The sequence below is a fragment of the Ursus arctos genome, unplaced genomic scaffold, assembly GCF_023065955.2.
Source record: "Ursus arctos isolate Adak ecotype North America unplaced genomic scaffold, UrsArc2.0 scaffold_32, whole genome shotgun sequence".
In the NCBI taxonomy this organism is placed as follows: domain Eukaryota; kingdom Metazoa; phylum Chordata; class Mammalia; order Carnivora; family Ursidae; genus Ursus; species Ursus arctos.
In genome coordinates this window covers 11,791,251-11,913,146 of record NW_026623008.1, presented here as the reverse complement: position 1 = coordinate 11,913,146, position 121,896 = coordinate 11,791,251, and the positions used below count along the sequence as shown (strand labels likewise).

At 53.6% G+C, this 121,896-nt stretch overlaps 2 protein-coding genes across 2 annotated transcripts; both read right to left on the bottom strand.

Annotated features, from left to right (window-relative positions):
- Window positions 1-311: 311 nt before the first annotated feature.
- Window positions 312-29,066, bottom strand: PADI3 (peptidyl arginine deiminase 3). The gene is made up of 16 exons (XM_026519729.4): window positions 28,966-29,066; window positions 21,124-21,304; window positions 18,779-18,851; window positions 17,334-17,395; window positions 16,234-16,351; window positions 15,388-15,513; window positions 13,715-13,893; window positions 13,413-13,516; window positions 13,189-13,300; window positions 11,396-11,503; window positions 10,110-10,261; window positions 8,576-8,720; window positions 8,364-8,466; window positions 5,742-5,821; window positions 3,129-3,254; window positions 312-1,643 (listed from the first exon to the last, which is right to left on the bottom strand). Exons 1-16 carry the CDS (start codon window positions 29,055-29,057, stop codon window positions 1,410-1,412), a joined length of 1,995 nt encoding a protein of 664 aa, XP_026375514.1. The 5' UTR covers window positions 29,058-29,066; the 3' UTR covers window positions 312-1,409.
- Window positions 29,067-32,591: 3,525 nt separating this feature from the next.
- PADI1 (peptidyl arginine deiminase 1) lies at window positions 32,592-71,070 on the bottom strand. Its single transcript, XM_026519730.3, has 16 exons — window positions 70,933-71,070; window positions 52,712-52,892; window positions 51,457-51,529; window positions 50,767-50,828; window positions 49,289-49,406; window positions 49,037-49,162; window positions 47,107-47,279; window positions 46,854-46,957; window positions 45,792-45,915; window positions 45,296-45,403; window positions 43,813-43,964; window positions 38,817-38,961; window positions 37,948-38,041; window positions 36,886-36,965; window positions 36,047-36,172; window positions 32,592-33,209 (listed from the first exon to the last, which is right to left on the bottom strand). The coding sequence occupies exons 1-16, from the start codon at window positions 71,022-71,024 to the stop codon at window positions 32,976-32,978; spliced, it is 1,992 nt and encodes a 663-aa protein (XP_026375515.1). The 5' UTR covers window positions 71,025-71,070; the 3' UTR covers window positions 32,592-32,975.
- Between the last annotated feature and the right edge of the window lie 50,826 nt (window positions 71,071-121,896).

Below are 121,896 nucleotides of genomic sequence, written 5' to 3'. Positions count from 1 at the left end.
CCCATTGCCACACTCACGATGCAACCTTCCGGCCACAGCCCAGACCCTCGCCCTGCCATGCTCACTTGGCCCTGGTGGCCTGGCCCTTGACCCCTGGGCTTGCATCTATGTGGTTATATCACCGCAACTGCCCTTGGCAGCCCTAACTCATGCTGCGGCCCATGCAGCACCACCTCACCATCTCACCAAAATCTGGGCCTGTCCGCCCCAAATTCTTCAGGGGCCAGGCAAGCACATGCTTCAGCTGCAAACAACTCCTCCATTCAGTCACGTTCTAATCCCAAAGAAGGGCCCAAATTAGACCCAAACCATTCGTGTTGCTGTAGATTTATTAGCCAGTGATAGACACCCAGCTGGACCCACACAGAACACATGTGTAACTGGCACACACTTGGAGGAAGCCTCCCACCTCTCGTCCCCTCCCCTGGCACTCAGAGCAGTTCATTCCTAGAGCTGGCCCGTTGCCAGCTGTCTCGGTAGATCTGCCCCTCTGGGCCCCTCTCCGGAGGCATAGCAGGACATGGAAATGTGGACCAGAGGGGAACAGAAAGCCTAGGACTGATTCTGCCAGGGGTCTCCCTTCCTGCAGAGAGAGGTCTGGGGCCAAGGAAGCATCCTATGCATTATGAAGGACATCGTTCACCCTTGCACCCACAGGCTTCCCCAAATCCAAGAATTCCCCACATACTTTCATCTCCAGGAAATTCCTGGAGGTTTTTGAACAAAGCGAGGTTTTTGAATGTCAGATGATGGGGCATTTATAAGGTTAAGGGCCAACAGTTATTCCTTCAACACACATCTAGAAAGGACCAATTATATGAAAGCTCATGCTGGGCACTGGGTGGGGTAGAGAGTTCAGCATCTGGTCAGAAACTTGGCAGGTAGACTGATGATCCAACCTTGATCTACATGGACCCCCACCTCCTTCTCTCTGGGGGAAGCTATGGGTAGACTCTCTCCCGGGTGGAGGGATCTGACTTTAAGGCTGTTGGCCTGCAGAGTAAGAGGCAATCAGACCCAAGCAGAATTGTGGGTCCTTCCTCCATTAGGACACAAAGGCCAAGATGGCAGATGAGATGCCTGGATGTTTCTAGACCCCGAAGTAAATCAGATCCCAAACAGAGGATTTGGGGATGGGAAGGGGGAAGTTTGGAGGAGTCCCCATGGGTCATGTTGATCCTCATGAGAAGCCACAAGAAGTGAGGCCTTTCTTCTTGGGAAGCCAACAAGAATCAAGTCTGAGAACCAAATGGGTTGCAAGTGAGGTGGGAACAATTCTAGGGAAAAGGCTTCTGAGAGAGACGGTCACCCTCAGTGTGCTATCTGGAACTTTGGGGTCTCTTGATGCTTACTGTTCAGGGCCGGTGGATGTGCCGCCCCAGGGGGAGAGGATCATGGGGGGGGAGCACTCAGGGCACCATGTTCCACCACTTGAAGGAGAAGGGCTGCCGGCGCACGTTGGTGCCGCAGTGCACCTCCCCGTGCAGCATGTGGTAGGGGGTGAAGTCGTCGATGAAGGTGCAGTGGAGGCCCAGCGGCTCAAGCAGGGACCGCACCTTCTCCTCCAGGCAGCAGTGGCCATTGATGACGGGCCCGAACGGCTTGGGGATGCCCAGGTGCTTGCCCAGCACCAGCATGTTCACCTGCAAAGAAGTGGGGTCCCAGCTCAGGGGCAGGACTTCATCCTCAGCTCCGCCCCAACACCTGCGCCACACCTGGCAGGACCGGCGTCTGACTTGCGGGCGGTCCTGAAAACAGCTCTTCATACTTGTACGCAGTGGGAGAGACACCTGGGCTGGTGAGACTCCAGCCAGCTGTGCCATCCCATGGGAGCAACCACACAGCTAGGGACAGCTGATTTCTCTGGTGATGGCCCTCCTTACGGGCAGACTGTGGTGGGCGCCATGTTTGTGCTGCAGAATCCCAACTTCTTAGGTTGTAGCTGATTGGACCAGGGCGGACATCTGACCCAAGCTGGACCAATCAGATTCTCTCTCTCTGTGGCATTTGAAGTTGACAGAGTGGGCCGGTCCAGTGGCTCTCTGCCTGTGTCTGTATCTGCGTGTGGCTATGGGCGTTAAACCTCCGGCTCTGGCTAAAGCCGGCTCGGGTGGCCCTGTTTCCTGTAAACACTGGAGGCACTTACATAACTGCAGACCCGCCTTAAACATGCAGGAAGGAAGGGGAAGGATAAGAGGAGGGGAAACCGAGTTCTGCAAATGGGGAAATTGAGGAGGACAAAAGGTTAGCCAGAAAGGGGAAGGGAAATGGGATGAAGCAATGGTGGTGTGGACAGCCTCCCTGTAAGGCTCTGATGGTGGGCAAGTTGAGTTCCTCTTGGGGGCGGAGGTGAAGAGGGGCTGGAGGAGGGGAGAGGAGGAGAGTTGGGTCATCTACAGTACTGCTACTCATAAGTGTGGTCCTCAGAGAGCAGTCTCAGCGCCACCTGCTGAATCAGAACCGGTGGGGTGGGGCCCCAGCAATGCAGGTATTCCAGAGGAAAAGCCCTCAGGCCTCAGCCAAAGGCCACTTCAGGAAACCTTCTTGGATCTCCAGTCCAACCTCTCAGGCTGGAAGTGCTCTCAAATACCACACGACTTTATTATACAAAAGAGATGGTTGAGTGGGACACACCCTAAGGGAGGTGAAGAGAGTTTCCCTCGCACTAGATTAGAGTGGAAACTCCTTGAAAGCAGGGAGCAGCCTTAATCATTTTTCTGACAGTGTACCCTAAATATATGGGGGATGGGTGAACAACTATGAGCTGGGACAGAGGGAGCACAAAGGATGTCCGAGCTCCCAGCTGATACTGCGGGCTGTGTACCCACACCCGTATGTGGTCATTGCTTCACTCCATGAATATCAAATGGGTCCCTGGGGGAAGGGAAGTGCCCTTCACTGGGGGCCTCTGAGCAAGGGGCTCGGCCAATGAGCCTTCCATAGTGACCGGGACAGTCAGCCACCTAGAAGCCTGTCTGCTGCCCATCATGGGACCCCTGATTCTCTCTGCCACCCCCACCAGCCACCACAATCCCAAACATGGCAATGACCAAACGTCTTGCCCTTATGGGGAGAAGCTTGGGGCCTAATTTGGCGAAACAGATTTAAGTCATGAACAGTGGCCTCACCAAGTCAGGGAAGAAGGCCACCGCCTTTCTCCTCTCAGTCTTGAAGAGCTGGGGGATGTCGATGATGTCCCGCTCGGTCAGGCCCAGCTCCCGCTTCAGCACCTCCCGGTTCCAATCGATGCAGCTCTAGGGTTGGTGGGTAGAGTTGGAGAGACCTTGCCAGTGGGTGTTGGGGGGACCCAAGACGTATGTCTGGTTAAGGAGACAGGCTGCCCATGGGCCAACTCTCCACACAAACCTTACCTTTGTGTCCCTTTATCAAAATACACCTGTTCTGGGTCCCACCTCTCACAGTTCTATCCCACTAATTGGGCTAGTTCCAGAGTGTTCCACAGCATTCTGTTTTTGAGTGTTCCAGAATGTTCCATCTTTGGCCCTCCTCCCTTCTTCAGATCCTTCACTCCGTAGGGGGATCTCCTTCAGTCTCATGGTTTAAAACGCCATCTACACACAGACAACTCCCACATTTCTATTTCCCAACTGCCTTATAGAGCCCACTCGCTTTCCTGATCTCAGATTTGCACATACAACCGCCACTTTGCATCTTCACCTGGATGGCTAACTGGCACATCAGATATAACATGGCCAAAGACAAACTCTGCACTTCTACACGCATCACCCCCACCCCCGCCAGTGTCCTTCAGCTCCATAAATGCAGCCAGCTGCTCGCGCCTGCTTGCTGTCCCACCAGTGCCTCCTCCCCCCCACTTCACACCCATCTTCAGCAAGGACCGTGGGCTCTACTTCTAAGATATATCCCCAGTCTGACCTCTGACCCAGTCCCACTACCTCCACTGCTCCCACCTGGTGGACAGCTATCCCCCCACAGCCTGGTTGACAACAGTGGCTTCCTAACCAGCCTCCTTGCTGCTTCTGCTTTGGTGCCCTGTGGCAGCCATCACCATGTTCCTCCTGGACCTCCAGCTATGGGGGTAGACTTGCTGCTGGCTCTGGCTCTGAAATCCTTCCTGTGTTTGCGCCCGGGGCCACACCTCCCACCAGGTGCTAACAGCCAATGGTGAGTGCAACAAGGATACTAAGGCAGACCTAGGGCCATCTTGGCTTGTAGAATCCCCCATAACCTTGCTGAACCTGTCTGAGACTGCAAGGTGGTACAGGGAGCTTCCTTCATCCTTCCTTCCCTCTGACCCACAGAGGGTACGCTCTCCCAGTTCCCTCCAGCTCCCTTCCCCGTCCTAACAGCTTCCCTGGTGGGGTGTGAGCAGTGCACCAGGAGTCTGGAGCCCTACCCTCTAGTCCCTTCTCTTCTGGGCCTCAGTTTCCCTGGAGTGAAGCAAAGCATGGCTTCAGGTGCCTCTAACTTTCACTCGTCTTGAGCGTTTGCACACATGGACCTCTTTAATCTTCTCTACTTTATAGACAGAGACACCGAAGCAGAGGGAAGCCAAGTGTCTCCCTCAAGGTCACACACCTAGTGGGTGGTAGGGCTGGAATTGGAACCCAGCCTGCCGGGCCCAGCATCCACAGGCTTAACCCCCTCGCCTCAGCTCCAAGGAGCTGCCCCTCCTGATCAAGACCTTCACTGGCTCCCCATTACCACCTGAGTTTACCCTTGACCTCCCCTGTGAAAATGCCTTCCCCTCAGACGTGTCTCCTCCTTGTCCTTGGTCCCCAGGCACTGTCCCTAATAGGATCCCTGCACGTTTAACTCGGCCTTCCATTTACTTCTTGGATGACAGCATGCTGGGTGTTCTGTTTGCCCTTCCGGACCCTCTGTATAGCCTTCTCCTCTGCTCTGTGCCTTGGGAGCCTGGTCCTTGGGAATCGGGGGCTCTTGTGTCCCCTGGCTTCTGGCCAGATGCAGCCAACGGGGCACAGACAGGAGGTGGGGGTGATAGCGGAGTGCAGCTGGGGTATTTGTTCCTGCAGCTCGCTCACCGACAAGTCACTGTGGGCTGGCCAGGAAGGTCACAGCTCCTGTCTCCAAGCCCTCTTTTCATGGTGACCTCTCCAGGTTCCAGTAAGATGTCCCCTCCCTTAATTCTTTCAGGTCTAGGGGTGGTGACAGCTCCCCTCTCTCTAACCTGGGGATACTGCACAGTCCCCTGTTGATTTCCTCAAATCCTGCCTGTGCCTTGGTAAATATTCCCTTGATTAAACTATTCCAGTTATCCAGCTTGAGGTCCCACATGTTTCTTGCCGGGAACTAACGTCACTACCCCCACCCCCTGCTATGAAATACTGATATATTCTCAACACAGCCACAGAGAGATCCTTTCAAAGCATGAGTCAGATTGGGTCCCTCCTCTGCCCAAATGCCCTAGTGGCCTCAAATGTCAAAGTCCTTGAAATGTCCTCCATCACTTGATGACCCAGCTCTCCTCACCTCCCCAAAACCCCCTGACTCACCCACAAATATTCCATGCCCTTCATTCTACCTCAGGGCCATCGTCTGTGCTGTTCCCTATGCCTGGATGTGTGTCCTCCTCACATGCACATGGCTTACCCCTCATTTTCTCCTGGATCAGAGGAGGGGTTGGAGCCCCTGTGTCCAGGCCACTTCCAGCCTGGGCTTTCACGGACCTTGAGCCTCAGTCTCCATCCCCATCGCTGTCCCCAGCCATGTCCCCACTAACAGCCCATGACCTGTACCTGCACAAACTTATTGTAGCTGATGAGGTTTACATTGGAGAGGACCCGGTTGATGGAGACGGTGTTGACCGGCTTATCCCCTGTGAAGAAGAGGGAGACGTTAGAGGAGGGGCAGGAACGATGCCAGCAGTGAGGGTCACCGGCTCTGGGAGGCAGCCAGGTGGAGGCCAAGCTCACAGCTACTGGTCTTGTGAGTCAGTAGCTCTCTGGCCTTTCTGGGCATGGGGTGGGCACCATCCAGCAGAGCTCAGCCTGGCCACTGCGCAAGCTTGGGGGTGGGAGGGGTGGGAGGGACAGGTGGCTGAGCGCCACACACCTTAGACCTATTTGAGTGCACTGGAAGTGGTGACGGCTTTCACTGAAAACATACGTCCCTTCCAGGGCACTGGGTGCTGATCCCTCTCCTTTCCAGCTAGCGGTGGTAGTGGGGCTGGGTCACCCCCCTGTCCATCAGCCCTGATGGATGCCACTGGACCCTGTCCCTGCCCTCCCAGAGGGGACTGCATGGCAGAGGGGCTCCCTGGAGTCCCAGCTTCCTGCTGCCTGATGAGCTGAACCGGGAAAGGGAGGTTAGGCTCACGGTCCTCACAGCTGCTGGTGAGCTCTTACCAGGGGCAGGCCCTGAGTTCAGTTCTGCACATTCAACACCTCATTTAACCTCCCTGTAACTCCACAAGGTGGCCATTCTCACCCTACTTTACAGACGGGCACATTCAGGCTCAGAGAGGCAAAAAGACTCACCCAGGACCTTGCAGCTAGGAAACAGGGGGCTTGGGATTCAAACCCCAGCCCAGCGCTCACAAAGGGCTGCAACCTTGACCAAGGGGAAAGACAGGGCTCCCTGGGCCCATGCGCCCGTCTGCCAGCTCGGCATCCCCTCCGCCCCAGTTGGGGTGAGCCGGCTGGGGTCCAGTCCCAGCTCCATCGTGTTCTTGCTGAGTCCTCTGGGCCAGTGACTCCCCTGACTTCCCCGTGCTCTTGGGTATGTAGGGGGAGGGGATACTAAGTGGGGCCTGGCACACAGCGGGTGACCAGTGAGATGTGCTGGTCTCCTGGACAGCACGGTGGCTGCATGTGGCCTGACAGCCGTGAATTCCTGCCTTCTCCTTCCCAGCTGGGCGGCTGGAAAACCCACTCAGCCCGTCCCTGGGTCTTGTTCACTGTCGACGAGTTCCTTCCAGGAAAGGTGACAATGGCTTTCCCTTCGCCTGGTATAACATCTGGATTTGAGGCTTTTTCAGGTTTGCTCTGGACTTAAAGGCATTTAGCCATGGTCCTTATGGGAACAAGAGGGTTGGGAAGACTGTATTTCTAACACCTTATAGCTGGGGCTGCAGTGTGGGGCCGGGAAGGGGGTGAGGATCGTAAATGGGCAGAAAGGGACTGCAAAGTTCTACTTTGAGAGCTTCGGAGTTCTGCAGAAGCATTTCCCTTGGAGGTTTGGTCCAGGACATTATTGACCAAGAAAATCTACAATCCCACCAGTCAAAGGTTTTTGCCCTGAGACCACCAGGGTCCCTGTCGGAGAGGACCAGCCCGCTCAGAGTCACACAAGCTTGGTGGGGACGGCAATGGAGCCATTCCAGCCAGCCGGCGCCACCACCCCAGCCCCAGCCAGCAATGGCTCTCAGAATTCCTTCCAAGCAAAATGAGAATGTGGGGCCCTTTGTTCAAAGAGCAAGAAAAAAAAGAAAAGTATCACTAAAGGTACTAAAATATAAGGCTTTTTCTTTCCTCCATGTCTCTCTCCCACCTGTCACGTTGGTTTTTTACTTGCTGTTTGATGTCACCTCCCTCGGTCACGGGACCCCCGCAGTGCTGGGAGCCCCAGCTGAAACTTGACGCATGTACACAGCCCACCGGCTGCCAGGCATCCCAGCCCGCGAGCCACAAGACCCATATCGAGCCAGACGTCGCCCCTTCCCGCAGGCCCACCATCCCAAGCCCTGGTGAACGAGCAGACCCCACAGGGAACTGCGACCTCCACACACGGGGTGTGCTTGCTGCCTGGATAGGGGGTGGGCAAGAGGCTCGCCCCTGCGTGCTGCCCACCCCCTGCCCTGGGGCACTGCCAGTCCAGGACAGGGACCGTTCATGCCAGGTCCCCCCCTCCCCAAGATGCTGAGGGGCACATGAACCCAGGCCTCCCCACGCCCAGGGTCCTGCTGCAGCCATCATCGGGGAGGGGGCGGGGTAGCAGGGGGAGGCAGAGAAGGGGAGGCAGAGAGGGGAGCCCCACAGCCCTCACTGCCCAGGGCTGAGGCTCCCGGGAGTCAGAGGGTACAGAGGGGTCTCATCCCTGGGAGGCAGCAAGACGGTTCACTCACGAAGCACAAATGGGTAAGCGTTTCAGGACAGCGATGGCAGAGCATTAAAGTGCCTAAGGGGAGGGCCCTGTCTGGGGACACTGGTCACGGGCCCGTGCAGCTGGCCACGTCTCAGTCCCCAGCCACGGGCAGTGGGGGCTGGTGGGGCAAGGCATGGAGCGGCAGTGAGGCTCTTGAGTTTGGGGGGACCGCCCTGATATATAGACTTTGCCATCCCTCTCTCAAGCCATGATGCGTCCCGCTTTAGGGGAGGGGGCGGGAAGGCTGGGACGAGGGACACAGCACGGGTACCCACCAACAACCCCTTTGAACAGGAGGGCCCCGCCGTGGCCCCACTTCTGCTTTTCCTGGAAGAGCTTGAAGCAGGCACTAGGGCTGGCCAGCAGCATCCGGAAGCCCTGTGTGGAGAGGGCAGACCCGCCTGAGCTCCCTGGCCTCAGCACGGCCCCCCTGAAGCTCATCGTCTGACCCAGACGCCGGCGACAGGCATGTCACCGCTGTCCTTACCTTCTCATCGGGGGCAGGGACGAAGCTCAGAAACTCATCCACGTGGCCCACAGCCAACCAGTCCACAAAGAGCTCCACGGGGGGCTGCACCCTCTGCGCATAGAGGAAGTCCCGCACCACCTGGGTGACCCGGCGGCCGCTGGACCTGGGGCCCAAGGGGTTAAACATATTACTTAGCTTAAGAAAGTCTATAGGAACTACAAGAGTTCAAGATTCCTGCAATACCCAATTTTTTTTTTTTTAAATGCACCGTGTCCTTTAAATTCTGCTCAGGCTGAGCTCTTGGGCAGGTGCAGGACAGCTCAGTCCCACCCGGCCGGTGACCCCTGGGTCTTGCCATCCGGGCAAAGGCTCAGAGCCGCCTGCCCTGGGACCCACCCTCACATTCTCCAAGAGACTGATTCACCCCTAGGCCATCCCCTGGGGCCAGGCGGCTCTTCTTGGAGTTCAGCTTGTGTCTGTCTTGCTGTGGCCTTACCTCCGGTACACCAGTGCGGAGACAGGTGGACAGGATCACCCCCAAGGGGCTGCACAGCCCCAGCACTTTATGCTCGTGAACATAAACCCTTTCTTCTTTGACCTTCTGCGTAAATATCTAATGGTACGGCCCAAACTGCCTCTTTCTTTTTTCCTTTTTTTAAATAGGATCCACACCCAGCATGGAGCCCAGCGTAGGGCTTGAATTCAGGACGCTGAGGTCAAGACCTGAGCTGAGATCAAGAGTGGGATGCTTAACTGACTGAGCCACCCAGGCGCCTCGAACTTCCTCTTTCTGTGGGATCACGTGTTGAGGGCAGTTAGTCCCCTCCAAAGCCTCTTGATTCAGCTGTTAGTTGACTCCAAATCTGTCCTAACTGCTTTGCAGAATTTGGTTGGCTCAATGTCCTGGTCTCTTCCACAGCAAAAACCATTACCATGGAATTCCTTTTCTTTCACATCAGTATCTCTGTGTCACATGTTGAACAACAGAGAATCTGTTAGTGTGTGTGTGTGTGTGTGTGTGTGTGTGTGTGTGTGAGATGACATCTCGTTTTTCATGTCCTGTATCTTCCTACTCCCGTTCTGAGGAAAACATTTGATAATAGCCATTTACATCATAGTATGAACAAGCGCTTGAAATGTACTTGCTCTAGGACTGTTGAGACTTGAAGTTTTTTCTTCTAGAACTAGTAATTGACTGCTATTAGCAATATCATTTCTTTTTGAAATCAGAAGACCTGAGTTGAGTCACGACGGCATTCTGTGTGACCTGTACCAGGTCACTCACCCTCTCTGGGCTCGCTCGTGACATGAAAAGCCTGGACTGAATGATCTCGCAGGTCTCTGCTCACTTTGGCCTTCTCAAACTTGCCAAGGTAAGGGTGGACGGTGTCTGGTGATCAGCCCGCTGCCCCCCCCCCCCACCATCTAGAACTAGGAATTTATTCCTCCTCACTGGCCCTCTCCCAGGAGTGGAATGGTCCCTCACCACCTCCACTCCCGCCACCATCGCCACCCTCCACCGCAGGAACACCTGTCCCTGCCCCTCTCTCACCCAGGCAGGTTGCCCCCGATGAGGATCCTACCCAAGGGGTACTCTTTCCCATTGGCCACCACTGGGGGGCTGACCTCCAGGTTCCCGAAGGAGTCCAGGCCACTCACAGAGCTGTCTTGTGGTTCCCGAGTCACATAGCCGAAATCTGGACCCTGGCAAGAGAAACAGTCAGGCTAGGGGTGGGGGTCACCAGAAGGAGCTTGAACCAACTTGCTGGGCTCTGAGCTCCTTAAGGATGGGGCAGGAGTGGCTGCCCATTCTTCAGATGGAAATACTGAGTCAAGACAGGAATCTGACCTAGTCAATATTCCGTGCATGCATAGGGGCCGAAGTTGGGAAATACACAGGCGCTCTGGCCCTGGTGCCACATTAGAGCACGTTATTCCCATGGTCACAGGAAGACAGTAAAAAGGGCCGCGGCTGCCTATACTCCCCATTAGCCTGGAGCCCGACGCTATGGCTCCCGCCGCCCCTTACCCTCTGAACAGCCCTCCTGCCAAGTGCAGCCCAAGGGCAAGTACCCGGCTGTTCTAGAGCAGTCTGAAAGGGGAGAGCTCCCCAGGGCCACGTCTCAGAAGGAACTCCAACAACACTGAGGCCCACGTGAGAAGGCCTACCACCTCTGTGATCCAGAGGGTGTTGGAAGGGCCCCAAGGTCTCTACAGCACCAAGGGAGTCTGCCCTCTCTCTTGCAGGAGGTCCCAGTCCCCAGCCACCATCTTCCCAGTATTCCTTATTACCAATATTAAACTCAGCTAACAGAGCTGCGTGCTTCCTCTGTCCGGTACAGAGAAGCCTCACAAGCACCTGTGAGGCCAGGGCTATAATATCATTTTTCCTGATGAAGAAACTGAGGCTCAGAGAGGGGAAGTGACTCAGGCCAGGTCACACAGCATCTGAGTAACAGAGCCGGGTGGTTCTGATTCCAAAGCCCGTGTTCTTAACAGCGGCACTGCCCCCGCCCCGCCCTTACCCAGGGTTGCCAAATGTAGTAAATAAAAATACAGAATGCATAGTTAAATTTGAATTTCAGATAAACCGCAAATATATTTTTAATATAACTATGCCCCATGCAAGGTTTGTAACATACTGATACCAAAAAGTTCCTCGTTGCTGATCTCAAACTCAGATGTAACTAGGCATCTCCTGTATTTTATCTGGTCACGCGTGTCCCTAAAGAACGTGGTCCCCGGTGCTGCGCCCTAGACTCTACGCCCCGGTGGGGCTTCGGGTAATGTTCCGGGACCCTCAGAGCCAGGCTGCAGCCTGTGGCCTGGACCACTCACCAGGATTCTTTTGTAAGGGAAGTCCTGCAGTTCTCCATTCCTGGGGGAGTCAAAGACCACCGGGAAGGTCTTGTGTGGCGCCTGAACGTAGCCCAGCTCCATCTCGTCCTGCGAATGAGAGAGACACCCTGTGGACAATCCACACTCGTTTGGCACTGAGCGCTTTGGGGAGGACTGTTCTTGGGGCTTCTTTGTCTCAGGCCTGCTTTGCCCTTTGGGCTGAAGAAGGCAGGGGTTCATGATGCCTGCTGGCTGGAGGAGGGGCTGGAGGCTCAGAGAGGGGGTGCTCTTGCCTAGGATCACACAGCAAGACAGGGGGGAATGAACTAGAACATGGACGTGACCCCAGAGGTGTCCGCATGCCAGATCAGGGCAGAGTGGCCACAGAGAGAGCCCCAGGGTGGCCAGAGTTGGACGAACAAGTCGCTGGACATCGGCCAGCACCTCTGACCTCCACGTGTGGTCATTGTCAGGGCTGAAGGGACCAAAGGAGGTTTAGGTCTGCCTCCTTCTCAGATCTCTCAACTTTGAGCCCAGCTTGATCCTGACCCCTGTGGTCCCGGAGGCAAAGATGGCCCACACCATTGAGCTCTATATCCAATGAGAAGCTCACTGTTACGTGCCTGGCCCTGCTCTAAGCACTTTGTAAACATTGACTCCATCAATGCTCCACACACACACTCAGGCAGAGGCACTGTGATTACCCACATCACAGATAAGGAAAGTGAGAAACAGAGAGGTCTAATTATTTGTCTAAGGACACACAGCTAGTCAGCGGCACAGCCGGGATCCACATCCAGCCCATCTTGCTCCAGAGTCCTGCCCCGACCTCCCACCTCATCAGATGGACCTCCAGCCATGACAGCTTCTCAGCTTGGCATGCACGGTCTCCCACTTCAGCTCCTCCCACTTCAGCTCTAGAACCTTGGCCGTGACCAACAAGAGCACGAGGCGAGCTTTCATGTCTCCCCTCTCAGGGCCTTTGCACACACTGGTCCTCTGCGAGGACCACCATCCACTGAACCCCAGCGTGGCCCTTACCAGCTCTGTGGCCCTGGGCATGTGTCCCCTGCGAGCACATGGTCCTGTCCTGTCCGGTTGCCCTTCCTCTGGGAGGGCTTTATTCATCCCCAGACAGAGGTGACACCACCCTCCTCCAAACCCTGCTGGCTCGTTGCTGGCACCCCTGCTACATCTTCAATTGCAGGAGCGGGGGCAGGGGGGTTGTTGCAATATTTCACCGCACCAGGGTTTCTCAGCCTTGGCATTGGTGACACTTGGGGACCCCTCTGAGATAATCCTCTGCTGTGGGGCTACCCTGTGCATTCACTGTAGGAGGCTTTGCAGCATTCCCGAGCTCCGCCCACTAGAAGCCAGTAGCACCACCATCCTCGGGGTGACAGCCAAACATTTCTCCAGAGACCGCCAAATGTCCGTCGGGGACAAAGTCGCCTTCCGTGGGAACCACAGGGCCCAGCTGCTGAGGGCAGGGAGTGTGTCCTGTACCTCAGCCACTCCCTTCAGGGCCAGCCCCGTGCCTAGCCCAGGCCCTGTGGGTGAGCGGGGGTTTGATCTGGAGTCGATGTGTGCCTAGGTCTCCAGAAAGTTCTGGAGAGAGGGAGGAAGCTCTAGGTCTGGACTGAGAAAAAGGAGGGTCCCGGGGAGGACAGTCACAGCACCCAGGTCCTTCCAGATATTCACAGCAGCCTCCCCTCCCTGCCCCCGGTTGTGGTGGGCCAGCCTCTCCCTCCAAGACGCCGTGCTGGCTGGGTGCCGCCCCGCGGCCACGGTACCTGGATCCAGCGGTCGTTGCGGTTCTCGTTCTGCGGGCAGATGGTCAGCTTGCAGCCGGCCTTCCTGGCCAGCTCCGCCACCGCGTCCACAAAACCCGTGTTGTTCCTCACGCTGCAGATAAGCCCAGGGAGCGCGGCTCAGCACAGAGCCAGGTGTGGAGACCGGAGGGGCCGTGAGGGTCTGTGAGGGTCCGAAGGATACCCACGCCCTCCCCCACACTTACCGGCACACGTACACCTCCAGGGGCGGCAGGGTGCTGGGCGTCATAATCCAGGGCGCCACGCGAAACACCACAGTGTCGGTGAAGATAGGGGACTCGGAGAAATCCTACAGGGGAAGACGGGCAGACAGGGAAGAGCGCTGGCCTTGGAGTCCAGAGGCTGGGCTGATGCCACTGGCGTCTCCTCGTCTCTAGAGGGGCAGCAGCGGGGTGGTCGAGAGCTCTGAGGTCCTCCAGGCCGGTGGTGCCCGTCTCTCCTGGGGGTGGAGCCCTTTCTCACCCTCTCTGCTCCGGCCACCCCTCACCTCGTTGGAGTCGTCCAGCAGGGTGACGTGGAAGGACACGAGCCCCGTGAAGCTGGCATCAGGGAACGAGAGGCCCTCCACAAAGAAGTGCTCCTCGTCCCCGTGGACGCGGGGCACCTCGTAGGACACCTTGTCCTGGCCCAGCACGTGCCTGTAGGCCTCGCACGAGTCTTCGGGACCTGGGCGGGGACAGGAGGGACAGCTGTGACCCCCAGGTGGGCCCGCAGAGCATGCAGGTGCAGGCGGAGCTGGGCCAAGCTCCCCGAAACCCCCCAAGCCAGACAGCAGCCCCCGCCTCTGTCCTCCCACCGGCGAAGGAGAGAAGATGCTTGGTGCCCAGCGTGGGCGAGGCCAGGGGAAAGGCCATTCCTTTCTAAGATGGCCGTTCAGACCTTCTGGAGACAACTTAGCAGCATCTCACAAAGTAATGGCTACTCCTAGCGAGCAATCCCGCTTCCAGGGGTCTTTGCGACAAACGCACGTACGAGGGTATTCACTGGCTGTTCGTGCACGGAACGAGTATTTCCGGAGCACCTACTCTGCACCTAGGAGGCCTGGTTCTGGGCTCAGGATACGTACACACCACATGTGCACACGTGCATACACACATGCATGCACGCACCTGTGTGCACATTTAATGCATACAGAGAAAAGTCAGAAGAACACATAGCAAATCGTTAACAGTGAACTCATTTTAAGAGTCAGGTTTAGGGGTAGGGATGAGGAACTCTCATTTTTTACCTTATATACTTCTATACTGTTTGAGCCTTTCATTTTTTAATGTTTTTAAAAAATTTCAGAGAAAGCACACGTGTGAGTGGGGGAGGGGCAGAGGGAGAGAGAGAATCCCAAGCCAACTCCCTGCAGAGCGTGGAGCCCGACGCGGGGCTCGATCTCTGGACCCTGAGATCACGACCTGAGCCGAAACCAAGAGTCAGGCGCCCAACCCACTGCGCCAGCCAGGGGCCCCTTGTTTGAGCTTTTTAAAAATGAGCATTTTATCACTTGTATGCATGTGTATCTTTAAAAGGGATTCTATGTCCTTGCTCCCTCTATGGCTCTGTGGAGCCATAGTCAGGGGTTTGGGGGAGATGCCCTCTGAATCGTGTAGGGCTGTAGCCATCGTGCCGGGAGTGGCTTTCCAGTCCCCGAGCAAACACGACACATGAGGCAAGAGAAGCCAAACGGTAATTGTTGAATCTGAGCGGTCTGCATCCAGGGGTTCGTCACTGTTCTCTACTTTTGTGTGTGTTTGAAAGTTTCGATAATAAGAATTTCTGAACTTGCTTAAAATATATTTTTAAATATATTTTTAAAAGATTTTATGTATTTATTTGAGCATAAGCAGGGGGAGGGGCAGAGGGAGAAGCAGACTCCCTGCTGAGCAGAGAGAGCCTGGCACGAGGCTTGATTCCAGAACCCTGAGATCATGACCTGGGCTGAAGGCAGACACTTCACTGACTGAGCCACCCAGGCACCCCTAAATATATTTGAATTCATCCAAACGGCCTTGGGCTGTGGCTGTGCCGGGATGCCAGCCCGCCTATTTCAGAGTTCCCACATCTGACCGAGCTTCCTCTGCCCCCCAAGGCAGAGCCTGCCCTCCAGCCCACAGTGGGGAAACTGAGGCCCCCCAGCACTGGGAGCAGAGGAAGGGGAGGGCGTGAACTCACCACAGGCGTGGAAGACCCGTGCCCACTTGGCGTCATAGCTGGAAGTGTGGAGAATAAGTTTGTGGTCATCGAACAGGGCGGCAGGGCCTTGGGTCCTCAGGACCATGACAGACATGTCTTCTAGGTCTGCGGAGCCGGACAGGGGTGGCAGCTCAGGGGGCCCGCCACCCTCCACGCCTTCTCCTCCTGCCCACCACACCACCCCTCCCCAGGGCAGAGGGTGCCAAGACCTGGGTCTCTGATCCCCAAATCTGTCTACCCTGTGAGAACACTGTTTCCAGTGTTTTCAAGAGCAAACCACGAGGACGTCTGTAAGTGTGTGCCGTGTGACTGTGTCATACTCTCTCCAGGCCTCCGCTCCTTCACCCGCCCAACGGGAAGTATAGAGCGGCCAGCCCGGTGCCCGGGGACAGGCTAGAAGCGTGGGGTAGGCAGGCCACCTGGGCGGCGTGCTGGGGAGAGTCTGGTCTCAGGACTAGCGTCACTCTCTGTTGACCCCAGGCAGGACCCGCTCCCTCCCTGAGCCTCAGTGCTCCCCAATCTGAAACGAGGGATGATGCGCCCACTTTTGGAGAAGCTGTGCCCCCCCCCCCCCCCCCGCACAAAGCACCTGGCCCGCACCCCGGGACATTACTGCCGCCTTCCTCACGGGGCTGTTGCGCACAGTGTGGGACTTAGAACGTGGGGCGTCCTGAAATGCAGCCAGGGGTGCCTGGTGGGGAGGCCGGATTTGGGGTGCAGATAGGAAGCTTTGGCTGGGAGCGGTTAGCTGGAACTCTGGCCCCCGGTGCTCCCTTTGGGGTTACCTGCTGGTGGCTGAGCAGTGACCCTGGGCACCCCCCTTACCTCGCAGGCAGTTCACATGCCGGTCACAGTTGTCCTGGTTGTAACAGTTCAGATCGTCCCTGTCGCAGTTCACCAGCAGGATGGCTCCATACCCGCCAGGCCCCCAGACCCAATCCCGCTGCCAATGGCAAAGCATAGCTCGTGATGGGGCTCGGACCTGTCCTCTGCCCCCACCCAGCAACCACCTGGCCAGCGTCCTGACCCTGTCTCCTCCTCTTCGCCCTCCATGTGAGGACAGGTCCACTCTCACGGAAGCGCTTCCTGCACCAGATCCGGCAGTGGCTCCCGAATGCCCACACCAGCAAGTCCAAACTACACAGTGGTCTTTCATGGCCAACTGCGGCACGTCTCCAGCCAATGTCCTATTTCTCAACGGGCAACTTCCTGATTATAGATCCATTCCCGGCTCCAGGCCTTGGCTCCCGCTATTCCTTCTACCTGGAATGCCCTCTCTCTTGCATTGCTTTAGAGCCTAGTTCAAGTGGACTTCAGAGGAAGTCTTCCTTGCTCATGCAGCCCAGCTTGACCTTCTGCTCTGAACTCCCGATGCGTTAAGTGTCACCACATTTCAGCCCAAAGTTCTTTAACAGTCTCATACTTTGTAGAGTTCCCCTTTCACCTAGATTAGAAGGTTGGCACTCCAGGGCCGGGGGCCACCTCTGGCCCACGGCTTCTTTTTGTAAATAAAGTTTTATTGGAACAGTCATATCCGTTGTATTGACTACAGCTCTTTCACACTACAATGGCAGAATTGAATAGTTGCAACAGAGACACTTTGCAATGCCTAAAATATTTCCTATCTCACTTTTACAGAAAAAGTTTGCTGACCCCTGACCAAGACTGAAATTCCAGAAGGACTTTTCCCCACAAAGGAAGGCCTAGCCCAGACCTGGGCATGTATACACTTGATAATTCTTGGTAATGATTTTTCTCCTGGAGAAAGAAGATTGCCAAACATGGCTGGTTCCCATTTGGTTCTCCTGACCTCAACAGGAGCTAGGAGGCAGGGAGATACCTGTAAAGGCCTCACTGCTCTTAACCCAGCCTAAGTCAACTCCAAACTCCATGTCCCTTTCTGGGCCCAGGTTGAGTTGCCCTACCTTATCCACAAAGCTCCTGTTCTGCCTGCCCTCACAGTTCAGGTCACAATCCAGAGCGATGTCTGCAAGGGGAGGGCAGAGAGTAGGTCACTATGGGGTTCCCAGGAGTCCAGCACAGGTCCCACAATGCATATCCTGCCTCTAACAACGCCTCCTGCAGACAGAGCATTTTCAACTTTCTTGCTAAGTGCATTGCAGGTGCTTGTACCCATGCAAACTCCCATCCACCATCAAGGAGCCCCCCAGTTCCACATCCTTGGCAATGCTGAGTATTAAGCAACTTTCCATTGAGGTTCTGATCACTGGGGCTTTCTCTTCTGTGAATTGCTTATTCATATTTTTTGCCTGTTTCATTAATTTGTCTTTTTTTTCCTACTGATTGGAGTTCTTCACAATCTATATGTACCAAATCAGACACATGCATTGCAAATTTCTTTCCTCAGTCCATATTTTCACTTTTTCTTCCCTTTTTGTTTAAAGTAAGCTCTGTGCCCAATGTGGGGCTTAAACTCACGAACCTGAGATCAAGATTCATGTGCTCTGTGGACTGAGCCAGCCAGGCGGCCCCATCATTTGACTTTTCACTTGTCCTCCGTTGTATAAAAGTTTTAAAATTTAATACAGTCTAATTTATCATTGCCCTATCTTCAGGTTCACTGATCCTCTCTCCACTTGTGTCAAGTCTACCAAGACAACCCAGCAGGAGCATTTTTTAAAAATCTATTACCATGATTTTTAGTTCTAGCATTTCATTTCAACATCTTCTTATCGTTTTCATCTCTCTGTTGAAATTCCCCATCTGTTCATTCATGTTGTCTACCTTTTCCTTTAATGTATCACTCAATCTGAGTTACCGTGCATGGAGTTTATATACAATTTGTGGATAATTGCCATGAAAAGCTTAAGGTGGAAAAAGTAAGGTCCTGTTCCAGGCCTAGAGTATGTCTCCCTTTGCTTACAAAAGGAGGGAGTCTGCAGGTATGCCTGTGTCCACCTGCACAAGCACAGCAGATCTCTAGAAGGATGCTGGGCTGGGGGAACTGGAAGTCTTAGGTGGGGAGAAAGGGAGGTTTACTTTTCAATATATACTCTTTTATACCATTAGAATATTTTTTAAAGATTTTATTTATTTATTTGACAGAGACAGAGACAGCTAGCGAGAGAGGGAACACAAGCAGGGGGAGTGGGAGAGGAAGAAGCAGGCTCATAGCGGAGGAGCCTGATGTGGGGCTCGATCCCACAATGCCGGGATCACGCCCTGAGCCAAAGGCAGATGCTCAACTGCTGTGCCACCCAGGCACCCCTATACCATTAGAATTTTTTAAATGCACCCTTATTTTAATTTTTAAAATGAAATGAGTTGATGTTTGTAAAGAGACCCTTGTTTGTTGTCATTCCTAACCACCCCCCACCTCGGCCGAGGCGCTAGCATGGCCCCCACTTACCAACACAGGTGAGGTAGAGCACCGCATAGGCCAGGGGCAGGGGCTCATGGCTGGAGTGGTAGGAAATCTGAACCTGTAGAGAAACGGGCCCAGAATCAAGCCGGCTGAAGCCAACAGCCCCCACGCCAAAGGATAGGTCTTGGGGGATCTGGCAGAAAAGAGAGAGGATCTCAGGAACCTCTGGGCACTGAAGTTGAGTTTGCCAACCCAGCTCTTCCATTAGTCTCTCTGCTATTTCTCTTTCCATGCCTTGCTTGGCCCATCTGTAAAATGGGAACTATTTGTGAGGGATTCCCTGGAGACCTGGGCCCCAGTGCTGCCAACGACTACCAGTTTGGCCAAGCCCCTGCTCCTCTTTGGATCTCTGTTTTGCCATTTGTCAAATGAGGAGGTCTCCGACCGGGCAGGGTTTAGGGACCCTCTCTTATCTGTGGGATTCAGACAGGTCTGGACATGAGCCCAGCACCTCTGGGTTTTGTGACCTTGGCCAAGGTCCCTCACTTTCCTGAGCCGTCTGGTTTCCTCATCTGCAGGACAGCGAGCAGACAGGTCCCTACCGCAGGGGGTTATAGTGCCGCTTAGAAACAATACATGTACAAGACTGACCCCGTAGGCAGGGCCCCAGACACACCAGCTATTGTTCATAGAGGGCCGGCGACATTGTGTGAGGTGGTGAAGAGCTCTGGGCTCCAATTCTGGATCCACCACTGTGACTATCCTGGGAAGAGTCACTTGTCCTCTCCGAGCCTCAGTGTTCCCTGCTGTAAAGTAGGGATAATAATAGTCCCTACCCCAGAGGGTTGATTGTAGGCTGTGACCATCAAAGAAGGAAGGCGGGTGACGTGCTCCGCGCTGCGCTTGGCTAAGCAACCCCGGTACCTGCTAAACGTGGGGCTGACGGTGACTGATGAGAACACAGTTCCAGGCCCACATATCAAAGCCCCTTTGGCCCACCGCCCTCCACTTGCACGCTCCCTCCTGATGGGGGTCCCTCAGCTCCACCAGAAGGTTCAGCACCCCTCAGTGCTGGGAGCCCCTAAATCCTGCCATCACTGACCCCCCTCTGTCAAGCCTCAGGCATACAGTTACCTGGGTCCAGGTCAAAGGTGGGGGAAGGGGAAGGGCGGGACACTCCGACCCTCCTCAATCCCTTTGGTCTTTGGCATCCACACAGCCCCCAGCTCGGCAGGGCACCCAGGAGGGGCCCTCACCAGCTGGCTGGTCCCCTTGCCCTGCGCCGGGGACTCTGTCCTGACCCTCACCAACTCTGCTACTCACGAGATCGGGTGACTTCAGGTAAGCAACACCCCTTCTCATTCTCAGTTTCCTTATCTGAGAGATGAGTTCATTTACCCGTCCACCTGCATCGCAGAGCTCAGTGGAGGGGCTCATCTCAGAGACATGGGTGGGAAAAGACAGGGGGTGATGAAGGGAACCTGCCCCCCGGGTGTCAGGCAGGTCTGTGTAGAATTCTAACTCTCTGATTGGCTCAGTGGCCTGGACACGGTTACTCTGAACCTTGGCGGCCCCACCTATGGAATGGGGATCAGACCCCACCTCTCTGAGCTGTTGTGAGGGCTGCCTGAGCTCACGGCTGCCCAGGGCGTGGCTTATGGTCAGTGGTCCTTAAAAGGTCAGTTTCCTACGACACTGCTCCTAACATGGGGCGGGAACCTGCCAGTCCCACACGACAAGGCCAGCTTCCCATCACTCCTTTAAGGGGGCATCACCTGGGCCAAGCTCAAGGGTCACCCCAGTTCTCCCCTCTTTTAAATGCCCCCTGCCCTGAGGCCAGCACCTGCCTACAGCTGGGCCTTGTTAAACTCACCCTTGGTGGCTGAATGAGCAGAGAGGAGAGGAGGGGAAGTTACGTGCCTCTGAGAAGGGAAGGGGTCAGCGAGAGAGTGGATTAGGAGGTGAGGCACGTTGTAGAAAGGGGAGAACTCATCTCCCCAGGCACCGGCATCCCCCCATCTCTTCATTCAGAGTGGCAGAGATCACCTAATCAACCCTCAGCCTGCAGAAAAACGGGGACACCTCCCTTCACTGGGGTCTTGGGAAACAAGAAAAGAAGCAAGTGTTGGCTCATGTTCCACCCCACACCAACACCAGGGGGAAAGGTGCTGTGATCATCCCCATTTTACAGATGGGGAAACTGAGGCCCAGAGGGCTGATGTGACTTGTGAGCAGACACACTGTTTATGTCTGTAGGTCGCAGGGCTGGCTGGTTCCAGGGGCGGGTACTTACCCATCACGCTACCTTGCCATCTGGGTAAATAGAGGGTGCTGGTCCTTGTGGAGCTAGATCGCTGCCCCACCCACCCCAGACCCGGGGACCTGCTCACATGACTGTCATTGAGGTCGTTGCTGGGAGAGTTCATGACCACGATGATCTCCAACCCCGTATCAAAGTGCCACCGCCTGGTGTCCGCACGCTCCCGGGCCCTCTCCATACTAGGAGAGATGTAGATGTCCACGCCGGGGGTCCCATAGACCTCAAACATCTCTGTGCCCTCAGGTACCGACCTGGGAAGGACAAGAAGCCATGGGAAGTACTAGAGGGGGGCAATATTTATTCAGATGCTTGAGCTTGACTCAAACTCTTGCTTCCTCCAGGAAGCCTTCCCTGACTACCCCAAGCCTCTCAGATCCCCACAGCAAGCTCCTGGGAGTGAAGCCTGGACCCCACACGAATGCGTACACAATCTCACATTCCAAGGTTCTGTGTTTATTAACATTTCCTTTGTGAGTTATTTTAACTCCAACAAAACTGCAAGCTTTTTGAAAGTTAGGATTCAGTTGAGTGCTTTATAACCCCCCAATGCCAAGCTGGGTTCAAGGAGCTCAGTGGACACCAGCCCGCAAATGGACCCCGCTGCAGTTTTGAGACCCTGGCTTTAAGAAGAGCAGTCTTCCCTCAAAGTCCATTGCACCCCTCTTTAGCGGGCAAGAATATGTCCTTGGGATCTTCCCTAGGGAAGGGTAGTAAAGTTTGTGCAGTGCCCACTGTGTGCCAGGTGCCTTGTATTTCCTAGCTCCTTTTAGTCTTATAAGTCTGCAAAGTGAGTGGTATCATCTTCATTGCAAAGGTGAGAAACTGAGGCTCAGAGAGATCAAGAGCCAAGCCCAAGGTCACACAGCATTGAATGGTGTGGCCAGGTTTGCCCTTGGGTCTCTGACACAGGGCCCGTGCTTCTCCGTGGCGCTGCAGTGTCACCTGGGAAACTGGGCCAGATTCAGTCAAACAACCATGTATCATTTATATGGTTAAAAATTCTATGTCATCTGGCCCTGGGACTGCGTTCTCCCCCTCTCCAGCTAGTCTGGGATTCCTGTTTGAAATCACTATGTTCACCCTCTGATTGTCTGTGGGGCCCCGGGGGGGGGGGGCTACTGTGCCCAGAGGCATTGCCAGATGGAGGCAGATACACCCACTACTCTCCGCACTGCCCCAGAACCTTCGATCCCACCAGGGAGTTAAAAACAGCACTGCCCAGGGCAGCCAGATGGGACTTAAAGTCAGGAAGTCAGTGGTCAGTGGAACCCCATGTAGGGAGAGGCTGCTGTGAGCCAGAGGGACCAGAAGGCTTCCTGGAGGAAGCAGCATACACGTGCGCCTGGGGGATAACAGGAGCTGATATTTGTCGAGCTCTTGCTAGATGCCAGCCCCATGCGAGGTTCTTATGTCTATTATATCGTGTAATCCTCTCAATAAACCTAGGAGACACAGACTACCATTGTCTCCCATTTTATAGATGGGGAAACTGAGTTAATTAAGTAAACTGGCCAAGGTCATGGAGCTAGTAAGTGGCAGGACTGGGATCCCAGACCAGGCCTTCTTGTTCGTGAGTCCATGTTCTCACCCACCACCTCCCCTAGAGTAGTCCAAATAAGCATAGCCCCTGAAGCCCCCATCCCCTGCACGCTGACCAGGGCAGCCTGGCTAAGCCCTTCCAAACAGCATTCATTTCATCCTCACCACAGCCCCAGGAGGAAGGGATTATTATCCCACTCACATGTGGGGGAACAGAGGCTCAGGATGGGCAAGAGACTTCCCCAAGGTTGCACAGCTGGTGATTCGACTCCAGGCCCTTTTCCTTTCCCTGCTCCACTTGGAAGAGAGCAGACCTCCTTCAATATACTCTCTTTGCTCCTCCACCAGCGGGATTCTGATACTTCCCAAAGTAGCTTTTTTATAAATGGAGAAATAAGCCGAGCCCAAGCTCCACTCGATTAGACAGGTCCCAGTCCAGTATGTGGCCCTCCCAGGCGTCCTCCCCAGCGGGAAGGGGCCAACACACCTGCTTCCCCTCCCAAGCATGGCTGCTAGATTTAGCAAACAAAAATAGAGAGCACCCCGTTGGACTCGGATTTCAGATAAACAACAAGTAATTGTTTTAGTCTAAGGATGTCCCATGCAATGTTTGGGACATGCTTACACTAAAAAAATATTAACTGTTTATCTGGATTTCGAATTTAACTAGGCATTCTGGATTTTATCTGGCAACCCTATTCCCAAAGCCTGTAATTTCCAGGACTGGTGGTGCCCTCTGTCCTGTTGTGCCCTGGGTGTGTGGGCCAGCCCATCACGGGACATAAAGAACCTGGACAGAGAGGCATGGGGCACAGAGAGAAAGACAGAGACAGAGAGAGACAAAGAGATATAGAAAAACCTAGAGTGATGGAAAGCCAGAAAGACAGAGACACATGGAGCTAGACCGGGTATGAAGGGCCTCCCTCCACCCCCGGGAGCACCGTCAGCCCCACTCCCTGAGTCACCCGGCCTCCAGCTCCCCAGGAGGCTTATAAACTTTTCATGAAACTCCCCACAACCCCAAGCCGCTGCTTGGACTGCGGGTGCCCACGAGCTGGAGGCGAGAAGCTTGAGGGTCCTTCTGGTGTGGAACCCCACCCAGCTCCCCACCCCTAGTCCCCGGGTTTGGGGTATCCCAGCCCAGTTCCCTTGCGTCTCCTTGCATGAGGCGCCGGGGATCCCTGGTGAAGATCCCTTCAGGCCTGGGGGGAAGGAGCCGAGAGCTCGGTGGTGCTGGGACCAGAGTCAAGGGTCAGGTTTAGACTGGGCTAGGTCGCACATGAGCCAGGGGACACGGAGTAAATCACCTGGCCTCCCTACAGAGTGGAATGACGACACCCACTTGGTCAACCTCACGGACAATTGCAAGGCTCAAATGTGATCATGGGAAAGGCTTGGAAAACCGCCCATCCGAGAGGGGGGAAGGGGGCACTTCAAGTAAACTAGGAAGCAGGAAATGGGGAGAAAGAAGGAGGTTGGGGGGTGGGCTGGGGGTCTGGGGGCAGCTTCCTGGAGGGAGGCAGGGGAACCAAGGACAAGGAGGAGACATGTCTGAGGGGAAGGCATTTTCACAGGGGAGACTTAGGAGGGCAGGGTAAGCTCAGGCGGTAATGGGGAGCCAGTGAAGGTCTTGATCAGGAAGGGCAGCTCCTTGGAACTGAGGCGAGGGGGTTGAGCCTGTGGATGCTGGGCCCGGCAGGCTGGGTTCCAATCCCAGCCCTACCACCCACTAGGTGTGTGACCTTGAGGGAGACACTTGGCTTCCCACTGCTTCGGCGTCTCTGTCTATGAAGTAGAGAAGATCAAAGGAGTCCGTGTGTGCAAACGCTCCAGACAAGCGAAAGTTAGAGGCACCTGAAGCCATGCCTTGCTTCACTCCAGGGAAACTGAGGCCCAGAAGAGAAGGGACTAGAGGGTAAGGCTCCAGACTCCCAGGCCAGTGCTCATGCCCCACCAGGGAAGCTGTTAGGAAGATCAAAAGAGTGGCTGCTGGGAGAAGAGCGTCAGGTACAGGAGGGGCTGGATTTCAGTACAGCAGGGGAAGAAGCCAGAGGCTCCCCGGGACAAACCGTCCTCCAGCCAGGCCACCCCGAGCTGCCGGCATGCTGCTGTAGACCGCGCCCCAGCCCAGCCCTGGGGGCTTCGGGCTTTCCCCCACTGAGGCTGTCCACGCACGGGACAGTCCGAGGCCCTTCCCCGCACCAAGCAGCTCTGGCCAGCCCGGGGGCCCAGCTCTCCGGAGGCTCTGCCAGCCTGGATGAATGGGGGCTAAAGAGTGCTATGGTGACCAACAGTTCTGCTTCGCCGGAGATGGGCTGTGTCCTGGGTGTAGGACTTCCAGTGCTGAAACCTAGAAGGTCTTGGGGAAACCGGACAGCTAGTCGCCCTCACAGTGGCCAACCTCAGGCCCACCTGTTGAAAACGCAGAGTCCAGACCCAGCTGGGCTACAGGCAGGGTCCCCAGAACCTGTCCTTCAAGCCACACTGACGCGCAGTGACATCTGAGAGCCATGGCTAAGGGTGGGCTGTCTCCCTGGGCAGCGTGGGAAGGACGCAGGGTGAGCCCACCCCCTCCTAGGAATCAAGACAAGTCAGGTCTTCCTTTATGCTCTATGTCACCCCTTCAATGGTGAGGACGATGATGGCAAAAGTGGTGACAAAGGTACCCCACAGCCACACACCATCAGCCCTGTTATCCCCTCATACAGATGAGGGAACAGGCCCAGAGAGGATAGGTGACTTGCTCAGAGTCACACAGCCGGTCGATGACAGAGCCGAGACTCACAGCCAGCTCTGTTCCCCACTCCCCTGCAAACCCAAACCCATCCTCTCCTTTCATGGGCTCAGGACCTTGGCCTCTGGGAAAACGAGACCAGACATTTCAGAGCCAAAAAACTGATGTGAAAGGTCTTTGTGGCTGAAATCAGGCAGGTTGACAAGATGACCACCATGGTCCCCCCTGACGTGGCCCACGGGGGCAGAGCAGACCAAGGCCCACACAGCTCAGGCTCTGGGTGGCAGTACCAGTTTCCCTCCCTGTTCAGCAAGGTTCCCAGATCCCGAGTCCTCTGGCCTCACCATCACCAGGGTCAGAGCACTGCCCCTCCTTAGTCTCACATCTTCCCGCCCCTGAGAAATGGTGGCCCCAGGAACCCTTTCCCTAAAGCTCAGGTCGTTCGGAGGGTTGACGACGCATCAGCCTCCCAGGGCCCGGCTCTGCCCAGGCAGGTCGACACGCTCACATAACACAAGCCGGTGGAGGCAGACAGAGAGCCGCTTTGTCAAACCAGCAAGGGGGCTCAGACACCTCCATGAGCAGAGCGTGAAACCCACTGTTCTATGCCAGCCTCTTCAGGGCACATGAGGGGAAACTGAGGCCCAGGAAGGAGCAGAAAGTGGCTCAAGATGAGAGAGCAAAGGACGACAGAGCTAGGACTGAACCTCAGGGATCCTGGCCCCCAGGTGCTCTCTGCCTTTTCACTCCACTGACCTGCCTCCGCTGAGCAAGAGGTGACAGGAGCTGTTGGCTTGTCCAACTAGGGCAGTGGTTTTCGACTCCGGCTACACATCCATCCCCAGCGTGTGGCTCAGCACACCCATGGATCTCCCTTCCTTCCCTTTTCCCCTACCAACCTCCGCTCAGGAAAGCAAAGGCCCCTTACCAAGTCGGGGCCATCCCCAGCTCAACAGAAGGCAAGAAGACAGGGTTTAGTCCATTGCCACAGACAGAGTGCCCCAACGGTCTTGCCTGTGCTCATCCTTCAAGGCTCTGGTTGGTGCTCTTCCTCCAGGAAACCTGCCCTGACTGCTCGGCTTCTGTTAATTTCTCTTTTCTCATCGCCTTCTTCTCCCAGTAGGGTTCAGAGGTTGTCCCCCGGCCATCTTGTGGATGGCAGGTTTGGGGACACTTGAGGCTGGGACAGAGCCTTAAAATGATGATGATGGTGGTGGTGGTGGTGGTGGTGGTGGTGGTGGTGGAGTGGTGGTGGCGGTTACCACGATGGACTGTCCACCACATGCCAGGCATGGCCTATGTGCTACACACACAATCTCATTCAATCCTCCCCAGAGTCCTTTGAAGTGAAGGTCAAAGTGTTTGGGTTGCAGCCTGGCTCCGCCGCTCCTCATGGGCTGTGTGACATGGGGCAAATTACTCAACCTCTCTGTGCCCCTATTTCCTCATCTATAAAATGGGGATGATGATAGCCCCTCCCCCCCATAGAACTGTGGGAATTAGTTACTACACATCGAGTGTTTCGGGCGGTGCCTGGTTTGGAGCCGTCTCTAAGTGTCATCGCTAGTAGGACCGTGTCCATCCTACGGATGAAGGAACAGACTCCAGGAAGTTAAGCGACTTTCCCAGAGTCGGAAGGCTGCTAAGCCACAGCGCCATAGCGGAGCCAGCACACCCTCTCTCCTTCCCCTTGTTGGCCCACAGGGTGAGCGCCAGGATGGCGGAATCACGACACCTCCAAGCTGGAAGGGACCTCAGGGCTGACCCGGTCCTGCTCCCCTTGCAAGGCAGGAACCCTTCCACCAAGTGTGAGGTGGTCCAGCCTCCGATAGAACTCTGAAGGGACAGGATTCTCAGAGAGCGGGGACCAGGCCTCCTTGTTCACATTGTGTCCCCATGCCCAGCCTGCACTAGACCCCAAATAAATACTTGCTGAAGGTGTGAACGAAGCAACTAGCAGCTCTCCCCCCCCAAGGCGGTCCGGTCATCGAGGCCCAAGGATCCTTCACGAGGGCACCTGAGGCTCTCCTCTGCACCCTGCGCTGTCCCCCCCACTGCCTGCTCTGCGAACCCCAGCACGGCTCATCCATTCACAAAACCCCAAGATGCTGCTGCCTTTGCCTGTGGTGACCCCAATTCGTCCTCCATCCTCTCGGGACGCTCTGCAGGGGAGAAACTGGCCCTGAGCTTCCTGGGGCAGGTCACACTGGAGGCATATCTGCCCGATGGGCATGAGGCAGCTGACGCAGGTGAGTCATGGCCATGGGCACGCAGCCTGGAGGAGGGGGTGGCGCCAGGCAGCATGGACACCTTTCCTCCCTTGTCACTCCTCCTGGCACAGTCTCTGTGGCTGCCCCCTCCTCCAAATCCCTTTCCTCCTTTTCACTGCCCACCCACCATCAGCCAAGCTTTAGCTCCCGGTGCCTGGCTGGGCTAGTCCTGCTCCAGACTTGGTTGCCTCCCATGACCAGCCCCTCACCCCTTCTTATCTAATGCTCTGGGACCAACCCCATCTCTGCTTCCGACTAAGTTCACTCCCATTTTTAAAGTCTTAGTCTGGGATACTGGTTCTCAACTGGGAGTGATTCCCCCCCCCCCCGGTCATGTTTGACAATGTCTGGAGACATTTTTGGCTGTCACGAGTGGGTTGTATCACGGGCATCTCGTGCATAGAAGCCAAGGGCGCAGCTCAGCATCTCCCAGTGCACAGGGCGGCCTCCGCAGCGGGGAATTATCGCGTCAGTAGTGCTGAGGTTTGGAAACCTGGTCTGAGGAGAGGGTGGGAGACGTGACAAGGGATTGGTGACACGGTTCTGCCTTCTCTCCTCCCTGTCCCCTGACTACCTGTGTCCCCAGCTCTGCCTTGGAGCTGGGACCCCTGGAGATTCCCCAAAAAGCTAAGTGGCCAGCTCCCTGGTGGTTCCCAGAGCCCAGTGCCTAAAACCCTGCCCAAATTCTCCTTTTCTTCCTGGGAGAGAGAGAAGGTGGGGCCTTACCTCCACCCATTGGCTTTAAGGACATGGCCACGGCACACAGTAGGGCCATAACATGTGGGCTCTGAATGGCTGGAGGAAACCAGATCCTTCCTCTTCAAGGGGCAGACAGCTAAAAGCATAAGACGCCTGACCATGAATGGGTTTGAATCCTGGCGTTGACACTTAGTTACTGTGTGACCTGAGCAAATGGCTTGCCCTCTCTGTGCCAGTTGCCTCATTCATCAAATGAGATGAAGCTGACAACAAACGTAGCTCACAGGTTGTTGTGAAGGTTAAATTGGAGCATTAAAATTCAAGGGTTAAATTCAAGAAGCTTCCAAGCTTAGAGCGGTGTCTGACACATAGGAAGTGCTACCTAAGCACAAGTGATTTCTAAAGAAATGATTGATGCTCTTTGCAGAGCTCATAGGCTGGGGACCAGGGCTGGGGGTACACACCTCCTCCTATTCTTGTGTACCCAGCCTGCAGGGTCCTCCAATGTGCCCAAGTCCCCATGACACCAGCACCCTCCAAGGCCCTAGACCAGAGCTCAACCATTGCAAGTCCCCTGGCTTAGGGGGAGGGAAGCCTTGCACAGCTTGCCGGAAGAGCCCGAGGGGCTCAGCACCAAGGGACTGCAGACCCCCAGGCCTCTGGCTCTTACCCATAAATGTCCACGAGGGTCTCCACGCCAGCCACACACACGGCGCTGGTGGGATGCTCCAGGGACACACGCACAATCCTCTGCAGTGACATGCTGGCCTTGGACTGGGATTGGGCCAGCAAACACAACACTGCCCCGCAGAGCCCTTGACCGGTGGTTTAAAAGACCCTGGCCCCGCCTCTCCAGTCCTGGAAGCCCAGCCCCTTCCCAGAGCCAGGAGCTTAGGATTGGCCAGAAGGAACCCATCGTTTGCATATGAACCTGTTGCTACGCTCCCAGCACGGAGGGAGTTAGTTTCTCCTTCTAAGAGAGCAAGTCCCCACAGGCACCTGGCTGGGGCACCAGGGCTTTGGGGGTTGGAGGAGGCAAAGATGTGGGGTACTGACCTGGGCGCCTTCCTTTGAAGGCGGAAGAGCTGGTGAAAATGTAGATTCCCAGGCCCCACCTCCAGTCTGACACAGCCGGCTAGGGGTGTCACCTGGCATGCGGATTTTTTTATAAGCACCCCAAAGCATTTTGAGAAACCCTGAGAAACCCCAGCCTTTTTCTTAAGAGCATGGAGTGAAGAGGCAGGACTGGATTCAGCCCTGCCTCAACCACCTCCTGGCTGCATGGCTGTGGACAAGTCACTTCATTGTTCTGTGCCCCACGTGTTGCTTCTGAAAATGCTGTTGCAGGGCTTACATGGGACGACGTGGGCAGAGCTCTAGTGCGGAGCTCAGCATTATTCTATTACTGGCATCGTCATTATTATCACATGCCAAAAGCCTGTGGAATGGGTGGGTGGTGTGAGTTAAACCCGCTCTGGCTAGGAAGAGCTTAGAACACCGGGGTAAGAAATCTTACTTGTCAGGTGGGGAAACTGAGGCCAGAGGGGGCATTCGGCCACCTGAAGCAGCAGGAGCAAGGGCTCTGGGGAGAGGTCTTGGGTTCAGATCCCGACTCCACCGTGCACCAGCTATGTGGCCTTGGGTGGTTACGTTCCCTCTCTCCGAGCCTTGGTTTTCTCATCTGTAGAAAATGTGGCTGATCACCAGCGGGGCAGAGATAATGGCGGGGACACGCCCTACCCAGCCAGGCTCTAAAGGTGCTGAATAGAAGCTTCCTCCCTTCTCTCTGGTGATGCTGCCAGTCTGAGGCCAGGGAGTGACAGGGACCTGCTCCCCAGAATCCCCAGTGGGTGGACTCCCAGCAGTTCAAGGATCTCAGCAGGACTCTAAGACATGCTCTTCGATCCCAGAGTCTGGGAAGGATGTTCTCAAGGGGAGCTGCTGGGCTGCTGGATTCAATGACAGCTTTACTTTTTTGGCTAGAAAATGGCTTGATGGCCAACTCAGCTCTGGGTAAGAGTCAGGACTCAGAAGGAAGCCACAAGCAGTCCCCCTACCTGCTTATGAGCACAGCTGGGGAATCTGTGCAGAGACTGGGGGCTTCCCCCTGGGCACTGGCCAACTGTGCTGGGGGCCGGCCCAGCTTCTGGCTTAAAGCCCTGTATCTCCCTTTGGAAGTAGACCCAGGCCTTCACCTCTCCCCAGTTAATACCAGCTTGTAGAAACACATCTGTTGTTCATTCAGACTAAAGTGTCAATGACTGATGGGCAGCAACTTTTTACCTTTTAGTCCACAACAAAAGACAGAATAAAGTGAATAAGTGAGTGAGTGAGTGTCAAAGGGTACAATCTGAGGCAGCAGCCAGCGTGTAGGATGAGAGGGGTGATATTTTCAGGCTCCTGAAATCGGAACACTGAGGCTGGGTAACCTGTAGCTTTAGAGGTAGGAATGCAAGGGAACCCTAGTGGCCTTTGGCCCTGGGCACGAGTCCCACTGGAGAATCTCCTACCTCTGCCGGTAGGGCCCAGCCCGCCCGCATCTGAGAGATGGAAGAGATAGCCAGCCCAGGCAAGGAAGAGGTAGGACCCACCTCTCCGCTGATATCCATCTCAGCGGGGCAGTCGGCCTCAGAGCTATGGGCCTGCACCGGCCATCCTGCCGAGTCAGCCTGCCCGCCCCGCTGGCATGGGCCCTGGGGGCTCTCCTAGCCAGGTAGGGGCTGCCCATGGCCAAGTTGAGCCAAGGAGCTGGGGCATGGTGGGCGGAACTGGAAGGAGGGCCCCCCTCCTCCCCACGGCCCAACAAACAGCAGCTCAGTAGGCAGCCACTTGAAGAAATGCATGTTGACATTTTTATTAATCCGGTAATAGGGGATCGGTCACCGGGAACATCCTCAGAGGGGACGGCAGGGCCCTCCGACAACTCTAGCAGCCATTCCAGAGCTTCCCACGCTCAGGGTAGCTCTCGAAGGCCTGCTCCCTACCCTCCCTATCCCTCTGCAACGCCCATTCCCCTCCACCCACAGCCTTTCCCTGGGGAATCTCAACCCTGGCTGCACGTCCTTGGCCCCCGAAGAGCTTCCCTTCTCTCCTTGGCTCAGTCTAGGCTGGGTCATGGTCATGAGCAGAAAGTGCAAAGGTTAGACCAGGGGCTTGCAAATGCGGTCCCCAGAGTCTTCTGGAAGGGGAGAACCCAGGTACACCACCCCCGCCATCTTAAACCAGAGCAGTTCTGTTTCATCCGCTTCATATGTCCGGGTTCCATGGAAGTTTCTGATTGCTAAGTGTTCTGTGGCTCACAGAGTTTGAACAGTGGCTGGCTGGCCCAGTCTCAGTTTTACCAGGGGCCACTGAAAGCCCCGCTGGTGGAGGCCGGGGCTGAGAGCCTCCAGGATGGCCCCAGAGGCAGTGGCGGGGAGGGCGCAGGCTTGCTCCCTCTTACCTGTGCCTGCCTGGGGCGGAGGCCATCTCTCACCTGGCACTGGCCAAGCCTGCCTGCCCCTGCACGTCCCGGTGACCTCACCTGGGGCCAGCCTTAACCACCCCCCACCCCCGTGGCAGCTCTCTTCCCCTCTCTGGAAGGGGGAGGCAGTGCGAGGAGACAGGCCTGCCAAGGGGTTGACTCTACAAGGGAAACCCAGGCTACGCACAGGGTCTCCGGGCTGCCAAGAGGGACTGGGCCAGCCTTCCCTCCCACTGCCTGCAGGACCAAGGGGAATAATTAAACACAATTAAAGGAAATTAAACCCCACCTTCAGAGATAACCTAATGGCCCCCCCACCCTCTCCTAACATCTGGTCCCCTGCCCCATGTGACATCCGAATGGCCAGCCCCCCTTCACATCCAGAGTCCAAAATCCAAAGTGGGGACCAGGTCCCACGGCTCATCCTCAGGCCTCGGCTTCCTCCGTCACCCTGGCCTCCTGCCAGCCTGCCTGTGTGTGCCCCCTGGGCCTCTCTCTGGCCTCGCAGCACTCTCGGGGGCCGGAAGCAGCCAGCATGCATAATTAAAGGCTTTCTAACCAGGTAACAAGCACCCTTCTGAAGACGGAGTCAGGTATTAAAGGGGTTTTGTTGCCTTTTCTTTTTAAAACAGGCCCCCAGATGCTGGGGTTTCCTGTCCTTATTTCCCTCTATGAATGTGGGTGAGGGGTACCGGGAGGCCACGGCTCGAGGGTCCCCTGCAGGAGAGGACAGCTGGTAGAGGAAAGAGGGAGCCTCACCTCCCGGCTCCGGCTCTTACAAGAACCACAGGTGCCCCAAACCCAGGCTCCCACCCAGAGCCCAGGCCCTCTGGGTCCCATTCCTGGTGCAGACACGAAAGGAGTATCAGAACAGAGCGGGAGCTACTCAAAGTGGGGTGCCTGCTGTGACCTTGCACGCCGGCCATGAATATGTTACGGCCGTTGCTCTTTTCCAGAACCTCTGGGAGTGGCGGATCAGGAAGAGGGAGGGAGGAACGAGGACAGTCCTCCTTGGGCCAGGGAGCCCCTCCAGAGGCGAGGGCGTGTGCTGTCCACTGCTGTACCCCGGGCCTGCGGTGGCCGGCACGTTTGCAGGCACTCGGGGAGAAGCGCCCAAGGCTCCCCTAAGAGGACGGAGGCCAGGTGGAGGTTCCTCGCCCTCACCCTGGCGGGGTTCCCTGGCAGGTGGGCAGAGGGGATGGCGGATGGAGGCGGGCTCAGGGCACCATGTGCCACCACTTGAAGGAGAAGGGCTGCCGGCGCACGTTGGTGCCGCAGTGCACCTCCCCGAGCAGCTCGTGGTAGGACAGATAGTCGTCGATGAAGATACAGTGGAGGCCCAGCGGCTCGAGCAGGGACCGCACCTTCTTCTCCAGGCAGCACTGGCCGTTGATGACGGGCCCGAAGGGCTTGGGGATGCCCAGGTGCTTCCCTAAGACCACCATGTTGACCTGCAGAAGAGAGAAGGCAAGAGAGAAGCCTTGCTGCCTGGGGGTGCTTACACATGGGGGCCCCGTCCCCAGGTCTGTCCCGTCCTCATCAGCATCCCTGGGCTGCTAGGACTGGCGCTTGCTCAAAAACTAGGGTCTATGGAGAGAAGAAATGGATTCGTGGTTGGAAGAGAGGATTAATACCAGGCGGAGCTGCCAGGAACATACATGGTAGCTTTATATGAATGAAAGTGCTCCTCCGATACTTTCTTTCATCTATCAGAATATTGTCATATTCTAACAATTTAGTTAGAACAAGATTTTACCATCGTCTGCCAGAAACTTGGTACAACAGATATCTATAAGGTCTATGGTGCAAATGTCCTTATAGGTGTGGTGCCCTTGTGCAGTGCACAGCTTGCTCAACTCTCCCTGGAAGCCCTGATACGTGTTATGGTTTATTGAACATCCCCTGTGTGCCAGATACATCATCACTAAACCTCATAGCCTCCCTCTGAGTCAGCGGCTGGACAGGGTTAAGTAACACAATCCAGGCCACACAATCAGAGAACGGAGAGACTAGGGCATCTAGGTGGCTCAGTCGGTTAAGTGTCTGTCCTCGGCTCAGGTTGTGATCCTGAGTTCCTCGGATCAAGTCCCACATTGGGCTCCCTGCTGCTTGGGGAGCCTGCTTCTCCCTCTGCCTCTCTCTCTGTCTCTCATGAATAAATAAACAAAACCTTTAAAAAAAGAGAGAAAAAAAAAAAAAAAGAGAGAGAACGGGGAGACTAAAACCCGAAGCGGATCTAACTCACGCCCAAATCCGTGTTCTTCATGTTCTACCAGAGTTTGCAGCACTGGGGCTGCCTGGGGAGTTGAGGAGTTGGGGCAAGGGGCTAGGAGCCCTTGGCGACATCTTAATCTCCAGTCGCACTTCTGCTTCCCTGGCTGAGGGCCCTAACCCTGGGGAAGGGAAGTTTCCCCGGGCGGGGTATGGAAGGGTCTCAGAGAAAACCTCGGCCCATACTGATGGCCAGAGGAGCTGTCCTTGGTGTTCAAAGGGGACACTCCGGACCCGCTGTGTGGAGGGTGGTGCGGGGTCATCTCAGCGTGGGGTGGACCTCCTGGACGCTGGGCTCCCACATTCTCCATGCCGTGGCCCCTCACCCTCAAGTCTGCCCTGCAGGGCCAGGCACAGGTGGGACCAACATGAAGCTGGAAGACCCCCCGGGGTCAGTCCCATGGCCTTGGCCCTGAGTTACCCGTTGCCCACTAATGGGCCAGAATGTGCTGGTGGAAGAAGGGGAAGGTGGAGGGACAAAGGGCCGGGAGAGGAGATGAGAACTCAAGAGACTGGAGACTCCTCCCTTGCTGGGTGACCTCAGGCAAGTCAACCACTCTGCTGGGACAGCCTGTTTCCCCACATGACAAATGAGGGGGTTGAGTGTTCCCCATGGGGCTTTTCCAATGAGGAATACTGGGATCCTTCAGCGGGGTCTGGACCGAAGCTTAGAGATTCCCACAGAGGGGTGTGTGTTGGGGTGGGGGCTTCCAAAAGAGGGCTGGCCAAGGTCATGGGCTCTGGCCCAGGCCCTCCCCCAAACTTCAGCCAGAACCAGAGCCTGGGTGCCCCGTAGCACTTCCTGGACCAATATGGCAGCCACTGGCCACATGTGGCTGTTAACAATTAAATTAAAGTATAAATTTCATTCCTCAGCCACGCTAGCCACATTTTAAGTGCTCAGTAGCCACATGTGGCTTGATGGCTCCCATGTCGTATTGAGCAGACACAGAACATTTCCATCATCCGAGAAAGTTCAAACAGACAGGACTGCCTTAGAGCGCAGTGGTTCTCAACCGGGGTGATTTTGCCCCAGGACATTCTGGTTGTCCCAGTGAGGGGAGTGCTGCTTACGGGCGTCTCGTGGGTAGGGGATAGGGACGCTGCAGCCAACCCGCGGGGCTCAACACGGCCCCCACAATAAGGGAGTCAGGCCCAAACATCAGTAGAGCCAAGGGCATGAGGTCCTGCCTCGGAGGGCTCTGCCAGGACCCACAGCAAGGAGTCAGGAGTGAGTGCAAATCCTGGCAGGGAAGCCCCACCCCACTCACGTGCCTCCAGACAGGCCCTCGGGATTCATTCCCACCCCTTGGATTGTCCAGTGACAGGGATTCGAGTTAAAGGCTCCGGGCTGAAGAGGGAGGGTCTCCCATCCTGGGGAGCCGCTCCACCAGCGGCCAACACCCTGACACCTTTCCAAGGTGTTAATGGTTTAGCCAGCACCTGCTGATAGCATCGCCCGGCCCCTCCCAAAGGCCACACCGGTGAGATCACATCTGGGCATCTGCTTGGCAGCTGCCTGACTTAATGACAGCCGGGGAGGCAGCTACTGTGGGCCCGCCTGCTCGCCTCGGGAGCCGCACTGGGGAGCAGCCAGTGGGGGGCCAGGGTGCGGGGCAGGGCGGGCAGCCGAGGCCCAGGAATGGCGGCCCCAAACATCAAAACCAAAAGACGCTTCCTTTTTTCCACTTGGGAAAAAAAAACCGCCCTTCATTGCGGGGCCGCCCTGTGCAGTGAAGGAGGTTGAGCCCGGGCTGCACCCGCGAGATGCCGGTAGCTCCCCTGATCCGATCCTCGGGGCAATAAGAAAATGCCCTTGGGGGACAAACTCGCCCTGGCTGAGAACCACTGATGGAGACCTATATCCTCCCAAAAAGCAAACACATGCTGGAGAGGTCCGCAAGCACCCCCTCAAGTCTCTGTGCCAGGCTGCCCTCTCCTCTGGAACCCCAACTGACAGCCCTGCGGACCCTGCGGGGCCCCAGCGACAGGAAATGACCTTCTTCTGCGCTCTCACCATGTCAGGGAAGAAGGCTTCTGCATAGGAGCCCTTCAGGGAGAAGAGCTGCGGGATGTCCACGATGTCCCGCTCGGTCAGGCCCAGCTCCCGCTTCAGCACCTCCCGGTTCCAGTCGATGCATTTCTGGGGGGCAGGGGGAGAGGCAGCGGGCACACCCCGGGAGCCAGGGAGGCTCTAATGCTTGCTGAACGCCAACTGTGAGCCAGGCCCTGCGCACAGCCTCCTGCACCCTTGCGCTCCCTCGAGCCTCCCAAAAAGCTCTGGGACGCTGCCGCTCCCAGAAGGGGAAACTGAGGCTCAAGGGGCTGCCCAAGGGCACAGAGCTGGGAAGCAGCGGAGCTGGGATTTGGACCCAGGCAGTTTCTGGTTCCAAAAGCACCTGCCGCTACACCGCACTGGCTCGGCTGGGCCATGTACCCAAGCACGAGGCTGGCATCAGCCCCGCCCCTTCCGGGAGACCTCCTCCCGCCCCCACCCCCACCCCTGGTGTCCTCCTGGCTGGATCCCCTTGACTCCCACCCACCCCACCCCTTATCCCCATGGGGCCCCATTTCTCCACCACATCTCTCTCCTCTCACTGTGCTTCCCTGGAACCCGGAAACTTGTCCTTCGCTCAGAGCAGAGCTAGTTCTCCCTCATCAGGCCAGGAGCGCCCTGAGGGCTCTGCTGTGTCTCCTCCATCAGACCTTGGGTTCCCTGGCGCAGAGGCGCTACCCTACCCCCAGGTTTCGGCAGCCCCATACAGTCAGAGGCCCGGGGATGAGCCGCTAACCCCCACCCCACTGATTCCTGGGGCTGCTTCTCCTGGGAGCTGGGGGACCCGCAAGAGCCCTCACCTGTACATAGAGACTGTCACTCCTGAGCCGACGGTCTGCCAGCATCTCATTAATGCTTCTATTCTCCTGGTGACTTAGCCCTGAGAGAGAAAGAAGGCAGGACAGGGGGTTAGGGGGGCTTCCCAGGGCCATCTCGGGCCTGGGGCAGCAGAATCTGGGCCAGGATTTTTCTCCCACCTCAGTGCCAGGGGCCCGAAGCTAGGACGGAGAAAGCCAGAGACTGGGGACCCAGGCTCTGGATGCAAGGAGCACAGGCTCCTCCGGAAGGGCCTCCTGGCTCAGCGCTGTATAATTACAGTGCAGTTTCCATTACCGAACACCCGCCATGCTGGGGCACCCCACTACATTTATGATCAATCTTTAAAACAATGCTAGGTGGGTTAATTATCACCCCCAACTCAGAGAGGAGGAAACTGAGGCACTGAGCGGTCTGGAGAGCAATCTTGATCTCACAGCCCAGGATTTGCACCCAGGTCTTGAAGCTCTGCCCCACCCCTTCCAGTGCTCCATTTCTCAGGGGAGGACACTGAGATCCATGGTGGGGAAGGGGGAGGTGCTCAAGGGGCCTGGCCAGGCCCTTGGACGGTCTGTCAATTCCCAGAGGCAGGTCCGCAGAGGGGCCCTGACCACCCACCTGGCTTCTACCCACCCCCACCCTCCACTCTTGAGCCCTGGGCTCCTCTCTGAGCCTCTGGGAATAGGGATAAGGGGGAGGGTGCAAGATCAGCAGAGTACACATTTTTTCCGGTGGCTTTCCTCCCCTGGGGTGTGCCCAGGAGCCGCCTTACTGCGGAGGTCACCCCCTGCATATGCCTGAGACAATCCACTTGCCTCTTGGCTTCCCTGCCTGGGCCCAATAAAGGGACAGCCTGACAGCCCTTGTCCTTAGCTCCCATGTGAGGTGTCGGGAGAATTAGTGATGTCCAGCTCAGAGCGGAGGAATCCGAACAAGGCAAAGGGCCTGTAAACACAGCATAGCCACGAAAGGCATCCCCGGTGCCCAGGGTTGGCAGTGAGAGGGCAGGGTCCCCACGGCGGGGGGCTGCGGTCATTGGCACTCACCATCGAACTGGGCGGCTTCCCCATACCCCTCCTCTTTCTTCTCTTGGAACAGTCTGAGGCAAGCGCTGGGGCTCGCCAGGAGCAGCCGGAAGCCCTAGCACAGAGGGAGGGAGAAGGTCTCAGTGGATGGGTTCCCCCTTGATGCAGGAGACCCCAAACTCAGGAGGGGCCTGAGTTCTGAGGACCACACGGTGGTAACACCTACCAGCCACAAAGAACTCTCAGCAATTCCCCTAATCCTCCAAGCTGGTTCACACCCCCAGGGCTTTGCCCAAGACATTCTCTTTGCCTGGATGCCCTTGTCTACCAAGGAAGTCAGCCGCTGGTCACTGGTCGGCCTCCCCTCCCAGGCTGCTTGCTCTCTGAGGGCTGGGCCCCTCTCTGCCAGGCGGTAGAGCTGAGTGGTTAAGATGTTGGTCCAACCCCTCTGTCTGGGTTTGAATCTTACCCTACCAGTCATTGCCTTTCTGAACCTCAGTTTTCCCATCCGTAAAATGGGGATGATGATAATACCACCCGCCTCATGGAATTGTTGGAAGATTAAATGAACTAAAGCACATGCACATCGTAGGTGCTTGCCAAATGTTACCGGTTATTATTATCAGTGTCATCCTGGGTCTAGGCTGAGAGGTTTGATCACAGCAAATACCCAGCAAGCGTGAGAATGAGTGTATGAGTGGTGGAGCCAATCAGTACCCTCCCGACCTGAGCTCTGACCTCCTCCAGGAAGCCCCGGGGATTAACACCTCTGGTTCCCAGGGTGCCCTGACTCCGAACTCACTACAGCCACAGGCAGTGAGCTCCAGTCACCATTCCCATCAGGTTGGGGAGGGGCAGGGGTGGCTCGGACAGGAGGAGAGGGGACATACCTTTCGGTCAGAGGTGGGCACAAAGCTCAGGAACTCGTCCACATGACCTACAGAGAGCCAATCGGAGTAGAGCTCCACGGGTGCCTGCACCTGCTGGGCCTGCAGGAAGTCCCGGACGACCTTGGCCATTCGCCTCCCGCCAGACCTGGCCCAGGAGGGAGAAAGCAGGGTCACTTCATGCCCACTGTCTGCTGGCTTCCTGCAGACACTTTCTGAGCTTCCCACCCCTGTCCAAGCCTCACGAGATCCCTTTGAACAGGTCTCCTGTTGTCCCCACTTCCCGGCCCCAGCCCCCAGGTGCTCCCAGGAACTCACTGACCGTCCAGACCATCATCCCAGAGACTCCACCCCTCCCCATGGCCGGGAAGGCCTTGCCTTCTCCCCACTAAAAAGAGTCAAACAAGGGAGCTCCACTTGCCAAAGGGACCTAAAGACCCTCACCTCACATCCTGGGACGCAGAGAGGTTGACTCTTTACCTAAGACACCAGCCTCAGGTTCTAAATATGACCCGGAGCTGGCCCACCCCTCCCTCAGCCCAGTGTTTCCCAAAGTGTGGGCCCTGGACCGCCTGCGGGTCAGTCTCTGGTGGGGGCGGGTGCTTGCTTAAACAGAGGGTTCCTGGGCCCCGACCTCCTCCCCATCTCAGAGTCTTGGAGAACATGGCACGTCTGAGGATGTGGGATCTGCCATTCCACAAGCCCCTCCGCTGATTCGCGCACAGGAGAGCCGTCGCCCCAGTCACCTCGTGTTCAACACGGACTGTCTAGTCCTCAGCAGCTCCTGAAATGGGCTCCAGGCATTTTCAAACCACCCTTGACTAGCACAGGGAGGGGCTGAGGTGGCTGAAACTGGGGAGCAGGTCTTGGGAGCTGGAGTCCCAGGGCTGGGGGAGGAGACATTGCCAAAAGGTCCCGGCGCCTACGGGGATTTCGATGCTGCCTCAGGCACGGCCATGTCCCCATTTCACAGATGGGGCAGCTGAGGCCTAGCAAGTTCAAGGGGGGGACTTGTCCAAAGTCAGAACGATGTCTTATATACTCTGGGCACATTCCACCTTTCCCTGGCATGTGTAACCATGTGCAAACAACACACACACACACACACACACACACACACACACACACACACAGAAAGAGACTTCTTTTTTCAATATGTTTTACAAAAAAGGGATCACATTTCTTGACCTCGCTTCCCTGGCTTAAGGAGATATCATGGACAAGCTCCCCAGCCTGCATTGAATCTGGGGACACAGATTTGAACAGAACACAATCTAGCCTTTCCCTCCTCTTCCGCCACCATCTGGCCCGCACACTTTCCTCATCTAAATAATTCTAGTGGCAGGGGCTCCTGGGCAGCTCAGTCCGTTAAACCTCTGCCTTCAGCTCAGGTCATGATCCTAGGGTTCTGGGATTGGGGTCCCTGCTCAGCGGGGAGTCTGCTTCTCACTCTGCCCCTCCCCCCACTTGTGCTTGTCCCCGCCCCCCCAAATAAATCTTAAATAATTCTAGTGGCTTGCCCCTTTCCCTGGTCTCTCTGCTTTCACCCTTGCTCCCCTGCAGTCTAACTAGACGGAGGCTTTTAAATATGTCAGATCACCTCCCTTCTCTAGACAAAACCCTCCCACCACCCCCGTCTCCCTCGCTGTACATGCAAAGTCCTCACAATGACCTGCACAGCCCCTATCAATCCCGACAACTTCCCTATGTCCACTCTCCTCTTCATCTGCTCAGTTCTCAGGCCATGCTGGCCTCCTGCTGCCCCTTGAACATACCAGGTACAGTCCTGCCTCAGGGCCTTTGCACGTGCTATTCTCTGTACCAGGAATTATTGTCCACTCCCCATCTCCCCATGGCTTACTTCCATCTTCAGGTTTAACTCAAATGTCATCTTCTTTCTCTATGAGGCTTTTGAAAATTACATCAATCCCTCAATCCCTTTCCTAGATGTATGTTTCTTTACAGCATTTGGTACTATTTGGTACTCGATATCTCGTGTATTGTCTGGCATCCCACCAGAATGTAAGCTCCAGGAGGGCTGGGATTTTGTCCATGTTCAGTTCTGTGCTCCAGGCACCTCTTACATACTTGATGTTCAACAACTCCTTTTGAATGATATGCTTTTGAAAAGCCATGTTACAGTCCATGGTCTCCGTCACTCAAATATGCCGTAGACGTGACAAGCAGTGACAAATGACAGCACTGATTTGATCTGGGGGATAGGATTATGGAAAATATTTTTCTTGTATTTCTGTTATTTTAAGATTGTCCTGGCAATTTAAAAGGACTTCCTAAACACAGTGAGATGGTGAAGAGCAAGACTCCAGAACCAGCTCACGAGCCGACCGTGGCAGGAATCAGGAACAGGCGAGCTTGAGGCAAGGGCAGAGGGCCTCCTGCCGCCGGCTGCAGGCAGGGGCCGGGCCAGCCCAAGCCAGCCTGGGAAGCAGCAGACCTGCTCGCCCAGTCACACCAAGCCACCACCGGGGGGCAGAATTGCTTAAAGATGCTTAAAGATGATTTTAAACATGGGGAGCAGAGCGTAGAGAACCCAAGCAGAGAATGGACAGGACACTTTATTGAGCACCTAGTGTGTGCCGACCTGAGGCTCCTAGTACCAAGTATCTTGCTTAATGTCCACGATTCCCCTGTGATGAACGTACAAATAACAGGCGCAGGTCATGATCTGAACTCTGCCCTGCTAAGCTCTGATCTCATCCCCGACCGTGCCCCTCCTTGCTTACTCAGCTCCAGCCGCGGGCCTCCTTGCTGTTCCTCTGATGTCTCCAACAGGCTCCTGCCTCAGGGCCTTTGCACTGACCATTTCTACTCCTTTGCACGTTTTCCTCCCAAATACCCACATCTTCAACTCCCTCATTTCCTTCAGGGCTTTCTTTAAGTGTCAGCTTCTCCCCAGGGTTTCCCTTAACAACACCCTGTATTATCTACGTATTTATTAGTTTTGCTTATTGTCTGTTTCTCCCTTCTAGAATGAATGTAGGTTGGCTGTTTGTTCACTGCTGGGATCAGAAAGAAGCCAAGACAGGAACACAGGACAGCGCCTGAGTGCTAAATTTTAGTTTGGGGCCCAAGGTGAGATCTGGATTCTGACTACACCGCTAACTTGCTGTGTGATTCTAGGCAATAGCTGTCTCTCTCTGAGCCCAGGACCCCTTCTGTTTACCAAGGACCTTGTTCCTGGTTATCTACACAGTGGTCAGTGGACTTGGTCACAGCTGCACTGGAGGTCCCCACCTTCCTATCCCCAGTCCTTGCTCTGAACCTGGAGCTTCCAGGACATTTCTTTTATCCAGGGCCGCAGACGGGGCACATGGGAAGTCTCAATAACTATTTACAGGATCGGTAAATGAGTGCATGACTGAGTGCCCTCCCCTCCCCTTTCTGAGCCCCAGCTTCCTCATCTGTGAAATGAGGATAATAGTTATCCCAACCTCATAGGGCTGTTCTAAGAATTAAATGAGGCTAATCCTTAAATTACATGAGGGTAAAACCCTTATGTTCATGGCCCATAGTAGGTGATTGATACTTGGCCCAGTGAGTTCCGACCTGCTTCATAACAGACCCACTGTTGAGGGTGCAGCTAAACAATACTTGAACATTCAGAAGACATTTAACATGAATTCTTTATCCCCACTAGTGCTGGTTATATAGCTAGCACAGAGATTTTTAATAGACCCATTTCACAGACAGGAAACTGAGGCATGGAGTATAAAATCATTCGTTTCATAATGTATCTGTTGTGCACTGGTGTATCCCTAGTATCTTCACCCGTGCCAGGCACAGAGTGGGCATGAGGTAAAAAGCTTCAAATGAATTCACTGAGCGCCTACTATGTGCCAGGCACTATACTAAGTGCTGCTTAGGTGTTATACCCAAAAACACGTGACTAATATATGGCAGAGGTAGGACTCGAACCCAAGGCCGCCTGTGCTCCTTCCTCCTGGGTCCCTCCCTGAAACACAGGAGGACTTCCCAGAGGCCCCAAGGTCCTTCTGCCTCCAGGCAGCAGGCAGGATCAGGTCCCAGAGGAGTGTCTGAGCATGAGTCACCAGCAAGGTGAGCACTCCTCTTGCCTCGCCAACCTCAGCCCCGGGCACCAGCTTGGGCACCCAGCTACGTGCCTGGGGTCGGTGCCAGGAAACCCCGCCTCGCCCGATCCACAGCCCTGAGGCTGCCAGGGTCACCACTGGAGGCCGGGTGACCTTCCTCCGACTGCCTGGCTGCTCCAGACGTCAGTCAGGGCTTGGGGCTCTCACCTGGTTTCCAGGCCACCCCCACGCAAAGGAGAAGGTGGTCCCCGGTGCCTGCGGTGGGCTTAATCTCCAGGCAGGAAGCCAAGGACCCCACCAGGATCCCCGCGCACAGCACACCCCATTCTTCGGTTGCCTGCAGGCAGGGTGGGGACCCATTCGGCAGGATTTAGCAGCTACTGTCAGCTGTCTAAGCACCGACCCCTCTATACTTTGTTTCCTGCCTGATGACAGCTGTCCGGGGTGGGACCCACCAAGTCACCTCTGCCGCCCTGCTGTCCTGGCCAGCCACTCGTTCGCAGGTAGCCCCCTGGTGACCCCTTGGCCCTTTAGCTGTTGCTAGAACAGCAGCTATTTTGACCTACGGGGAGAGGTCACCAGGTCCATCTCCTGCCTCTGCACCACATCACCTCCCCGACAACGCCAATGTTTCAAAAGAAGTTGGAAATCTGGCTTTTTACGTAAGCCCCCCCCCCCCATACGTGTAGTCGGTGACTAACGAAACTCATGAAACCCCAGGCAGGCCCAAAGACGGGCCCATTTCTCTCTCCCCCAAAGAGAAATGAGCTTTTACATCTAAGATCCTAGGACTCGGAGTCTTTGACCCCAGGACCGCGCAGGAATGAAGACCGCTTCTCAGACTGGAGACCTGTGTTTGGGGTGAGGGAGCTGGAAGCTGCGTGCTGCGGGGGTGCCCACGTCCTCCCGCCTCCCGCCAGGCCTCTCACTTGGGGAAGCTGCTGCCGATGAGGATCCGGCCCAGGGGGTACTCCTTGCCGCCCACCGTGACGGGCGGGCTGACGTCCAGGTTGCCAAAAGAGTCAAGGCTGGAGGCGCCGGAGAACAGGATCTCCCGGGTTACATATCCGAAGTCGGGACCCTAGGGCAGGACCAGCAAGCCCCCCCACCCCAGAAGGAGGGGTCAGTTAGGACAGGAAGTGACAGCTCTTGGGTGGGGGGGCGGAGGGGTGCAATTTAAAGTCCCAGTCTGCAACAGGACGATAACGAGAAAATCCCCAAATGTGGGGAGATCAGGCAACACACTTCTAAAGGACCCTTAGGTCAAAGAAGAAATCCAAGTGGAAACTAGACAGTATTTTGAAGTGTAAGATGATAAGCAGGCAGCCCCCCAGAACTTGTGGGGTGCTCGTGAGGCTGCAGCTAGGGAAAGGCTGTAGCTCTGAACACACGTATTAGGAAGAGAGAGGGTTGGAAAATCTTGCTTCCATTTCCAACCAGGAAAAGAACAGCAAATTAGACACAGAGCAAGTGGAAGGGAGGACAGAGTAAAGATGAGGGCAGAGATGAGCGGGGAACACCCCGGCTGGGTCAGGCCCAGGCCATTGGTTGATGCAGACTCACCCTGTAGGGCTCGCTGTCACCTGCACTGGGACCCGGCCCCGGCCCCTCCAGACTAAGGTAAATGCCCGGCTCCGTGTGCCTATGAGCTCCCAGACTTCCCCCTCCCAGCTCCCATCAGGACTCAGGCACTGTCCCAGTGCCGGGGGCGTGGGAGCCGGGAAACAGGCAGGGACGGCGAGCTATGGGCCTCAGGCCCACCTCCAGAGGCAATTCGGCCTAGTGGTAGGGCTGTGGACACAGTCCCTCTGGGTTTGCTTCTTGGTGCTACTAGCTGCATGGCCTAGAGTCAGTTACTTAACCTCTCTGAGCCTCCGGAAAGAGGGGCTAAGAACGGCAGCTATCCACAGGACTGTGGATTCGAGGAGTGACCGTGTAACACTAGGGCTGGGTGTGCCCGGAATGCCGTGCATGGCTGCTGGGGCTGCTCTTGTCCCCATCCCATGAGTGAGAGGCAGTGTGGAGCCTGGCCTGCAGCTGGGGTTCAGAAAACATTTGTCACCTGAAAAGAGGCCCCATCTCATAAAAGCAAGAGGCGTGAGGGCTCACTAGTGGTGCGTTCTCCCAAAAGGCAGTTTGATCTCCCCAGGGCTGACCCCACTGTGGACTCCCACCCACATGGGGGAGAAGGGCTCCCTAGGAGGACTTTACTGGCCTGCCCTTCTCAGAATGGGGGGATTTGCATGTTATTTGCATGTCATTTGCATGTTCTATCCCAACCCCCCCCCACTAACTCCCCATTTCCCCACCATTTGTGTCCTTTAGCCCCCCGTAAAGGACAAGGACCAGGACCAGCGAAGTCCTATAATAGTAGCCCCCCAAGGGACCTCCACTCCGCCCTTTGCCACATACCAGGATCCGTTTATAGGGGAAATGCTTCAGACCTCTGTTTCGGGGAGAGTCAAAGACCACTGGGAAGGACTTGTGAGGGGCCTCGGTGTAGCCAAACTCCATCTCATCCTAGGAGGGGAGAAGAAGCGATCACGGTGGTGTCCCCAAATGTGATTTTCCAAACGGGGTGATCCCCTCAGACCTGGACCAGGGCAGGGCCACAGAGGCTCCCTAACACCTGGGGATGCATAGGTCAGGGGGACAGGTGAGGCCTCTAGGGACCCCAACTGGGAGAGGACTCTGTCTGGGACCCGAGCATGTGGGGGAAACGGGAGAGACTGGGGTGATAGGGGCAGCTGGAACGTGTTTCCCTATGCTGCCTGCGCCTTGACCCCCATCCTGGCTTTTCTCGGGAGACCAAGGTTGCTTAGGAACCTGTCCAGGCCCCATTTCCCAAAGTCAGGGTAAAGGATGGGGACCCAGGTGCCCCGGCCACCCCCACTGCTCCTGCGCCCACCTGGATCCAGCGGTCATTTCGATTTTCAATCTGAGGACAGATGATCAGCTTGCAGTTGGTTTTCAACGCCAGGTCAGACATGTCTTCCAGAAATGTCTTATTTGGGCCATGAGAGTCTACCACACTGCAAAACACAGGGGGAGAGGAACGTAATAGTGACCTCTGACTGTGGCCTTGGTCCTGTCCACACTAGGCCCCGTGTGGCCCCTGGGTATAGGGGTTCAAACACAGCCCCTGCCCTAGGGAAGACAGAGACAGATAATGTTCCCAGATCATATCGGGGGGTAGGTGCAAGGTGAGGGGCAAGCCCTGGTGCGTGGAGGCCAAAGGCAGGGTATGAAAGCCAGGCGGCCTGGAGACTGGGCTAAGGAGGCAGCTAGCCCCAGCCTCTCTCAAGGCGTATACAAAGGTGTCAGGGTGGGGCTAGTGAGCAAACAGAAAGTAATAATTCCCTTCCGAACACCTGCAGAGCAAACTTATTTCTTCACACCTTCCTGGGCTTTTGACTTAGATTCCAAGTTGGCTACGGGCCTGTGCACTGGTCTGACCTCCGACACAGGGGCCTAGAGTGGCCTTGCCAATCAAGGCTCACCTCTCCATTATGGGGCCTGACAAGGATTCTGGGAGACGGCAGAAGGACTAAGGTTTCAGGCTGGGCCGGGGCTCACAGCCGATGCCAGAGGCTGGACTCCCATGTTCTCTGTAGGCCCAGCAGCACACCGACCCCAGCATGAGGCTAGGTCTCCTGCGACTGCCAGCTGCCTAAACAGAGCCTAGCTTTGCTGCCCAGACTAATCCAAGCTGTCTCACAGGCAGGACACAGTAGAGGCAGGGACACTGATGCTGCAGCCAGTGGCCTCAGCCGGGGCCTTAGCTGCTCAGGACAGGCTGGGGCTGACCGACGCAAGCCAGCCTGCTGCTCTCCCCTGCCCAGCCTGCACCTATGTGTGACCTCAAAGCCTCCATCTACTGAGTGAGGGCCCAACGCTGGACACAGCATTCTGTTCCTATCTCTACTGGTCCAGAGACCGTGGGGTCGCTGCAGGAGGGGTGAGGCCTCACCTGCACGCGTACAGCTCCAGGGGGGGCTGGGTGTTGGGGGTCATGATCCAGGGGGCCATGCGGAAGGCCACGGTGTCTGTGAAGAGGGGCACCTCAGGCAGGGTCTGGGGGGGAAATGAGGACTAAGTGGGCCCTGCAGGGAGCCCCATCAGGCCTCAAATTCCCCCAGCTCCCCAGCTTGCCCAGCCCTGGAGACTCCAAACAGGTCCCCCGAACCCTCAGGCGCCACCCTAGCCCCCAACACTATACATACCCCCATGTCCACCAGGCTGACACTGAGGGAGACCAGCCCCAGGAAATCAGCATCAGGGAAGGTGAGCCCCTCCACAAAGAAGCTGATCTTCCGCTCCCCCCGCTGCCGCTCCACTTCGTAGGACAGGTGCTGAGCCCCCAGCACCTGCTTGTAGTCCTCGAGGGAATTCCCGCCTAGGGGAAACCAGAGTCAGGGGCCGGCGCTGGGACAGAGGGCACGAGGAAGGAAGCCAGAGGCCAGGGATCCGGGGCAGAGCCACTTTCATGTTAGATCTCCTGGGGCTCCCCTCGAGCCCTGCCACGTGCAAGCTGTGTGACCCTGGCTCAGTGACTCAGCCCCTCTGAGCCTCCCTTCCTCATCTGTAAAATGGGCCAACAGTATCTCATGAGGTCCGTGTAAGCTGTAAATCAGATAAGGAGATAAAAGCTGCTGGCACAAAAGGTGAAAAATACCCAAACGTCCACCAACGGTTGAACAGATCGACAAACTATAGTCCATCCGTAAGACGGAACTTTTTCTACCCATCAAAAGGAATGAGGTACTGACACGAGCTACAATATGCACGAACCTTGAAAATATTATGCGAACTGAAAGTAGCCAGACACAAAGGCCACATATTGCATGACTGCATTTACAGAGAAGTATCTAACACAGGAAAATCCACAGGGACAGAAAGCAGATTACGCGTTGCCTAGGATTGGGGGGTGGGGGGAGAGAGAAGTGGCCACTGATGGGTACAAGGTTTCATGGGGGGGGGTGAGGAAACGGTCTTGCAACTAGAGAGACGTGCTGGTCACACAGCATTGAGGACGTCCTAAGTGCCACGGAGCTGACCGCTTTCAAATGGTTAATTTCCTACTGTGTGAATGTCACCTCAATTTATTTTTACAAGCGCCTGGCCTGTAGTATTTCTGCGCTGCCCCCTTCCGTGCTCCCCTGAGGCTTGTCTGGGAAAGCTCTCACGCACCGCGGGGAAGGCTATCCGTTCACTTAGTGAGGTTTCGCTTCTGTTCTGGTATCACTGTGACTCCAAGCGGGGCCTCTGCCTAAACGTCCACCATCGGTGCACGAGGAGGAACGTTCTGGCTCCTGCCAGGCTCAAGTGATCAGGACAAGTTCTGGATCAGTCTGAACAGAAGAAGGTAAGGGGGAGAAGAACCAAAGGGGCAGGAAAAGCCTCTTGCTATGTATAAAAATGAGTAGAGGCAGCCCAGGGTTAAGGATGGGTCGATGTTTTTTAAGCCATAGATTTTGATTAATAAAATCTCTGGCACAACAGGGGCGCCTGGGTGGCACAGCGGTTAAGCGTCTGCCTTCGGCTCAGGGCGTGATCCCGCGTTATGGGATCGAGCCCCACATCAGGCTCCTCCGCTAGGAGCCTGCTTCTTCCTCTCCCACTGCCCCTGTGTTCCCTCTCTCGCTGGCTCTCTATCTCTATCGAATAAATAAATAAAATCTTAAAAAAAAAAAAAAATCTCTGGCACAACAGCCAGGATCTAAGGGCCGGCCTGGGCCACAGCTTTGCTGGTTCCCGCCCCCACCGCACCCAGCCTGGACAGAGCGGGACGTGCCTGAAGAGCTCGTCCCAAGCTGCCTGACCAGAGGAGGGGGACGGCAGTGCAAAGAGGAGGGGTTTGGGCGCTTAAGAGACCTGGGTTCGAATGCCCGCTCCACCCCGTGTTGGTTGTGTGACTTAGAGACGGTGGATTCCTGAGTCTGAGCCTCAGGGGTCTCCTCTCTAAAGTGGGACTCGTTTTCGACCCTCCTCCTTGGGTAGCATGCTGTGAGCTGCCGGGGCGGCTGCTCGTCAGAGGTAGAGGGAGGTATAGAAGATGCTGGAGGGGAGGGGGGATGTGTACAAGAGAAGAAAGAGTTTGGGAAGCAGAGGGTGAGCAGGACAGGGGGGAAAGCAGCCCAGCAGGCCACTCACCCCTAGCACAGAAGACCCCCACTCGTTTGGAATCCGAGAAGGGCACGCTCAGGACCAGCTTGTGGCTGTCGAAGAGGCTGTCTGGGCCGTCACAGCTCAGCACCATGGGGGACATGTCCTGTAGGTCTGGAGAGAATGGTGCCCTTGAGACAACCCTCCCTGCACCCCACCGACAGGCTACCCCCCCATCTTCCCCAGCCTCTACTGCCCCACGACACTCTGGACGTCCCCACACCCCCCTCTGTCACACACCATCCAATGATGCCAGTTGGCTGTTGGTGAGGTCAGGCCCTCTGGACGTGACACTGTCCCGATCACAGTTCACTAGCAGGACAGCTCCATAGCCTTCGGGGCCCCAGCGCCAGGTTTTCTGTGGCAAAACAAGAGGTTTTGAGGTCAGTGGGACCCAGAGGGCCTGGGGAAGGGGCTGTGGAGTTGGCTAGGGCTGGCTGCTTTGTTAACATGGAGACTTCTGTTTTCTGAGTTTGCTGCAGGACTTAAAGACGGATCATAGATTTGGGGACTGGAATTCCTGGTCTCTAGACCCAGATCCACCCCACACGTGTGCAGTGAACAACCTATACAACTATACATGGTGGTCTCACCCAGCCATGGCACTGGAGGACGAAGGGTGATGTCACTCCTTCAGGAAGAAGGCTGTTCCAAAAACAACCTTTACCAGCCCGCCGAGCTTTGGCCCTGCCTGGGGGACAGAGGCTGCCTTGCCTTGACCTTGATGGGGCTGGACAATCCCAGGGAAACTTTCTCCATCTCAGCACTCTCCTGGGTCCTGTCCCACAGACGTCTCTGGCATCTACCCTCAGTCCTGCAAGCCTTGCAAGGAGGTCTAAGCCAAGGTGGGAAAGACGGCTGGAGCCCTGCCTCTGATTGCAGCTTTCCCTGACACGCCTTCACTTAATCCCTACCAGACCCCACAAGGCAGGGCTCACTTGCCTCATTTCACAGAAGACGAAAGGAAGGCTCTGGAAAACGAGCCCCCAGTCCCATAGTTGGGACTCAGACTCATCTGGGGGACTCCACAGGGCCACTGCTGGCCTATATGGCACACTTGTCCACCTTTCTTGGTAAATGCTGCCCTATGCCAGGGCACAAGGCATGACTTGTATCATAGCCCCACTCACCATCTTAGCCAAGCAACCTTGCTCAGTGAACAATCTGCACAGCCATCCATGGCTTCCCTGCCCCCATCTTGTCCTCAAAGTCTATCCTTGGGGCCCAGGCTTTCTCTCCAGGATCTTTCCCTACAAATTACACCTTCTACCCCTTCCAGGATGGCTTCCAGATATTTCCCGGGTGGTAATGCCTCGAGCCCACCCCACCCTCCTCCTCACTCTTCAGGATCCAACTGAGGCTGTCCACCCAGCCTCCTCTACCAGAAGCCTTGTCTTCTCCCAGCCTTCAGTCAGTCACTCGACAATCTTTTATGAAGCACTTACCATGTTTGGGGGGTCCAAATACAGCAAAGGAAATAGAAGAGGCATCAAGCAAAATAATCAATCCCAATCCCTATGTGGTGGACAGACTCCGAGAGGGCTCACACCGGACTCACGCGGCACGGCGCTCCCACAGTGCAAGTTACGCCCACCTGTGTCAACTTGGCCGCCTCCAGATGGGTTCCCTGCACGGTCGGTTCCCACAGACCCTGGGATCCATCACCCCCAGCTTTGCCTGTCAACCCCGCCACCCTGGGGTAGACAGGAGAGCTTCACCTTGTCGCCATGGCTCCTCTTCACCTTGCCCGTGCGATACGTGTCGACGTCGAGGGAGATGTCTGTAAAGGAGTGGAGAGGGGCACCAGAGGCTCACCCCGTCCCGCCTCCACGCCCACGATGTCCAGGCCGAGGCAACCTTTGCTCATGAGACCCAGGAAGACCCGTTCTGGGGACCACACCCAACGCCCAGGGGGCCGTGCAGCCACCCCCTGTGGTTCTGGATGTTGGAGGGACCCAGTCTCCGACCCTTGAATTGATTGCCCGTCTAGGATGCTGAATCGCTAGTTCTTGGTGGCCCTGCCGCTGGCCGTGGGGAACGAGGCCTGAGGCTCTAGGTGCTGGGTCCCCTGCTGTTGGAGCGAGCGGCCAGGGCTCTGGCTGAAGGCGCTCACGGCCCTCTGAGGTTTAGCGAGACAACTTGGGGTTCCAGTGGTGTGACAGGTGGGCCTCCGGAGGGAGGAGGCCCGTGGCGGGTCTAGCTGTCGGCCATGGGCAGTGCAGTTTCTAGATTCTGGTGGCCCTGAGTATTTCTGAGTCTCCATCCCTGAGCTGACGGGATGAGCTGAAGGTCGTCCTCGAGGTGGAGGGGGAGGCATGGGCCTGGTACTCAGGGGTTCCCCTGAGACCCTCAAGCGGGCAACACGGACGGGTGGGGGGTATCCGGGGAGCCCAGGAGGTGGTGCTTACCGACGCCGGTGAGGTAGAGCACGCTCTGGCCCAGGGCGCCGCCCTCATGCGGCCCGAAGTAGGACACCTTCACCTGTGGGGACACCGTCAGCCCTAAGCCGGCACGGCCACCCTTCAGAGATGGCCGTGGTGGGGGGGCGGGGGGGACACCCCGACAGTCCTGCTTGGAGGCAGGGGAGGCCTGGGCACCCCTAGTGCTCCCCACGGCAGAAGGCCCGGGATTCCCGGGCCCCTGGCTTGGACTCAGAGCTGCCCTCCCCAGCGTGAAAGGCTGTGGATGCCTCCCGGGCTCCAGAGCTGGGCTGAGAGCGACGAGGGCTGAGGAGGTGGGCTGGGTCCCAGAGGGAGCAGCTGGCCCCTCAGGAATCCACAGAGATGTCAGAGAGGAAGAACAAGGGGAGGGACGGCTGACGCCATTGACATCAGCCAGTTACTCGGCCTCTGTAGGCTTCTGTTTCTTCATCTGTAAAATGGGAACAATGACCACACGCTCCCCCCCCCCCCCCCCCCCCAGTAAAAGCCAGTGGTCACAGAGCTCTTCCCATGGTCCAGAACCCATGCCAAGTGCTCTGCCCAGACCATTTCAGTGAGCTCCCAAGATGGCCCCAGGAGACCGGGTGCATTCTTAATGAGGCCACTCCCGGCCCTCCCTGCAGGCGTGCTGCTAGTAAGCAGAGCAGGTAGGATTTGAACCCATGGCAGGCGCCAGGGCCCCTGCTCTCAACAGCTGTCGTTTCTGCCTTTTCCCTGCTGGGGGAGAAAGGGCGATGGCAGTGAACCAGTGGGTCACTGTGTGTGTGGTGGGGGCCTGGGGGCGAGCGATGAGGGGGTCGTCCATGAGAGAGAAGCCTTTCTCCTTCCTTAGCTACGGGGACAGGTGCACATCCAGGCGGGCCCCTGTGCTTCGCACATGCGTGCATGCGTGTGCACGGGCCGTCGCTAGAGTCCTGCCTGCTGCACGGCTTGTTTTGGGGTCTGTGTGTAGGCTGAACACAGGCATTCACGGGAGGGTGCCTGCGAATTTGAGGGGGTGAGAGGGCAGGCTGTTTTTACGGGAGAACTCCTTCGTGTGTGTACGTGTGACGCTAGCCTTGGGGTGGACGTGCGTGTCCGGGTGTCCATGGCGTCAAGATGTTCTGTGTGGACGCAGGTGTCAGGGCCTCGTGGGCTGTGGCGGAGCAGGGGTGATGTGTGAGTGGGGTTACGCGGGGTGGGGGGGAACGCGGCCCCTGACTGTGGAGACGTGGCCTCTTACCTTGAGATCATTTAAGTCCTTACTGGCTGTGTCCACGGATATGGTCACCTCCACACTGGCGTCCAGGGGCCAGCGGGACTTGCCCGTGGGCACCGTCACCCGAGCTGGGTCGTAGACCATGAAGACCTCCACTCCGGAGCTCCCAGACACTCTGAAGGTCTCGGCCCCCTTGGGCACGTCACTGACAGAAGGGAGAGAGGGAAGTTTCCAGCGGGCCCAGGACAGAGACCACAGCGGGGTAGTGGGCGGGGGCTGTCAAGCTACACAAACAGCACCCCCTAACAGCAGGATTGGGGAGCGGCAGGGCACTGCCACCCGCCGGGAGACCAGCCTGACTGGGCACCAGGCAGCCTGGGCTCTATACCAGCTCTCCACTGATTCCCACGTGACCCACCCTGGGCACTTCCTCTTGTCCTCTGGCCTCAGTCTCCCCATCTGTAACATGGGGCTTTGCTCTAATGTCAAGGCCCTTTCAGCAGATCTCATGTGGAACCTAGGACCTAAGACAGACACAAGGGAGCGGGGCATGGGGCCAAACCACGGCACTTAACGCCCCGCTCTAACAGTGGTCCCCGAGGCTTCAGAGACCAGAGACAGCAAACCCCTGGACACCCTCCCACCCCTAGCCTAAGGCTTCCCCTTCTGATACTTCCAAATTCTCCAACCCCATAGGAAACCTACTTGGTCATCCCCCTCTCACCACCTCCACCACCACCACCCAATTACTGGGCAGCCTCCTCACTGGTCTCCCTGGACCCATCTGTGCCCCCCAAGTCTGTTCTGCACACGGCCCACTTAAGTAGATTGTGTTGTTCCTTTGCGCAAAAGCAGTGGTTCCTGTCACACTCAGTAAAAGGCAAAGTCTTCACAGTGGCTTACAAGGCCCCCCCTGTGATCTGGCCCCTGCCACCTCCCTGACCTCTCCTTCCCATGATGATCCCCCTCACCCACTCTGCTCCAGCCACACTGACCTTCCTGCTATTCCATGAAGCTGCCAGTCTGTCCTGCCTCAGGGCCTTTGCACTGGCTGTTCCCTCCACATAGAATGCTCTTCCCCCAGATGTCCACAAGGTTCATTCCCTTACCTTCTTCAAGGCTCTGCTTAAATGTCACCTTCTCAGTGAGCCCCCCATCACCCCATTTAATGCTGCACCTTGCCCCCACCTTCTCCCCCTCCTCCTTACCCCTCTCACTCTGCTCTGATAGCTAGGCCCCCTATGTGGAGCCCATACCCTAGAGGGGAAGTTGGACAACCGCACTACGTGTCAGTGTTTCTCCCTCCCCTGCATGTCAGGGCTCTCCCCTACCCTTCCCCAGGACAGAGCCATCAGCCTCAAGGCCACCACTTAAGGTCAAGTCCACCTGTGAGGCGTCAACTTGACTGTAAAGATGCTGGACCAGAGTGGTCCGTTGATGTATCCTCTAGCCTCTATCCTTACCTGGACCCCTGAGAACCCACCCAGATACTACACCCTCTGGAGAAACCAGACAGCCCTCCACAGCCCCCACCACGGTCACCTGTGCCCGTCAAACTGCCCCCAATGACAACAGTTGACGGGGGTCATGGTTACAATGACCCCAAGTCCTGCTCAGGGCTTGGCTCTCTGATGCTCAGCAAGGCAGTTTCCACTCTCCTCACTTTACAGGTGCGGCTGGGGTGGAGAAGGGCTGCTGGCAAGACCACCCGCGCCACCCCACGCTCATGGCCCCACATCCCCGGGAGCCGTGGTACCTTCAGGAAGCCCTTCGTCCTTGTTTAATCAGTGACCATAGGAACCCAAGTACCCCAGAGGCTCATCCTCTAATCTGACCCCATCTCCCACCCACCCCCACTCCTGGACAATTCCACGTGCCATCACCTGCACGGTGGCCTCAGCCGCATCTCGGGGTGTGTCCTTGACCTCATACTACCACAGAAACCTGTTCCCCACAGTGGGCAGGGGTCCCCCTGCAGCCCTCTCAACGGTGGCCACTCCCCCCACTTCTCCTACCACCGGGCCCAGAGGTGGGCAGGAGTCCTGCGTGATCCTTCCTGTCACCACCACATCATTGTCACTCTGCCCTCATTCCTGGAGGGGGCCGGCTCCTGCCACCATCTCCAGCACTGCTGCCCCCACTTACGAGCCAGCACCCTGGTGCCTCAGCGCTTGACCCCCTCTTCCGGGGATCCCGGCCCCTGCCCAGCCTCAGCCACCTTGCCCAGGGCAGACCCCGGACTTTGTCATTACCGAGAATTGCGCCCACCACACACCCTCCATCAGGAGCCCACCAACACCCCCTGCTAACCCGCCAGCTCACTCCTCTAACACGCCAACCCCATCGAGCCCTCTCGGCAGCCCTGGCCCTTCCTGGCCTCTCTTCCCTTCCCAGGCTCGGAGTCCCTAGCCCGTCTCATGGTCACTCCCTGGCACCGTTCAACTCCTCTGCACCCCTTTCCCTCCATCAGATTGCCTAAGTACCGCCCCAGCCCCCAGAAAGCCCCCTCCCTCCCCGCTCTGCACCTGCACCCCCGTGGCTGACCACGTCCCACTCAGATTCATGACCGCCAACCTTAAGTGACCCTTGCCACTACCCACAGCCTGACAACATTTCTGGGGGCTGGAGAGCCTGGGAGGGAGGGGCTAGGATATCAGGCCCATCTTGGGGCTCCATCTCCTGGACACTGGGGTCAGATCTTTGGTCTCAAGCCCGCCAATACGGGCTCTGGCTCTGAGCCCTGAGGCCAGGCTTTGGAGTCCAGGCTGTGCGTTCTGACGTCCAAGAGGAACTGGTGTGCAGCATCAGAATGAACTGGGGACAGGACTGGGCCACCCCAGATTTCTCCCTCGGTTTCTTTTTTTTTTTTTTTTTTTTTAAGATTTTATTTATTCATTCGACAGAGAGAGACAGCCAGCGAGAAAGGGAACACAAGCAGGGGGAGTGGGAGAGGAAGAAGCAGGCTCCCAGCGGAAGAGCCTGATGTGGGGCTCGATCCCATAACGCCGGGATCACGCCCTGAGCTGAAGGCAGACGCTTAACGACTGAGCCACCCAGGCGCCCCTCTCTCTCTGTTTCTTGCCTACGACCCATCCGCCTGAGGTGGAGAGGTGGGAGGTGACAGTTCGGACACCCACAGCTCCTTCCCTTTCTAAAGGAAAACGCCTCAGGAGCTGTGTGTGCTGGCTGCCCAATCCTGTCTCCCTGTCCCTGTCACCTGCCTCTGGCCAGGCTCTCCTCCCGGCCATGCCATTGAAATCGCTCTGGTGCCAAACCCAGAGGTCCCTTCTCTTCTTCCTCTTGAGCCCCCTCGGGGGCATCTGACCCAGATGATCAGCTGTCCTCCTTGAAACACTTTGCACTTGGCCTCTGGGACACACGGCTCTCCTCTCCTCCCCCAGGCTTCTCCTTTGCTGCCCTGTCCCCCTAACTGCGGAGCGCCCCAGACGGCGGCAGGCTGGCCCCCCCTTAACCAGCAGCAGCTGGAAGGGGTGCATATTTATTTAAGTTGATTATTAATTTTACTGATACGAATGATGTGTAGCACACAGTATACTAACGATAGTACACTCTATGTTACTCTTCATCGTAAAATCACCTGTAAATCCCATAAATCCCCCCCATCCCGATGCTTAGAAAATGCCTCTCACAACCACAGCCAAACCATGCTGGCCATTCAACCGCAACTCCACAAATGGGGTTGCATCCCAATCTGCTCATTCTTTTCCCAATAAATTTGTAGTCACGAAATTTGATACATGACATAAACGCGGACTGATATTTTCGTTTGTGTTCAAGAACAAAATGAAAGTGAAGCCGTGGAGATAACCCTCACCCCATCGGTGATACGAGCAACCTCTGCTGAGCCAGCTGATGCTGGACGAGCACCTCCCTCACTTTTTGTGCTAATCACATCGTAACACACTTTTAAATTTAATCCGCGTTAATCTCCTTTTCATCGTCAATGAAACAATAAATGGAGTCCTGCTTTGTAGACTTTGCCCATTTGCATGGTCTAGAGACTTCCACCAATGGCCAATTTCAAGTTACCAACTCAACATCACTGAACTCAGAGTTGCACAGAAATGCACGATAGCACCCCGTATTTCAATATTTCTACCATACAGACGTGAATGATCCCAGAGCACAGATCTTGGTAGAGCGTAATAAAATAGTAATGAAGCCGTGCATTTTGATTATTACCTTTGTTTTCAATATAATTTATTTAATTGTAAGTATATAGAGTTTGGTTTTAAATACTGTCCTGGCGGGATACCTCAGTGGCACAGTCAGTTGAGCGACTGACTCTTTTTTTTTTTTTTTTAATTTTATTTATTTATTTGACAGAGATAGAGACAGCCAGTGAGAGAGGGAGCACAAGCAGGGGGAGTGGGAGAGGAAGAAGCAGGCTCATAGCAGAAGAGCCTGATGTGGGGCTCGATCCCATAACGCCGGGATCACGCCCTGAGCCGAAGGCAGACGCTTAACCGCTGTGCCACCCAGGCGCCCCTGAGCGACTGACTCTTGATTTTGGCTCAGGTTGTGATCTCGGGATCATGAGATTGAGCCCCGCATAGGGCTCTGCACTCAGTACAGAGTCTGCTTGAAACTCTCTCCCCTCTGCCGCTTCCGCTTAGATGAGCGTGCACGTGCGCATGTGCTCTTTCTCTCTCAAAAATAAATGAATAAAATTTTTAAATAAAAAAATGAATAAATACTATCATGGCAGTGTTTGGCAACAGGCTGATAAACTTCCTAAAAAATGGCCCATTGGGGCCTCTTGGGGAAGGACCCTACTATACTGCTAAAAATGTGTACTGTTCACCTGTCTCCCAGCCTTCGCCAAAGGAACTCACAGCCTTTAACCAGGTGACCGCACACTGGGGAAAAGGAAATAATCAGACCTTTCCAGCTTTATTGGACACTGGCTCTAAGCTGAGGCTAATTTCAGGAGATCCACATGTTATGGCCACCTGCCAGTCAGAGTAGAGGCTTTCAGTGGTCAGGTGACCCATGGGTGTAGCTCAGGTCTGGCTCCCAGTGGGTCCAGTGGGTCTCCAAACCCATTCTGTGGTTTTCCCCTGCTCCATTCCAGAATGCATAATTGGAATAGCACTCAGCAACAGGAAGGGTCACCTCATAGGCACTCCTGTGAGTGTGCCCCAGCTGGCTCCAGCCCACCTGGCCCCAGGGCTTGGTGCTCAGTCCTCGTCTGGTGACACTCACCCCCTTGATGTTCTCCACCTGCCGCACCAATATGCTTAGAACCCCTACTCTCCATCTCCAGACCCTTATAGCTAATTGCTTTTTGAATATCTCCCTTGGGTGTCTAACAGGCATTTTAAATTTAACATGACCATATATAATCATAAAGGGAACAATCCAACAAGAAGCTATAACAATTGTAAATATTTATACACCCAACAGGGGAGGACCCAAATCCATAAAGCTACTAATAACAAACATAAAGGAAGTAATTGATGGTAATACAATAATTGTAAGAAACTTTAACACCCCACTTACATCAATGGATAGATCATCCAAACAGAAAATCAACAAGGAAACAGTGTCTTTGAATGACACATTGGACCAGATGGATATAACAAATATATTCAGAACATTCCATCCTAAGACAGCAGAATATACGTTCTTTTCAAATGCACACAGAACATTCTCCAGAACAGATCACATATTAGGCCACAGAACAAGTCTCAGCAAATTCAAAAATACTGAAGTCATACCATTCATCTTTTCTGACTGCAACACTATGAAACTACACGTGAACCACAAGAAAAAATCTGGAAAGAACACAAATACATGGAGGTTAAATAACATGCTACTAAACAATGAATGTTTCAATTAGTGAAACAAGAAATCGAAGAGGAAATTAAAAAGTACATGGAGACAAATGAAAATGAAAATGGTCCAAAATCTTTGGGATGCAGCAAAAGCTGTTCTAAGAGGGAAGTTTATGCCAATACAGGCCTAGCTCAGGAAGCAAGAAAAATCTCAAACAACCTAACCTTACACCTGAAGGACCCAGAAAAAGAACAACAAACGAACTCAAAACCAGTAGAAGGAAGGAAATGATAAAGATCAGAGCAGAAATAAATGAAATGGAAACCAAAAAAACAACAGAACAGATCAATGAAATCAGGAGCTGGTTCTTTAAAAAGATCAACAAAATAGGGGCGCCTGGGTAGCGCAGTCGTTAAGCGTCTGCCTTCGGCTCAGGGCGTGATCCCGGCGTTCCGGGATCGAGTCCCACATCGGGCTTCTCCACTGGGAGCCTGCTTCTTCCTCTCCCACTCCTCTGCTGTGTTCCCTCTCTCGCTGGCTATCTCTCTGTCACATAAATAAATAAAATCTTAAAAAAAAAAAAAGACCAACAAAATTGATAAACCTCTATCCAGACTCTGAGAGAGAGTGAGAGAGAGAACTGAAATAAACAAAATCAGAAATGAAAGAGGAGAAATAACAACAGACCCAACAGAAATACAAAGGATTGTAAGAGAATAATATGAAAAACTACATGGCAACAAATTGGACGAACTAGAAGAAACAGATAAATTTCTAGAAACATATAACCTACCAAAACTGAATCACAAAGAAATAGAGAATTTAGCAGACTGGTCACTAGCAATAAAATGGAATCAGCAATCCATTACTGATGGATAAAAATGCCCAATCAACAAAGTCCAGGACCAGATGGCTTCACAGGTGAATTCTACCAAACATTTAAAGAAGAGTTAATACTTATTCTTCTCAAACTATTCCAAAAAACAGAAGAGGAAACTTCCATATTCATTCTATGAGGCCAGCATGACCCTGATACCAAAACCCGATAAAGACACTACAAAAAAAGAGAACTACAGGCCAATATCTCTCATGAACAGAGACGCAAAAATCCTCAACAAAATATTAGCAAACTGAGTCCAACAATCCATTAAAAAAATCATTCACCACGATCAAGTGGGATTTATTCCTGGGACGTAAGGGTGGCTTAATACTGGAAAATCAATCATCATGATACATTACATTAACAAGAGAAAGGATAGGGGCGCCTGGGTGGCACAGCGGTTAAGCGTCTGCCTTCAGCTCAGGGCGTGATCCCAGCGTTCTGGGATCGAGCCCCACATCAGATCCTCTGCTATGAGCCTGCTTCTTCCTCTCCCACTCCCCCTGCTTGTGTTCCCTCTCTCGCTGGCTTTCTCTATCTCTGTCGAATAAATAAATAAAATCTTAAAAAAAAAAAAACAAGAGAAAGGATAAAACCATATGATTATTTCAGTAGATGCAGGAAAAGCATTCAACAAATACAACATCCCTTCATGATAAAAATACTCAACAAAATAGGTTCAGAGGGAACACACCTCAGCATAATAAAGGCCTTAAATAACCCACAGCACATCATACTCAATGGTAAAAAAACAGAGAGCTTTTCCCCTAAGATCAGGAACAAGACAAAGATGTCCACTCTCATGACTTTTATTCAGCATAGTCCTGGAAGTGCTAGCCACAGCAATGAGACAAGAAACAGAAATAAAAAGCATCCAAATTGGTAAGGAAGAAATAAAACTCTATTTTCAGATGACATGATACTATATATAGAAAACCCTAAAGACTCCACCAAAAAACTGCTATAACCGATAAAAGAATTCAGTAAGGACACAGGACACCAAATCAATGTACAGAAATCTGTTGCATTTCTATACACTAAAAATGAAGTAGCAGAGAAGTTAAGAAAATAAGCCCATTTACAATTGCACCATAAATAATAAAATATCTAGGAATAAACTTAACCAAGGAGGTGAAACACCTGTGTGCTAAAAACTATAAAACATGAAAGAAATTAAAAATGACACAGACAAATGGAAAGATACTCCATGCTCATGGATTAGAAGAACAAATATTGTTAAAATGTCCATGCTACCCAAAGCAACCCACAGATTTAATGCAATCTCTATCAAAATACCAACAGCGTTTTTCACAGAACTATAACAAATAATCCTAAAATTTGTATGGACTACAAAATACTCTGAAGAGCCAAAGCCATCTTGAAAAAGAAGAACAAAACTGGAGATATCACAATCCCAGATATCAAGATATACTACCAAGCTATAGACAACAGATTGATGGAGTAGAATAGAAAACCCAGGAATAAACCCACAATTATATGGTCAATTAATCTTCAACAAAGAAGGCAAGAATATGCATTGGGAAAAAGTCTCTTCAACAAATGGTGTTGGGAAAACTGGACAGCTACATGCAAAAGAATGAAACTGGACCACTTTCTTATACCATACACAAAAACAAACTCAGAATGAATTAATGACCTAAATGTGAGACCTGAAACCATAAAAACCCTAGAAGAGAGCATAGGCAGTAATCTCTCTGACATCACCTGTAGCAACATTTTTCTAGATATGTTTCCTAAGGCAAGAGAAACAAATGCAAAAATAAACTATTAGGACTACATCAAAACAGAAAGCTTCTGCACGATGAAGGAAACAATCAACAAAACTCAAAGGCAACCTACTGGATGGGAGAAGATATTTGCAAATGACGTATTCAATAAAGGGTTAATATCCAAAATATATAAAGAACTGATACAACTCAACGCCCCCAAAAAACTAAATAATTCAATTAAAAATGGGAAGAAGACATGAACAGACATTTCTCCAAAGAAGACATCCAGACGGCCAAGAGGCAGGTGAAAAGCTGCTCAACACCGCTCGTCATCAGGGAAATGCAAATCAGAACCACAATGAGATGTCACCTCACACCTGTCAGAATGGCTAAAACCAAAAACCCAAGAAACAAGAAGTGTTGGTGAGGATGTGGAGAAAAAGGAAACTTCATGCACTGCTGGCAGGAATGCAAACTGGTGCAGCCCCTCGGGAAAAGAGTACGGAGATCCCTCAAAAACTTAAAATAGAACTACCCTATGATCGAGTAATTCCCCTTCTGAGTGTTTACCAAAGCCACATGAAAACACTAATTTGAAAAGATACATGCACCCCTAACTTTATTGTAGCTTATCAACAATAGCCTAATCACAGAAGCAGCCCAAGTGTCCATTGCTGGATAAAAAAGATGTGGTATATATATATGCATATAATATTCCATTCCATGTGCAATGGAATAGTATACGGCCATTAAAAAGAATAAATCTTGCCATGGATAGATCTAGAAGGTAAGTGAAATAAGTCAGAGAAAGACAAATACCGTATGATTTCAGTCCTATGTGGAATTTAAGAAACAAAACAAACGAACAAGAAAAAAAGAGACAAACCCCAAAACAGATTCTCAACTATAGAGAACAAACTGGTGGTTAACAGACAGGAGGTAGATTGGGGAGGGGGAGAGGGGGAGATAGGTGATGGGGATTAAAGAGTACACTTACCATGACGAGCACTGAATAATGTACAGAATTGCTGAATCACTATATCGTGTACCTGAAACTAGTATAACACTGTATGTTAACTATACTGGAATAATTTTTTTAAAAAAGAAGTTCTACTTTAAAAAACAACTATATAAGTGAATGAATAGATAGATAGATAAATAGATGAATTTAAAGAGTCCAAAACCAAATTCCTACCCTGCCACCCTGCCCCATCCAGACCTGCCCAAGACCTTCCCCAGCCGTTCCATCCTTGGGTTCACCCTGGGGTCCCCTGCCTCCCTCACACTCACACCCAGCGCCCCAGCAAACCCTAACAACTCCACCTTCATGTCATGTCCAGAGCGGACACTCTCACCTCCCCAACAGCATACACCCCAGGGTGGACCACCAATCACCTTCATGTGGATTTTTACAACAGGCTGATCTCCTGCCTCCCTTCCTGCTGCCCTCAGTCTGTTCTGGACATAACAGCAAAAGGGTCCTCTTTAAAAAAAAAAAAAAAAAAAAAAGCCCTATAGTGTCCCTCCTGCTTGTAACCCTTCCACAGAGTCAAACTGGCTCCTGAACACGTGGCTCCCCTTTCCCCCTCCCCACAGACCCAGCTCCTTGCTCTCGCTCTAGCACACCCAGCTCACTCCTACCTCAGGCCCTTTGCACCTGCCGTTCTTGCTTAGAATGTGCAGCTTGCAGATATCCGCTGGGCCCTCACCCCTCATTTCCTTCTCAGGAAGCCTTCCCTGCCCAATTTAGGACAGTATGACGGGAAGACACCATGAACCCCACACTCTATAACCCCGTGAGCCAGCTTCATTTCTCCTGACATATTCTGCTTATTTTGACACATTGGCTTATTGCCTGTCCCTCTTGTTTCTCCCTCTAGAATGCAGGGATTTTTTCCATTTTACTGTCTCTGATGCTACTGTCACCTGAGCAGCCAGCTCGGTGCCTGGCACAGACCAGGAGCACAATAAACCCTTGTGTTATGGATGAGGACCGGGAGACCCAAAAACCCAGGACTGCCCAGCTGCGAGGTGGCTGCACTGGACTTGCATCCAACCGTCCTGGCCCCAGAGCCTTTGCCCACACATCCCGAGAACAAGTAGGCATGAGCCCCAGCTGGTGGCAGAAAGGTTTCCAGCTCCCGGGAGACACCTGCCCCACCCCCGCCAGGGGACTGCCATCGCCAGATGCAGCCCTTTCAAGGAAAACGGAGTTCTGTGGAGCCAATCCCCAGCTTTGGGCAAAAGTTGGCATTTCCAAGTCACGGCCCTAGCACACAACTTCCTATATGGGGTAAGAAATAACAGGGGCGCCTGGGTGGCGCAGTCATTAAGCGTCTGCCTTCGGCTCAGGGCGTGATCCCAGGGTCCTGGGATTGAGTCCCACATCAGGTTCCATGAACTGCTGGGAGCCTGCTTCTTCCTCTCCCACTCCCCTGCTTGTGTTCCCTCTCTCGCTGGCTGTCTCTCCATCAAATAAATAAATAAAATCTTAAAAAAAAAAAAAAAAGAAAGAACAGTAACAGTAACAGTAACAACAACAAAGATGGTAAAAGAAGAGCGTGAAAGAGCAAGAACAAATGTTCTGGGGCTGTCCGGCCCTTCCAGGCCCAGCCTGCTTCTCGATCCCCACCTTGCTGGGTCGCTGCTGCCTCTGGAGTGCTGGGAGTCCTGAGAAGGGTCTCAGAGATCATCCTGGCCTGCCTCCTGCTCATCGCAGGACTCTGTGCTTGAACACTTCCTGTGCCAGACAACTCACTACCTCCCTTTGTGCTCTGACGGCTCAGGTAATTAAAAAGCTTTTCCTTTTGCTTAGTGGCACCCTCGCTCCCAGAAGCTTCCTTCCTCAGCAGGCCACACCTTACCTCAACTACTCAGAAACTTACTACCTGATCCCTAAGGAGAAACACCAGTCCTGGAGAAGTCCCTCCTGTGCCCACCTGCCGCTTGGACTTCACCAGCCCCCCAGGGATAGAGCCAGGGGTTTGGGGCCCCTCTTCTCAGCCTAGGGTCTGGGCAGGGAGGGCAGAACGGTGCTGACCCAGCCTCCAGCTGGCTGGGTGGGGATGGGGGCATGGTGGCAAAGGACTAGTGCGCTCTGGAGGGTTCCCCAGGGCGCTGTGCTGGGGACAGGCAAAGGCAGGAGGGAAGAATAATGCCGAATCAGATGGAAAGGCTGAGGAGTGAGCCAGGGGGTGGCTCTCGAGCAGACGGGGCCGACCAAGCCTGTAGCTGCCCTCACACCTGGCCAGACACCTGCCCATGGGGTGCCCCCAAAGTGCCCCCTTCCAGATGTCCTTGACTTGAAGTTTTCTGGACTGAAACCACAAGAAACGCCATGGGACCAGCCAGCAGGATCCAGCAGGTCCTCTCTGGTGCAGCCAGCCCTGTGGATGCTTCTGCTGGATGCTGAGACCTGCCACAGGTGACAGTCCTACAGAGCTGGCCAGTCCCCTCCAGGCTCCGGTCCTAAGGACAGCAGCTCCCCAGGGGCCCACAGAGCTTCCGGTCAGTGCTGCTGGCTGCTCTGCCTCGACATGCATTCCCTGAGCACCTGCTGTATGCAGGCACCACGCTGGGCACGGGGAAGGCGGAGCTGAATCACCTTGACCCTGCCCTCAAGGGGTCCACACGGGGCAGGTACGCCATGGTCGGCACCACGCTTTTATTCCGTTCTAATTCCATCCCCTTGGCCCCTGCCTGCTGAGCAGGGAAGTTAGGACTCCTCTCCCCATTTTGCAGAAGACGGATTGAAATTCAAAAGGAGGTCACACATGGGGACACAGTGGCAGAGCTGGGATTTGACCCCACTTGGGACTGATTCCAAAGCTCAACCTGTACCTTGACCCCACTCTACGCCTTGACCCGACCCGGCAACACAGAAGATTCCCAGACAATGCACTCTTGGGAGGTTGAACTCACAGAATTTGGGATCAGGTAGGCCTGGGTTCAAGTCCCAGCTCCAGCATTTTGTGGGCTGTGTGACTTGGGGCAAGTCTCTCGAGCTCTCTGTGTCTCCGTGTCTTTGTCTGCAAAATGGGGATCACAGTATCTCACGGGGTTGTTGTGACACTTCATTGAGATAAGGCCGGGAGCCCTTGCTACAGTGCCGCCCACTGTCATTACGGTCACAAAGGACTTGGGGAGCAAGCCGATCCTGGAGAGAGGGCTGGTGGATAAGAGGATCCTTGTACCTCCCTTCACTAGCCCACTCGACCAAAAATGTGGATGATTAACGTCCGCAGTTCTCTTTGTTCCCAGACGAAGACAGGGGTCCCTCACCAGCGGGTATGGGCTCTATCACCTCCAAGTGCCAAGCCCAGCAGGGAGCTGGACCCAGGACAGGTGTTCAGCAGCGTCTGTTAAATGCCTGCTGTGGGGCAAAGGCTCCAGAAGGTCCCCCAGCCTCCCCATCCCCGTGTGGCTTTTTCCTTGGACTTTCCCCGGGAGCTGGCTGCGGCTGACAGAGGTCAGGGGAAGGCAATGGCCGGCCCCTTGCGGACCCCACATCACGGGCAGACATTTTCTCCTAAATCTAGAAGGGCGCTGGGTGCGGCTGTGTGTTCGTGTTTCCTCTCTCTCTCTCTCTCTCTCTTTCTTTCCTTCCCAGAGATAACAATCATGGGTAACTTATGCCCTGTCATTGCTCAGGGAGGGGCACACCCAGGGCCTGGAAGGAGGGCCCAGGCTGGGCAGGCCTTCTTTCCAGCAGACCCCTGCTCTTCCTGGGAGTGGGGGCTGGAGAGGAGGGATGGCAGCTCTCAGCCACAGCCTCCCCAGCAGAGGCGCACAGGGGCTGGGGACTGGAACCTCCCTGCGAGAGGAGCCAAGAGCTGTGGATGGGAAGTCACCTGTGAGTCACTTCTTCCCTCTCACCCACAGGCTCCCCATCTGTAGAAAGAAAAGCATGCCTGTATGTATGCATTTCGTGCGTGATGAAATTCGTCATCTGTAAAAAGGGGGCCAAAGCCACAAAGCAATGCTATCCCCATCTTGCAGGGGTGGAACAGGCACAGAGAGGCTGAGCGATTGGCCCAAGGTCACACAGCCTGCAAGTACAAGCCTGACCCTCAGCCAGAGGTCATGACTACCAGCCACCCTACTCTCAGCTGTCAGTGCGTTGATTCTCAGGTGGCCCCAATCCCACGGAGCTTCCTCCTCAGGGGCCCAGGGAGGCTGGTGCCCAGCCTTTCATCCCAGGTGAGGAACCTAGGCCCAGCAGCCTTGCCTTGGCCTGGCTCAGACCACACCAGCTGCACCCACTACAGGGTCCAACTGTGGAGTTTTCAACCCTGCCTTAGCCCACCTCCCCCAGCACGGTTCCCGTGACCCAGGTGGGGGTAGGCGGGGTCATAAATGGGGCTGGAGCACTTTTAGGGCTTCAAGTGGCCTGGGACTCCAATGCAGGGTGAGTGGCTTCTCCAGGGCCTTTGGAGGGCCGATCACGGTTCTGGACCTCCTGCGAGGGCAGGCTCCCGCCAAGAGCTGGTGGGTCCCAGCTCCCTCGGCACTGGCCCCGAGGGCCAGGCGCCCACATGCTGTCTGGATGGCACCCGTCCAGGCCCACAACTGAGGCCCACCTCCTGAGCTCCCCCGGTAGCTGACGTCCTCGGCTGGGTGGGGATTTGCCAGTTCCTTCTAGCCACACAGCCCACCCACAGCATCCCCGAGCCTCAGGACCCCTTGGCAGAGCTGAACAGCTGCTTAGCAGCCACGGACAAGGGAGTGGAAGCTTCTCTGGACGGAGCAAAGCTGACGACAACATGTCACACGGAGAGCATCTTGGGGTCAGGAAGAACCTACCTCACCTGTGAGCGACCTCCCATTCCTGGCATCCCCACCTGGTGGGCCCACTGAGCGAGGAAGGGCAGGGACTGGGAGGAGAAGGGACAGCTGGGGTTGGCAGTGATGGGAGCTGGAAGGGAAACCAAAGGCGAAGAATGAGGATCGTTCCAAGACCGGAAATGATGGGAGGGGCAGGGAGGGGAGGACAGAGCGACCGATGGGGAGGGGCCCATGGTCTCAAATGGCAGGTGGGGTGGCCAAGGGGACCGGGGAGGCAGGGACACCTGTAGGTTAAAGAGTAGTTGACCTTGGAGGTCACCCTGATACCAACATTTTCCGTCCCAGGAACACAAACTGCACTGTTCCATGTCCAGACCCTACAACACACTGCCCATCGCCCCCCGCGGAGCGTGGGGAGGACCCTGGCCCCAGAGTCTCCAAGCACCTCACGTTTAAAGTGTAACATTACTTCTAATGAAGGAATGCGGTGCGGCCCAGGATGGAGCCAGGAAGAGAGACGGTCCTCATCCGGCTTTTAAACCCAGGTCCAGCCCGGCTCTCGGAGTCTGTCAGTCATTACGAATTAGTGTCTGCAACAATCCTGTAATTATCCTGTGAGCAGCACAATTATGCTTCATTGTACTTCTGCGCACGTTAAAAGCATCAATTTACTCAATGTAAACATTAAGAATATATATACCACAGGTTTTATAACTCTGTTTTGCATTTTCCTTCTTTGAAATACACAGACCCCAGGAAAAAGCAGCAGCCTGGGGCCTCTCTCCAGCTCCTCAGGGAGGCCCCACAGAGTCCCCTCCTCCCTGGGCACCTCAAACGCTACCCGTCTGATCTGAAGTCTACTTTGCTCTGATGCTTTTGCAGGGCTGGGGGAGGCTTGGGAGAGATCCAGGAGGATGTCTCTGTCCCCCACCCAGCCAGCCTTCTCCTCCGTGCTGGAGAATAAACATTCATTATGGCCTCCAGCCTGGGGCTCTGACTCTGGCCGCTGGGCAGACAAAGAGGGCCAGACTGCACCACGAATGGATTCCCCACACTGCCCACCACCCCCCTCTTTTTTGGCATGCATCCTCTGGGGACCACCTCCAAGTGAAGACAGGGACAACCAGGGCAGTGTGACCAGACCCGGAGGGTCAGGATGGAGAACAAGGCTGCTGGGGCGATGGGTCAGGGTGGGGAGCTAGGCCATTGAGGGGAGTAGGGAGTCTATAGCACATCCTGAGTCAGGGGATTTCTAAGGGTTCCTTGGGCTGGGGCACACAATTACCCCAAACACAAATATTTCTCTACTCAGTCGGCACAGCACTTGGGGGAATTCATCACCCCGCATGCCCACCCCCACTGGCTCTCCTGGGGAGGGGCTTAGCCTCCTGGCAGCTCAGGTGACCAGCAAACCTCCTCTCTGGGGCGGGGTGGCGGGGGGGAGGCTTTCCCCTTCGATCAGCAAGGCTAAGTAGAAACCCGCTGCTTGGCCCCAGCTGGAGCCAGACACAGGCAATGGGGGCGGAGGAGCCCCGAGTTCATCACCCTAGCCAGCCCAGGCCCTGGGTGCCCTTCAGGCTCCTCGTCAAACCTTCCCAGGCTGATAATTCCATGCCCCTTCTCTACCGATCAGAGACCGGACAGGTGGGAAGTTCTTCCTTACGTCTACTTTTAAACCAACTTGCTGCAGAATAAACTTGTTTTCTAGTTTAGAGACCCTCAGTAGTTACATCCCTAGTCAAGGCCAACGCCCGGGACCAAGGCTCCCGAAGGGCTGCTGGGTGGGGTCTCTCAAAAGGCTCATTCAGGGGGCGCCTGGGTGGCTCAGTCGGTTAAGTGTCCAACTCTTGATCTCAGCTCAGGTCTTGATCTCATGGTCATGGGTTTGAGCCCCACATTTAAAATAAAATAAAATAATTTAAAATGCTCACTCAAGAGCCCCGCAGTAGCACCCCCTCCCAGAGTCAACCAGAACGCAGCAGCTGCAGCCAACCCAGGCAGCTTCCTCGTGCTCCACAGCTGGGCCAGGGCCCGAATCTGAGGATGCTGAGGTGCTCGGTGATCCCAAAGGGGATTGCCTGCCCCCCGTTCCCACCGCACACAGCCTGATCTATCCTCTGAGACGTGACAGAAGGAACAGGTACTGGAGAAAAGGGAGCCCACAGAGCTGTTGGAGCTGTGAGCATCTCTCCACCTTCCAGGGGCCCTATACACGCAGGGCCTCATTTATCCTTCCCCACCCCATTAAGCTCAGTGCTATTGTCAGATGAGGACGCCAGGGCCCAGAGAAGGACAGTGGTTTGCCTAGGATCACACAGCCACAAACAGAGCTCGGATGAGAAGCCAAGTGTGCCCAGCTCCAGAATCAGGGCACTTGACCTCCACGCTGAGCTCAAGACGGGACTCAGCTCACCCTGTCAAGGCTCAGATAAGGAATGAGGCCAAGCGAGGGCCAGTGACTTATCCGACGCCAGACAGCAAGTCAGCAGCAGAGCTAGGACCAGAACCCGTGTCTCCTAGCTCCCAGCAAAATGCTTCCAGCCTTAGTCAGCAGCACTGTGTCGGGCCTGAGTTTCTGAAATGACCTTCCAGAAACAACCCCCCCCCCCAGGGATGAGAGCAGAGGTCTGGAATCAGGACCGTGGGGACCCACTAGTGACCCCTTCCCTGCCTTTGGTGTTAAAGCCGGGTGGCCAGATATAGTCGGATGTCCAGCTAAATTTGAATTTCAGGTAAGCAGCGGTTTTTAAAAACATCAGTATGTCCCATACAATATACTTAAGATCATTATTTGTTGTTTACCTGAAATGCATACTTAACTGGGTGTCCTGTTTTCCCATTTGCTAAGCCTGGGAAACGCTATGTTAAAAGGACAAGAGAAAATGGGATCTCAGCTGGCCACCCAGACCCGAGAGAACCGGCCCCACACCAGGGCTCCCGACAGGACTCACAGCCAAGGTCTGGCCTCCAGGTGTCCTGGCTCCCCTTCCTCAGCCCTGTCACTGGGGCCCCAGGCCACTCTGAGTGGGGTCAGGCGGGCTTCTGGGACAGAAGCTCCCCTGAGGCCAAGTGGCAAGTCAGGCCCAGCATTCACTAACCAGACTGGGCCAGCATAGGAACGGAGACCCAAGAGGCAGTGGGAGCCCAGATCCCACTTGTGACAGACTCCCCAGACCCCACCTCCTCTGAGAGGGGGACTCCCACCCTGAACCCCTCATCGGCAGGGGCTCCAGCCCCATCTGATCCAGCAGGAATGAAGTCCCTAGATAGTTCCAGACAGGATGGAGCCCATAGACAGTATCAGAGCTGGAAAAGCCCCCCACGATCCCCAAGTCCAGCTCCTTCAGTGGCCAGGTGGGGAAACTGAAGCCAGGCCAGGTCCCTGGGCCCCCGCCTGGGCAGAGCCAGGACAGGTCGGAGACTTGGGCCAAGAGGAGAAGCTGATTCATCGGGGACCCCTCAGATGTCACCATGGCTCCCGTCACCACCGGCACCACCATCATCGTGGCAAACACAAGCCTGGGTCTTGTTCTAGGTTCTTGTCCTTTATTAACTCCTTGAACCATCCCTCTGACACTCCCTCCTGATCCCAATCACCCTGGCCGGCCTCCAAGGACCGAGCCGCCACACACCCCACACCTCCACCTCAGACGGAAGGGTTGCTGGCAAGAAACAGAGGGAGAAATTCAGGGTTGCCCAGTCCTGCTCCCCATCTTGAGCATGAGCTCATTCTGATGTCGCACACCAGTTCCTCTCTGACGTCAGAACGCAGAGCCCGGGGCTCAGAGCTAGAACCCTTATCCAGGGACTTGAGGCCAAAGACCTGACCCCGGGTGCCCAGGAGGGATGGAGCCCCAAGAGGGGCCAGATACCCTAGCTCCTCCCTGATACTTCCGCTCTCCATCCCAGGCCACCTGCTCTGCTCTCAGAAGAGCCTCGTACCAGCACCCTCCAACGTGTTCGGTTTGTCCACCGGGCACCCACCCCATGGCCTCGGGGTGCTCCGGTGTAGGCCAGTCCTCTGCAGCCAGGTGGGTAGGCTCAGTTCTCACCTGTGAACGTCCACAGATGTCTCCACCCCCACCACACACACAGCATAGGTGGGCTTCTTCAGGGACAGCCGCACAGACCTCTGTGGGGCCATCCTGTGCCCCTGGCTCCCGGGCTCCGTGCTTCCTTTCTCCCCGGCTCCTCTCCTGGGCACCAAGTCCCCGGGAAGGAGTGTGCGTTCTGACGGGTCGGTGCTTTCCTCCTCCCTTTTAATTTCACCCTGTGGCCTGATTAGCTGCCTAAGCCGAGTCCCCACCTCCTGGCCCCACGCCCAGCCCTCTCACTCAGGCCTGCCAATCCAGGAGGCCAGGGGAGGAGGCGCCCAGGTGTCTGAGAGAGATGGGAAATGGGGGCTTCGGCTGGGGGCCCCAATGGAGCAGGGCTCAGCAGCCCCCAGAAGCTCCCCGTGGGCCCTGTCTCTCCTTCCCTAGCCTTGACTCCATCTGCAGACTCTCTGTGCCTGAACCCTCCATGTCAGCATTTTCTGAGCGCTGAGGAAGTGCTGGGTGCAGATCTGATCTCATGCACCCCAAGCACAGGGCAGTCAGACCTCCACGTTTCGAATCCCGGCTCGGCCTCTTACAACCTATGACCTTGGGCAGTTACTCCACCTTTCCGTGCCTTAGTTCCCCGGGCGTGACATGGGGGGGGGGTACCTGCTCCGTTGGGCTGAGGTGGGAAGTTGCATTCGCTAAAGAAAGGCTCACAACTCTTCCCAGTAGCCTCGTTTTACAGGGAAGAGAATCATGGCTGCAGGACCCACTGTCCGTAGGTGGGACACCCACGGCTTACACCCAGGTCCTCCTGACTCATTAACCACCCCCAGAAGGTGAGGTTATAGCCTTGTACCCCAACTCCAGGGATGGCAGCAGCCCCCCCCCCAAGGGGAGCACCCCTGGCCAGCCAGTGGGGAGGGCACCCCCGAAGGAGCGCAGAGCAAGGGGCTGGGGAGGGCTGATTCGTGCCTCAAAATCCCTTCTTGGCAGCCCCGCCTGTTCTCAGGGTGTTGGTGGAGTCCCCGGCGCTCACTGACAAGCGTTCGCAGAGCACCTGCTCTCTGCAGACACTCCTTCAGGCACTGGGGCTGCCGCTAAGAGCCAAACGGACCACAGTCCCTGCTCCAACGGCACTGATATTGTGGGAGCCACCGTAAGAGCTGAGACAATGGTGGCTTGGTCCTGGGGGCAACCGTGAATGCGGGGAGGAGCGCCTGGATTCTGAATGTCTCCTGAGGACGGGAGTGGGAAGGACGGTGGGCGGGCTGGATGCGGGGCCGCAGCAGCTGGAAGGATAGAGCTGTCATCGGAGAGACGGGGAAGGCTGGGGGTGGCCAGGGTGGGCAGGGGGCTCCCAGCTAGACAGGAAGTGTCTATCAGGCCTGCGAGGACAGCAACGCTTCACAGGTGCTATGCTCCCTTCATAGTGGTCGTCGAGGATGATGAGGAGGGGAGCTCCCTCGAGAGGCACTGGACGCCCCCTCGGCCACAGGGCCCTCTCAGTCCCCAGGCAGCCATTGCACAGGGCAGAATAAGGACACGCAACCAGGACTGACGCCATCCACGGGTCTGGAGTGGGAGGACGGCAAAGACAGAGGGAGAACGGAGCAGCACCCTTGCCTGGGGAACTGCCCGTCCGACGGGGCAGGAGGGGAACACAGTCTCTGCTCCGGGAACTCCCTGCCCCATGAGGAAGACAGGAAACAAAAATGGTATAAGCGTTTATGTGGTCACTTTTCACTTTGAAGATCTTCCTGAAATATCTTTCTTAGGGCCAACTCATCTGATGGCAAATGTTCTCAATCTGCAAAGTTCTTTACGCCCAATGGCACCAACACAAAGTCTAGGTTTACCCCCGTGGATGCAGAGCCTAGCGACACAACCCTCTGAGGGTACACAGCGGGTTCCACCCCCCACTAACCAGAACCTGAACCATTTTGTCCATATGTAACGCAAGGTGCAGTGTGAAAAGCGGACTCCTAGAGAGCACATGGGCATATTCCTATTAGAGAAGGATGGATGGATGGATGGACGGATGGATGGCAGATGGACGGACAGACAGACGGACAGACAAACGGGAAAGCGGGAGGAAGGGAAGAAGGCAAGTTGGTGCATGAAGAGCCTTCTGCAAAAACGACAGTGACAATGGTGACACTGGTGACAAGATGCTAGCAGACACTTGCCTAGCGCTGACAGCGTGCCAGGCACTGCTCTCAGCCCCTTCCGTGTCATCACCCACGTAACCCTCACCACAATATTGGGTGGCAGGTACCAACTAAGCCGGGAACCCAGGTTCAAACAGACCACGGCATGGGTGTACAGGGTGTGCCTTATGCGGGTTGTGGGAGGGGCAGGGGCCCGGGCAGGTCACGGTGGCCTAAGGGACATGTTCTCAGAGCCGGAGGAAAGAGGGAGGGAGTAGCAGAGAGTGGGCAGAGAGCTTGAGGGCAACATCCGTGCATCCCCATTTTACAGACAAAGAAAGTGAGGCACAGAGAAGCTAAGGGACCCTCTCAAGACCTGACTCTGGAAAGTGGTCGAGCCAGGATTTATACTCGGGCCATCTGACCCTGCATTGGCTCTTTATTGTTGACTGGCTCCCTGGGAGACAGAATATCAGGGTTTTTGTGTTTTGTTTTGTTTTACCTTCTTCCTTATGCTTTTGTGTGTTGTTTGAAAGTTTTGGTAAGCGAATGTTTTCACTATTGGAAAAAAATGAAGTCTCTCTTTAAGAAAAAATGGAAAGACTGGGCACCTGGGTGGCTCAGTGGGTTAAGTGTCTGCCTTCAGCTCAGGTCATGATCTTGGGGTCCTGGGAACGAGCCCCACATTGGGCTCCTCGCTCAGCGGGGAGCCTGCTTCTCCCTCTCCCTCTCCCTCTCCCTCTCCCTCTCCCTCTCCCTCTCCCTCTCCCTCTCCCTCTCCCTCTCCTGTGTGCACCCGCACGCTCTCTCTCAAATACATAAATCTAAAAAAAAAAACGAAAGAAAGAAAAAAGAAGAAGAGTTTCCTGCTCTGGGCTTCCCTTCCCACCCTCTGCTCTTTGCTCCCTGCCCCCCTCCCTCTTTCCTCCGGCTCTGAGAACATGTCCCTTCAGACACCATGACCTGCCCGGGCCCCTGCCCTGCCCACAACCCGCAAAAGGCACATCCTGTACACCCATGCTGTCGTCTGTTTGAACTTGGAATTTCATGCTTGATTGGTCAGATTTGGGAGGAACAGGTGTGGGGGAGCTGAATGACATCATTGCCCCCCTCCCCTCTGACAGGTAGAACCTTCAGCTGGGAGGACCTGCCTCGGTTAGCCTCAAACACAACCCCTCGCAGGGGGAGAGGCCTGTCAGCTGCTGGGTGGCCGTGGGACCCTAGCATGACTCCAGGATGCCCCCCGGAACAGCCCAGGGACACTGCAGCAGGGAGGATTCCAGTGCTGGCGCTGCCATGTCCGGACACTCACCTTCCCCATTCTCCAACAATCGTTTCGAGCACCTACCATGCACCAGACGTTATTCTCGGCACTGGTGATACAAGTGAATAAGACCAAGTCCCTGCCCTCATGGGACATACAGAGTAGCAAGAGAGACAGGGAAGACACTGCAGGACAGAGACTGGGGCGCCAGGGGGTGACGAGACCCAGTGAAGCAGGGTAGAGGGGCAGAGGGGGTGGGGTGCTCATCGGGGAAGGCCTTGCTGGGGAAATGATACTGGAGCAGAGGTCTGGAGGGCAGACCTCAGGGACCTCAGGGCTCTTCCAACCTCCGGGACTTGGATCCCGTGAACCCCGGAGCCCCCACCTCCCGTCTCTGCATTCATAGGACGAGGCTGTGGAGCAAGAGCGGGGCTTCCAGACTGAGAGGACTTTAGGGGTTGGGCAGGTGATGAATGTGGGAAGCTGCCAGGTGCAGCACACAGGGAGGGGTACCAACTGTGGAGAAGGGAGTAAAACCTGCTTTGCCTAATGCATTAAAATTCCGTATTTCTTAAAAACAGAACTCTACAGGTCAAGCCTATAATGTAAGCAGACCCGGCCCCCGGGCCATTGTTTGAGACCCCAACATGGACTATTTAAAAACTGGTGGATAAGGAGGGGGTGGGTGGAAGGAATAACTCAGGTTGGGGAAGTCATTTGATGCCCAGGAGGGTAAGCTACCTGGGCCCAGGTAAGCCTTGGTTGGCATGATCGGGACAAGGAATCTGCCTGCCTCCGGGCTTGTGAGCTGTCAGAATGGGTTCTGGGCCGTTCCCGTGATTACCGACACCAGCTGTGGGCTCTTCACCTCGGGGGACCCCGTCTTCAGCCCCTATACACAGCCTGTACCTGAGCTTACAGGATGGCCATGGGGGTGGGGCAGCAGAGCCCAGCTCTCTAGAGGCCCTGCCTGTGGCCTTTTCCGCTCCCAGCACCCTGAGCACCGCAGGGTCAGTTCCTCCTGCCTTCCACGATCCTCCCATTTCCAATTGGAAAGGCCCCTAGAGTCCCTTAATTTTCCAGTCGGGTAAACCAAGGCTCCGAGAAGAGCTGAGACATACACAAGACAATGCGGTAGAGTCACGGGAAGCCAAGCCTGGTCCAAGGTTTCTAGTCATTCATGGAAGAAAACGTGTCCTGGGCGTTTGTGTATACAGGTGCTGTTCTGGGCGTCAGCGTGCTCCCCACCCGTCGAGCCCCCTCAGCTCCTTACATTTGGCTCGCCCCTTTGGGATCTCCCAGGGTACCCCTTCCTGCACCCTGGGCACCCAGGGCAGGATCCTGGACCCCCTGAGGCCTCAGGGGCTCTGACTCAACTATCGCGAGAAGGCAGGGGACCCACTGATTCCCATAGGGCCAGAGAGCCTGGGTCCGGTGGCTCTAATAGCAGGAAGTGGCGAGGGCCATGAGTCACCCAACTCAATCGGCACATCCCCTGAGCCCGAAAGCCAGACCCAGGTCTCTGTTGGGCACCATGGAGCTTCGGGGATCACCGACTCCCTTCTCGGCTCTGGGACGTCCCAGGCTCCACGTGGCAACAGCAGCAGCATTAATGGCATCACGTGCGGGGCTGGGCTGGGCACGTAGGGACCCGGGGGGCTTGTGGTCAGGTGCCGCCAGCCCCACCCCCACAAGTGGCCGATTCAGCAGCCTCCCAGGCACATCACCTTCTTCCCTGCCCCCCAATGGCTGTCCACCCTCCCCCCTTCCTGCCTGTCTCAGCAAATGCTACGGCACCGGCACCGGCACCGGCTATCCACCCTCTTCAGTCTTGCCCCTCCCTCATCGCCAGTATCCAAACAGTCACTCCACCTGACTCATCAGCTCTACCTCCCAAACCTCTCTGGCCCCATCCCTTCCCCTCCACCCTCACCCCTACCCTAGTCCCAGCCAAGACCTGAGCCGCCTCCGGCTCTCCCAGTCCCCAGGCTCTCTTCATTCCACACTGCACGCAGTACTGACCTGTCTGAAACATGCCTCCGATCTGCCCTCCCCCCCCCACCTCCCTGTAAGACTGCTCCAGCATCCTGCAGCCCCGGATAAAGGAGAGCAGCTAGATGGGAAAATAAATTCTAGACCCTGGAGCCCTACTATCTGTGGTTCCAGTCTGGGCTCAGCCATTTCTTAGATTTCAGAGCACTGGGCAAATGATTTAACTTTTTTGAGACGTAGTCTCCTAATGTGTAAAGTCTGGAATAATGTCGAAGTTTAAATTGACGTATGTAAAGTGCCTGGGATACAGGCGGTCCTCAAGACATAGAAACTTCACCTGGAATTCAAGCCCCCCAGATCAGGCCCTTGAGAACCACTTCTTCACTCAATGCCCGACCCCTGTTTTCTGATCATATTTCTCTAGCTTCCCCCCTCACTGCTCCACCCCTGCCAGGGATCTGCTCCCCGACCTGGGGGTCTCCATAAAGCTCTGCCCATCACCAGCCATCCTGCCTTCCCCTCCCCGACTTCCACCGCCCTTCCTCCAGTGCCCACTCCAGGCGAGACTCAACATTTCCACTTCTTTCATGGATTTTTATCCCACGTCCTAATAGAAAGAATTTGAGACAGCTTACAAAGTACACCCTGGGTAAAATTATTTTTCCAAATGAGAAAATGAGGTCAAAGAGCAGGGAAAGAAAGTACAAGACAGGGATGGACATCTGTCTGGTTGGTAGATCTAGCGGTGAGTTCCCTGGTGGCCCACAAGCAAAGGGAAATATAATCAATTTCATGAATCATGGTGCCCACAAGATACAACTAAATCAGTTGAAGAAGAGAAGCCCAACTCTTTTGGTCCCTGAAAACCAAGGGACATCCCCCCCTCCCACCCCTGAGTGGAGTTTACTAAACGGGGCAAGTGGGGGATTTTGAACTAAGAGACCCACGGCACCCTTATGGTTGGGTCTGGCTTGATCCACGGGTATATTTTGGGATGGGGTGTCTATAGAGAAATGTGCTTGGTATCCTTCAGACTCTCCTCAATGAATATTCTTCATTTTATTCAAGCCTTTGATTAAATGGGGAGTAGCAGAGAATTTGGGGGTTCCCTCCCTGATGATGGCTCTTCCTCAGAGCTGCTAGAGGAGAGATCCAGTATCTTCCAGTGTCAGCCATCCTGGCTGCAGTTGAGGTCCCACCATGAGAATCAGAGTCTAGGACCTTCTACTGGCTCACTCAGAGCTGGGGAATCATTTCTGGAAAGGGGGTGAGGGACGGCACCCCTGCTGGGCATCACTTAACACTTCATGTCTCAGCAGGTACTCTCAGAAAACTTGGTTCACCTGGCTCATCAAACACATGGAGACAGAAAGGCCCAGAGAGGGACAGCAACTTGCCTCAAAATACACAGCCTCCTAGAGGCAACGTGAAGTAGAAGACAGGGAATCAACCTCAGAGTGAGAAACTTGGATCCCCAGGCCGCCCGATGGGGGTCCTTGAAAAACTCTTCTTCCCTGTAGGGCAGCCCTGTCCACTAGGGACCTTCCATCTAGACCTGGCCTGTCCAGCTGCTGTGAGACATCATCTCCCAGACCCCCAGTGGAGAAACTATTGTACAGAAGAGCCCGGCATCTTTCCCCCACATCACTTGCTCATACTGATGTCACCAAGATTTCTTGGGCAGCTCCACCATGGGCCAGGCCACGAGTAGAGAAGAAGACCTGGCTGCAGCCTGCTTTCCAGGGGAGCACGGCTAATGGGGAATGTGGATGTGTGAACGTGTTGCTCTGAGGAAGCTTTCCAGGAGCCACAGCAGGGCAACGGCCTGAGGCCCGGGGACGCGTGCGCGGAGAGAAAGGACGGTAATGATGCGAGCCAGAGTTTCCGGAGCACATACAGGGTGCCGGCTCGGTGCTTAAGATCCCGCAAGCACCGTCTTGCATTCTTGGAGCGGACGAGGGCGCAGACTGCTGTTGCCTCCGCTTGGCAGAGGAGGAAATGAAGGCTGAGGTCTCGTGTGAATTTGGATGGAAACAGCCGGGGCCGGTTGGTGGGACTCCCAGCTTGGGTGTGAACTGCCGCATTCTGTCCTTGGTGTTTACAGGCTGCAGGGGCCACTGGCCTCACCCCTCCTGTTGCACCACACACACACACACACACACACACACACACACACACCCCACCTTCTGCCCTGGGGAGGCACAAAGGCCAGATGGCAGGACTCAAGAGACACCCAGTCCCAGATGCCTCACACCATTAAGACCATTTGGGTCCTAGCCACCCAACTCTGTTTCTCTGGCACCTTCAAAGCCTGGAGGCTTCCATGACATGGGCCCCAGCCATCTGGCCCCTGCTGGCTTTAGCCTGGCCTGAGCATGAGGCTTGTGGGGGGGGAGCCCAGGGGCAGACACCCACCTCATAGAGGGCCCTGATGGCTGGGGTGGGGTTGGGGGGGCACATACTCTCCTAAAATGTCAGGGAAAAAGGAGGCTTTCGAGATAAGCCAAAGAGTAGGCACTCAGGACCAAGCACGGTAGGGGCCCAAAGCCCACCTGCTCATTCTCCCCGCTCTGGCGGTACCTGCAGCCCTTGATCAGGAACCTGGGGCTCTGCAGATCACCTCAGAAAGCCACTGGCCTGACTGGTCACCACTAATAAGCCCAGAGAGGCCCAGCAATTTGTCCAAGGACACACAGCCCATTCTGTTTCCCCCTTACAGGGAAAGAAGAAGGAGCATTAGGGGTGTAGGGGGATCAGCAGCTGGACAGGCTGTACGAACAGCAGACAGAGCATGGGTCCAGGTGGCAGGTCCAGCCCTGGCCCATCATTCATTGGCTGGGTGACCATGGGCAGCCACTTGGCCCCTCTAGGACTGCTTTGGCCTCATCTGCAAAATTATTATACGCACATTGGGTCCAAGTTCTGGGCTTTGCAACATGTTCCCCGTGACACCTCCCAGGTGGTGGCTGTGCTTAGCCCCACTCTGCAGATGAAGACACTGAGGTCATGTCTACAAAGCACTCAGCATGGGCCAGGTCCCTGGTGGGCACTCCTGCACATTAGTCCCCCTCCTGGCCCCCCCGCAGTCCACTTCCTCCAGGAAGCCATCCCACATGCTTGCCTCTGGCTCCCACGGAATGTTCTGTTCTCTAAGTAGCCCCCCACAAGGCTCTGTCCCGGGAAACCACCTGTTTTACCACTTCCCCTATGGCAAAACTGCATATTTCAGAGGGACAAGAACAGGGAGTGGTCAGGCCTTCAGCTCTGGGAGATCAGGATGCTGGCTTGAACGAAAAAAACATCGAGACTCATGGTGGTACAGGAGTTCTTGGCCACCGACTGCAGCCCCAAGTTGTCCAGGCAGGGGTTCCAGCCACCCCTTGACAGAGCCCCTTGGGCTCCATCACCCTGACTGAGGGGGTGAGTCAGGCAGCCTCGGTGAGCACAGTGTGGTCTGGGAGCCCAGCTCCAGGTTTCTCCCCACTCCGGACTGGCCCTGTGGCTCAGTGAAGCCAGAGGGGCCTCCAGAGAGAAGTGGGGGGAGAAGGGACAGAAACAGGAAGAAACAGAGTTGGAGACAAAGAAAGTCCAACCCACAGAACAAAGGGACAGAAGTGAGGAAGAGAGACATGGAGAGCAGCAGGAACAGAGAAAGACAAACTGAAAGACAGAGGGAGGGACAGAAATATGAGGGAATAAGAGAGACTGGGATGGGAGAGCAGGAAAGAGGCCCAGGAGCAATGCAGATGAGAACCCTGGAGCTCCGTGAGTGCCAGAGCCCTCTCGACCCCCTGCTTCCCCAAGGGCCTCCCCTTCTCCAGCCCCCTGCTCCTGCCCTCGGACATGGAGGGATCACCGACTTTTCACCTGCCCTGGGTGCTGGGGACACACCCCCCTGACACTTCCCATGTCATGGCTGTGTGTATCCCCACTGTGCAGATGAGGAAACTGAGGCTAGGAGCCATCAGGTTACTCAGCCCATCAAACTGGATCCACAACTGTGAGGGTGCAGGAGGAAGGGCAAGGGACAGAGAGACTGAGGCCCAGAGAGGGGAAGTGACTGGCTCTGGCTCACACAGCACCCAGCCACAGAGCCAAAGCTAGCAGCCAGGTCCTCTGGCACTTGGCCTGGCTGCAAGGAAACAAAGTAAATCATATTAAGTCTTTAGCAAGTAGGCTCCAGGTCTTACCAGATGGCGTGTAGCCAACCCCCTAAAAGCTGTCAACACCCCCTGCATATCCTTCTTGCTTACCTCTTGCTATCTTTTCTGGGAAGGGCAGCTTGGGAAACTCCCAAACGTGTCCTCTCCCCTAGGAACCAGGCCTCAGTCGGGGCATCTCCACCTCCCCATTCCCGGCCTTCCAAAATGGACTCCCATGCAGAACTAAGTGACAAGAAAAAGGGGGCTGCTCCCACACCCCTAAATTTCGCTGACATCAGCTAAGTGTGAGCTCAGGCTCCCCACCATGTCCTGATGGGTCCAACCGTAACACGCGAAACCAGGGCAGAAACCAGCGGAGAGGTCAGCAGGGGAGCACATGTTTACCCACTGGGACTTATAGAGTAAAGGAAATTTCTAGAAGCAGTGCCCACTGCAAAGAATATAAAGACCCAGCCCAGAAAACAAACACAGGGAAACCTTTCTTTTCACCCTACCTGAGTCTGAAGAAGTTCTCCTTGATAAAACATTTCCAAAGAAAATCATGTTAGCGTGGTGAGAGGAGCCAGCTTCTCACAAACTGCGGTCTCTCTCATTCTGAACGTCGGTCTCCTCTACCAGAGGGGAGCTCTCTTGAGGGCAGGGGCACAGCACAGCCCCCGGCACCAGTAGGGCCTGGCCAGTCATCCCTGAGGCTCCTGGAATGACCAGTGACTACATGAATTGCATTTCCATAGACAGAAGGCAGTACTCATCATCCGTGTATCTGACAAAGGACTCGCATCCAGAATGTATGAAAAATGCTTATAAATCAACATGAAAAAGAGAAACTACCAGCCCTGTGCACTAAGGAGAGGGGGACACCAAATTCACACGCCACCGATGTTAAGCAGGCGCCTTCAGGGAGAGTCTGTGGTCACTGCTGGCTTCCCCGGCTGGGCCCCCTGGGCCCCTCCGAGCCAGGCCTCCACCTGCCCCTTTACTCCGGGCTCAGTCTTGGAGAGTCTCACGTAAGGAGGGGCAGGGCTGCAGTGCCAGGGAACGGGAAAAGAGAAGGATGGATGACGCCGGGAGCAAAGGTAAGAGGCACAGGAAGTCTTCCCATGCTCGCCCCTGAGTTATCCAGGCTCAGTGCTGACCGTGGGGGGTGTGGGGAAGGGGGTTCTGTTCACCCTCGGATTGGAGGGGCGGCTCCCTAAGACCAGGGCTGCAGGAAGCAGGCAGGCAGAGTGGAAGGGGCACTGCGCCAGGAGTCAGGAGCCCCGGGATCGGGTGCTACCACGCCCCGTGCACACTGGCCTGGGGTGGGTGGGGGAGTGGGGAGGGCTTTGGGCACCGGCTCCATGACCTTGGTCTTTATATCTGTAGGAGAGGATTGGGTAGCTGATCCTCTGAGCGCTGCCAGCACTGACTCTGAGAGCAGATGAAGCGCACCCCTCTTGCTACCCCTCCCCCACCCGCTCCCCAACAGCATCCCAGGGCCCCCAGTTCCAGTGACGCCCCCAGGCAAACCACAGTGAGGCCAGTCAGGGTTTGGCCGAGTCTAAGAGCCAACCAGCCCCAACGTGGGCCTGAAGGACCCAGGCCGACCCTGGTCCTCTGTGTGGGGAGCGCCCAGCGCCAGCATGGACTGGCAGGGAGGGCACCTCATCCTGAGCTGCTGCTTATCCCCACGGGCCAGCCACACACACCACAGCCACCCACAACACGGTCCTCCTGGGTGCTGGCTGTGAAGGAGAAAACAGGGGACAGTGGGAGCCCCCAGTCTGAAGGGGTAGGTACAGACCATGCTCTGCGGGATCCCCAGACCGAGTGTAGAGACAAACTGCCTGTCCCTCAGGAGTTTTCTTTCTGATGGGGGAGGCACAGCCCCCACCCCTGAGAAGTTTCCGATCTGATGGGGGAGGCACAGCCTCTGACCACACGGATCAGCTAGTCTGATGGGGGAAACACAGCTCCTACCTTCTAGGAGCTAAGGTTTAGGCAAAGCCCCTCTCTCCCTCTTCTGATCTAACAGAGGAGGCACCGTTCTGTCCTGGAGGAATCTATAGTTGATGGAGGAGCCTAGGGAAACTCTGTTCCTGTCTGTGGAAAGGACCCACTCCACTGTGAGGGTCACTCCTGCATCCCGCATCCGCTCACTGCTGGCAAAAGACTTTCACGTGCTGTCTTTCCTGAGCTTCTTCACCATCCAGAAGCAAGGCCAGGCGAGGACTGGTCTCCCTGTTGCACAGATGAAGAAACTGAGGCCCAGAAGGAAAAGTGGCAGGGCCAAGGCCACACAGGGAGTTAGGACTAGAGCCCAAGTTTATCTCCAAAGGGAAGGAGAGGAGGAAGGAGGAAGGAAAGAGTGATGGGTGACTAAGGGAGCTGGTTTCCCATACGCTTGGCCCAGAAGGCCGGGCAGCCAATCAGCCCAGAACCAGTGCCCCTCTGATGGCCTGACTCAGGGTCGCCCAGAGCTAGCCTTTCTCAACCCTGTTTGGGAAACAGTTTTTATTTGAGAGAGGCCTGCTGCCCCGCCAGGCATTCATGAGCCTGGTTTATTGGTCTGGCCAGGGAGCCTGGGGCACAGCTCCTGTGCGAGCCAAGGCTGGGGAGGGGCTGGAAATCTCCAACCACCAGAGCCAGAGGGAGCCCGGGACTGCGTCAGCCCAACCCCTGCCTTGTACCGAAAGAACCACTGAGGACCCAAAGAAGGGCAGCGACTTGTCCAAGGTCACACAGGACCTCGGCAGCACAGCTTGGCCCCCTGCCCCTTGTCTGGGACTCTCCCGGCACTGGGGCCAAGTAGAACAGTTCTGCGCCTCAACCTGTCCTTGTGGGAACAACCCAGGTGTCGGAAAGATCTGTATGAGGGATATTCGGGGATTTGCCTTGGGGCAGAACCCCCTTCCCCACTCCTGGCTCTGTACTCCTCCAGAGCATCCCCTGAGACGGCACCCAGGTTCTGGCCATGGTAGGGATTCGCCAAGACCAGGGGCAGGGGAGGGGAGAGGGCTTGGAGGCTCACATCGCCGCTCCTTCCAGCCCCTCACCATCAGCCAGCAGGGTCCCCTAAGTTGGAGGGGGGGGAGAAAACTAGAGGAAGGACAGGAACATACTATTTATTGAGCACCTCCTGTGTGCCAGCCCACAAGAGCCCTAGAACATGAGCTCATCACAACCGTTGTGGGACCAGGCACCTTTATGAGAGGAAACGGAGGTTCAAAGACGTTGAGACACTTCACCCAAGGTCACGTGGCCCCTATGTGGGGAGCTGGAATGCCAGCCTGGCTGGCTGCCTCTGAAGCCCACGCTTTATTTCTCCTTTTAACTGCAGCCTCCGGAAGGGTCCCAGGGTTGCCTGCCTCCTTTGGGGAGTGCTCAGAGCATGCAGCCTTCACAGGATAGAGGTCCTGTCTCCACGGGGCTCTGGCTGTGGCTCAGAGCTGGCCTTGCTGCCTCCCGCCCCCCACCGTAGCCTTGGCGTGGGGCTTGCGAGGCTCCCTGAGCTCCATGCAAGGAACAACAGGGCAGGCATAGCCACACCTGACCTCGGGGTATATTCGACCCCATGGGGATCCCCAGGCCAGCACAAGGCAGCACGGGCACTCCCGGCCGAAGAGGGTTCGTGGGCCACACCCAAGTTTGTACAGTTCCAAGGCTGGGCTGGGAGTTCCAGCCGAGGTTCTGAGAGACTGAGGTTCCGGATGAACTGTGCATGCCCTGCTGTGTGACCTTGGGCATGTTCTCCCCCTCTTTGAGCCTGTTTCCAGAAGCTGGTCACTGACATTCTGTGATGCATGAGTCTACACATGCCTGGCAAGGTTCAAAGGTTCAGGCCGGACCATTGGTCGGCAATGGTTCTCAGAAAAGGAGCTGGGCCACCAGTGGGGGTGAGCTCCCGGGCTACCACTCCCTGGCGGGACTGTCCCAATGTCATCCCTTGATAGCTGCAGCATCAGTGACTCTACCAGGGTGGAGGGTGGCCCGGTGGGGCCTCACGTGCAGGAAGACGCGGCAGATGTTTATTTCTCGTTACAGCCCAGCAAAGTGCTGGAGGCCGGCTCTGCGGGGCAGATCGTGTGCATCTCTTCCCACCTCTGCACTCAGCGACGTCACGCTGGGAGCCTGAAACCGTTCGTGATGGGAACCATCACACCACGGAAACCGGCAAATGCTACCAACAGGGGAGTATTGCTGTGTGTGCATGTGTGTTTCATTGGTTTGGGAAGCCAATTGTAAAGCATTTACCAGCACATCCCCGGCTGTATGGATCAGTTCTATTTTTCTAGAAATGTGTCCATTACATCTGAGTTTTCATACTTGTTGGGCATATATTTTTCGTTTCATTTAAAGTTAATTTTAACAACTAACGAAAGATAAATTGGGCTTCATCAAAATTTTAAAATTTGTGCTTCAAAGGACAAGATCCAGAAAGTGAAAGACATTTGAGAGAACGGGGAGAAATATTTGCAAACCGCATTCTGACAAGGGTCTAATATTCAGACTATATCAAGAATTCTTACAACTCAATGGCAAAAACACAACCTGATTACAAAATGGACAAAGGTGTTTGTTTTTGAGAAAGAGAGAGAGAGAGAGCACATGGATGAGGCAGAGAAGGAGAGAGAGAATCTTAAGCAGGCTCCACCCCCAGCACAGAACCCCACTCGGGGCTCCGTCTCATGACCCTGCGATCATGACCTGAACCAAAATCAAGAGTCGGATGCTTAACCAACTGCACCACCAGGTGCCCTGGGATTTAAATAGACATTTCTCCAAAGATACCTAGATGACCAACAGACACATGAAAAGGTGTTCAGTATCGGGAGTCAGCAGGGAAATGCCAATGAGAACCACAATGAGAGAAACTCTCACACCCACTTGGATGGCTACTACCAAAAAAACAGATAATGGCAAGTGTTGCTGAAGACGTGGAGAAACTGGAATGCTCACACAGCTGCTTAGGGAATCAGCAGGCAGCCGTATGGTAATCTGACAGTTTGCTACCACCCAAGGAAGGGGCTCCTGCCCTGGGGGCTTCCATCAGACAGGAAGAAGGCACCTCCCTGAAGGCCCGAGCTCCTGCATGTTTCCAAGTGGGACTGTGAAGCTCCCAGAGGTGCAGGACTGCCTCCTCCAAAGGACTGCAGGATGTGGGTGACCCCCCTTCTAGAGGTCCTTCCAAGGCCAGTAGATCTGAGATGGTGGCGGTCCCCTCCAGGCACTGAGGTGGCTTCGTTGGGTCACCCACTCTACATCATCAGAGTCTCCTGTGCCTCTCTCACTAAGTTCCCTTATTTATGCATTTCTCTATGTATCCTCATGAATCAAAGTTTATCAATTTAATTAATCTTTTCCAAGAACCAAATTCAGATTTTTTAAATCCTAATTTTCTCACCAATCCCACATTTCTACTCATCATTCCTTTCTTTGGGTTAATCTTGTTATTTTCCTGACTTCTCAATTCAAGTGCCTAATTCATGAATTTTCTGCCTTTCTTATTTTCTGCCATCAGCATTTCAGACTCTGCATCTTGTTCTTTTTAAAAAAAAAAAAGATTTTATTTATTTATTTGACAGAGAGAGCGAGCCAGAGAGCACAAGGGGTGGGGTGGGGGAATGGCAGGAGAGGGAGAAGCAGGCTCCCCACTGAGCAGGGAACCCGAAGCAGGGTCGATCCCAGACCTCTGTGATCATGACCTGAGATGAAGGCTTAACCAACTGAGCCACCCAGGCACCCCTCTGTATCTTGTTCTGAGAATCACTGGAGCTGAGCCTACTGTTTTCCAGATGTTGTCTTTTCACTGTTATTCCATTCGTAATTTCCATTTGACTGACAAGTTAGTTAAAAGACCATTTTTAAAAATTTCCAAACAAGGAGCACCTGGCTGGCTCAGTCAGCTAAGTGTCCAACTCCTGATACAGGCTTAGGTTATGATCTCTTGGGTCATGGGATCAAGCCCCTAGTCGGGCCCCGCATTCAGTGGGAAGTCTGCCTGAAGATTCTCTCCCTCTGTCCCTACCCCCGACTTCCTAAAATAAATAAATAAACCTTTTTTAAAAATTTCCAAACGAACAGGTTTTTCTTACTATCCGTACTGAGCTCTAAGTTAATTGCACAAGAGTTGGCTGTGGTCTGAAGGATGCAATTTATTTCCATTTTGTTTAGACTTGCTTTCTGGATAGGACTGACATGGTCAGTTTTCACTTATGTTCCCTGTGCTTGAGAATAATGTGTGTCTGTTTGTGATCAATACACAGGGCTACATGTCTGTTGAGTGGATGAAGCCTGTTATTTGTGCTTCTCAAACCTTCTATTGACTACTGATTTTCTTGTCTGCCTCATCAATTAGTGAGATGTGTTAAAATCCACCCCATCCAGTGCTCAGAGTTCAATCCATTTTACCTTCATATATTTTTGTGCTCTTCATATTTTTTGTATTTTTCTATGTGTAATATTTTTATTGTTTTCTATTTTTATGTGTGATTCGGACTTCATAAAATGAATTGAGAAATTACCTCCTCTTCTGTTTTCTGGAAGAGACTGTGCAGAACTGGTGTTAATTCTCTCAACGCATGGTAGGCTTCTCCAGCAAAAGCATCTGGGCCAGATTTCTTTTTTAGAAGTTTGTATTTATTCACTTAAGTTCTACTTATTTAAGTAATCTCTACACCAACGTGGGGCTCAAATCCATGATCCCGAGATCAAGAGTTGCACACTCTTGAGTTTTTAAATTATGAATTCAATCCCTTTAATAGGTACAGAGCCAAATCACCTATTTCATACTGGCTGAATTTGGGTTGCTTGTGTTTTCTGAGAAAGTGGACCGTTTCAACTAAGTTGTCAAACTTCCATGTGTAGAGTTGTTTGTAGTATTCCCTTCTTAATCTTTTGATAGCCTCAGGGTCTGTATGGCTATCCCTGGCTTCATTCCTGATATTGACAATCTGTGCCTTCTGTCTTCTTTGTCAGTCTCACTAGGCACTTGTCAATATTATTGATCTTCTCAAAGAACCCGCTTTTTGTTTCATTGATTTTCTCTAGTGTTCTTCTGTTTTCGACTGCATTGAATTTTGCTCCTAACTTGGTTGTTTTCTTCCGTCTGTTTGCTTTGGGTTTCTTTCACTCTTCTAGCTTCTTATGGTGGGAGCACGGAATATTGATTTGAGACTTCTACATTACCTTTCCGTGTGAGCATTTAGTGCAGATTTCTCTCTCGGCCCAGCTTCCACTATGTCACATACATTTTGTATGATGTATTCCGATTTTCATTCAGTTCAATGTATTTTTTTACTTCTCTTGAGTCTTCCTCTTTGACCCATGGGTCATTGACCAGTATATTTTTCAGTTGCCAGGAGTCTGAAGTTATCCATATTTATTTTAATTCCAGGATAGACAGAAAGCACACTGTATATGATCTCAATTCTTTTCAATTTTGTTGGTGGGGTGATCCTGGAGACAGTTCTTTCTGGGGTGTGTGGCTGGAGCAGAGAGAGGTTTATTGTCTAAGAGCGTCCTTTGTTGCTCATCTGTGTCTTTTCTGGTTCTTTGACCCAAGAAAGCAGACTTCTGTAGGGCTTTTTTTGGTCATCTCTGCCTGTTGATGTTTCCGGGTTGCTACTTTCTCTGGTACCCAGTCCAGGATATACAAAAGAAAGGCAAGAAGAGCCAGGAAACTCGCTTTATATATTTGAACTCATGTCATTAGATCATACAAGTTCAGAATTGTTCCGGCTTTCCAATGTACTGAACCTTTTAACATCATGTGGCAACCCCCTTAATTACACATTTATTTATAATTATTCTGTTATTATAAACAATAACATTATTGTTTCCTAATAATGTTTTAGCCATGATTTTTTTTCCTTTTTCTTTTTTTTAAGTAGGTTCCATGCCCAGCATGGAGCCCAACGTGGGGCTTGAACTTACAACCCTGAGACCAAGACCTAAGCTGAGATCAAGAGTCAGATGCATAACCGAATGAGCCACCCAGGCACCCCTCTAATAACATTTTATCTATGATCATTTAAGCCATACCAGTTTCCTTTATCATCTGTCTTTTTTCCAGTCTACTCTTCAAACCTCCTGTGATTTAATATTTGGGGAGTTTCTTCAGTATGAAGTTGTACTTCATCTACGTGGACTATCTATGTCTTTAAAGTAGATAAAATAGTCCATTTCCAATTATTGTCATTGCTGACTCATTGCTTTTGGATATTCGAAAATCCAGATTCCTACTCTGTGCCAGGCACTGTTCTAGAGGTTGAGATCCGGCAGTGAACCAAAGAGCCAACATCCAAGCCCAGGAGTTAGAGTCTGGTTGGGGGACACGGACAACAAACACATGACTAAGGCAGATAGTGTCCATGGATGAGAATTCCAAACAGCTTATGTAGATACTCTGTCCTCAAGGAGGTGGAGCTTAATTATGGGCTGCACCTGACTTTCTTCCAATGCACAGATCATGGAAAGGGGGAAGAAAGAGTGACTTCACAGCGGTGTATATATTTGCTAGGGCTGCCGTAGCAAAGTGCCACCAACTGAGTGGCTCAAACAACAGAAATTGACTGTCCCAAGTTCTGGAGGCTGAAGTCAGAGATGGAGGCATCCAGGGGGTTGGTTCCTTCTGACCGCTGTGAGGAAAATACCTTTTCCTGGCCGCTTTCTTGGCTTGTAAATGGCCGCCTCCGCACTCACGTGGCATTCTCCCTGCGTGTCTGTCTCCAGATCGCCCCTTTTATTATGAGGACACCAGTCATATTGGATTCGGGCCCACCTAACCACCTCATCTTGACTTGCTTCCCTCTGTAAAGACCCTCTCTCCAGAGGTGCTGGGGGTTAGGACTTCAGTGTATGGATTTAGGGAATGGTGGTAGGTATACAAATCAACCCATTACAAGTGGAGGAAACTGACCAACACACCCTCAGCCAGGTGATCAAGGTTAACGCCAACAGTGGTAATAAGTGGCGCTCAACGCTGCAGAGGAGGGCAAGGCCGCTGTTTTGTTGTTTGTTATTTTCGTTTTTTTTAGAGAGGGACAAAGAGGGAGAGGGCGAGAGGCAGAGGGAGAGAGAGAATCTTAAGTAGGCTCCACCCCCAGTGCAGAGCCCAATGGGGGACTCAATCTCATGACCCTGAGATCATGACCTGAGCTGAAATCAAGAGTCGGACACTTAACTGACTGGGCCACCCAGGCGCCCCAAGGCTGCTGTTTTGTACAAGGACCAGGAAGCCTCTCTGGCTGAGGGACATTTGAGTAGGGACCTGAGGAAGCAAGGGCATGAGCAGTAGGGATATCAGGGGGATCTGAGTGCTGGAAGGGGAACAGAATATGCAAAGCCCTGAGACAGGAGCTTGGTTGGCAGGTCCAAGGACCTGCTGGGAGGTCAGTCTGGCCAGGGGGTGGAGGGAAAGGGACAGGCTGCAAGGAGATGAGGTCAGAAAGGTGGAAGGTCGATTCGTGTTGACCTTGAAGACACAGTTAAGCAGAGGAGACATGACTTGGCCCAGGTGCTCACAGAATCCCTCTGGCCACCTTGCTGACCACAGCTCATGGGAGGCCAGGGTGAAGCAGAGAGACCAGGGAGAGGCAGCATTAATCACCCCAATGAGAACCCAGCAGGGGACCAGGTGAAAAGCCCTCAGACTGAAACTGTGTTTTGGAGGCAGAGCCGATGGATCAAATGTGGGGCGTGAGAGAAAAAGAGGAGCCAAACGTGATTCCATACTTGGGTGTGGGCCACCAGGAGCCTGGGGCTGCCACTGACTGAAATGGCGACCCTGGATGAGGGGAAGTCTTGTGGGGCTGGAAATCAGGAGGTAGGTGTTGCGGGGGTGAGATTGAGGTGCCAGTAAGGCCTCCACGAGGTGATGCATGGGGGGCCCGGGTAGTCCCGCTGGGGTTCGGAGGCGAGGCTTGGCTGAAGGTGTGACTAGGAGCTGTGGGGCTGGTTTGAAGCTGGGACCAGATGAGCGCTCCTGGGAGTGTAGACAGCAGAGAGATGAGGCCCCAGGACCGCACCCTGCAGTCCTCCAACAAGCAGAGGTTGGGGAGAACAGAGGAGCCGGAGAAGGAGCCGTCAGGGAGGTAGGAGGAAAACCAAGCATGAGTGGGCGTGTCTGGAAGAGAGAGTGTCTCAAGAAGGGGCACGAGCCGTTGTGTGAAATGTTGTAAATGGGTCTAAGAAAAGGACTAAAGATGGACCCCAGCCAGGCTTCCCAACTTTCCCATGTCACAGCACACACAGAAAACACCACTGTTGGTGTGGGCCCCAGGGAAACACACAAGGCTGCTCGGGGACGAATGTGACAGGCTCAGGATCTCTGGCCACCCCGGGGCCCTGCCCAGTGTCCCATGAGCTGAACGAACCCACAGCTGGGCATCCAGGACCCTTCCTTGCATGGTACCCTAGTTGGGAAGCTCTGAACGGCTCGGCCATATGGAAGTTGTTGGCTACCTGGACAAACGGCCATGGGGACAGGTGCCTCACTGGAGTGTGTTGGGGAGAGAAGAGAGGCAAGACGTGGAGAAGGTGCATACAGCTGCCTCTGCAGGGGCCGCTTGCTGAAATGGGAACACAGAATCAGGCAGGGGCTAGAAGCATCCAGATTTACTTCCACCATCTTGCTTTGTACTATCTATTATCTTGATTTTTTAAGATCTTTCTTTTTTCATCTTTTTTTCTTTTGAATTGAGTTTTCTCCTCATTCTATTTTCTCCCCTCCGTTTAAATGCTATAGCCTCTGTTTCTCTTCTTTCAGTAGCTACCCTGAAGCAGGCATCAGCAAACGGGTCCTACAAAGTGCCCAATGGTAAATATTTTAGGCTTTGCGGACCATCCTGTCTGGGCAGCAACCGCTCAACTCTGCTGCAGGAGGGAGTGTGAAAACAGCCATAACCGATACCAAAGGAATGGGCATGGCTGTGTTCCAATAAAACTTGCATAAAAACAGCCACTGGGCCTGATTTGGCCCAAGAGCCATCGTCTGCAGACCTCTGTCCTAAAGCATCCGTCCATAAATGACTACAGGCACTTTTCCTCCAACACAGGCCAGCAACCTTAGAAAACTTTAAATCCCATCACCCCCTCAGTGACTTAACAGGTTACTGTTGTCTGGTATTTTCACTCTATTTTTTTAAGCCCTCAAAAAAGACATTATTACCGCTAATTATAGATTCGGTGTTTAATTAGATTTAGCCACATGTCTGGCGTGTTTATTACTCACAATTCCATCTGTGGCTCAGACTTCCTTTAAGATCATGTTCTTTCTTTTTGAAGCACATCCTTGACGATCTCCTCTAAAGGTGTCTCACCTGGAACTACGCTGTCAGCTTTTCCTCTGAAACTGCCTTCAACTCCCTCTCGTGCCACAAAGATAGCTTCTAGCTGGTCGAGGGCTGTTTTTCCCTCTGAGCTTGCCTGCGGGCATGGCCTCTGACTTCCGCGGTCTCTGATCAAAGGTCGCCTATCAGCCTCCTTGCGGTCCTTTTGTAAGCGCTATGACTGCCCATACTGCTCTTCGGGTCTTCCTTTTATCCTTGCTATTCTGAAATTTTGATCTAATTGTCAAGTTGTGTATTTCTTTTTATTTTTCCTGCTGGGGTTTCTGAATTTGAGGATTCATCTGTCCTTAGTTCTGGAAAATTCTCAGCCTTTATGCCTTTGAAAAAGGTTGCTCCTTTATTTCTGCCCCCCATGGCCCTTTCTAGAAGACTGAGTTGATTTGTTTTAGAGGCGTTCATCCTTCACACCTCTTCACACCTCTTCACCATTTGCATCTCGTTGTCCTTCTGCGCTGGGATCTGGGTGTTTATTCACCAACCTGTGGCTCATCGATTCTCTTCTCAGCTCTCTTTTCAGTGTTTAATCTACTACTCAACCTAGCTGTTGTATTTTCTACTGCAATTTTATATATCTCATCTCTAGAAGCTCAGATTAAGTTTTTTTCAAACTGCCTATTGCGTTTTTATTATTTTTTTGAGAGAGTGTGTGCATGTGAGCACTGGGGGAGGGGTAGAGGGAGAGGGAGAGAGGATTTCAAGAAGGTTCCATGCCCAGCGCGGAGCCCAACGCGGGGCTCGATCTCACGGCGCTGACATCCTGACCTGAGCGGAAATCAAGAGTCGGATGCTTCACCAACTGAGCCGCCCAGGCACCCCAATTTATTGCTTTTTTAAAATTAACTTTACTGAAGTATAATTTCCCAAGGTGTAGTTATGTTGTATAATTTGCAACCAGTAAAAGCATCTATTGGAAGTGTACAGTTTGGTGAGTTTTGACACTCACAGAACCACCTCCACAGTCAGGATGGAGAACGTTTCCATTATCGAGACACAGGTGCCTCGTGTCCTCTTGCCCCTTTACTCTCTGCCCCAAGCCACCGCTAATCTGCATTCTGTCACTAGAGAGTCGCTTTTGCCGCTTTGAAAAGTTCATAAAAATGAAATCGTACGGTGTGTCGTATCTCGCTTCTCTCTCTCCACATAGTGTTGTTTCTCCGTCCGCCAGTTGATGGACATTTGTGTTGTGCAGTTTGGGGCTATCCGAAACCGTTAGGAGCAGGCACGCACAAATCTTCTCCGGGACGTATATGTTTTCATTCCTCTTTGGCAAATACCTAGGTGTGGAATTGCTGGCTCATACAGTAAGTATATGCTTAATTTTATAAGAAACCGTGCCTGGTCATTTTTGACAGTCTCTTGTTCCTTGTTCATACTTTCAATACTTTCTTTTACTGGTTTAAATGATTGAGCACCTTTTTTTCCCAAGATGAATTCTCTAATTGCCATACCTGAAGTGTGTGCAGATCTGAGTCCACTGCTTCTCAGGTCTATTAAAACTGTTCCTAGAATCTTGGTTTTTGTGTGTTTTAAAATTTTGCATCGTGAGCACATGATCATTAGGACTCTATCCGTGGGAATTTTATAAGGCTTGGATTGATATGTTTTCCTCCAGAAAGGATTTTAGTTTGGGTTTTTTTGTTTTTGTTTTTTGCTGGAGACCTGGGAGTATTACTCACCAGGAACAACTTTAAATTCTCAGCTGGAGGTTTCTGGACCAAGCCAGAAGTAGGAATTTGGACTCTGGTCTCACTTGAGGGCTGGCTCAGGAAAGAGCTTATTCCCCCCTCCATCCTGAGTCAAAGCCAGGACCAACATTTTTGTTGCATGTCCTTTTGGAAGCCAGATACTTTTCAAGTTTACTCTTTCACTGAAGATGTTATCCGCAGAGGTTCTGACCTTATGGGGGATCTCAGATCCCCCTTTCTACTTGGTCAGGTCTTGGGCTATGTGTCCTGTCTCATGTGCATCTATTAAAAGCAGAGCTCCAGGAGCGCCTGGGTGGCTCAGTTGGTTAAGCGTCCGACTCTTGATTTCAGCTCAGGTCATGATCTCAGGGTTTTGGGATCGAGCCCCGCATCGCACTCCGTGCTCAGTGCGGAGTTTCCTAGCCCTCTGCTCCTCCCAACTCACACAAGCTTGCCCGCTCTCTCTCAAATAAAAATAAAATCTTTAAAATATAAATAAATAAATAAAAGCAAAGCTGCACATTGTTGGTCACGGACGGAGATTCAGAGTAGCACAGCCACTCCGGAAAACAGTTCGGCAGTGTCTTAGGAAGTCTAGGATGTACGTGCCGTACAACCCAATGATCTCACTCCTAGCTGTTTACCCGAGTGAAATGAAAACCTACATTCACACCGTAACCTGTACATGCATGGGTATAACAGCTTCATTCGGAATCACCAAAAACTGCGAACAACCCAGATGTCCCTCAACAAGCAAACGGATAAGCAAAATGTGGTACGTCCATACAATGACATAAACTACCAACGTACCTAACTACACAATCAATCTCGAATGCTTTATGCTAAGAAAGAGCCAGCCACGAAAGGTGACACACTATAGGACTCCATTTCTATGACATCCCACAAAAGGCACAAACCATAGGGACAGAAATCAGATCAGTGTTTGCCAAGGACCAGAAACGAGGAAACAGGTTGACTACAGAGGGACACAGGGGAGACTGGAAAGGAGAGGAAACATGTGGATCTTGACCATGGTGGCAGGGTCACAACTACAGCTGACCCTCAAAGGACACAGTTTGAACTGCACGGGTCCACTTATACTTGGGTTTCTTTTTGATAAATACGGAACGATACTGCAAATGTATTTTCTCTTCCGTACAATTATTGTAGCATTTTTTTCTCTAGCTTACTATACTGTAGGAATGCAGCATACAGCACATAGAACACACAAAATGCATGTTAATTGACTGTTGTGTTCTCAGTAAGGCTTTTGGTCAACAGTAGGCTGTTAGCAGTTAAGTTTGGGGAGTCAAAAGTTATATGGGGATTTTCAACGGCGTGATGGTGGAGGGTTGGTCGGCATCGCTAACCCCCATGTCGTTCAAGGGTCAACTGTCTTTGCATTTGTCAAAATTCAAAAACCTTTACACTAAAGGGCACCAATTGTACTCTTTGTAAATTGGGCTTCCACTGAAAAACTAGCAAAGCTGTAGTTGACAGGCATCTTTTAGGGGAGGCTGCCAGTACAAGGCTCACTTTCCTCTCCTGCTTTGTATACTCTTCCTTCCTTCCTTCCTTCCTTCCTTCCTTCCTTCCTTCCTTTCCTCCCTTCCTTTCCTTCCTTCCTTCCTTTCTTTTTCTTCCTTCCTTCCTTCCTTCCTCCTTCCCTCCCTCCCTCCCTTCCCCTCTTTCTCTTTAATTTATTTAAACGTATTTTTGGCTCTTGAATGCTTCTTTTACTTTCTTGCCAGCTCAGTCATGCATTTTAAAACATTCTTTTAGATCTTTGTCCAGAGCTCCAGCCTAATGAGGGAGATACCCTCCTCATCCTCAAAGGCTCCTCGTCCAAGGGAGGAAGACAGAACTGGCGGGCGAGGAGGTGCATCCTCCCGAGCAGCCCTGGAGAGGAGCTCCCCCAGGGCATTTTGGGGCTTCCTGGGCCTGCAGGATCACGTAACTTTTTCATCATGACAGTAATGGCTGTAATTAACTGACATCAAAACGTGATGCACAGTTGGTAGCTGGCCAGGCTCACAGCCAGGGAGGCGGCACTGCGTGACTCATGCTGCCGCCGGGGGACAGAAGGCAGACCAGAGAGGCCGGTGGCCTGACCAGGCTCCAGCGAGAGACCTGGAATGCGCCAACGTCCCCTCGTGTAGCCGGGCGGCAAGGTCCAGAACTCTGAGGATGGGCCTGATGGGTCCCAGTCAGCATCCAGAGGGTCCTAGGGCCTGTGCTCTCTCCGCAAGGGAAATCAACTTCCCTCAATGTCACTGGCAACTCTTTTTCTTTCTTATGCAGATTTAACCTTTTTTTTTTTTTTAAGTAAGCTCTATGCCCAACGTGGGGCTTGAACTCACCACCCCAAGATCAAGTGCTGAATGCTCTACCAACTGAGCCAGCCAGGCGCCCCTCATTGGAGCCAAATCCTTCACCAGCATTACTTCACAGACCCCCTTCTGCGTCTCTGTTTCAACAGCACCTGTCTCACAGGGTGCCCGTGAGGATTCAGTTAGCCACCATGGGTAAAGCATTTCTGACAGGGGCTGCCACTCAAGGAACACTGGCTGTGGTTATCACTGCCCCCATTAAACAGAGCAGGCAATTGAGGCCCCGTGCTGTTAAGGGACTTGCCCAAGGCCACACAGTGACTAGTGTGCAGAGTTGGGCATGCCTGGGTCTAAAGCCTCACAGGACAGACCTCCTGGAGCAAGGTCACAGCTTGGACAGAAGTTTCCAAGCTTCGAGCAGGGCTATCTTTAAAATATTTCGAGTAGGGGTGCCTGGGTGGCATAGTCAGACTCTTGGTTTCAGCTCAGGTCATGGGATAGAGCCCCACATGGGCCTCTGTGCTAAGCGTGGAGTCTGCTTACCCCTCTCCCTCTGCCTCTCCCACTCGTGTTCTCTCTATATATATATCTAAAATAATTAATCTTAAAAAAAAAATTCCGAGGAGGGCAAAATGGCTCCCCTGAGCCCTCTCCACCCAGCTCTGAGTATCTCTACCCTGTCCTCACTACCACTTAACACACTTCCTGAACACCTACTGTGTAACTGGTTTTAAACTGGCCCCTGGGATCAAAGACAGCCAGGTCCTGGCAGTGCCTCGGGGGTTCTATGTGGGGGAGGCAGATGGGCCACCGGATGACGACGGCGATGGTGGGGATGGCAGTGACAATGGGGATGATAGGTGCAATTAGTAAAGGGCTCACTAGGTGCCCAGCACCGTGCTGAGCACTTGACGTGCATTAACTCACTAATCCCCGTAACAGCCCTATGAGGCAACAGTCATTATTTTAATCATGGGTAACATTTACTACTTACTAAACACCAGGCACTATTCTAAATGCTTTACAAGTGTTAACCCATTTGAGGCGGTATTATTATTGCCCCTATTTTACTGGGGAGGACACCGAGGCACTGAGACATTTAATAACTTGCCCAGGGTCACACGGCCACTAATTGGCAGAGCAAAACGCATTTGCTGTGATGAATGAAGGCAGGGGGTGCTGTGGGGCACAGAGGAGAAAGGAGTCCCTCCCTCCTGGGCAGATCAAGGAAGACTTCACAGAGGAGGTGACTTTGAAGCCAACTTTTAAAGGGATTAGCAGGGGTTTGCAGGTGGGCGTGGGGGAAAGGGCATTCCTGGCCTAGGACAGTAGAGCAAAGGCTTAGAAGCAGGGCGTGGTTTAGGGCGGGCGTGGCTCGGGGTGGGCGTGGCCCAGAGGGGCCGGTGGGTTGGGTGGGGCTGCTCCAGATGGGAAGAGGCCAGGTCACCAAGGGCCCGAGCAGCCAGGCTGAGGGGCCCAGCCTGATCCTGAAGATGTGGGAGGCTGCAGCCCCCTTGTCTCTCCCCGGAACTGATAACACTAACTCTTAACCCTGTGAGGTGTGAAAGAGAAAAACTTCCTTTAAAGAGGCCCACTCAGCAATCTCCTCCTGCTCTCAGATGACTGTAGGCCCTGCCTCCCACCCCATTCTCGGTACACCCCGAAAGTGTCCTTGGCAGCCCTCAGGCCACACCCCTGCCACCCCACCAGCATGACCCCTGCACCTTGTTCCCCTGCCCAAATGCCCTCGAGTCTCCCATCCACCTGTCCACAGCCTGTTTCTCCCTGGGGCTTTGCGCAGGGACCTCTTCTCCAGAAAGCCCTCCTGGATTACTCTGACACGGATGAGTCTCCACCTTCGATGCCAAGATGCTTGGGACTCACATCATAGCTGAAATTAGCAATCCCAGCTTGCTTCTTACCCGACCTGTCTCCTCAGCTGGAATACAAGATCCTTAATAGCCAAGACCATATGCTATAATTAAGTGTCCAAGGTGGGTGCCGTTTTCTGAATGCTGTGTGCGCACAGCACGGCCATCTGAGGCTGTGCTCTGTGTTCGCTCAGTCCTCAGTGCCGGCTTGCAGCTTGAGGACGGAGGCTCAGACAGAGGAGGGGGTTTCTCCATGGCTGCCCCAAAAGGGCTCCAAGCTCCCTATAAGCAGCTGCCTCCCACATCTCACCCACATCACAGCTCCCCAGGTGGAGGCACACGGCAGGTGCATAGTAGGGAGTCAGAGACTGATCCAAAGGCCGGTCCAACCTCAGGAGTTACCCTCTGTGTGACAACGACACTGAGGTCAGGGTGGCCCACAAGTCCGCTGGAGCTGGAGGCTGAGATTCAGCAGTTCTGAGCTCCTCTATCAGATACTGGCCTAGACTCGCTCTAAAGAACCATGGGCAGGAAGTGAAATTGAGGCCTAAAAGAAATTGACAGGATGGCGAGTGCAAGTTCCTATCACTTCGTCCTGCCAGATTACAGCCAGATAATAATAGTCACAGCCAACATGCGCTGGGCACTTCCTGTGAGCCAGGCATTTCTCATTCCTCCTCCCAGATACCTGAAGAAGCCAGTCCCTTAACAATCCCCACTGTGCAGATGACGAAACTTTCATGTATTCACTCCTCCAACCAGTCACTATATTTGAAAAACAAAAGCAAAAACATTTATTGAACACCCAATACATGCCAGGGCTGGAGTCCAGAACCGGGGTAGGAAAATGCACAGTGTATACACAATCCCAGCTCTAGAGCGCACACCATCTGTGGGGTGCCTGGCTTTGGGTACCGGGCGCAAGCCCCCCTGGATGGGGGAATGTGAAGACCTCACCAGTGGTAAGTGTGGGGAAGAGAAAGACAGCCACGCATTGAGAACAGAGCATGGGGAATGGCTGTGAGCCTCCCGATGGTTTCTCCGGTCAGGTGGCACTGGGAACCCCCCCCACGGAAGCTCCTGGAGCAGCTGGACACACACCCCAGGGAGTCGCTCCCACGGAGAGACCGCTGAGTGTCACGTGGTGTCTTTCATCAACCGCACCCTGCCAAGGGCAGACAGGGGCGGGGAGAGAGGTGACAGAGGTGCAAGAGAGGAATATGGGGAACCTGCCACATCCCCCAACCCAGGGAGGGAGCAGGTAAGGACTCCCTCGGCAGGGGCTCCGTGGAAGCTGAATGCTGAGGAGCTGTGAGAAACGACGCTGGCCCAGGGTGGGAACCAGTCACGGAGGGGTCTTCAGCACAATGGTCCCCAGACAGAGGTGGCTGAGCCGTGGCAGAGAGGGAAACTGAGGCCCTGAGAGGAAAGAAGTGGCCCAGGGACACTCAGCACGTGGGGGCGGGGAGCAGCCCAGGGAGATGGCAGAGACGTCCTGAGCGCGACGACTCGGGGCAGCTCCCGAGTCAGCAGGTCCCACCCCGGGTCATGTGGCTTCTTCACGAGGCCCCATCATGCCCTCATGACTGGCGCCCAGCTGCTGGGCAGTTACTCACAGCTTGTTACAGAGGCCCGAACACATGGGACATGGGCAAGACAGGAGAAACTGGCCTTGGCCTTGGCCTCGAGCCAGCTTCCTGCTCCAGCTTCTCCCCTTCCTTGGCCCCTTTCCACCACTGTTTCTTCTTCCCTGGGGAGAGCGAGGGCTGGGCCTGAGCCTCCCTTATTAGACTGGGGTCTCCTCTAAGGCAGGGCCTGTGTCTCCTCTGCCCCACCAGGAGCTCCCCCCAGGACCTCCCCTCTTAGACTAGCGGTTCTGCCCAGAGAGAAGCCGAGTCTGCCCATCAAAGTAGGGGCTTCTCCTGGGTAGCCCCGGGAACATCCTCCGATTCCCCTCCCCCTGCTCCGAGACACTGGCCAGCCCTGGTAGACTTATCGTCTCTATCTGGGGTCTGTTTGAGGGCAGTGCCTTCGGGGCCTCATCCTGACAAAGGTCTTGTGGTGAGGGACAACCTCCCAGACTCACACTGACCCGGGTTGGCGACCCACATTGCCACCTCCCAACCCTGGGACTGAGGCAATTTACTTAACCTCCCAGGACTTCATTGTCTCATTTAGAAAACAGACAGGAACAGCCGCCCGCCCTGTGGGGCGGGGAAGAAGTACATGACAGAACACTTGTCTAGCACTTCACGCCGGCCGGGCCCATGGTGAGCGCTGCACAAATGGGCGTCGTCATCGTAGTAAGAATCACGGGAGATGCGCACAGCCCCGCGGTGCCCAGTGCGGTCCTGTTCACAGAGCACCTCCGTCCTTGGCAGCATGGGAGGGAGCCTTGAAGGAGCCCTAAGGTGACACGCAGAGGCCCCCTGCCTGGAGTCACTGAGCCTGTCTTCCTGGCTCTGGCCTTGTAATCCTGACCCACCGCTTACCAGGTATCAGCGCTGTGCCCGAGTATTCACCAGCTGGGTGCCTGGAGCGGGTTCCTTGACCTCTCTGAGCCTGCTTGCTCATCTGTACAATGGGACTCATCATGGTACCTCTCTCACAGGCTCGTCGTGAAATGACATCATGCGGGCATAGGATATAAAACACTGTCTGGCAGAGTTGGTCCTAACCATTTAAGTGTTTGCTAAGATTACTATTTACTGAGCAACTACTGTGTGCTGGGCGGTTTCACTTAAAACATCAGAGCGATATCATTCCAAGTTTACGGATCCAGGGAACTGACTCAGAGTCACTGCTGGGGAAGCAGACTCTGGGATGGAGATTTGCACGCAGGGAGTTAACTGAGGGGTGCTCTCAGGATCGATACCAGCGGGGTGGCAGGGGTGGCGGGGGAGAGCCAGGTTGGGTGGAGAGAGAAGCTGGGCTGGAGTGCATCCCCAACAGAGACCTCAGCCAACGCCACCAGAGGCTCTGCAGCTGGAATGGCCTTCAGAAATGTCCTCCACTGAGGCGAGGAGTGGGCTCTGTACCCCCACACTGGTGAGTCACTGTATGTGGGCTGCCCCAGGAAAGGGGCATGGCCTTGGGCAAGATAGCTCCTCTGGCTAAGGGCAATTCCTGGAGAGGGACTCATCGGAGAGCTCTGGGCCGCCCAGTATTCCTCGCAGCTGGGGCATGTGTGTTGCAGGATTTTGTTTTGTTTTGCGGGGAAGGGGAGCATCTGGGCAGCACACCACAGCAGGGAGTTTAAATGACTTGTCCTAAGTTTCCCAGACAGAAAGTGGCAAAGTTAAACCCAGGATTTAAACCCGGATCAGACCCTCATTCTTCCTTCTACATCATGCTGCCTCCCATCAGACAAGGAAGGAAGAAACAGGTAAAAATGGAATCAGCAGTATGGGGTAGGATGATTTCACTAACTGTGGAAGATAAAAGGGAACGCTGAAAGCCATCCATGTGGCAGACGGCTAGATGTCCCTCCCCCAGATCCACTCTCTCTTTTGAAGAGTAGACACGTGGCTGGGGAGGAAAGACTCCATTTCCCAGCATCCCCTGCAGCCACCATGATGTGACCAGGGTATGTCTAAGTCATGTGACAGGAAGCGATGAGTGCAACTTTTGGATGGTGCTCTTAAAAAAAGAAGAAAGAAAGAAATCTGTCTTCCCTTTCCCATTCTGCTTTCCCACCAGACAGAATGCAGATGTGAGGGAAGGATCTGGGCAGCCAGATCAGATCATAAGGGGGAAGCCAGGTATTGAGGAGGGCAGAGCAACAAGTCAGAAGGAGCCTGGGACCTAAAATGTCAGTCAGCTCCTGCATCATTCCTAAACTGCGCATGTCCTGCCCATTCCTGGAAGCCACTGCTTCTCTGGCCTTCATTACAGTGACAAAACCTGGGTGCCAACTGATAAAACCCAAGGCGGCCGCATCAAAGAAACCTATATCAACCTTGGTTGTCTCTCCTTTGATTCTTTTTCCGCCTATATCAATATAATCATGAGCATTCATCTGCATATGTATGCATGTGGGTTTGAATATGCAATGAGTGTGGACTTTCCAGGACACAAACTCACATATGCAAAAAACCTTTTGTTTTTCTGCAATTGAATGTAGTTTATGTCTTGAGCTCCTTGTTCCCTGATGGTGGAAGCCTAAACCAGCCGATGGGTAACCTTGGTCATTTCAGATCAATTTCAGCCAATTAAGATTTGTCTGTTTTGAGCAAATCAGGGTGAGTTCCATCAATTTGGGGTTCCTCCTCCCCATTCCTCACCCCTTCCTCCTTCCTCAGTAGCATTTAAATTCCAGTTAATAACTTAAATATAGCATTATGGGGCACCGGGGTGGCTCCATTGGTTGAGAGTCTGCCTCCGTCTCAGGTCATGAACCTGGTATCCTGGGATCCAGCCCCATGTCGGGCTCCCTGCTCAGTGGGGAGTCAGCCTCTCCCTCTCCCTCTGCCCTCCCTCCCCCTGTCCCCGCCTGTGCTCTCTCTTATGCTCTCTCTCGCTCTCTCAAATAAATAAAATCTTAAAAAAAAATAAATATAGCATTATAATATTGCTGACCATAGCTGGGGCCATCCAGCATTTGGGTAGAATCAGAGGGGAATGTCATGCCATGTGGCTCCTGACCATCCTGGAGAGTCTGCATCCCTGCCTGGTCTCCAGCTGTGAGGTCTCGGCTGCCCTGGCCCAGGGTTACCTTGTCATGACCCCACAGTGCCACTGCACACCTTCCTTAGAAGTAACTACTGCTCTGTACCCCGTCTGAGGTCAGAGAACTCAGGGTGCTGCCTGGAAGCCCTCCCTGATCACTGTTTCTCAACTCATGTCCTGCCTGTTCTCGGATCCCCAAAATTCTGTAGCCTCCGTGCCCTCCAAGCCCCTGCCAAGCTGATGGAGGGGCTGCAACCTGTCACCTTTCCTCTGATCTCTCTGCCTCTTACAGTGGCACAGTTTGAGGGCAAAGGGCTCCCCGGAATGCAGGAAGGTCAAGCGGTTGAAAGGAAGTACGCTGCAGGACAAGCTCTCAAAGAGGCTGCCAACCTCTCGCACACACTCCGGCTGATACAGAGGACAAAATTGTGGGTAAACCTGTTCCCTGGCAAGTCTGAGTTGAAAAGTAATTCCGAAAAGTTGGACTCTGAATATGAAGATGCTTGAGGAATATCTTAACCAATTCACTTATATTTCATTTCTATTTTCCTTGTAATGTATGATCAAGAATGTTGTCTAAAAGAGCTCTTGCGGTCAGAATAAAATACAACCTTGGTGTAAGGAAGCACTATGTCCTGGTTGGTCACCTTTCTTTACTTACAGGACATACAATATTGGTGTTGGACAACTGATGGAAGTCTCAGAGTTGATGAACTTCGGTCGCTCCCAATATTGTCCCCATTTTGCAGATAAGGAAGCAGGCCAAGAAAGGGGAAATCAAGGGCATGCAGCTAATAAAGAGGGGAGCTGGGAGCAGTCTGCATCTTTATGGGGCATCCTTCCCTTTCCCCCGGCCAGTTTTGGCCTCATGGTCTTACGTGCTGTTCACAAACATTTCCTAAGGAAGACAAGAACCAAGGCAAGGGGTTACTCCCGTTTTACAGTTAAGGAAACTAAGGCCAGCTGGGGAAAAGTAACTTGGCCCTGGTGACCCAGCTAGGGACAAATGGGGCCTCTGGAGAGGCCCCAGCCCTGCCCAGTGATATTTCCAACACTCACAGACCCCCTGGCACGCACGCGCACACGCATGCACACACACACACACACACACACACACACACTGCATGCCCAAATGTGCTCACACACACCTATGTACACACTGAGCAGAGCTGGCCTGACCTCCTCCCAGTGGCTTCATCCAGAACACAAAAATCATTACCCGGTGCTGGCACTCGGCCTCCCTCTCTGGGCAGCAGCGCAGGGCTGCCAGAGGGGAAAGTGGAACCTCAAAGCTGTGATTAATTCTCCACCCCAATTACCAGCGGTAATTTGAGGAGGGCCTGTACGCTCCTGAAGCCAGCCAGCGCAACATCAAACGTGGCTCCTAAGTGCCCCAGAAGGAAGTCTGGCCCATTAACCAGAAAGTAGCTACTGTGGGGAGGGAGAGGCCGGGGTCATACCGGAGAGGGCTGGAGGCTCCACGTTCAAGTCCCAGCTCTACCACTGTGTGGCCTTGAGAAAGTCCCTACCCACCCGTGGCTGGTTGGGGAGGCCCCTCTGACATCAGCATCTTTAAATATTGGTAACAACAACTGCTTACACTCGGAAAACTCTGGGCCCTTTGGGCGAGGGACCACATCTGGCTTGCCCATCATGAGATCCCCAGCAAGGCACCTGGCTCACACAGGTGCTTAATAAATGATTGTTGAATGATTGGATGGCCACCGCTTTCAAGTTAACACACTTTTACAAACTGCCTCTCACTTAATTTCATGATGCTGGCATTAATAGCCCCATTTTATAGATGAGGAAACTGAGGTTCACGAAAACTGGGACAAAGTTCGAGCTTGTGACATTAATTTCCATGTGCTAATTCTCCCTGGCTCTATCCTATTTGACCTTCATTTTCTCTTCTCCTCAATTTCTTGCTGATTTGAACCCCACCCTCCCAACCCACACACATAGAAGTCATGGTATCCAGGGGCGCCCGGGTGGCACAGTCAATTAAACATCTGACTCTTGATTTCGGCTCAGGTTGTGATCTTAGGGTCGTGAGATGGAGCCCCATGTTGGGCTCCATGCTGGGCGTGGAGCCTGCTTAAGATTCTCCCTCACCCTCTCCCTCTGTGTCTCTCTCCTTCTCTCTCTCTCAAAAAGAAAAAAAAAAAAAGAGTCATGATATCCATAGGTACAAATGTGTCCACTACTGTGAAAGAGCAAAGAGATGTGTCCTCAAAAAGAGGACATCACGATGACTGGAGGGGCCAAACCACAGACTTCCCAGCATCCATTCTCCCCTCCTAATGGAACCCCAAATTTGCCTATCCGATGCTTTAAGAGAAACTGACCTCGCCTCCAGCTTCAGAGGCAGGTGTCCAAGTCAATCAATATGTCCCATCCTTCTGACCACAGTTATTGACTGGGAGATGGACAGATGACCCCAGACAGGCCAACTGGGGCCAACAAACCCATTCCAGAATTTTTTCTACTACCATGGAACTTTCTCTTTACTACTGAATTTAAATCTAGAGGCACAGAGTTCCAGAAACTTCTTGAGCCTGGTGACCCAGCTAGGGACAAATGGGGCCTCTGGAGAGGCCCCAGCCCTGCCCAGTGATATTTCCAACACTCACAGACCCACCTTAGGAACACAAGGGGAGAATCCGACTGAGAATAGGGCTAGAGAACTGAGCATGTATGAACTGCTGTTTCAAGCTATACTTGAAGGTTAATCTATCTCTGGTTTTCTGGTCTCATGAGCCAATAAATTCCTTTTATTAATTGAGTTGGGTTTTCTACAAACTCAACTGCCGCTGCTGAAAACTAGCCTAACAAATGTAAACAGTTTTAGGAACATCCCCACAATAAACACGCTGACTGTGTTTATAGGGCTCTCATGACTGCACTTGTTATTAAGGCAGATGGTAGGAGAGTGGGAAAGGGGACACGGCCACTCATCTTCCAGCTCCATCCATGTTGCCACTTCTCTCCACAGTTTTTGCTAAATGAAACCTCAGGGTTCTACTCCGAGATGCAAATCTGGGGCGAAGTCCTAGAGGCGGCTGGATAAGCATGAGGGCAGCGCTAAATCACCCACAGCGGAGCCCGACTCTTCGAGGGAGCAGTGACACCAGGGGGGGCCAGTTCCTCCATCCTACCTTTGGCATTTCTGTCCTCCAACTAATTCTATCTACTGAGCACCAGCCTACTGAGACATCCTCGTTTATCAAGTGATTTATTCAGTTCACAGTCTCCTGAAACCTCTGAGGAAACCTTCACCCCGTCAGAGCAGCAGAGGAGCACGGGAGGAGAGGTCGCCAGGATTTGGGGCTTGGGGTTTTGGGGTTGAAGTCCTAGCTCGGCCACTCCTGGGCTGTGTGGCTTTGGGCAGATCCCTTAACCCCTCTGTTCTAGGCAAAATAACGCCCCCCACCCCAAACAGGTCCACATCCTCATCCCTGGAAATCACGAAAATGGCAGAAGGGACTTAGCAGATATGATTCAAGCTAAGGATTTTGAGCTAAGGAGATAATCCCACATTATCCAGGTGGGCCAATCTAAGCACAGGAGTCCTTAGGAGAGGAGACCTTTCCTCGCTGTGGCTGGGAGGCGTAGAGAGATGCAACAGGCCGACTTCGGAGCTGGAGGAAGGAGCCTAGGCAGCAATGAGTGTGAGCCGCCTCTGGAAACTGGAAAAAGCAGGGAAATGATTCTTTTTTAGAGCTTCAGGAACGTAGCCCCGTTGGCCCTGATTGAGCCCGGTGAGACTCACGTCAGAATTGTGCCCTCCAGAACTGTAGCAGAATACACGTGGATGGCTCAGCCACCAACTTTGTGGCCGTTCGTTACAGCAGTCATAGGAAACAAACACGCTGAGCCTCGGTTTCCCCATTTGGGAAACAGGTGATGGCACCAACCTTCCTGGAATCCTGGGAGAACTTGAGGTTGAGAGCCCAGCCCTAAAATCACAAAGTCCAGGGTTCGAAGCCAGACTTACATGGGGTCTCACTCCTCTCGCGAGGGCAGGCCAAGGGGCTCACCCTCTGCTGGCGGCCTGGGAAGCTTGTCTTCCCGCCTGAGTGAGGCATGTTGGCCGAACATCACCCCAACCTGTGATCTGGAACCACCTCACCTGGTCAGGCCAAAGCAGAAAGGATTAAGGGAGAGTCTTGGGAGGGGCCGGAAGAAACAGGGGCAGGGCCTAGGTCCTGGCCCAGATGCTGAGTGCAGCCCGAGTGTTGGGGGAGGGAAACAGGTACTTGGAGGCTCAGCTTCTGACCGTGGGACTCCCAGAAAGGCAATTAGCCTCACTCACCCCATCCGGAAAATGGGGACGAAGAGTTCTAGAAATAGCTAGATCCCACTGATATGCATCCTCTGTTTCTCAGCTCCTCCCCTCCCTCTCCTTCCTTCCCTCCCTCTGCCCACCCCACACTGTGGCTAATACTCTCTCCAGGGAGCAGGCAAAGGAGACCCTCTGACCCCACTTCAGTCCAGACCCAGGTTAGACTCCCTTCTCCCCAGTTCTTTCACTGCTCATTGTCCCCAGAGACTTAATAAAGAGGACACAGTGTCACACAGCAGGGCAGAAAGATAAAGCCAAATCCCAGGTCAGCCACCTGCCCGCGGTGGGAACTTGAACCAATGAGTTTGCCTCCCTGAGCCGTCACTTCCTCATCAGAAAAATGGGAATAAGAGCGCCTACCTCACTCAGAGCTGTTTATTGAGAACTAAATGAATAACCACGTAAAGTATGCAGCAAGGATTAGAAACACAGCAAGTACTTAATAAAGGCTATCATTAAGTTCCCTTTAAGCCCCCTTCCCCCCCACACACGCACACAGAGCAACAAGGGTGTGTCAGCCCAGACTGGACAAGTACTTATTAATAACCTCCTCTGTGTAAAGCCCTAAGGGTGGTGGAAATTGGAGGACACATGTCCTTTCCCTGCTGGAGGACATGGAGAGAGGGAGACAGGGGTCTCTGGAAGGAGGGAGGGGGAGTCACAGCCCAGAGGGGCAGGCGCTAGGGCTGGGAGCTGCTTTCTGGGAAAGAGGAGCAGGCAGCAGCCGGTGCTGGAGAGGCAGCAAAGGCCAGATGGGAGATCCCCTTCGCTGGACTGTCCTTCATGGAGTCTTTCTCTGTACCAGGCACTGTTGTGTTGTAGGGTGTTTTGCTGTGGGGGAGGGGGTGTTTATTCTTTTTTCAGTTGCTTAATCCTCAGGACAACTCTCTGAAAGCACACTATTACACACTATATCACTGTCTACATTTACAGGGGAGAAAACTGCACCGCGGAGTAACCTGCCCAAACTTAGCAGGTGGTAGGAGGCAGACAGGGTCTGCGGACAGGTCCTGCTCTCCCAGCTCTCCCCGCGGACTTCAGAGCTCACTGGAATCTCCCGCGGATCTTGTTAAAATGCAGGCTGAGGGCGCCTGGGTGGTTCCATCAGTTGAGCTTCTGATTCTTGATTTCAGCTCAGGTCCTGGGTTGAGCATGGGTCTACCCTGGGCTCCTCACACAACTCGGAGTCCACTCGAGGTTCTCTCCCTCCGCCCCTCTACCCCCCCCCCCGCACTCACTCCTTCTCTCTCTCAAATAAATAAATTAAATTAAATCTTTTTTAAAAAAATGCAGGCTGGCTCAGCAGGTCTGGCGGCAGGTGCAGCCGCTGCATTCCTATCCAGCTGGCAGGAAATGCGGTGCTGCTGGACCACGGACCACACCAGCAGCTTCCACGGCCTCTTAATAAGTGCTCGCTGTTGTTTTTAATAATAATGAGTTTACCCATGTCCCGTAAGGAACCTGGAGCTTGGCCAGCTTGACTTGTCAAGGTCACGGATCAAGCAAACGGCAAAGGTGGGATTTGAACCCCGGGCCCACGATCGCGCCAGTACACCGGGCTGCCACAAAACGGAAGGAAGCCTGGGACCACCGAAAAGGGGGGCTCTCTTTGGGGCACAAGACTTCGCTTTGGGAAGCACAGATTTCCGCGAGGAGTATGGCTGGGCGGGACTGGGGGCCTGAGCGGAGTGACAACCGCTCGCCCCCAGCGGACGCTGGCAGATCCGGGGGAGGGGGCTCACTCGAAGGCTTGCGGGGGCGCTGCCAGCCAATGGGCTCCAGCGTTTCTCCGGCGCCCCGGCGGCGGGGTGAGACGGAGCCCGTGATTGGAGGAGGGCGCGGCCGTCCCTGGGAGCCACGGCGCCTAGGGCGGAGGCTCGGGCTGCGAACCCACAGCTTAGTCACCGAAGAGCTGGCCATCCGCCCTAATCCCGGGCTAATGCCTCGCTAAACCCTCGCTGAGGGCTCGCTCCCGGGCCAAGCCGGGCGGTCACAGGTCAGGGCGCGGCCGGGAGCACCTCTCTTGCCCTCCGCACGCCTTGCGGTTCGCCCTTTCCCACGCCCAGACCCCCCACCGCGACAGCCAACCCCCCCCCCCCACACACACACACCACAGGCTGGAGCAGGGTGAGCCCCGGCAGCTCCTCTGGCCACGCCCATATCCCCGTGTCACAGATGGGGAAACTAAGCCCAGCAGGAAGGAACTTGGTCGGGGCCAACAGGGCTGGACTTCCCTGGTCACCGACTGTCATCGCCTGTTTCCGGCTACACTAAACTTGGGCCCGGGCCCTAGTGCATAGCAGATGCTGAGTGAACCTGGGGTCATTCCAGAATTCCACACTGAACTGCTGAAAAAGACAAGACTGCGGCCTGAAAACTTAGTGGGAGAAGTGGAGGGCTGGCGTATTCGGGAAGCTGTGGAATAACTGTGAATGTGCCTATTTTATATGAATATTTGCTGTTCCAAATCTTTGGAACTTGAATTTGCTGGGTTTTCTTTCATTTTTTTTTTCTTCGACTTTGTAAAATGGAGACTCCTATTTTCAGTGTCAAGCACCTGGCTGGCAATTTTCTTGCATATTTCATTTAAACCTTTGAGATGGAGATTATAGTCTTCTTTTGCAGATGAGGAAGCTGAATGGAATCAGAGAGGTTAGGTCACTTTCCCAAGGTCACACAACTGGAAACAGAGCTGTTCTTTGAGCCCAGCTCTGTGCTTTTTTCCCCGCTGAGCTGGACTAAAAGTCTACTGAGGGCTTTCAGACTTGAGGTTCTAGGATTCTACGGTTAGATTTAATATTTTTGAATTGATCTTTTTGAAAAGGGCAAAGTCAGTTCTCTTGCAGCCTGGTCAGCCCACAGCCGCCAGGAGAAGGCACCCCTCCAGTTCCTCCTCTGGGGTCTGTCCCTTTGCAGGAAAAACTCCCAGGCAACATGCAAGTTTCCATGCACTAAATGGCCATTTGTCCAGCTTTAACAGAACACAAAACTGAGGCTCAAGGACAGGGTTATGGGTCTCATGCAAGCCAGTTCCACAGACTTTTCCTGACACTGTGTGACAGATATTATCCTGGGACTGGAGATAGAATAAATAAGATACCTCCACTCTCTGTTCCTCTCTCAGTCTCACCATCTGTAAAAGGAGAGCATTTGACTAGGTCAGAGATGGCAAGAAATATAGCACACAGGCCCCTTCTCTGCTTTCCAGCATCCATAGGAGACATTGCTAATTGATCACAGCACACTTTCCTACTGGAACACATCTCAGCCTCAAATACATCACTCCCAGCAGCCACCAAGCACTAAGGATAGAGGTACCAGGGAAGACGAAATACTCTGCCCTCCCTGGACTGAGGTCGCTCAGACTCTCCCCAGCTCTGCCTTTCAGCTCAATATCTTCCAGTTCCCCCCCAGAGTCCCCAGCCCTGTGGTTTCTCTGCTCCTGGAAAGGATCCTCCCCTAGGAGAGGCGAGACTGCTGGGCCAAAGGAGAAAGCCATGGGGCACAGCCTCCTTCTGCTTCTTTCCCTGTTGTGCAGAGAAAGGAGATTTGACGAGCCCCCTAAAGACCTGCTCCCCCAAGCAGCGCCTCCTAACAGGACTGCTTCCCAGCCCCCCGCCCCAAGGAGGCTGGGCACTCCTGCAGTCACACATCAGCCACCTCCCTGCCAAGACCCCCTTGGCTCAGGCCAAAGTCGGGAAAGGCAAGAAGTGGAGGAAATGCTGGGTCAGCCAGAGAGGAATCCCACAGATGGCAGTGTCCCCATCTCCGCTGTGTTGTTGCGAGCCTCTCTCTGACTGCCCTGCCCGCTGTCTGTCTGACAAACTTCGATTCTGTTTATTCCCTCAACCCTTTCAGATGTCCTTTCCTTTGGGAAGCCTTTCTCGCCCTCCCTCTAGGCGGCCACCCACTTCGTGGGTACGCTGTCTGGGGCAGTACACGCACGCACATCACTTCCCGTAGCCACTAGACTGTCTTCCGTACTTGTCTCTCTCCCTGTGTGGGCTCTGAGCTCCTTGGAGGCAGACGAGGTCTTATTCTACAGGGCCGTGGCGGGAGAGAGGGGACTCACTTGATGTTTGTGGACCTGTTGATCCAACACCAAACCCTTCTACCTGAAAAATGTAAAACACCCCCCAACTGATGAGCCAGAAACAAACATCATTATCCCCAATTTGCGAGTGACTCAGCTCAGGCAAAGAGACATCCCAAAAAGTCACCTGCTCGTGCCACTGGCTAAGTCGGGGCAAGGATGTGGGAGTCCAAGCTCCCCAGCATTCCGAGGAGGGGAAATGGTCCCTCCCTTTGATTCTGCATATGAGTTGGCAAACTCGAAGTGTCCATTAGTGGGGTTTTTTTTTTCTCTGTATATTCTGAGGCTGGAGCAATTAATCCAAGTAGTTAGAGCTCACGCTACCAGAGTCAAAAGTTTACGCCATTTTCAGTCAACACCTTTTAAGAAATCAAAAGACAGAATGCTAATATCCTTAATAAATAGCTCTTACAAAGAAATCACAACTCGGCAGAAAAACGGTAAAAGTCATGAAGAGGTGAACCACGTAATTTCAAATCAACTTAACAATTATTCATTGAGCAGCTACTGTATGTCAGGCGCTATGGGAGACATTGGAGGTACAGGGTGAACAAGACAAGGTCCCCCGCTCTTGGAATGATCTAGGGCAGGGAGACAAGCAAGAATGAACAAATAACCAGACAAACCTCATACAGCAGGTAGTGAGAAGCACTCTGCAGCCAGGCAAAGCAGGATGATATGACCAAGATGACAGACCTACTCTAGGTGGGGCGGTCAGGAAAGACCTCTCAGGAAGGTGCTGATATCTGAACGACAAAGAATACACCACTCCTAGAAGGCGGGAGGGACAGTAAAGTATCCCGCAAACTGAGAAGGCACTTTGAGACCAGAAAACAAAGCAGGTGACTCCATACAGTCTACGCAGTTTTGTGCCGGGTGACTTACTGACACCCAGCAGAGGACGGTCCATGGCGTTGGCATAGTTATTCTCTGCGAAGTCCAGACCTTTGTCCAGAGGTTTTATAGAGCAAGGGACCACACAGAAGGGCCCTGCAAGGGGATCAAAGGATCTGCGCACACCTCAAAGGGTTTGCATGCGCCTGACTGACAGCTAACCTTTCATCAGCTCTTGTGGCACCATCTGTGCTTCAGGAAGGGGAAAGACTATGTTATCTCTAAGAGAGTCATGGGAGGCCATAACAAGCCTCCCCGATCCCAGCCTTGGCGGGCATTTCTAAGGTATATACATTACCCTCCAAGGGACCCAGAACACGGAGCCCCAGGAGAGGTCATCCGGCAAACATGAACAAGATGGCGGGCCAAAGATGGAGTCAGTGTCGTCAGTGCTCCTACATCAGCCGCCCAATGATCGGGGCGGGGGAAACACTCCAGGGGAGGGGCCAATGAGGTGGTGCAAGGTCTCCAAGTAGGAATGAGCTCGAATGTTCAAGAAGCCAAAAGAAGGCCAGTGTGGCTGGAGAGCAGTGGGCAAGGAGGGGAGTGCAGAATATGGGAAGGATGGGAGCGGGGAGAGAGTTGAGGTTTGAGTACAGCGGGAAGCCATCAGAAGGTTTTAAGCAGCAAAGTGTTGTGATCTGGTTGCATTTTTAAAAGATCACATTGGCTGCTGTGTGGAGAGTTGGCAAAAGTGGGGCCAGGGTGGGAGCAGGGGGTCCAGTCAGGAGGTGCCCAAGCTGCGGGGGAGGACTGATGGAGACTCTCAGAAGGAGGCGTGGGCACTGGGGGCAGAAGAGGTGTAAGGTTGCAGGACGGGTGCGGAGTAATTGACAGGGTTTGCTAATAAGGACCAGGCCTTGGGGATGCAGGGGAAAGAGGAGTCAAGGGTACTGTATATAGTTTGCCTTGAACGCTGGGTAGGTGGTGGTACTTTTTCTTGGAAGAGAAAAAATGGCGGAAGGTGGGAGCAGAAGCTGGTTCAGACAGAAGGTTGTTTTTTAAGATTTTATTTTTTTCAGTAATCTCTATACCCAATGTGGAGCTCAGAGCAGGTAGAGGGGAGAATGACACAGGGCTCAATCCCACAACCCTGAGACCACGACCTGAGCCAAAATCAAGAGTTGGACGCTTAACCGACTGAGCCACCCAGGCGCCCCAAAGTCATGAGTTCTTTGGCCAAGTTGGGCTTGAGTGCCCACTGGCCATCTGTGGACAGATGGCAATCAGGCAGGTGTATGGCCACAACTGGGGCTCAGAGAAGCAGTTAGGGTGAAGAGAGGGGCTACCATGGGGAGTCACTGGTGTCCGGCTGGGATTTATGCCATGAGACTGGAGGAGGTCACCAAAGGAGAATGTAACGTCCCCTCTCTTTTGATGGACCTTACTCCTGCTATCTCTGCCCACTGTGCTACCACAGGATGTGAATGTCCTCATGAGCAAATACAAGGAGCGTCACCCTTCCTCCACCTTCCCTCCAGCTCCCGCTCCATTTCTCCGCTCCCCTCGCTAGCAATATTCCTGAAAGAGTGGGCATGGTCTGCGTTTCCAAAACATCACCTCCCATTCTCCCCTCCACTCGCTGTCATTAGGTTTCCATCCCAACATGCCACTGAGCCTGTGGCTTCCAGGCCACCAACCCCAGGGGCCACTCCTTTGTCCTCATCTTATTGGTCCTCTCAGCAACCTTGGACACAGCTGGCCTCCCTCCTTCCAGAACCACTTTGTTTACCAGGCTTTCTCAATATCATGCTCTCTGGGCTTCCTTCAACTTCTCTGTTCCTCCTCCAAAGGGGCCCAGGGTCTGGTCATGGACCCCCTTCGCTTCCCTACTTACACAGAAGGAAAATGGGCAGCATGCAAAGGAAAAGGGGCACAGCCCCAAGTATAAGAGGTACCCAATGAAACAAATGAGATATATTTTTAATCTATGACAATGTCAGAGATTCACAAGATTACTAACACTCAATGTTAGCGTGGGCATGGGGGGACCACCGGTGAGAAAGATAAAGGATATGGTCTTTTTTTGGAAGGGAACGTCTCAATATCTATCAATATACCGATAAAATGGAATAGAATGATCAACGCTATAATTTGTCTGAAGCTTTTCTTATTGACATAATTTCTGATTTACAGAAAAATTGTAAAAATAATAGAAAGAATTCCCAGATACCCTCCATCTAGATCAATTTGATTCCCCAAATAGTAACATCTTGCTACATTAATGTTCTCCCTCTCTATACACATTCATATTTTATATACGTTATATATATAGTTTTCCCCAAACTGCTTCACAGTAAGCCACAGGCATGATGTCCTTTTACCAAAAATATGCATTTGTTTATGTGTTTCCTAAAAGCGTCGAATTCTCTTATACAACCACAGTACAATCATGAAAGTCAGGAAGCTAACACTGATGCGATGCTATTACCAACCCGTGGGTCTTGCTGGGATTTCACCAATTGTCAAAATAATGTCGGTTTCAGCAGCACAAAATCAAGACCATCTGTTGCATCTGGTCATCATGTCTCTTTAGTTCCCTTTCACCTGAAACAGCTCCTCAGGCTGGCTTTGCATTTCATGACAATGACATTCCTGAGGTTTTCTCTCAGTCCCTCGATTTTATCTGACGCTTCCTCATGATCAGACTCAGGTGATGCACTTTGGCATAAAATTCTGTGCTTCTCTTCCCTCTGCCTGAAGCTGGTTTCCTGGCTTTTCAGTTGCTTTCTGCCTGCTCCTCCTTTGAGCCTCACTTCAAACGTCACCTCCTCCGAGGAGGCTTCCCTGACCACCCTAGTAAATAGGTCTCTTCTATTTTCTCTGTGACAGCATCGTGCTTATTTCCTTTATAGCACTTCTAATACCCTGTAATTATTTATACATTTGATTGTTGATCATTTGTCTCTTTGTCTAAAGTAAGCTCGACCTGAGCAATGACCTCGTCTGACCTGATCTTTGCTTTCATTTCAGAGGAGACCAACACTGCCTGGAATACAGGAGATACTCAATAAATATTTGTGGAGCTCATAAATAATGATTGTGCATAAAAGCAAGCTGCACAATTAGATATATGATATTAGTATGATCCCATTTTGTTGGGAAAAATTCATACACTATGGTTATATATGTTAGGGATGTTCTAGAAAGATTCACATCAAATGGCTAAAAGTGCTTACCTCTGGGAAGAAGGACTGTGGCGGACAGCAAGCCTTCACTTCTTTTACTTTATATAGTTCAGTATTATTTGATATTTTTTTACAACAAACATGCATTGTCTATGCAATAGTATTTTTTTCAGTTTTTTTTTTTTAATAATGATTTTTATTATATTATGTTAGTCACCATACGGTACATCCCCGGTTTCCGATGTAAAGCTCGATGATTCATTAGTTGTGTATAACACCCAGTGCACCATGCAATACGTGCCCTCCTTACTACCCATCACCGGCCTATCCCATTCCCCCACCCCCTCCCCCCTGAGGCCCTCAGTTTGTTTCTCATAGTCCATAGTCTCTCATGTTTCATTCCCCCTTCTGATTACCCCCCCTTTCTTTATCCCTTTCTTCCCCTACTGATCATCCTAGTTCTTATGTTCCATAGATGAGAGAAACCATATGATAATTGTCTTTCTCTGCTTGACTTATTTCACTAAGCATTATCTCCTCCAGTGCCGTCCATGTTGTAGCAAATGTTGAGAACTCATTCTTTCTGATTGCTGAGTAATATTCCATTGTATATATGGACCACAACTTCTTAATCCAGTCATCTGTTGAAGGCCATCTCGGCTCCTTCCACGATTTAGCTATTGTGGACATTGCTGCTATGAACATTGGGGTGCATATGGCCCTTCTCTTCACTACGTCTGTATCTTTGGGGTAAACACCCAGTAGTGCAATGGCTGGATCATAGGGTAGCTCAATTTTTAACTTTTTAAGGGACCTCCACACTATTTTCCAGAGTGGCTGTACCAACTTGCATTCCCACCAACAATGTAGGAGGGATCCCCTTTCTCCACATCCTCTCCAACAATTGTTGTTTCTTGCCTTGTCTATTTTTGCCATTCTAACTGGCGTAAGGTGGTATCTCAGTGTGGTTTTGATTTGAATTTCCTTGATGGCTAATGATTTTGAACATTTTTTCATGTGTCTGTTAGCCATTTGTATGTCTTCATTGGAAAAGTGTCTGTTCATATCTTCTGCCCATTTTATGATTTGTTTATTTGTTTCTCGTGTATTGAGTTTGAGAAGTTCTTTGTAGATCTTGGATACCAGTCCTTTATCTGTAGTGTCATTTGCAAATATCTTCTCCCATTCCGTGGGCTGCCTCTTAGTTTTTCTGACTGTTTCCTTGGCTGTGTGTCTATGCAATAGTAATTTTTAAAATATTTCTTAAAATAAAACGACTCCCTCCGTCTGGGAAGCGTTCCCTAACCACTTATCCCTCCTCCGGCCCCTCCCTGGGAATAGTCCATGCTGTCCTGGGCAGAACTCAGGCATCCTCAAAGTCAGGGGCTTCCAACCCTCTCTCTCTGCTGGGCTCGCTCCTGCCCCCCGGGTGTTGTAGCTGAATAAGCAAGTGGCTAAATGAGCAGGATTCTGGCTCCACGGCCAACGTGCCAGACCCACTCCTTAGAACATTCTGGACTGCTCACATCTCCAGACCGCACACACGATACCCCTGCCAAGAACACCCTTCCCTATCCTCTGCCTGGCAAACTCCTGCTTGCCCTTCAGGACCCAGTTCAAACACCACCTCCTCTGGGAAGCCTTCCCCAATTCCCACCTGTTGCTCTTTCCATGGCACCTCCCGCTCGAGCAGGTACTGGGTTGAAACCTGTATTAGTGTCCCCATTTGGAGCTCCTTGAGGCCAGAACCTGCTCCTATGGATTCCCGGATCCCAGGGTCCGGCACAAGGTAGGGGTCTGAGGCCATCTGTCAGTGTCCATGAAACTGTAACAGGTGGCATGTTCGCTTAAAAGGAGGGTAGGAGCTCAGACCTTTTACGGGGTCCACACAACGGCCAGCACATAGCAGGTGCTTCTCCACGGTCAGTGCAGCGCCTGTCAGACAGCAGATGCTCAGTCCTTCACTAGCTGAAGGAGCAAGTGTGTTTTGCTAAGGATGATTAGCTGTACCCTGAAAGGCATGGGGAGTGAAAGTCGCCCCGGAAAGCAGACCTGAAATGCTCCTGTAACTCAAGAGCAGGATGAAGTTCCCTTGTGGAAAAAGCCTCTGCCCTCCTCCCGTCCCCAGGGAGACCTACACCCACCCATGTCACCCTTAGGAGAGGCAGTTTGCCACGAGCCCTAAGCGTCTCTGTGCCTTCTTGCTGGTTCTGCCAAAACTGCAGCGTCCTGACTGCTCCTTCCCCAGGCCACATCTCAGGCTCGTGTCTGCAGCAAGCAGCTGGAGGGGTGAGGGGATATCACCGCCTAGGACGAAGCCGGCTTCCTTCTGCTTGCTGTGAAAGCAGCAGATCCCCCGAACCCAGTGTTTCTCTACCGACGCATTGCCCCCCGCCTTTGAGCCCTTTCTCCAGGCCTCCTACCCAGTGATTCCCCCCTCACCTGCTCCTGCTACCACCCATCTCTCCTCCTCCCTTCAACCAACCAGCAACCGTGGGAAAGGAACCAACAGAGTCATTTACCCTTAAGTATCCTGTTCTGATAATGCTCTCTGAGTAACCTAGCCCTGGAGTAGCTAACACATTAAAGGCAGGCCAGTGATTTACTCTCTTGTTCCCTGATGTATCGAAAATGCCACGAGGGGTCCCCCGATGCTTTTCAGGAGGCGCAGGGAAATGAACACAGCATTAAGTAGCCCTGAATTCCCCTGAAGCAAGTAACTCCTTGTGGAGTTCTTTTTGCTCTTCTGGTCATCTCAAGGACAGAGTCTCAGGTGGGTGCTAGTCTTGACTTTAACACTCGCCAATCTCCCTCTTGGGCAAGAAGAGATCAGGTCTCAGGCTCTCCAAGCTATGGTGCCAGCTTGACCTTAATAAAAATGATTTCACTTTCCTTAGATGTATTTTATAGGAATCTACTGAGGGCAAGTCATGCTGGTTTTCCATTTACGGTAGTGATATCAACTGTCCTTAAATAACTTTATGTTGAAAAAGTGAGTTTTTAAAAAACATGAGTTAAAGACAAAAGATTAGGGGCGCCTGGGTGGCACAGCAGTTAAGCGTCTGCCTTCGGCTCAGGGCGTGATCCCGGTGTTATGGGATCGAGCCCCGCATCAGGCTCCTCCGCTATGAGCCTGCTTCTTCCTCTCCCACTCCCCCTGTTTGTGTTCCCTCTCTCACTGGCTGTCTCTATCTCTGTCGAATAAATAAATAAAATCTTTAAAAAAAAAAAGACAAAAGATTAGGTAAATAATTATTCAAGTAAACAATAATTTAAGTAGCAAACATGTCATAATCCATGGACATGGCAGAAATTGCAAAGTTAGGAAACATGCCACAATTTGGGGGATGGTGTCACGAATGGTGGCATTCCAGGTCTTCAGTGATGTAGGTAGGAGCTATCTCGGCAGTGAGGCCCCTCCAATCTGCCTCACCCCAGCCCTTAGCCACATTCAGAGCCACCTGGCACCTGCTGGTTGCTGAGTGTACATCTTGATTTCCACATAGGAGGCTCTCTGCTTGAACAATGAAGATAGTAGCACCCACAGTGGCCATCCTGTCTTACCCCGTTTCACAGAAGAGGTAACTGGGATTGGAACCAAGAGACCGAAAGCTACCACATTGGTGGAGGGCACCAATGAGCCTTCTGCCCCCAATATCTAAGAGCATGCTGGTACAGGGGCTCCTTTCTGGGACAGTCTTGAAACCCTGTCCTAACCCTGTTCCCGAGTTTTTCCCACAGGTCGCAGACGTGGACCACGGTATCCTAGCCAGACGTTAGAGCAGCAGGAGTCTCTGTCCTCCAAGAGAGAGCTGCCAGGCAAAGTGGAGCCCAAGCAGCCTGAATTCTTCCCTGCCCGTGAAGGCAGAACGACGGACTCAGAGCAAATAGACCAAAAGTCAATCCACCATATTATCAATTCCCCAAGGAAGCCATTGGCCAAATTACCGAGAAACCTGATGTTTTAGACCAGAGGCTGACCAACTACAACTCATGAATCAAATCTGGCGCGTGGCTGATTTTCCTGCAGCCCATGGGCAAAGAATGATTTTAACATTTTTTAACATTGATTCTGGGGTGGGGAGAGAAATCGAAAGAAGAATATTCCATGACACATGAAAACTAAACGAAATTCTGTTTCCATGTCCATAAATAAAGTTTCAGTGGAACACAACAGTGCCTGTTTCCTACACGCTGTCCATGGTGCTTTCACCCCACGACTGCTGAGCTGAGTAGTTACAAACAGACTCACTGCTCTCCTCACTGTGCGTGACCGCTCAGGGCGCGACAAATCACAGTGACATAGCTAAGGTGACAACGTGCAGATCACCACAGTACGTTCTTTTTTTTTTTTTTTTTAACTGGTGCATTCCAATCATGCCAAAACATGGAAAAGAGTAGACTGCGAATGTTGCAATTTTTTTATTGTGGTAAAATACACCCCACATAAATTTAACCCTCTTAACCCTTTTCAAAGGGTACGGTTCAGTGGTACTAAATACATTCACGCTGCTTTACAACCTCCTCCACCCATCTCTAGAACTTTCCATCTTGCAAAACGGAAGCTCTGCACCCATTAAACACTAACTCCCCATGCCCTCCTCCCCCAGCCCCTGGCACCCACCATTCTACTTTCTGTCTCTACGGATTTGACTACTCTAGGGACCTCGTAGAAGTGGAATCATACGGTATTTGTCCTTCTGTGACTGGCTTATTTCACTAAGATGAATGTCCTCAAGGTCCATCCATGTTGTAGCAGATGTGGGAATTCCCTTCCTTTTCAAGGCTGAACTGATGGTCAAACGTCACACTTTTAAGGCACAGGGGAGTGTGTGTATTATTTTGTTTTGAATTTGGTACTTATGCAATGACACTGTAGCTGTGTTAAGAAAAAACAATACATATCTTGGTCTGAAGCACCTAAAATATTTGCCAGCTGGCCGTCTATGAAAAAGGCTGGTCCACCCCCATTTGGGGTTTATCCTGGCTTCATAGCAGTCAGGGGGCTGGACTGCAAATCTGACTTCATGGCATGCCACGTCATGCCAACGTCAAATACAAGCTCAAATGCTCAACCCTTATCTGCAACTTCCTGTGGATGTCCTACAAATGCACTTGACCCTTTCTTCCTAATTGTGCCAACGCCAGCCCTGCACCTGGCCCAGAACCACCCCAGCCCCCACCCCCACGCTGGCCTTGTCCTTTCTCACCCAAACACTCATTCTGTAAATATTTCCTGATTCCTCTTCTGCACCCAGCCCTTGGAAACTTGACACTCAGGGAGGGGGTTGATGCTTATGCACCAGACTTGCCCCTGCCTTCCCCACCCACACATGCTCAGCATCTTCCTGACATTAATCATAGAACCCACAAATCACAGGATCTGAGATGCAAAGGGTTCTTCAGCAGGTATGATTTACAGAACCTCTGAACTTGTAAGCTCTTGCTTTAGTAGAAGCTTAGATGGAAGAAACGCATGACCTTAGACCATTAAAATGTCAGGATTAGGGAATCTTAGGACGCTCCTTGTTCAAAGTAACAAACACAAAAATGGTAGACTCATTCAGCCTGGGTATGTGAGAACCGCAGACCTTCAGGACAGTGGAATATCAGAGTGTTCTGGGTGGAAGGGACCTCCTAGATGGTCAGGACCCACTTCTTACCTGGGACATGACTCCCTTTCTGACCCCAGCAACCTTTCTCCCTCTGCCTGATGTCAGTCCAGTCATGCTGTGAGCCCCCAGCACCCACCCTGCTTATCAACTACTCCTCCATTTGCTCTCTGAAAACATCCAGAGCTGCTCATGTCTTTAAGCCTTGCTCACATGGACTCCTCCACCCAACTCGTTTTCTCCTCTCTTCTCACCTCCCTGCCCCTGCCTGTTGACCAGCCAGCCCCTTGCCAAGGGCCCCTCCCAAACATCACCTCCGCCAGGATGTGCCCCTTCATTCCCCTGGGCAGACGTCACAGCCCCTCCATCCTCAGCTTCACCTCAAGCCTGAAAGTCACTTTAATTCTGAAAGCCTCAGTCGCAACAATTGCAAAATAGAATAGAATAGAAGTACTCCCTCTCGAAGGGCTGCTATGGGAACAGAATTAGAGAACACAGAAAACACTTAGCCCAGTGCCCCACACATGACATTAGCTGGTGATCTCAGGGGGGCGCTCTGACTGCAGAGTCCCGCTGAGCACTGCAGGCACACTGCCTCCGCGGGCAAATGCAAAACCAGTTGAACGCGGTGTTGAACCAGAGCCCAGGAAGAAGGGGAGTGTGCACCTGGCAGGGAGGTGCCCATCCAGGAAGACTCCCTGAGAGAAGATGGTCTGCCTTTGCCAGAAAGCATTTAGATGATGGTGAAGGACAAGGGTCAAGTGTGGGTGAGACCAACACATGATTTCACCCCAGCACTGGAGCGAGTGGCAGGTCAGAGGGAGGGGCTGGGGTAGGAATGGGGGAGTCACCTATCTAGCCTGAGGAGATTTTAGCTGAGAAGTCACCCCAGGAACAAGGAAAGAAACAGTGCATTTATTGAGCACTTACTGTGTGCCTGGTGCCATGCTGAGCACTTAACCCGGGCTGGTTTGGTCCTCACCAAGGCCCAGCGTTGACATTTAACAGAGGAACCTGGTGGGCCTGGGTCCAGATCCCAGCTCTGCTGCTCCCTGGCAGTGTGACCTTGGGCAGGACTCGTCGCCTCTCTGAGTCTCCGTTTCCTCATCTGTAACACAGGGATGCTAGTATCAGGCTACACTAAATACATCTGTCAGCACTTGACTATTTTTGACCTATAAAAATGGCGAGTTCACATGGTTTGACCTAAAATCTACCTCGGCAGGTTCCTGAGAGGATCAACTAAATTAACCCATCTAATCTCCTTGGCCCAGTGTCTGGCACATGGGAAATGTTAGCTCATTTAATTGTCCTCTTTGTCCTCACGTAACAGATGAAAATACTGAAGATCAGAGAGGTTAAGCAACTTGTCCAAGGCCATCCAGCCGGCAGGCAGCCGACAAAGATTCGAATCCAGAGGCAAGCGCAGTGCCCTGGGCTCCTGCTCTCTG

Coding starts and splice junctions, on each gene's coding strand:
- PADI1 (XM_026519730.3), bottom strand. CDS start 71,024: ATGGCCCCACAGAGGTCTGTGCGGCTGTCCCTGAAGAAGCCCACCTAT. Junction 47,280..49,036: donor GGGGGTCTTCTGTGCTAGGG/GTGAGTGGCCTG, acceptor GGTTTCCCCTAG/GCGGGAATTCCCTCGAGGAC. Junction 36,966..37,947: donor GGAAGCCGCCCAGTTCGATG/GTGAGTGCCAAT, acceptor TTTCTCTCTCAG/GGCTAAGTCACCAGGAGAAT.
- PADI3 (XM_026519729.4), bottom strand. CDS start 29,057: ATGTCACTGCAGAGGATTGTGCGTGTGTCCCTGGAGCATCCCACCAGC. Junction 5,822..8,363: donor CCTGTTCAAAGGGGTTGTTG/GTGGGTACCCGT, acceptor TCTTCTTCACAG/GGGATAAGCCGGTCAACACC. Junction 3,255..5,741: donor GCTACAATAAGTTTGTGCAG/GTACAGGTCATG, acceptor CACCAACCCTAG/AGCTGCATCGATTGGAACCG.